Source organism: Haliotis rufescens, unplaced genomic scaffold (genome assembly GCF_023055435.1).
Source record: "Haliotis rufescens isolate VD_foot unplaced genomic scaffold, xgHalRufe1.0.p SCAF_34, whole genome shotgun sequence".
Classification (NCBI taxonomy): domain Eukaryota; kingdom Metazoa; phylum Mollusca; class Gastropoda; order Lepetellida; family Haliotidae; genus Haliotis; species Haliotis rufescens.
In genome coordinates, this window is record NW_025964046.1 from 1,337,328 (window position 1) to 1,481,506 (window position 144,179).

The 144,179-nt window shown below is 44.5% G+C and overlaps 3 protein-coding genes across 4 annotated transcripts; all 3 read left to right on the forward strand.

Annotated features, from left to right (window-relative positions):
• The first annotated feature begins 2,066 nt into the window (after positions 1–2,066).
• LOC124128212 (nephrin-like) lies at positions 2,067–39,906 on the forward strand. Its single transcript, XM_048380957.1, has 8 exons — positions 2,067–2,179; positions 31,259–31,582; positions 32,734–33,039; positions 33,581–33,871; positions 34,325–34,612; positions 36,238–36,327; positions 37,390–37,464; positions 37,887–39,906. Exons 1-8 carry the CDS (start codon positions 2,116–2,118, stop codon positions 38,054–38,056), a joined length of 1,608 nt encoding a protein of 535 aa, XP_048236914.1. The 5' UTR covers positions 2,067–2,115; the 3' UTR covers positions 38,057–39,906.
• Positions 39,907–51,282: 11,376 nt separating this feature from the next.
• Positions 51,283–112,837, forward strand: LOC124128211 (multidrug resistance-associated protein 1-like). 2 transcript variants are annotated; one of them, XM_048380951.1, is made up of 30 exons: positions 51,283–51,368; positions 55,016–55,195; positions 55,844–55,960; positions 59,600–59,728; positions 60,564–60,692; positions 64,250–64,311; positions 67,263–67,409; positions 68,432–68,665; positions 71,116–71,296; positions 73,097–73,417; positions 74,941–75,078; positions 76,732–76,878; positions 80,425–80,509; positions 84,308–84,377; positions 85,530–85,656; positions 87,153–87,329; positions 88,291–88,458; positions 90,351–90,540; positions 92,164–92,245; positions 92,799–92,910; positions 93,710–93,941; positions 94,930–95,240; positions 99,964–100,163; positions 101,994–102,117; positions 102,925–103,026; positions 105,057–105,203; positions 106,215–106,373; positions 106,851–107,017; positions 108,073–108,267; positions 111,259–112,837. In XM_048380951.1, exons 1-30 carry the CDS (start codon positions 51,324–51,326, stop codon positions 111,368–111,370), a joined length of 4,590 nt encoding a protein of 1,529 aa, XP_048236908.1. In that variant the 5' UTR covers positions 51,283–51,323; the 3' UTR covers positions 111,371–112,837. The 2 variants fall into 2 exon arrangements, with proteins under 2 accessions (XP_048236908.1, XP_048236909.1); XM_048380952.1 differs by lacking the exons at positions 108,073–108,267; positions 111,259–112,837 and adding an exon at positions 107,356–107,413.
• Positions 112,838–119,143: 6,306 nt separating this feature from the next.
• Positions 119,144–135,392, forward strand: LOC124126520. The gene is made up of 3 exons (XM_046489976.2): positions 119,144–119,265; positions 120,968–121,005; positions 133,247–135,392. Exons 2-3 carry the CDS (start codon positions 120,984–120,986, stop codon positions 134,131–134,133), a joined length of 909 nt encoding a protein of 302 aa, XP_046345932.2. The 5' UTR covers positions 119,144–119,265; positions 120,968–120,983; the 3' UTR covers positions 134,134–135,392.
• The last annotated feature ends 8,787 nt before the right edge of the window (positions 135,393–144,179 follow it).

The following is a 144,179-nucleotide window of genomic DNA, read 5'->3' on the forward strand; positions in this document are numbered from 1 at the left end:
CTGCTCTTCACCCTCTCCAAAATAAAGGATGAAAGAACTGCATCTGGATCTTTTTATGTTTTATTTTTCAGTTTGATTTAATTGGGGGGGGGGGGGGGGGGGGGGTGAGTATTCAAATAAACCTGGTAGATAATTTTATATTTTTATATATAGGCTAAATTGACATGTTTGCAAACAGTTAGATTCAAGGCAGATATTTCACATTTGTGTTTTCTATAGTTTCCACGTGTGCAGTGTTGATCTGGTAAAAAATACCATTGTCATTTTAGATCTATATTGTTTCACATTATATATATTATTATTAGGTTCCATTTTCCAGTTATAGATCGACAGGACGTGTCTCTCGCTTTGTTTACAGAGAATACATCCAACATTTGCTTTGTGTGTGGTGAACCTCATGTAACAAGTAGATCTAGTGAATTAATAACATTAGATTTAGGCCTAATGATAATATGATAATCAGCCTGTGCGAGCCCGGCTATTTCCATTAATTGTTTTTGCGAGCGGTCCGTACTGACACTAGTGACAGCATTCATCGTGCCGTTTGTGGACACCTACCTGATGATTTATACATAAATCTACATACAAAGTGTCTATATGTAACCTCACTTTGTTTTCTTAAAAAATTAACCCATTTAATTCACACACTCATGCGTGCGAGATATAAATACAGGGCCTACAGATGGCAGACGACTGTCCCGCCTTCAGCCCCGCCCCAAGACGACAACAAATATGATGCATTTCAACATGTCCACCTTCCTAATTCTTGATAAAGTTAACATTCTGCTACCCTCACCTTGTCTGCACCTCTGTACGACATCAGGAGGTACCAATAACTTGTATTTGATGCCAGATTCTTCTTCGGAAAGTGCTAGCGGCACAAGATGAAACGTCGTCGACGCCATATTGTTTGGGCTGACAACCGGGTCGTGACCGCGGTTGTGTGTTTTCATGACCGAACGACCGGGCGGTCACATGACCGCAACGCGAAAACGATAAACCACGTTTCTTGTCATGACCATTTTTCTGGTCAAGCCCGCGAAAACGGCCCCATGAGCACCACCGTTGTCCTAGAAAACCACAATTTGTAAATGACGTCAACAATCTCCAACTATGACGTCGTTTCTAGTGTGGCGTCATTCCGACATCACGTCACAATATGATTAGAGTGACGTCAGCAATGCCGTCCTCGTAGGGGATAAACATGCTTATTACCCACGAGGGCGAACATATCAGAGTTCATAAAAATCATATATGCCCTAGACAACAGTGTATTGTTTCCGTCACCCGGACGTCATAATTGACGTCATTCGAATCGTATTCAGACGTGAGGTCGGAATGATGTCACATTGGAAACGGCGTCATAGCCGAAGAATTGTTGACGTCATTTACAAATTGTGGTTTTCAAGGACAACGCTGGTGATCAATGCTCACGGGAAATACTGGAATTTAGACACTCACGTCGTGAGCATAGTATGACATCAACACTCATATAATATGCTCTATATATCCAATACTGGGGTGTCTTTTTCATTTTAATATTATTAAGGATTTGTTGCAATCATTACAATCATAATTTCAGTATATCCTGTTATTATTCTGATCAGCAGTATCTACCAGTATTATTGATATGAATATAATATATATAACATATTTTTCAATTGTGTGGTGGACTTGAGATTTATACTCACAAGGAAGTATGTATAAAGACCGCCTTGTCATAAGTTTAACTTAGATGTAACTGGTTTCTTGAATTTATGCCAAATGTACGGGACAATGTTGTCTAACGTAAAGAAACAGGTGGACTCTCTCTGTAAAATGAAATATTGTTAAAAAAACGAAGAAATGTTCTTTGAAAGACCTGATAAAATCCAGCTTTAATTTTGAACCATCACTAAAAACAATAAGGGGCATAACTCTTACTCCGTATTACGTCACACGAACATTGCAAGTCGTAGCCTTTATCGGAAGTGTCCCATCATACAGGAAATACCTAAAGTGGGTTATATCCGGAACTGTATGTCAGAATTAGAACTGGGATATAAATTAAATTATCTGGTAGTGCAGGCTGTCACAGTTAACACACGTCAGTGACAATCCGGTTCAGCTATCACCATGGCAGAAATTGGGCTTTTGAGACATCTGTTGTTTCTACTGTTATGCATTCGGACCACTCTCTGTGAGTATATTTAAAAGTTTTCCTTGTGAATCTTTCTGTTTATATGCTTCAGTGTGAAAGACTTAGTTTTCTGAAATCGAGAAAAGTAATAATTGCATTGCAGTGAACATGGCACTTAAGTGAAGATAACACTTTGATGGAACGATTGTCTTGATAGGGTCACCTTACACAGACTGCTGACTTCCTATTTGCGTTCATTCCACATTGGCAAGGCAAAATAATGACAGATGTTCATTTATGGAGTTAATATCTCTTCTTGCTGTTCGTTATTCTCTTGTTTCGCTATAAGCTGTAAATTTCTCCTGTAACACGTCAATAGAGACTGTTCATTTTCCAAAGCGTCATTATTGTAAGCGTGTATTCTTTCGCTTCCAACAACCATCTCGTAAATTTCCAGAATATCTTTTTGCTGAAGTTGATTTTGTATATGATGATATCTAAATGTATGATAAAGAGTTTATCATATAATGTGTGGGTTTCTCGGCAGGATAAAGCCAACGGATAAAAACGATATCCGTTGGGGTCATATGCGGCTAGAGATGCAAATATCAAAGGTCAAGTAGGGACTACTTTCACTGTTTAGAAACAAACATGGCGTCGCCCTCGTCATTCGGCGATCGAGTCAGAATTAACCATCGGGAATCTGGATAAACTACAGGGATAATTGCTATCATTATCAAAAGAACAGTCAAATATACTGAACAGCAGTGTCTATATATTGACATAAAATATGTTTTGGGGGTACGTTTGGTTATATTTTACAAAGACGGAACTACTTTTCAGGTCGCACCTACAAACAATAGTGAAACGTCCCTGCGAGTTAATGAGGGAGAATTTACGTTACTTGGTTGTAATGAAATAATTCAGTACACAAAAAGTATAAAATAAATAGGATATTTTATGTGTCGAGTGAAACATCATTTTTCTATCACCTCATGAAAATATCTCCTTTCCCCGTCACGAGATGAGAGAAACATGTTTTTTTACTTGACAAACGGAACATCCTCTGCATATTTGTAATTCTTTGTAAGTATATACAGGTTATCATGCGAATGTTATGGGAAGATTATTCCCAGGAATAAACAATGTATTCAGCGAGCAAACTGTGTTACTTTCTAAGATGCCGAGTTAAAGACTAACAGTGTGTTTTTTGGAGAATGGTTTAAAATGAAAGCTGTAATAAGCTATGTCGTACATTGAAAATCCTTGAACAGGACCAACTGACGGGCTGTTACACCTAATTGCCGGTACCGTATCGTTTAGAGACAAAGTTAGCGTTTTCGAAATACTAAAACACCACCAATGTGGGTAATATGTGGATTACTAAGTCCTATATTTAGTATCCGATCAGTGTGAGATTATCGATAAAACACAGGCAGCAAAAGGAAGGATGTGAATGTAAGTTTGAATCACGAGACACGAAACATTCCACAAGTGCATTGTGGGACCGAGCTAACACATGTAAACAGAGCCGACATTCGCATTCGTGACCAACTCGTGATATTCCGGGACAAGCCGAACAGCTTGCAGGTTACGGAAAGGGGCGAGTGGTGTGTGTGTGTGTGGCTGCTTGTACTAGTCCGGACAGGTGCGGATTTATAGTGCTAGCTCACTGAGATACCATACCAGTTTAACATGAATACCCCACTTAGACACAGTATACTGACTCCGAGCCGACCAGTCCTTGTTTTAGTTCCTTAATGCCGAGGGCCAGACACAGTAACAACAAGTACCATCTTATAACGTCTTTTGGTTCGACGCGACCGGGGATCGATCGGTCACATTTGGTTCTGAAGCTCGTCATGGATGTGCCATGCCTGTTTCTAGAGACCCGCCTGAAAAGAGAGAGACATTGATTAATTGTTAGTTTGTTGTTTAATGCCGTACACAGCAATATTCCAGCTATATGACGGCGGTCTGTAAATAATCGAGTCTGGATCAGACAATCCAGTGATTGACGTCACAAGCATTGATCCACGCAATTAGGATACGATGACATGCATCAACCAAGTCAGCGAGCCTGACCACCCGTTCCCGTTTGTCGCCTCTTACGACAGGCATAGTCACCTTTTACGGCAAGCATGTGTTGCTGAAAACCTATAGAAGCTTTGAATGAAGCTTGTCAAATACAAAAGCTTTACATTAAGGACATGACAAAAAACATAAAATATGTTAATAACTCAGCGATCCTTACCACCCGATCCCGTTAGTCGCCTCTCACGGCAAGACTAATTCATCAATTAATCGTCAATAAATTGTTAGTGGTACAGAACAAAACACTGAAAAATCTATGGCTAACATTTCGCCCACACTGATGGTATGTTCAGACTGTCACTACAACAAAACGATTATGATGAAAGTCGGGAGTATATATCACAGGCATCGTATCGCTTACACAGTTGTAGCAAAAAGTACATCAAGCTTCAAATAATCAGTAGGATAGTGTCCACGATGCCAAGACCTCACTTCTCTGAATCCATTGTTGACAGCAGCTGTTGTAGCACTTCTAATTACTACATGTACTGCATAATCAGCACATGTGATCAGGGGAATAATTTCACCAACTCACTCCCAAAATGTTCACACAAGAAATCTCTGCTACACAAGTTGGCACCTGGTACATTATCAGAACTGTTCAAACAGTACACCTGCATTTCGTCGGCACCTGGTACATTATCTCCTCTCTGTACTGTACACCTCAGCAGCGAAAAGCAGACCTAAGCTACTGGCCTCCTCTCGCTTGATGTCAGTTGTATCGGGCATCATACTGTACACCTCAACAAGGAAAAGCAGATGCAATCTACAGGCCTCCTCTCGCTTGGTGTCGGTTGCATCGGACCCTATACTGTACACCTCAGCAAGTAGAGTCAGATGCAATCTACAGGCCTCCTCTCGCTTGATGTCGGTTGCATCGGACGCCATACTGTACACCTCAGCAAGGAAAGTCAGATACAAGCTACAGGCCTCCTCTCGCTTGACGTCGGTTGTATCGGAACCCATACTGCACACCTCAGCAAGGAAAAGCAGATGCAAGCTACAGGCCTCCTCTCGCTTGACGTCGGTTATATCGGACCCCATACTGCACATCTGAGCAGCAAAAAGCAGACCTAAGATACAGGCCTCCTCTCGCTTGGTGTCGGTTGCATCGGACCCCATACTGTACACCTCAACAAGGAAAATCAGACGCAAGCTACAGGCCTCCTCTCGCTTGGTGTCGGTTGCATCGGACCCCATACTGTACACCTCAGCAGCAAAAAGCAGACCTAAGATACAGGCCTCCTCTCGCTTGGTGTCGGTTGCATCGGACCCCATACTGTACACCTCAGCAAGGAAAGTCAGATAAAAGCTACAGGCCTCCTCTCGCTTGATGTCGGTTGTATCGGACCCCATACTGTACACCTCAACAAGGAAAAGCAGACCTAAGCTACAGGCCTCCTCTCGCTTGACGTCGGTTGTATCGGACCCCATACTGCACACCTCAACAAGGAAAAGCAGATGCAAGCTACAGGCCTCCTCTCGCTTGATGTCGGTTGCATCGGTCCACATACTGTACACCTCAGCAAGGAAAGTCAGATACAAGCTACTGGCCTCCTCTCGCTTGATGTCGGTTGTATCGGTCCCCATACAGTACACCTCAGCAAGGAAAAGCAGACCTAAGCTAAAGGCCTCCTCTCGCTTGATGTCGGTTGTATCGGACCCCATACTGCACACCTCAGCAAGGAAAAGCAGATGCAAGCTACAGGCCTCCTCTCGCTTGATGTCGGTTGTATCGGACCCCATACTGCACATCTGAGCAGCAAAAAGCAGACCTAAGATACAGGCCTCCTCTCGCTTGGTGTCGGTTGCATCGGACCCCATACTGTACACCTCAACAAGGAAAACCAGACGCAAGCTACAGGCCTCCTCTCGCTTGGTGTCGGTTGTATCGGACCCCATACTGCACACCTCAGCAAGGAAAAGCAGATGCAAGCTACAGGCCTCCTCTCGCCTGACGTCGGTTGTACCGGTCCCCATACTGTACACCTGAACAAGGAAAAGCAGATGCAATCTACAGGCCTCCTCTCGCTTGATGCCGGTTGTATCGGACACCATACTGTACACCTGAACAAGGAAAAGCAGATGCAAGCTACAGGCCTCCTCTCGCTTGGTGTCGGTTGCATCGGTCCACATACTGTACACCTCAGCAAGGAAAAGCAGACCTAAGGTACAGGCCTCCTCTCGCTTGATGTCGGTTGCATCGGACCCCATACTGCACACCTCAGCAAGGAAAAGCAGACGTAAGCTACAGGCCTCCTCTCGCTTGGTGTCGGTTGCATCGGACCCCATACTGTACACCTCAGCAAGGAAAGTCAGATGCAATCTACAGGCCTCCTCTCGCTTGATGCCGGTTGTATCGGACCCCATACTGTACACCTGAACAAGGAAAAGCAGATGCAAGCTACAGGCCTCCTCTCGCTTGGTGTCGGTTGCATCGGTCCACATACTGTACACCTCAGCAAGGAAAAGCAGACCTAAGGTACAGGCCTCCTCTCGCTTGATGTCGGTTGAATCGGACCCCATACTGCACACCTCAGCAAGGAAAAGCAGACGTAAGCTACAGGCCTCCTCTCGCTTGGTGTCGGTTGCATCGGACCCCATACTGTACACCTCAGCAAGGAAAGTCAGATGCAATCTACAGGCCTCCTCTCGCTTGATGCCGGTTGCATCGGTCCCCATACTGTACACCTCAGCAGCGAAAAGCAGATGCAAGCTACAGGCCTCCTCTCGCTTGATGCCGGTTGTATCGGTCCTTAAACTGTAGACCTTAACAAGGAAAAGCAGATGCAAGCTACAGGCCTCCTCTCGCTTGATGTCGGTTGCATCGGTCCACATACTGTACACCTCAGCAAGGAAAAGCAGATGCAATCTACAGGCCTCCTCTCACTTGATGCCGGTTGCATCGGTCCCCATACTGTACACCTCAGCAGCGAAAAGCAGATGCAAGCTACAGGCCTCCTATCGCTTGATGCCGGTTGTATCGGTCCTTAAACTGTAGACCTTAACAAGGAAAAGCAGATGCAAGCTACAGGCCTCCTCTCGCTTGATGTCGGTTGCATCGGTCCACATACTGTACATCTCAGCAAGGAAAAGCAGACCTAAGCTACAGGCCTCCTCTCGCTTGATGTCGGTTGCATCGGACCCCATACTGCACACCTCAGCAAGGAAAAGCAGATGCAAGCTACAGGCCTCCTCTCGCTTGGTGTCGGTTGCATCGGACCCCATACTGTACACCTCAGCAAGGAAAGTCAGATGCAATCTACAGGCCTCCTCTCGCTTGGTGTCGGTTGCATTGGACCCCATACTGTACACCTCAGCAAGGAAAGTCAGATGCAATCTACAGGCCTCCTCTCGCTTGATGCCGGTTGCATCGGTCCCCATACTGTACACCTCAGCAGCGAAAAGCAGATGCAAGCTACAGGCCTCCTCTCGCTTGATGCCGGTTGTATCGGTCCTTAAACTGTAGACCTTAACAAGGAAAAGCAGATGCAAGCTACGGGCCTCCTCTCGCTTGATGTCGGTTGCATCGGTCCACATACTGTACACCTCAGCAAGGAAAAGCAGACCTAAGCTACAGGCCTCCTCTCGCTTGATGTCGGTTGCATCGGACCCCATACTGCACACCTCAGCAAGGAAAAGCAGATGCAAGCTACAGGCCTCCTCTCGCTTGGTGTCGGTTGCATCGGTCCACATACTGTACACCTCAGCAAGGAAAAGCAGACCTAAGGTACAGGCCTCCTCTCGCTTGATGTCGGTTGCATCGGACCCCATACTGCACACCTCAGCAAGGAAAAGCAGACCTAAGCTACAGGCCTCCTCTCGCTTGGTGTCGGTTGCATCGGACCCCATACTGTACACCTCAGCAAGGAAAGTCAGATGCAATCTACAGGCCTCCTCTCGCTTGATGTCGGTTGCATCGGTCCACATACTGTACACCTCAGCAGCGAAAAGCAGATGCAAGCTACAGGCCTCCTATCGCTTGATGCCGGTTGTATCGGTCCTTAAACTGTAGACCTTAACAAGGAAAAGCAGATGCAAGCTACAGGCCTCCTCTCGCTTGATGTCGGTTGCATCGGTCCCCATACTGTACACCTCAGCAGCGAAAAGCAGATGCAAGCTACAGGCCTCCTATCGCTTGATGCCGGTTGTATCGGTCCTTAAACTGTAGACCTTAACAAGGAAAAGCAGATGCAAGCTACAGGCCTCCTCTCGCTTGATGTCGGTTGCATCGGTCCACATACTGTACATCTCAGCAAGGAAAAGCAGACCTAAGCTACAGGCCTCCTCTCGCTTGATGTCGGTTGCATCGGACCCCATACTGCACACCTCAGCAAGGAAAAGCAGATGCAAGCTACAGGCCTCCTCTCGCTTGGTGTCGGTTGCATCGGACCCCATACTGTACACCTCAGCAAGGAAAGTCAGATGCAATCTACAGGCCTCCTCTCGCTTGGTGTCGGTTGCATTGGACCCCATACTGTACACCTCAGCAAGGAAAGTCAGATGCAATCTACAGGCCTCCTCTCGCTTGATGCCGGTTGCATCGGTCCCCATACTGTACACCTCAGCAGCGAAAAGCAGATGCAAGCTACAGGCCTCCTCTCGCTTGATGCCGGTTGTATCGGTCCTTAAACTGTAGACCTTAACAAGGAAAAGCAGATGCAAGCTACGGGCCTCCTCTCGCTTGATGTCGGTTGCATCGGTCCACATACTGTACACCTCAGCAAGGAAAAGCAGATGCAAGCTACAGGCCTCCTCTCGCTTGATGTCGGTTGCATCGGACCCCATACTGCACACCTCAGCAAGGAAAAGCAGATGCAAGCTACAGGCCTCCTCTCGCTTGGTGTCGGTTGTATCGGACCCCATACTGTACACCTCAGCAAGGAAAGTCAGATGCAATCTACAGGCCTCCTCTCGCTTGATGTCGGTTGCATCGGACCCCATACTGTACACCTCAACAAGGAAAGTCAGATGCAAGCTACGGGCCTCCTCTCGCTTGATGTCGGTTGTATCGGACCCCATACTGCACACCTCAGCAAGGAAAAGCAGATTCAAGCTACAGGCCTCCTCTCGCTTGACGTCGGTTGTATCGGACCCCATACTGTACACCTGAACAAGGAAAAGCAGATGCAAGCTACAGGCCTCCTCTCGCTTGGTGTCGGTTGTATCGGACCCCATACTGTACACCTCAGCAAGGAAAAGCAGACCTAAGCTACAGGCCTCCTCTCGCTTGATGTCGGTTGCATCGGTCCCCATACTGCACACCTCAGCAAGGAAAAGCAGACGTAAGCTACACGCCTCCTCTCGCTTGGTGTCGGTTGCATCGGACCCCATACTGTACACCTCAGCAAGGAAAAGCAGATGCAATCTACAGGCCTCCTCTCTCTTGATGTCGGTTGTACCGGACCCCATACTGTACACCTCAACAAGGAAAAGCAGACCTAAGCTACAGGCCTTCTCTCGCTTGATGTCGGTTGCATCGGACCCCATACTGTACACCTAAACAAGGAAAAGCAGATGCAAGCTACGGGCCTCCTCTCGCTTGGTGTCGGTTGTATCGGACCCCATACTGCACACCTCAGCAAGGAAAAGCAGATGCAAGCTACGGGCCTCCTCTCGCTTGGTGTCGGTTGCATCGGACACCATACTGTACACCTCAGCAAGGAAAAGCAGACCTAAGGTACAGGCCTCCTCTCGCTTGATGTCGGTTGCATCGGACCTCATACTGCACACCTCAACAAGGAAAAGCAGACCTAAGCTACAGGCCTCCTCTCGCTTGATGTCGGTTGCATTGGACCCCATACTGTACACCTCAGCAAGGAAAGACAGATGCAATCTACAGACCTCCTTTCGCTTGATGCCGGTTGCATCGGTCCACATACTGCACACCTCAGCAAGGAAAAGCAGACCTAAGCTACAGGCCTCCTCTCGCTTGGTGTCGGTTGCATCGGACCCCATACTGCACACCTCAGCAAGGAAAAGCAGACGAAAGCTACAGGCCTCCTCTCGCTTGACGTCGGTTGCATCGGACCCCATACTGTACACCTCAGCAAGGAAAAGCAGACGTAAGCTACAGGCCTCCTCTCGCTTGATGTCGGTTGCATCGGACCTCATACTGCACACCTCAACAAGGAAAAGCAGACGGAAGCTACGGGCCTCCTCTCGCTTTGTGTCGGTTGCATCGGACCCCATACTGTACACCTCAGCAAGGAAAAGCAGACCTAAGCTGCAGGCCTCCTCTCGCTTGATGTCGGTTGCATCGGACCCCATACTGCACACCTCTGCAAGGAAAAGCAGATGCAAGCTACAGGCCTCCTCTCGCTTGGTGTCGGTTGTATCAGTCCCCATACTGTACACCTCAGCAAGGAAAGTAAGATGCAATCTACAGGCCTCCTCTCGCTTGGTGTCGGTTGCATCGGACCCCATACTGTACACCTCAGCAAGGAAAGTCAGATGCAATCTACAGGCCTCCTCTCGCTTGATGCCGGTTGCATCGGTCCCCATACTGTACACCTCAGCAGCGAAAAGCAGATGCAAGCTACAGGCCTCCTCTCGCTTGATGCCGGTTGTATCAGACCCCATACTGTACACCTGAACAAGGAAAAGCAGATGCAAGCTACAGGCCTCCTCTCGCTTGACGTCGGTTTTATCGGACCCCATACTGCACACCTCAGCAAGGAAAAGCAGATACAAGCTACAGGCCTCCTCTCGCTTGACGTCGGTTGTATCGGACCCCATACTGTACACCTGAACAAGGAAAAGCACATGCAAGCTACAGGCCTCCTCTCGCTTGGTGTCGGTTGCATCGAACCCCATACTGTACACCTCAGCAAGGAAAAGCAGACCTAAGGTACAGGCCTCCTCTCGCTTGGTGTCGGTTGCATCGGAACCCATACTGCACACCTCAGCAAGGAAAAGCAGACCTAAGCTACAGGCCTCCTCTCGCTTGGTGTCGGTTGCATCGGACCCCATACTGTACACCTCAGCAAGGAAAGTCAGATGCAATCTACAGGCCTCCTCTCGCTTGATGCCGGTTGCATCGGTCCCCATACTGTACACCTCAGCAGCGAAAAGCAGATGCAAGCTACAGGCCTCCTCTCGCTTGATGCCGGTTGTATCGGTCCTTAAACTGTAGACCTTAACAAGGAAAAGCAGATGCAAGCTACAGGCCTCCTCTCGCTTGATGTCGGTTGCATCGGTCCACATACTGTACACCTCAGCAAGGAAAAGCAGATGCAATCTACAGGCCTCCTCTCACTTGATGCCGGTTGCATCGGTCCCCATACTGTACACCTCAGCAGCGAAAAGCAGATGCAAGCTACAGGCCTCCTATCGCTTGATGCCGGTTGTATCGGTCCTTAAACTGTAGACCTTAACAAGGAAAAGCAGATGCAAGCTACAGGCCTCCTCTCGCTTGATGTCGGTTGCATCGGTCCACATACTGTACATCTCAGCAAGGAAAAGCAGACCTAAGCTACAGGCCTCCTCTCGCTTGATGTCGGTTGCATCGGACCCCATACTGCACACCTCAGCAAGGAAAAGCAGACGTAAGCTACAGGCCTCCTCTCGCTTGGTGTCGGTTGCATCGGACCCCATACTGTACACCTCAGCAAGGAAAGTCAGATGCAATCTACAGGCCTCCTCTCGCTTGGTGTCGGTTGCATTGGACCCCATACTGTACACCTCAGCAAGGAAAGTCAGATGCAATCTACAGGCCTCCTCTCGCTTGATGTCGGTTGCATCGGTCCCCATACTGTACACCTCAGCAGCGAAAAGCAGATGCAAGCTACAGGCCTCCTCTCGCTTGATGCCGGTTGTATCGGTCCTTAAACTGTAGACCTTAACAAGGAAAAGCAGATGCAAGCTACGGGCCTCCTCTCGCTTGATGTCGGTTGCATCGGTCCACATACTGTACACCTCAGCAAGGAAAAGCAGACCTAAGCTACAGGCCTCTTCTCGCTTGATGTCGGTTGTATCGGACCCCATACTGCACACCTCAGCAAGGAAAAGCAGATGCAAGCTACAGGCCTCCTCTCGCTTGGTGTCGGTTGTATCGGACCCCATACTGTACACCTCAGCAAGGAAAGTCAGATGCAATCTACAGGCCTCCTCTCGCTTGGTGTCGGTTGCATCGGACCCCATACTGTACACCTCAACAAGGAAAGTCAGATGCAAGCTACAGGCCTCCTCTCGCTTGATGTCGGTTGTATCGGACCCCATACTGCACACCTCAGCAAGGAAAAGCAGATGCAAGCTACAGGCCTCCTCTCGCTTGACGTCGGTTGTATCGGACCCCATACTGTACACCTGAACAAGGAAAAGCAGATGCAAGCTACAGGCCTCCTCTCGCTTGGTGTCGGTTGTATCGGACCCCATACTGTACACCTGAACAAGGAAAAGCAGACGCAGTCTACAGGCCTCCTCTCGCTTGATGTCGGTTGTACCGGACCCCATACTGTACACCTCAACAAGGAAAAGCAGACCTAAGCTACAGGCCTTCTCTCGCTTGATGTCGGTTGCATCGGACCCCATACTGTACACCTAAACAAGGAAAAGCAGATGCAAGCTACGGGCCTCCTCTCGCTTGGTGTCGGTTGCATCGGACCCCATACTGCACACCTCAGCAAGGAAAAGCAGATGCAATCTACAGGCCTCCTCTCGCTTGGTGTCGGTTGCATCGGACCCCATACTGTACACCTCAGCAAGGAAAAGCAGACCTAAGCTACAGGCCTCCTCTCGCTTGATGTCGGTTGCATCGGACCTCATACTGCACACCTCAACAAGGAAAAGCAGACCTAAGCTACAGGCCTCCTCTCGCTTGATGTCGGTTGCATTGGACCCCATACTGTACACCTCAGCAAGGAAAGACAGATGCAATCTACAGGCCTCCTTTCGCTTGATGCCGGTTGCATCGGTCCACATACTGTACACCTCAGCAAGGAAAAGCAGACCTAAGCTGCAGGCCTCCTCTCGCTTTTTGTCGGTTGCATCGGACCCCTTACTGCACACCTCAGCAAGGAAAAGCAGATGCAAGCTACACGCCTCCTCTCGCTTGGTGTCGGTTGCATCGGACCCCATACTGTACACCTCAGCAAGGAAAAGCAGATGCAATCTACAGGCCTCCTCTCGCTTGATGTCGGTTGTACCGGACCCCATACTGTACACCTCAACAAGGAAAAGCAGACCTAAGCTACAGGCCTCCTCTCGCTTGATGTCGGTTGCATCGGACCCCATACTGTACACCTCAACAAGGAAAAGAAGATGCAAGCTACGGGCCTCCTCTCGCTTGATGTCGGTTGCATCGGACCCCATACTGTACACCTGAACAAGGAAAAGCAGATGCAAGCTACAGGCCTCCTCTCGCTTGATGTCGGTTGCATCGGTCCACATACTGTACACCTCAGCAAGGAAAAGCAGACCTAAGCTACAGGCCTCCTCTCGCTTGGTGTCGGTTGCATCGGACCCCATACTGCACACCTCAGCAAGGAAAAGCAGACGTAAGCTACAGGCCTCCTCTCGCTTGACGTCGGTTGCATCGGACCCCATACTGTACACCTCAGCAAGGAAAAGCAGACGTAAGCTACAGGCCTCCTCTCGCTTGATGTCGGTTGCATCGGACCTCATACTGCACACCTCAACAAGGAAAAGCAGACGGAAGCTACAGGCCTCCTGTCGCTTGATGTCGGTTGCATCGGACCCCATACTGCACACCTCTGCAAGGAAAAGCAGATGCAAGCTACAGGCCCCCTCTCGCTTGGTGTCGGTTGTATCAGTCCCCATACTGTACACCTCAGCAAGGAAAGTCAGATGCAATCTACAGGCCTCCTCTCGCTTGATGTCGGTTGCATCGGACCCCATACTGTACACCTCAGCAAGGAAAGTCAGATGCAATCTACAGGCCTCCTCTCGCTTGATGCCGGTTGCATCGGTCCCCATACTGTACACCTCAGCAGCGAAAAGCAGATGCAAGCTACAGGCCTCCTCTCGCTTGATGCTGGTTGTATCAGACCCCATACTGTACACCTGAACAAGGAAAAGCAGATGCAAGCTACAGGCCTCCTCTCGCTTGACGTCGGTTGTATCGGACCCCATACTGCACACCTCAGCAAGGAAAAGCAGATGCAAGCTACAGGCCTCCTCTCGCTAAGTGTCGGTTGTATCGGACCCCATACTGCACACCTCAGCAAGGAAAAGCAGATACAAGCTACAGGCCTCCTCTCGCTTGACGTCGGTTGTATCGGACCCCATACTGTACACCTGAACAAGGAAAAGCAGATGCAAGCTACAGGCCTCCTCTCGCTTGGTGTCGGTTGCATCGAACCCCATACTGTACACCTCAGCAAGGAAAAGCAGACCTAAGCTACAGGCCTCCTCTCGCTTGGTGTCGGTTGCATCGGAACCCATACTGCACACCTCAGCAAGGAAAAGCAGACCTAAGCTACAGGCCTCCTCTCGCTTGGTGTCGGTTGCATCGGACCCCATACTGCACACCTCAGGAAGGAAAAGCAGACGTAAGCTACGGGCCTCCTCTCGCTTGGTGTCGGTTGCATCGGACCCCATACTGTACACCTCAGCAAGGAAAAGCAGACCTAAGCTACAGGCCTCTTCTCGCTTGGTGTCGGTTGCATCGGACCCCATACTGCACACCTCAGCAAGGAAAAGCAGATGCAAGCTACAGGCCTCCTCTCGCTTGATGTCGGTTGCATCGGACCCCATACTGCACACCTCAGCAAGGAAAGTCAGATGCAATCTACAGGCCTCCTCTCGCTTGGTGTCGGTTGCATCGGACCCCATACTGTACACCTCAGCAAGGAAAGTCAGATGCAATCTACAGGCCTCCTCTCGCTTGGTGTCGGTTGCATCGGACCCCATACTGTACACCTCAGCAAGGAAAGTCAGATACAAGCTACAGGCCTCCTCTCGCTTGATGTCGGTTGTATCGGACCCCATACTGTACACCTGAACAAGGAAAAGCAGATGCAAGCTACAGGCCTCCTCTCGCTTGATGTCGGTTGTATCGGACCCCATACTGTACACCTCAGCAAGGAAAGTCAGATGCAAGCTACAGGCCTCCTCTCGCTTGATGTCGGTTGCATCGGACCCCATACTGTACACCTCAGCAAGGAAAAGCAGACCTAAGCTACAGGCCTCCTCTCGCTTGATGTCGGTTGTATCGGACCCCATACTGTACACCTGAACAAGGAAAAGCAGATGCAAGCTACGGGCCTCCTCTCGCCTGATGTCGGTTGTATCGGACCCCATACTGTACACCTCAACAAGGAAAAGAAGATGCAAGCTACGGGCCTCCTCTCGCTTGATGTCGGTTGCATCGGACCCCATACTGTACACCTGAACAAGGAAAAGCAGATGCAAGCTACGGGTCTCCTCTCGCTTGATGTCGGTTGCATCGGTCCACATACTGTACACCTCACCAAGGAAAAGCAGACCTAAGCTACAGGCCTCCTCTCGCTTGGTGTCGGTTGCATCGGACCCCATACTGCACACCTCAGCAAGGAAAAGCAGACGTAAGCTACAGGCCTCCTCTCGCTTGATGTCGGTTGCATCGGACCCCATACTGTACACCTCAGCAAGGAAAAGGAGACGTAAGCTACAGGCCTCCTCTCGCTTGATGTCGGTTGCATCGGACCTCATACTGCACACCTCAACAAGGAAAAGCAGACGGAAGCTACAGGCCTCCTCTCGCTTTGTGTCGGTTGCATCGGACCCCATACTGTACACCTCAGCAAGGAAAGACAGATGCAATCTACAGGCCTCCTTTCGCTTGATGCCGGTTGCATCGGTCCACATACTGTACACCTCAGCAAGGAAAAGCAGACCTAAGGTACAGGCCTCCTCTCGCTTGATGTCGGTTGCATCGGACCCCATACTGCACACCTCTGCAAGGAAAAGCAGATTCAAGCTACAGGCCTCCTCTCGCTTGGTGTCGGTTGTATCAGTCCCCATACTGTACACCTCGGCAAGGAAAGTCAGATGCAATCTATAGGCCTCCTCTCGCTTGGTGTCGGTTGCATCGGACCCCATACTGTACACCTCAGCAAGGAAAGTCAGATGCAATCTACAGGCCTCCTCTCGCTTGATGCCGGTTGCATCGGTCCCCATACTGTACACCTCAGCAGCGAAAAGCAGATGCAAGCTACAGGCCTCCTCTCGCTTGATGCCGGTTGTATCAGACCCCATACTGTACACCTGAACAAGGAAAAGCAGATGCAAGCTACAGGCCTCTCGCTTGACGTCGGTTGTATCGGACCCCATACTGCACACCTCAGCAAGGAAAAGCAGATGCAAGCTACAGGCCTCCTCTCGCTTGATGTCGGTTGTATCGGACCCCATACTGCACACCTCAGCAAGGAAAAGCAGATACAAGCTACATGCCTCCTCTCGCTTGACGTCGGTTGTATCGGACCCCATACTGTACACCTGAACAAGGAAAAGCAGATGCAAGCTACAGGCCTCCTCTCGCTTGGTGTCGGTTGCATCGAACCCCATACTGTACACCTCAGCAAGGAAAAGCAGACCTAAGCTACAGGCCTCCTCTCGCTTGGTGTCGGTTGCATCGGAACCCATACTGCACACCTCAGCAAGGAAAAGCAGACCTAAGCTACAGGCCTCCTCTCGCTTGGTGTCGGTTGCATCGGACCCCATACTGCACACCTCAGCAAGGAAAAGCAGACGTAAGCTACAGGCCTCCTCTCGCTTGGTGTCGGTTGCATCGGAACCCATACTGTACACCTCAGCAAGGAAAAGCAGACCTAAGCTACAGGCCTCTTCTCGCTTTGTGTCGGTTGCATCGGACCCCATACTGCACACCTCAGCAAGGAAAAGCAGATGCAAGCTACAGGCCTCCTCTCGCTTGATGTCGGTTGCATCGGATCCCATACTGCACACCTCAGGAAGGAAAAGCAGACGTAAGCTACAGGCCTCCTCTAGCTTGGTGTCGGTTGTATCGGACCCCATACTGTACACCTCAGCAAGGAAAGTCAGATGCAATCTACAGGCCTCCTCTCGCTTGGTGTCGGTTGCATCGGACCCCATACTGTACACCTCAGCAAGGAAAGTCAGATGCAATCTACAGGCCTCCTCTCGCTTGATGCCGGTTGCATCGGTCCCCATACTGTACACCTCAGCAGCGAAAAGCAGATGCAAGCTACAGGCCTCCTCTCGCTTGACGTCGGTTGTATCGGTCCTTAAACTGTAGACCTTAACAAGGAAAAGCAGATGCAAGCTACAGGCCTCCTCTCGCTTGATGTCGGTTGCATCGGTCCACATACTGTACACCTCAGCAAGGAAAAGCAGACGTAAGCTACAGGCCTCCTCTAGCTTGGTGTCGGTTGTATCGGACCCCATACTGTACACCTCAGCAAGGAAAGTCAGATGCAATCTACAGGCCTCCTCTCGCTTGGTGTCGGTTGCATCGGACCCCATACTGTACACCTCAGCAAGGAAAGTCAGATACAAGCTACAGGCCTCCTCTCGCTTGATGTCGGTTGTATCGGACCCCATACTGCACACCTCAGTAAGGAAAAGCAGATGCAAGCTACAGGCCTCCTGTCGCTTGATGTCGGTTGTATCGGACCCCATACTGTACACCTGAACAAGGAAAAGCAGATGCAAGCTACAGGCCTCCTCTCGCTTGATGTCGGTTGTATCGGACCCCATACTGTACACCTCAGCAAGGAAAGTCAGATGCAAGCTACAGGCCTCCTCTCGCTTGATGTCGGTTGCATCGGACCCCATACTGTACACCTCAGCAAGGAAAAGCAGACCTAAGCTACAGGCCTCCTCTCGCTTGATGTCGGTTGTATCGGACCCCATACTGTACACCTGAACAAGGAAAAGCAGGTGCAAGCTACAGGCCTCCTCTCGCTTGATGTCGGTTGTATCGGACCCCATACTGTACACCTGAACAAGGAAAAGCAGATGCAAGCTACAGGCCTCCTCTCGCTTGGTGTCGGTTGCATCGGACCCCATACTGTACACCTCAGCAAGGAAAAGCAGACCTAAGGTACAGGCCTCCTCTCGCTTGGTGTCGGTTGTATCGGACCCCATACTGCACACCTCAGCAAGGAAAAGCAGACCTAAGCTACAGGCCTCCTCTCGCTTGATGTCGGTTGCATCGGACCCCATACTGTACACCTCAGCAAGGAAAAGCAGACCTAAGCTACAGGCCTCCTCTCGCTTGGTGTCGGTTGCATCGGACCCCATACTGTACACCTCAGCAAGGAAAAGCAGACCTAAGCTACAGGCGTCCTCTCGCTTGATGTCGGTTGTACCGGTCCTTAAACTGTAGACCTTAACAAGGAAAAGCAGATGCAAGCTACGGGCCTCCTCTCGCTTGATGTCGGTTGTATCGGTCCCCATACTGTACACCTCAGCAGCGAAAAGCAGATGCAAGCTACAGGCCTCCTCTCGCTTGATGTCGGTTGTACCGGTCCTTAAACTGTAGACCTTAACAAGGAAAAGCAGATGCAAGCTACGGGCCTCCTCTCGCTTGATGTCGGTTGTATCGGTCCCCATACTGTACACCTCAGCAGCGAAAAGCAGATGCAAGCTACAGGCCTCCTCTCGCTAAGTGTCGGTTGTATCGGTCCTTAAACTGTAGACCTTAACAAGGAAAAGCAGATGCAAGCTACAGGCCTCCTCTCGCTTGATGTCGGTTGTATCGAACCCCATACTGTACACCTCAGCAAGGAAAAGCAGACCTAAGCTACAGGCCTCCTCTCGCTTGGTGTCGGTTGCATCGGACCCCATACTGTACACCTCAGCAAGGAAAAGCAGACCTAAGCTACAGGCCTCCTCTCGCTTGATGTCGGTTGCATCGGACCCCATACTGCACACCTCAACAAGGAAAAGCAGACCTAAGCTACAGGCCTCCTCTCGCTTGATGTCGGTTGCATCGGACCCCATACTGTACACCTCAGCAAGGAAAAGCAGACCTAAGCTACAGGCCTCCTCTCGCTTGGTGTCGGTTGCATCGGACCCCATACTGTACACCTCAGCAAGGAAAAGCAGACCTAAGGTACAGGCCTCCTCTCGCTTGGTGTCGGTTGTATCGGACCCCATACTGCACACCTCAGCAAGGAAAAGCAGACCTAAGCTACAGGCCTCCTCTCGCTTGATGTCGGTTGCATCGGACCCCATACTGTACACCTCAGCAAGGAAAAGCAGACCTAAGCTACAGGCCTCCTCTCGCTTGGTGTCGGTTGCATCGGACCCCATACTGTACACCTCAGCAAGGAAAAGCAGACCTAAGCTACAGGCGTCCTCTCGCTTGATGTCGGTTGTACCGGTCCTTAAACTGTAGACCTTAACAAGGAAAAGCAGATGCAAGCTACGGGCCTCCTCTCGCTTGATGTCGGTTGTATCGGTCCCCATACTGTACACCTCAGCAGCGAAAAGCAGATGCAAGCTACAGGCCTCCTCTCGCTTGATGTCGGTTGTACCGGTCCTTAAACTGTAGACCTTAACAAGGAAAAGCAGATGCAAGCTACGGGCCTCCTCTCGCTTGATGTCGGTTGTATCGGTCCCCATACTGTACACCTCAGCAGCGAAAAGCAGATGCAAGCTACAGGCCTCCTCTCGCTAAGTGTCGGTTGTATCGGTCCTTAAACTGTAGACCTTAACAAGGAAAAGCAGATGCAAGCTACAGGCCTCCTCTCGCTTGATGTCGGTTGTATCGAACCCCATACTGTACACCTCAGCAAGGAAAAGCAGACCTAAGCTACAGGCCTCCTCTCGCTTGGTGTCGGTTGCATCGGACCCCATACTGTACACCTCAGCAAGGAAAAGCAGACCTAAGCTACAGGCCTCCTCTCGCTTGATGTCGGTTGCATCGGACCCCATACTGCACACCTCAACAAGGAAAAGCAGACCTAAGCTACAGGCCTCCTCTCGCTTGATGTCGGTTGCATCGGACCCCATACTGTACACCTCAGCAAGGAAAAGCAGACCTAAGCTACAGGCCTCCTCTCGCTTGGTGTCGGTTGCATCGGACCCCATACTGTACACCTCAGCAAGGAAAAGCAGACCTAAGCTACAGGCGTCCTCTCGCTTGATGTCGGTTGTACCGGTCCTTAAACTGTAGACCTTAACAAGAAAAAGCAGATGCAAGCTACGGGCCTCCTCTCGCTTGATGTCGGTTGTATCGGTCCCCATACTGTACACCTCAGCAGCGAAAAGCAGATGCAAGCTACAGGCCTCCTCTCGCTTGATGTCGGTTGTACCGGTCCTTAAACTGTAGACCTTAACAAGGAAAAGCAGATGCAAGCTACGGGCCTCCTCTCGCTTGATGTCGGTTGTATCGGTCCCCATACTGTACACCTCAGCAGCGAAAAGCAGATGCAAGCTACAGGCCTCCTCTCGCTTGGTGTCGGTTGTATCGGTCCTTAAACTGTAGACCTTAACAAGGAAAAGCAGATGCAAGCTACAGGCCTCCTCTCGCTTGATGTCGGTTGTATCGAACCCCATACTGTACACCTCAACAAGGAAAAGCAGATGCAATCTACAGGCCTCCTCTCGCTTGATGTCGGTTGCATTGGACCCCATACTGTACACCTCACCAAGGAAAAGCAGACCTAACCTACAGGCCTCCTCTCGCTTGATGTCGGTTGTATCGGTCCACATACTGCACACCTCAGCAAGGAAAAGCTACTGGAGGCCAATGACATTATGTTCAATACATCCAGTCTCATCTGAAGTTGTAAAACATGTTGTGAGGCTATTTCAGAAAAATGCCCTTTGTGATAAAAATGAATTAGTTTTTTTTTTTTCCATTTACCGATTCTGTGCATGGGTTGTGGTACTGCGCGACCATAGTAGACAGCTGACTAGTGTCTTCTGAAGTATTCTCCTTCGGTCTTTAATAGTGCTACCGCGTAGCCCTCTCCACACCCGTTTAGTTCCGATCACTCTATCGTCTTGGGGAACTCTGAATGCAGCGCATTAAGTTCATCAATAAGTGTCTTGAATACGGCTTCGTACGATTTATCTGCTGGGTTATGGCCGCTGTAGATGGCAACGTCTTGTGAACTTTAAGTTTAATATTCCGTCTATCAATACTATGTGCCAAAGAATTTGCACTTTTCATGGCCAATCCAGATTTGATGTCTGTCTGCAGTGTAAGTGGTGCTGTGGCTGACTAAGCTAAACATTTGAATTGAGGGAAGAGTGACATTAACTTTTTCAGTTCCATGAATTTAGCTCGGAAGTGTCCCTCCTCTGCACTACACGGTGCGCTTCATCTATAACAGCAAAGGGTGGTCGGGTAGCCTTGTGGTTAAAGCGTTCGCTCGTCACACGGAAGACTCGAGTTCGATTTCCGACATGGGTACAATGTGTGAAGCACATTTCTGGTGTTCCGCGCCGTGATATTACTGGAATATTGCTAACGGTGTAAAACCAAACTCACTAACTCACTACAACAACATGTGTCAGACACTTTTGCCACACACCCGCTTATCAATGAAACCTCCTGAATGACCAATTGGATACATCAATAAGCCTTTAGTAGTTTGTCAACCTCATTGGTTGTCTTGTGAACATAGGCATCTTGAAGTAGTTGCTGTTTAGATGCAGGGCTTTATCACCAAATAAAGCACAAAAAACCCTTTACCTATCAAATAGAAATCTCCGCATAAAGCAGAGTCGATCGTACAATTCCGACTATATCATGGGCATGTATTTGTAAATCACTATCAAATAGTAATGATACCAGGTGTTCGCGAAAAGGTGAGCGTATCCTGACACACCGGTGGCATCCGTCACAAACACATCCAAAGGCAAGTCAATTGTTTACTCTTGATCAATACAGTCTTGTGGAGAGTCTTTTGTCACTCTGAATTCATCTGAAATGAAACCAGATAATGTTAGGGTTAAAAAACATTTTCATTCTGCCAACATTTATGTCTGCAGTCACTGTCCAGTGTGATGGTAATAGTCACTAATTAAGCATTTGCTGTATAGTCTGGGGGTGGCCCAGTCGTCTAAGGCGCCGCGATTTGCTGTGCAGAGTTGCGTCCCTTGGAAACGCCAGAAATCTATGCTTGTGGGTTCGAATCCTGGTTCGTACGGATTATGTATCTAGGTTTGTCAGCACCATACCCGTGCTCGTGGGTTTCACCGAAGTGGTAAACGTCGGAGACCTGCATCACTTCGGGCTTTCCTCCCACTTTAAGCAGACACGCCGTGATATAACTGGAATACTGTTAAAAGCGGCGTTAAACCCAACTCACTCACTCACTCACTCTTGGTGAGGGTACAAAAACACATCCAGACATACACCCACAACACACATCCAGACATACACCCACACCACACATACAGACATACACACACAACACACATCCAGACATACACCCACACCACACATTCAGACATACATACAGACATACACCAACAACACACATACAGACATACACCCACAACACACATCCAGACATACACCCACAACACACATACAGACATACACCCACAACACACATCCAGACATACACCCACAACACACATCCAGACATACACCCACAACACACATCCTGACATACACCTACAACACACATCCAGACATACACCTACAACACACATCCAGACATACACCCACCACACACATCTAGACATACACCCACAACACACATCCAGACATACACCTACAACATACATACAGACATACACCCACAACACACATACAGACATACACCCACAACACACATCCAGACACACACCCACAACACACATCCAGACATACATACAGACATACACCAACAACACACATACAGACATACACCCACAACACACATCCAGACATACACCCACAACACACATCCACAACATACATACAGACATACACCCACAACACACATCCAGACATACACCCACAACACACATCCAGACATACACCCACAACACACATCCAGACATACACCAACAACACACATACAGACATACACCAACAACACACATACAGACATACACCCACCACACACATACAGACATACACCAACAACATACATACAGACATACACCCACAACACACATACAGACATACACCAACAACACACATCCAGACATACACCTACAACATACATACAGACATACACCCACAACACACATACAGACATACACCCACAACACACATACAGACATACACCCACAACACACATCCAGACACACACCCACAACACACATCCAGACATACATACAGACATACACCAACAACACACATACAGACATACACCCACAACACACATCCAGACATACACCCACAACACACATCCACAACATACATACAGACATACACCCACAACACACATCCAGACATACACCCACAACACACATCCAGACATACACCCACAACACACATCCAGACATACACCAACAACACACATACAGACATACACCCACCACACACATCTAGACATACACCAACAACATACATACAGACATACACCCACAACACACATACAGACACACACCAACAACACACATCCAGACATACATACAGACATACACCAACAACACACATACAGACATACACCCACAACACACATCCAGACATACACCCACAACACACATCCACAACATACATACAGACATACACCCACAACACACATCCAGACATACACCCACAACACACATCCAGACATACACCCACAACACACATACAGACATACACCCACAACACACATCTAGACATACACCTACAACACACATCTAGACATACACCTACAACACACATCTAGACATACACCTACAACACACATACAGACATACACCCACAACACACATCCAGACATACACCTACAACACACATCCAGACATACACCTACAACATACATCTAGACATACACCTACAACACACATCTAGACATACACCCACAACACACATCCAGACATACACCTACAACACACATCCAGACATACACCCTACAACACACATCCAGACATACACCCACAACACACATACAGACATACACCCACAACACACATCCAGACATACACCTACAACACACATCCAGACATACACCTACAACATACATCCAGACATACACCTACAACACACATCCAGACATACACCTACAACACACATCCAGACATACATCCACAACACACATACAGACATACACCCACAACACACATACAGACATACACCTACAACACACATACAGACATACACCCACAACACACATCCAGACATACACCTACAACACACATCTAGACATACACCTACAACACACATCCAGACATACACCTACAACACACATCCAGACATACACCTACAACACACATCCAGACATACACCCACAACATACATCCAGACATACATACAGACATACACCAACAACACACATACAGACATACACCCACAACACACATCCAGACATACACCCACAACACACATCCAGACATACATCCAGACATACACCCACAACACACATCCAGACATACATCCACAACACACATCCAGACATACACCTACAACACACATACATACATACACCCACAACACACATCCAGACATACACCTACAACACACATCCAGACATACATCCACAACACACATCCAGATATACATCCACAACACAGATACAGACATACACCTACAACACACATCCAGACATACACCCACAACACACATACAGACATACACCCACAACACACATACAGACATACATCCAGACATACACCCACAACACACATCTAGACATACACCCACAACACACATCCAGACATACACCCACAACACACATACAGACATACACCCACAACACACATCTAGACATACACCCACAACACACATCCAGACATACACCCACAACACACATCCAGACATACACCTACAACACACATCCAGACATACACCCACAACACACATCCAGACATACACCCACAACACACATCTAGACATACACCCACAACACACATACAGACATACACCCACAACACACATCTAGACATACACCCACAACACACATCCAGACATACACCCACAACACACATCCAGACATACACCTACAACACACATCCAGACATACACCCACAACACACATCCAGACATACACCCACAACACACATCTAGACATACACCCACAACACACATACAGACATACACCCACAACACACATACAGACATACACCCACAACACACATCCAGACATACACCCACAACACACATCCAGACATACACCCACAACACACATCTAGACATACACCCACAACACACATCCAGACATACACCCACAACACACATCCAGACATACACCCACAACACACATCTAGACATACACCCACAACACACATACAGACATACACCCACAACACACATACAGACATACACCCACAACACACATCCAGACATACACCCACAACACACATCTAGACATACACCCACAACACACATCCAGACATACACCCACAACATACATCCAGACATACACCCACAACACACATCCAGACATACACCCACAACACACATCCAGACATACACCTACAACACACATCCAGACATACACCCACAACACACATCTAGACATACACCCACAACACACATACAGACATACACCAACAAAACACATTCATACATACACCCACAACACACATCCAGACATACACCTACAACACACATCCAGACATACACCCACAACACACATACAGACATACACCCACAACACACATCCAGACATACACCTACAACACACAAACAGACATACACCTACAACACACATCCAGACATACACCCACAACACACATCCAGACATACACCTACAACACACATCTAGACATACACCTACAACACACATCCAGACATACACCTACAACACACATACAGACATACACCTACAACACACATCCAGACATACACCCACAACACACATACAGACATACACCCACAACACACTTCCAGACATACACCTACAACACACATCCAGACATACACCCATAACACACATCTAGACATACACCCACAACACACATACAGACATACACCAACAACACACATTCATACATACACCCACAACACACATCCAGACATACACCTACAACACACATCTAGACATACACCCACAACACACATACAGACATACACCCACAACACACATCCAGACATACACCTACAACACACATACAGACATACACCTACAACACACATCCAGACATACACCCACAACACACATACAGACATACACCCACAACACACATACAGACATACACCCACGACACACATCCAGACATAAACCCACAACACACATACAGACATACACCAACAACACACATACAGACATACACCCACAACACACATCCAGACATACACCCACAACACACATCCAGACATACACCCACATAGAGTACAGACATACACACACAACACACATACAGACATACACCCACAACACACATACAGACATACACCCACAACACACATCTAGACATACACCCACCACACACATACAGACATACACCCACAACACACATCCAGACATACACCTACAACTCACATACAGACATACACCTACAACACACATACAGACATACATACAGACATACACCCACAACACACATCCAGACATACACCCACAACACACATCTAGACATACACCCACAACACACATACAGACATACATCCAGACATACACCCACAACACACATCCAGACATACATCCAGACATACACCCACAACACACATCCAGACATACACCCACAACACACATCTAGACATACACCCACAACACACATACAGACATACATCCAGACATACACCTACAACACACATCCAGACATACATCCAGACATACACCCACAACACACATCCAGACATACATCCACAACACACATCCAGACATACATCCACAACACACATCCAGACATACACCTACAACACACATACAGACATACACCTACAAGACACATACAGACATACACCCACAACACACATCCAGACATACATCCACAACACACATCCAGACATACACCTACAACACACATCCAGACATACACCTACAACACACATACAGACATACATACAGACATACACCCACAACACACATCCAGACATACACCCACAACACACATCTAGACATACACCCACAACACACATACAGACATACATCCAGACATACATCCACAACACACATCCAGACATACATCCAGACATACACCCACAACACACATCCAGACATACATCCACAACACACATCCAGACATACACCTACAACACACATACAGACATACACCTACAACACACATACAGACATACACCCACAACACACATCCAGACATACATCCACAACACACATCCAGACATACACCTACAACACACATCCAGACATACACCTACAACACACATACAGACATACATACAGACATACATCCACAACACACATACAGACATACACCTACAACACACATCCAGACATACACCCACAACACACATCCAGACATACACCTACAACATACATCCAGACATACACCTACAACACACATCCAGACATACATCCAGACACACACCCACAACACACATACAGACATACACCCACAACACACATACAGACATACACCCACAAGACACATACAGACATACATACAGACATACACCCACAATACACATACAGACATACACCCACAACACACATACAGACATACACCCACAACACACATCCAGACATACACTCACAACACACATACAGACATACACATACAACACACATACATACATACACCCACAACAGACATACAGACATACACCCACAACACACATAGAGACATACATACAGACATACACCAACAACACACATAGAGACATACACCCACAACACACATACAGACATACACCCACAACACACATACAGACATACACCCACAATCCACATACAGACATACACCCACAACACACATACAGACATACACCCACAACACACATACAGACATACACCCACAATCCACATACAGACATACACCCACAACACACATCCAGACATACACCCACAACACACATAGAGACATACACCCACAACACACATACAGACAAACACCCACAACACACATACAGACATACACCCACAATCCACATACAGACATACACCCACAACACACAGACAAACATACACCCACAACACACATACAGACATACACCGACAACACACATACAGACATACACCCACAATCCACATACAGACATACACCCACAACACACAGACAAACATACACCCACAACACACATACAGACATACACCCACAACACACATACAGACATACATACAGACATACACCCACAACACACATACAGACATACACCCACAACACACATACAGACATACACCCACAATACACATACAAACATACACCCACAACACACATCCAGACATACACCCACAACACACATACAGACATACACCCACAACACACATCCAGACATACACCCACAACACACATCCAGACATATACCAACAACACACATACAGACATACACCCACAACACACATCCAGACATACACCCACAACACACATCCAGACATACACCTACAACACACATACAGACATACACCCACAACACACATACAGACATACACCCACAACACACATCCAGACATATACCCACAACACACATACAGACATACACCCACAACACACATCCAGACATACACCCACATAGAGTACAGACATACACATCATTTGTAGTATTCTTGAAAATTAAGCATATTAAGCGGTTTTAAACTTATATCTTATTTTGGCAAATTACATAGAGATCATGAATCTATCAATGATATGTCTCTGTTATTATTGGGGTCAGCCTCCATATATCCTACATGGAGTAACCTGACGTGAAGATATCCCCACATATCTTGAAATATTTTATAAGATATTAATGTAAAAAGAGAGAGTGTGTAAGGTTTTGACGCTTTTAAGAACTCAGTTGAGACGCCATCTTGTCCTGGAGAAATATTATTAGCAAATTTATCCATGCGAACCATAGAAAGATATGGAGAAGTATGTACGTCAAGAAGAGATGTTTCCCATGTGTACCAGTTGATGTACAAAACTAACAATCAGGCAAGGTTTACCACAGAGTAAGTATTCTTATCACGATATGCTGCACGTGATTTCCAGACTTTACGCACTAATCCTGCACGAGACAAATGGTGCCTCTCGAGTCATGGATCTATGACGTCACATGTGATGCGTTCATGAGCATCGGTTCACACAACATACCAGTGTGGTCGGTTATGCATCGAACCAATCGATATCTGTTGAATATGAGCAAGTCTTCATATATTAACCAAGATGTTTGGTATTCGCGTTTCTTTTGGCAGTGAGTATACTTCCTGATCACTAACATCTATATTTAGTGAAGCTGTGAGCAGAGCTGGTTCGCTTGTATTTATGACTAGGGTTTGCTCGCATCACACACAACATTACTCAGATCAAGATTCACCAAATAGCAATAAAAACAAACCTTTTAATTGATGATAGAGTTAAGTGGGCTGACGATGACTTTGGTCATATTGACGTCCGTCCGCAGGTTTGTGATATACGGTAGGGCTTAAAACGTCGAGTTTTTGTCACACCCGGTAAGAAGGACATCATGTGTGTCACCGCCCACAGCATTGCGGATGCACTCTACTTGTTTATGTCGGAAGGATATCATGTGTGTCTCCGCCCACAGCATCGCGGATGCGCTCTACTTGTTTATGTCGGAAGGACATCATGTGTGTCTCCGCCCACAGCATCGCGGATGCACTCTACTTGTTTATGTCGGAAGGACATCATGTGTGTCTCCGCCCACAGCATCGCGGATGCGCTCTACTTGTTTATGTCGGAAGGACATCATGTGTGTCTCTGCCCACAGCATCGCGGATGCGCTCTACTTGTTTATGTCGGAAGGACATCATGTGTGTCTCCGCCCACATCATCGCGGATGCGCTCTACTTGTTTATGTCGGAAGGACATCATGTGTGTCTCCGCCCACAGCATCGCGGATGCGCTCTACTTGTTTATGTCGGAAGGACATCATGTGTGTCTCCGCCCACAGCATCGCGGATGCGCTCTACTTGTTTATGTCGGAAGGACATCATGTGTGTCTCCGCCCACAGCATCGCGGATGCGCTCTACTTGTTGTGGTCGGAAATAATAAAAGAAACGCCTCTGCTTACATTAATCTTTGCGAGAGCAATTTTGATTTCACAAACAAAGTACATGAATGAGGTGACCTCGACAATATATTTAGGTGAGGTCAGCGGTGTACAGAAGATCGGCTATGTCATGGCATGCAGGCCTATTGTTGGGGAATGACCACAGAGACACACGCTGTAGAAAGGTTTCACTTCGGTGGAACTAAAGAGCAGTGGGAAAGTGTTGAAAAACCCTAATCTTAATCAAAATGTGGAATTCGAAACAACGTTCATCGGATACAACGTAATTTGTAATTCGTTTTCCATGTCCTCTATGGGGTGATCCAGTAGCCTAGTGGTTAAAGCATTCCTCGTCACGCCGGAGACCTGGGTTCGATCCCGACATGGGTACAATGTGTGAAGCCCAGTTCTGGTGTCCCCCGCCGTGATATTACTGGAATATTGCTAACAGCGGCGTAAAACCATACTCACTCACTCACTCACCCTATGTCCTCTATAATGTAATGGCGGCTGTCAGCGTGATGCTCAGTGATAAGAATTCATTACTGCAATATTCATCAGTATGATAACGTCATTATGCAGGACATTTCCTCGTGTCAGTATTTGGCTCCCTGTTAAACAAGAATTACAGCTTTAGTTACCTGACAACCAGCTGAAATAATTTATTTAAAATGCTTGCTTGACACACCTTGACTCATCGCGGATAAGAAGAGGAGACCTTCGCGGCATCTTCGTACTCATACACAGTAACTATACACTCCAATTAATAGTATTCCATCCATACCACTTGCATATTCGACGAACAACATCATACTTAAAAAAATCTCTATTTGATGAAATGGTACATCTGTTTTGACAGACGAACGTAAAACGTTGCATGTTTTCAGTGTATCATCCCTGTCTTTTCTAGGTGGATCCATAAACATGAAGGGCTCTGGAGAGTATTCCGTCCTGGGGAGAGAGTTCACGTTTACCTGCGAGGTTGTCAATGCGAGAGTCACGGGGTTAATTACGTTCTTGAAACGTGATAACCTTTCATTTCGATCTGTCTGTGGTGTAGCAGTAGACACAGGGCAACAGATAACGGGGAATAACAGGACCCAATGTTCAGATGAAGACGGACAACGACACAGGTACACATTGACCATCAGGGATGTTTCTCGGGATGATTCTACTGTTTGGCAGTGCCAGGGAGGAGGGATGAGGAGCAACACGGTTACTTTGGATGTGCGATGTAAGTATGGCAAATACAGGTACCTCTGTATAACACTAAGTCATCCCCTGTTACAACAGAGCCCCAGTAACTTTGCTGTTTGTTTGTTTTTTGTTTGATGTTTAACACTCAGCAATATGACGGAGGTCTGTAAATAATCGAGTCTGGACCAGACAATCAACCACGTCACCGAGCATGACCAACCGAGCCATCAAGAGGTATGAAAGCTCAACATAAAGATCATAGCGTGTGTACATGTAGCAGTGTACTTCATGCTGACATGGATGAGTCATATCTAATCATTCCCTCTACCATACTAGTCTACCCGTGAAGATCCGGGGTAGAGTAGGTCTTCTTCAATCGATGCTTGCCGTAAAAGGTGACATTGCTTGTCGTAAGAGGCGTGTAACGGGATCGTGTGGTCAGGCTCGCTGACTTCGTTGATGCATGTCAACATATCCCAATTGCGTAGATCGATGCTCATGATGTCAATCACTGGATTGTCTGATCCAGATTCGATTATTTATAGACCGCCGTTATATAGCTGAAATATGGCTGAGTGCGGCGTAAAATAACAAACCAGCCAACCAGTCTTCAATTAGGTTCATGAAAAAGGGGAGTACACCTTTTAGTTAATGTCACTGTGTCTGAGGTATTAAGGTATTTAAGTATTCTGACCAGTTTGGCATATATGGCTGCACAATAACTATATAGGTATGATATATTAAGATATGACATAATTATTCTATTGTATTGGTTAAAATATACAAAATTATTTCAGCCGACATTTCTTATGTTCATGGAAACATACTAGTATATGTTACTCATGTTTTAATATATAATAATAATAATAATAATAATAATAATCGTAGAAACGTCACACAAGATATGTTTATATCAATGATAACTTGTTCATTGGTGAAATTATTAATAATCATATTGTGGTGTTTAAGATGCTCCTCGCATAGAACATTTTAGTGTCACGTTAGGGAGCAGAACCAGGCACGTAAGGGAACACGACAACGTGACAATGTGACAGTGTAGTGTGAAGCCAGAAGTAAAACTGATTCTTTATAACTGTTAGAAAATATAATTCCATTATAAATGAGAGTTGAGAAAAGTGTATAGTAATAACAACATGGTTCATTAATGACATTATTGTGGTGTTTAAGCTGCTCCTAGTATAGAATACTTTGGTGTCACGTCTGGGGACAGAACCGTGAGTGTGACGGAACACGACAACGTGACACTGCAGTGTAACATCAGCAGTAATCCGGCTTCTACCATAGAGATCAGGAACAAGACCTCCAGCATAGGAAGAAGGAAGTTCAGCAACTATAACCCAGTGCGGAGTTACAAACAAACAATGAAAGCGATGCTACTGGATGTGTCCTGCCAGGAAGGGGGAGAATACACCTGCTCGGCCGGGAACTTGATCGGAAAAGCTGCCCAACAGACTGTGTTATTACAAGTCACTTGTAAGTAATATTTTTTTCAAAATAAGTTTCTTAATATTGCTGTTCATGTATAGCAGAATAGGTCTTCAACAACCCATCCTTGCCGTGAAAGGCGACAATGCTTGTCGTAAGAGGCGACTAACGCGATTGGGTGGTCAGACTCACTGACTTGGTTGATGCATGTCATCTTGTCCCAATTGCGTTGATCGATGTTTATGATCAATGTCAATCACTGGATTGTCTGGTCCAGACTCAATAACTTACAGACCTCCGTCATATAGCTGGAATATTGCTGAGTGCGACGTTTAACAACAAACAAACAAACAAACAAACAAACATTCAGTTTCTTTCTTTGAAACTTTGGGGGACCAATCACTCATGTTTCAAGATTCACATTGAACAATATATTTGCTAAAATTATGATTTAAATGTTTTATTATCATCATTATCTTTTTTCAGGTTTAAATAAAGTGGAAATCAAAACGAATGGCACTTTAAGATCAGGTTATCTGCCATGTTTCTTGTTTGATTTATGTCATGTCGGCATCCATTGTTTATTCAGGTGCCCCAAGGCGATATTCATCTTCATCTGACAATCTGGTGTTTGCTTCAAATCTGCACGAAAACGCAACGCTAAGTTTGACCGTCATAGCCTTCCCACCGCCAACCTTCAAGTGGAGGAAAAGGCCAGACTCGAGACCAATCAATACCACAAGGGTCAACACTGAGGGCGTCCTTGTGACAGGAAGTGTCACCATTTTGGATGTCAAGGAAGACGACTTTTTGAACTACACTGTCAACGTGGAAAACACCGAAGGCCAATTGGAAGTGAAGATAGCTCTGGTTTCCAAATGTTAGTTTTTTTTCATATAAAACATACTTCTTAAAAGGCAGGATAAATGTATACAAATGAATTGAGTAATTCATAAGTACATGTTTTTGTAAATATGTTTCGAAAACAGTTTTGAGAAAAATATATTGTGCAGTTGTTTTAAAACTGTTAGTTTGAGTTCGGTGAAAATACAATATTGTCAGATATCGCGTCATCATGCAGGTACAAATTCATCCAATGGGACATTACATAGCAAGTAGGTCACAATTGACTGTGATATTTTCAATAATCAACCAAACCAAGTTGTTATGTAGTTGGTAAACGCAGTGTCTACTTATGCAAGTGACTGTCATCATATTGCGAAGAAGAATTTAACAAAGTCAGTTTTTCTTTTCTGTACAAGTGCATATGCTGGCTACACTGTTTCTACCATAACGTAAAGCAATGTATCTAATTTATCCGCATTGTTTTCAGCCAAGCCAAACATACCAAGCAGCCTGAAAGCGACAAGCACCTGCCCACGTTCGGTAACACTGCAGTGGGAGAAAGCTTTCAATGGTGGCGCCACACAGAGTTTCAACATACAGTACAGAGAACCTGGTGGGCAATGGATCACGCATCCAACCAGGCCGAGTGAAGACGATGCCCTTCAACTGGAAATTGATGACCTCGAACCTGGAACACTGTACCAAATTCGGATGAATGCTCTGAATGATTATGGCTCAAACAGCTACACCTCCATCACAGTGACCACAGATACGGGTATGGACTTCAGCAACCCATGTTTGTCGTAAGAGGCGACTATGCTGGTCGTTAGAGGCGACTATGCTTGTCGTAAGAGGCAACTGTGCTTGCCGTAAGATCCGACTGACGGGATAGGGTGGTCAGGCTCGCTGACTTTGTTGATGCATGTCATCGTATAGCAATTGCGTGGATCGATGCTCATGATGTCAATCACTGGATTGTCAGTCACAGACGCTGTCATATATTGCTGAGTGCGGCCTTAAACAACAAGCCAAACCAAAACAAAAGTTCCATGGGGGTGCCATGTGTCACATCCGTTAGCTTTGAAGACTCGGGATCCCATTCAGATTTGAAAGTTGTGTAGTTTTAAGTGCATCATCTCCTATATTGAGAGTAAATATCTCCTTGAAGAGATTTATCAAACATTTAAAACAAACCGAAACGAAAATGTACAGATCACAATAATATCTCTATCCTCTTTTCCTGTTTCAACAATTCCTCCCGAGGATTTTATAAGTACACATTGTATCCAAGGCTGTCAATGCATCAATGTTCAATTAACCGAGTATAGTCCAAAATGTTATGTTATTTGTATCCTGGAGGTTCTCGTTCTTCATGTATCTACACGTATCTGTTATGGTATACAGTTAACTACGTTTATAACGAACACGCTTATAACGAACTGATTGATATGACGAACTTATTTTGTTTGTCCCGACCATTACCTGTACATGTGTTGTATATGCTCATAACAAACTACGGTTTTAACGAACTAAAATTAGTGGTCCCTTTGAGTTCGTTGTAACTGTAGTTTACTGTTTTTGCCATTTTAGCCTGATTTCTTATAATAAAGTTGGTGATTTAGCCACAGAGGTTCAGATACATTTTCACCGGTATTGTCAAAGTACACCTATTATTTTATAATATCTTTCCACTAAGGATCATCTCTATGATGAACCTTGTTCCTATTAGCCCCCAGTCTATCAATATCTCTGACCGCCTCCGTGGTCTAGTGGTAGAGCGTCCGCCCGGAGAGAGGAAGGTCCGGGGTTTGATCCCTCGCTGCGTCATAGTAAAAGACGTTAAAAGATGGTACTTGTTGTAATCCTGGCATTAACAAGGACTGGTCGGCTCGGAGTCAGTATACTGTGTCTGAGTGGGGTTTTCACGTTAAACTGTGGCATGGTATCTGAGTGTGCTAGCACTATAAATCGGCCTCAGTACAGCCACACACACACACACACACACACACACACACACACACGTGCATGTACGTCGCTATATAAGTGCAATAATCTTGGACGCGACGTTAACCCCATTTCACCTCACCACCAATATCACTTATTGCTGTTTAAAGGATGCAAAATGTTTTTAACATATCTGATCAGATTGACCATTTTAAGTCTCTAGCATCACATCGGAGTCCTTCGAAGTTGTTTAATGAGGTAACGACTGAATCTCATTACGGGGGTTGGGGAGGGAAGTTAGTATGTGAACAAAAGTAGAGAGCGTTTTAAGCATGATTGGCAAATTTCTCTTTTTCCAAGTAGATTTGTAGCAGTGTGGAACACGTGATTTGATTTTGATGCATACTTTATCTGCATAGGTGTGTAACACTTGGCTCCTGCCTACTCTATTTGCAGCTACCACTTCATGTGTGCCCGTCTACGTTGTGGTCATCGCGTGTGTGGCGTCAGTGCTCCTCACAACGGCTGTGCACATTGTTGTGTTGTGTAAGTATTTCACAAACACCATGAGTGCGTGTGTGCGTGAGTGCGTGCGTGTGAGCGTGCGTGCGTGCGTGCGTGCGTGCGTGAGTAGGTGAGTGAGTGAGTGAGTGAGTGAGTGAGTGAGTGAGAGTGAGTCTAAAAGCCTCATAATTTAAATTTAATATACATACTATCAATAACAGATTATTATTTACGTATTGTTATTTGCATATTATTATATGTGTTTTCGGTTTGAAATCTCTAGTTTGAGAGATATGAAATTTGAAACAAAGCAGGCAAAATTGACAAAAGAGACCTCTCAAAACAGGAAACTATTTATGCATTTTCGACAATTTTCTGATAAAACAGGTTAGGAAAACCCGTCAGATGAATTTATCTCTGAATCTAGATTAGTCTTCACCAAATTAACATTTTGTGTATATTCGTCTTCTATATGTATTACAATGAATACGCTTGTCCAATGACTGAGTTGAAATATGTCCTTCATATCAAATTATAAAACTATTGAATAAATATATTACTTTGGACTTCTTTGAGACGTGAGAACAGAAACTCTTAACCATTGATCAATTTTAAGTGAGTCACAACCATCTCTCCTATGAGGCATATATATATATATGTGTGTGTGTGTTTGTGTGTGTTTGTATGTGTGTTTGTGTGTGTGTGTTTGTTTGTGTGTGTGTGTGTAGGTGTGTGTTTGTTTGTGTGTTTGTTTGTGTGTGTGTTTGTTTGTGTGTGTGCGTGTTTGTGTGTGTGTTTGTGCGTGTGTTTGTGTGTGTGTGTGTGCGTGCGTGCGTGCGTGCGTGCGTGCGTGCGTGCGTGTGTGTGTGTGTGTGTGTGTGTGTGTGTGTGTGTGTGTGTGTGTGTGTGTGTGTGTGTTCCATTCAAAGCTTCTATAGGTCTTCAGCAACCCATGCTTGCTGTAAAAGGCCACTATGCTTGTCGTAAGAGGCGACAAACGGGATCGGATGGTCAGGCTCGCTGACTTGGTTGATGCATGTCATCGTATCCCAATTGCGTGGATCGATGCTCCTGATGTCAATCACTGGATTGTGTGTGTTTCAGGCACAAAGGCCAAGTGTCAATCCCAAACCTTGACAAGCGCGGAAGCTGAGGGTGACAATGAAACTACCAGAGAAGGTGAAGAATTTACCCGTTTTTCGAATGACCAACACATCTGATCCCAATGTCCGTAAAATACATCTAACACATTTAAAAAAGTTTACAATATGTTCTAAAAGAATATGACTGAATTATATTATTTGACGATGTATATAGTTATTTTAAAAAAAATAACACCCCTTTTGAATTCAGGGTAGATAATGCCCCCAGCAACACATTCTGGGCATATAACTATATAGACCAGGTGACCATGCTCGGTGATTTGATCGATGGTGTGATCATAAAATCAATCACAAGTTATATGCTTGATGTCCAGAAAATGGGTTATGAGTTCACAACAATCTTTGGCTCTTCATTTCACCGCCCTAGTATGCTCTGAAGCACTGAATGAATATTGAATGGTCGGCCTCTAACGCTAGGAAAATGTTTTTCTCGTTCAGATGAGAACAAGGGGAAGGATCTATATACCTCACTGATCCCTGTCAAGGATGCGTATGAAAACATTAACATCGACAACCAACCACGACCTTCAACGTCAACACCGGCAGCATCAACAGAGTCGCCGTCGTCTGATCCTTATTACTCAGTCATTAAAGATACCACCCTCTGATACACGTCACGCGCAGACCAGACTCTTTTCATGGCGTCATTGGTAGCACTGTACACTACTTCCTATATTGTGTCCAAGACATATGTACTCGTAATAGACCCTTCTAACTTTCCATAATCACACGCAGTACATCTGTTCACCAGACTGTGCATGCATCTTAAATCTTCCCAGTTATTAACATATTTTATGTTTTTTGGTCCTTAATGTAACCAACCACGACCTTCAACGTCAACACCGGCAGCATCAACAGAGTCACCGTCGTCTGATCCATATTGCTCAGTCATTAAAGATATCACCGTGTGATTCAGACCAGATTCTGTGTTGTCATCAGCTTATCATGGCGTCACTGGTAGCACTGTACACTACAGACTCTGTGTTGTCACCAGCTTATCATGGCGTCACTGGTAGCACTGTACACAACAGACTCTGTGTTGTCATTAGCTTATCATGGCGTCACTGGTAGCACTGTACACTACAGACTCTGTGTTGTCACCAGCTTATCATGGCGTCATTGGTAGCACTGTACACAACAGACTCTGTGTTGTCATCAGCTTATCATGGCGTCACTGGTAGCACTGTACACTACAGACTCTGTGTTGTCATCAGCTTATCATGGCGTCATTGGTAGCACTGTACACTACAGACTCTGTGTTGTCATCAGCTTAACATGGCGTCATTGGTAGCACTGTACACTACAGATTCTGTGTTGTCACCAGCTTATCATGGCGTCACTGGTAGCACTGTACACAACAGACTCTGTGTTGTCACCAGCTTATCATGGCGTCATTGGTAGCACTGTACACTACAGACTCTGTGTTGTCATCAGCTTATCATGGCGCCATTGGTAGCACTGTACACAACAGACTCTGTGTTGTCATCAGCTTATCATGGCGTCACTGGTAGCACTGTACACTACAGACTCTGTGTTGTCACCAGCTTATCATGGCGTCATTGGTAGCACTGTACACAACAGACTCTGTGCTGTCACCAGCTTATCATGGCGTCATTGGTAGCCCTGTACACTACAGACTTTGTGTTGTCACCAGCTTATCATGGCGTCATTGGTAGCACTGTACACTACAGACTCTGTGTTGTCACTAGCTTATCATGGAGTCATTGGTAGCACTGTACACAACAGACTCTGTGTTGTCACCAGCTTATCATGGCGTCATTGGTAGCACAGTACACAACAGACTCTGTGTTGTCACCAGCTTATCATGGCGTCATTGGTAGCACTGTACACAACAGACTCTGTGCTGACACCAGCTTATCATGGCGTCATTGGTAGCACTGTACACAACAGACTCTGTGTTGTCACCAGATTATCATGGCGTCATTGGTAGCACTGTACAAAACAGACTATGTGTTGTCACCAGCTTATCATGGCGTCTTTGGTAGCACTGTACACAACAGACTCTGTGCTGTCACCAGCTTATCATGGCGCCATTGGTAGCACTGTACACTACAGACTCTGTGTTGTCACCAGCTTATCATGGCGTCTTTGGTAGCCCTGAACACTACTTCCTCTTTTGTGTCCCAGACATATGTACTCGTAATAGACCATTCTAACTTTCCATAATCACACACAGTACATCTGTACACTAAACTGTGCATGCATCTTCAATCTTCTGAGTTATTAACCTATTTTATGTTTTTTGTCATGTCCTTAATGTACAGCTTTTGTATTTGACAAGCTTCATTCAAAGCTTCTATAGGAACACGGAAGGCCCAGTCGTCTAATTCGCCGCGTTTCGCTGTGCAGAGTTGCGTCCCTTGGGCACGCCAGAAACCTATGTTTGTGGGTTCGAATCCCGGTTCGACCCGATTATGTTTCTAGGTTTGTCCGCACCATACCCTTGCTCGTGGGTTTCACCGAAGTGGTAAACGTCTGAGACCTGCATCACTTCCGCCTTTCCTCCCACATCAAGCTGACACGCCGTGATATAACTGGAATACTGTTAAAAGCGGCGTTAAACCCAACTCACTCACTCACTCAAAGCTTCTATAGGTCTTCAGGAACCCATGCTTGCCGTAAAAGGTGACTATGCTTGTCGTAAAAGGCGACTAACGGGATCGGGTGGTCAGGCTCGCTGACTTGGTTGATGCATGTCATCGTATCCCAATTGCGTGGATCGATGCTTATGATGTTAATCACTGGATTGTCTGGTCCAGACTCGATTATTTACAGACCGCCGTCATATAGCTTGAATATTTCTGAGTGCGGCGTTAAACAACAAACAAAATCTATAATATCAAACACCTCACCATAACATTCATCGCCGTCGTCTATTTACGACCCTGAACTTCGTGTAGCAAAGGAGAGTAACCGTCCTTGCACCAAGTTGACAGCCGTCAGAAATATGTTCTACCTTTGTCAACCGATGTCAATATTTGTGTTGAGTGACGTCATTGCAGCAACATTTCACAACTTTCAAGCTATATGCGGGCGTCGTGTAAGGTCATAGAGGCCATGTGACATGCCTCGACCGTCTCTCAGGATCCCTACGCCTTCTCTTAGTTGATATTTTAAAGCTGGATTTTTCGATAGAAAGCATGTTTCTTAGCTTATGTTATATGTCGATCGAATAAAATAAGTATCTTTACTTATCATCGACACATGTTTGTTTTGTTTGTTTGTTGTTTAACGCCGCACTCCAATTTTCCAGCTATATGACGGTGGTCTGTAAAAAAACCGAGTTTGGACTAGACAATCCAGTGATTGAAATCATGAGCATCGATCCACGCAATTGGGATACGATGACATGCATCAACCAAGTCAGCGAGCCTGACCACCCGATCCCGTTTGTCGCCTCTTACGACAAGCATAGTCACTTTTTACGGCAAGCATGGGTTGCTCTCATGGTACGAGATACAATCATCGAATGAGCAACATTATGTTTGAACCAGGACGTTTAATCCATCTCACAGATGACACATTATGCCTAGTTCCCTCTCCGGCCTGATTCACCCCTTAGGTCATGGTGAACGGGATGTAGATGCGGATGTGATATTTTATATACTGTAAACAGCTTTATTTCTGCGCCGTTAAAATATTGCGAATACCACACAAAAGACAATACTGCGACGAGATATTTTTGCGTTTTGCGAGTTGCCGTGTTGAGATGACCCCTCGATTACCAAACAATAGACAGCTTCTCTCCGAAGCTAGTTACTCTGAGTTGGCCGGAAAGTTGACCGGAGAGGATTGCGACCAATTATCAAATACGATAATTAACTAACCTCAGGGTCATGATTGTGAGTTTGAATGCAAACAAAATTGTGGACAAAATTGCAAAGGACACTGACGCAATCAAGCGAGGTTGGAAGAAGGCAGGATTACTGTGAGGTAACAGTGACACTGATTGGTCTGTTTACATGTCATTTGTGATGTATTGTGTGACCATTCTGCATTCATTTGTGTTTTTAACTTATTGAGTAACTTGTGGTTCTGGTTGATGATTTCAACATTTGATGACGTGTTGCAATGAATAAAGTATGTATGTATTATTTATACTGATTTTTGCGTTTTTAATTTTTGCGATTGAGTCTCGTTCGCAAAACTCGCAATAATAAAACGGTCGCAAAAAATTCCCTGTTTACAGTATACATCCGTGTTTCAGGGAAGTGTTTGTGTTTCGGATGATGGTTTTAACAGAACAGGAAACATATCGTAAACTTTATCTTTGTCTGTTGAGGGTGTGGAAATGATCACGCATGTAACCATGGCAACCTTGTTGTACAGTTTAGACAGACCAACGCCCAGACACCAGGTATTAATATGGTTCAGAGAAGAAGTCGAAAGATTATAGGCAAAAAACATAATGGAAACGCATATCCTGCTAACATGCATCGGCTGATTCTTTAATTTTCTCTACATTTTACTGAAATTGATATTGCTTTGTGTTCGGGTGTTCTTTGCTGGGTTGGAGCGAGACTGCCTAGTGCCAAGCTTGACCAAATATACATACACACACGTTAAGTATGTAGAGTATCCCTAACAGCAAATTTGTCACATACACTTTGAAGTTTGGAATAAACAGATGTGTATTTTCACTGTAATATAAACGCTTGATGCAGTAGTGTCCTATCTCGTATTCAGGGCATTTGTCCCAGTAAATGTACGCGGGGTGTCATCTTAATGTGATTGCAAAATCCACAGAGACGAAAGCTGAAGACACTAACTACTTTGTTAAAATCCAGGAGAAGAGTGAGTGAGTGAGTGTGTTTGTGGCTGGTTTTGAGTGAGTAAGTAAGGACACATGTTTACCTCAATCATGCCACTTTTGGTGACATATGTCCTACGGATCAAGGAACGAAGTTTTTATTTTAAGGCGGGGCTCAAACTATGCACAAAGGGATAAAATGAGATGCAAAGCAGTATTCAAATACATTCATTGAAATAAATCAAAATCAGTTCATCATATTAAGCAATGGTATACAGAAGGAAGTTATGAGGACTTACTACGAAACGTAGTGATGCAGTCTTCAAAACGAATTTCATTTTTTCTATATTATAATTCAGACTTTGATTTGCAACTGTATCGGGCAGGTGACCACTGGAGGTGTGTTTCTATGGCAACATGTATGCTAGTGGACGAAAGGGTTGGGATAGCCTAAAAGGCGGGCCGGGCCGGGCTTGTCCGGGTCGGGCCAAGAAGGGCCAAATATTTATTGGCTAATTACTCCATTATCGACGACAATACCTACATTTTAGTGATGCAACATATACCCATGACATGAATGAACAATCACAAACCCACAACGTGAACCATATTTAAGTGCTTGCGAGCAAGTCCCTTGAAAAGCAGAAAGTCGAGCTGTGTGTAAGCGTCGCTGAGCTAGGTAACATGTAAAAGAGGTATCCTTAAACGAAATAGGATTTGAAACGTATCAAATACTTCTAGTTCTCGTGATACAAATTTACTATCTGTCAGCATAGCGTTTACATTTATAGGATGGTACTATATCTAAGCACATACCACTTTATAATGTCACCGCTCATCGTATTTAAAGCAGACACGTTGGTTAAAGTAGACCTCTTTTCCCAATACTCTCAACAGTCTCACAAGTGTTCGGTCCGACTTGGCCCGGGCTGTCAAAATCAGCTTTAAACTCATAGATGTATCATCAAGTGTGTTTACATCTATAGAATGGTATTATATCTACCTATGTGCCACATTATAGTGTCTCAGATCGCGGTATTTAAAGCATACACGGTGCTCAAGGTGAAGCTCTGTTCTCTCTACATCATCAACATAGTCTCCATCAGGAGTGTTTGATGATGCCAGAAACTTGGGAGTCATATTTGACTCCACAATGAACCTGGAGAAATCCACCAATAACATCTTTGAAACAACATATGTTCATATAAGAAACATCTTCCCGAGGCAAAGGAGTTAACTGACTGTATTAGTTCATGTCCCACCCTTGCCGGAACTAACATTACTCTTCTACGGGTTTTACTCTGTTGACGGTTGGCGGTATAGATGTTTTGCAAATCTTGCAGTCGACCGAAATCTGAACGTCAGTTTACGAACCGGATGTCGATTTTGTCACGCGATTTTGATTGGACTATTCATAGACTCATAAATCCAGACAAAATATAACAGCCTAGTTCGGCAACGATGGAAACTGAACTTTATAGTCAGTTCATTAGAAAGTAGAAAGCACATGACTCCTGTTCTGAAGACATTACACTTGCTTCCAGTCCGTCAAAGAATCAACTGTGAAATACTAGTTTTAATGTTCATGGGTTGCGCAACGCACCTCCAGCATGTCTGTCCCATCTTGTACAGAAGTACTAGCCATCACGTCCCCCGGGTAATCTGGTCCGTCCATGGAGAGGACTGTACCCTCACGTACTAAGCCGTCACGTCCCCCCGGGTAATCTGGTCAGTTCATGGCGAGGACTGTACCTTCACGTACTAAGCCGTCACGTCCCCCCGGGTAATCTGGTCAGTTCATGGCGAGGACTGTACCTTCACGTACTAAGCCGTCACGTCCCCCCGGGTAATCTGGTCAGTTCATGACGAGGACTGTACCTTCACGTACTAAGCCATCACGTCCCACGGGTAATCTGGTCAGTTCATGGCGAGAACTGTACCTTCACGTACTAAGCCATCACGTCCCCCGGGTTATCTGGTCAGTTCATGGCGAGAACTGTACCGTCACGTTCTAAGCCATCACGTCCCCCGGGTAATCTGGTCAGTTTATGGCGAGGACTTTACCTTCACGTACAAGCCGTCACGTCCCCCGGGTAATCTGGTCCGTCCATGGAGAGGACTGTACCCTCACGTACTAAGCCATCACGTCCCCCGGGTAATCTGGTCAGTTCATGGCGAGGACTGTACCGTCACGTACTAAGCCATCACGTCCCCCGGGTAATCTGGTCAGTTCATGGCGAGGACTGTACCTTCACGTACAAGCCATCACGTCCCCCGGGTAATCTGGTCAGTTCATGGCGAGGACTGTACCTCCACGTACTAAGCCATCACGTCCCACGGGTAATCTGGTCAGTTCATGGCGAGGACTGTACCTCCACGTACTAAGCCATTTGGCGATCGGTCCCCTCTTGGTGTGATATCAACTGCAGAACTATGTACTTTCAAATCTAGATTGAAGTACGTTTTCAGATATCTTCAGACTCGACAGCCCTTATTACAAGTTGTAGGTAACTGGATAATAGCACTATATTAATTCATATCATATATATATGTCCGACTTGGACACTGAAACTGGTTTATGAATTATCATAGACTGTGAATGTTTCTCAGAAGTTGAATTGATAAGTTTACATTTTCTTACCTTTATCTCGGCCATCGTATTGTACATCATACTGGCGACATTATGATGTAAGAAAATTGTTGCTACTTTTTATGATACTTGCACTTTAACATGCCAACATACAGAACCATCCTGTTTCTCAGAGACATGAACAGATTGAAGCAGTGCACATTTATACTTACTTAGAAGAGAAGGATGTTCGCGTCAACGTACAAACGCATGTCAGACACTGATATATTACACTGTAATATATCCATTCGGGACAGTGGAGCAACCAAAATGACACATGGCGTAGTTTAAAGTCGGTAGCCAAATCTCTTTCCGCTGTAGCCACTGGGTCAAAGAACAAGCATGGCAGTACCTGAGTGACCTGTTACAAAACATTGTCATCATGCATTTGGGGAATTGAATTTCATCATGCTTTTGGAGGACATTTTCAAATTTGACGCATCATTGACAAGAATGATGTCTAATACAATTCCCTTGTTTGATTTGTACCATCTGTTCCCGTGTTTTGGCAGGTGAACAATTGACTTGCCTTTGCATGTGTTAGTGACATTCTCGGGATATAGTCTGAGACGTACAATCGATTTTAGCAGAGATTTTGATTGAATATGGAAAGGGTTTTCAGCTATTATTTCTTCAAGCACCATGCTTGATAACTTGCATCTTGCTTGATACTGGTGTTAGAACCTACCCGAATTGCGCTCCTATTGTTATTGATGATGATGATGATTGTTGTTTAACGCCGCAGTCAGCGATATTCTAGTTTTATGACGGCGGTCTGTACATAATCGAGTCTGGAACAGACAATCCAGTGATTGACATCATGACCATCGATCCACGCTATTGGGATACGATGACATGCATCAACCAAGTGAGCGAGCTTGACCACCCGATCCCGTTAGTCGCCTTTTACGACAAACATACTGGGCTTTTACGGCAAGCATAGGTTGCCGAAGACCTACACTACATCGGATCTTCACTGGTCCGGAATTGATGCTACTGTGTATTTGTTATCTGTGTTGATTCAAGTGACACAGGGGGCATGGGTGGCCCAGTCGTCTGAGGCGCCGCGATTCGCTGTGCAGAGTTGCGTCCCTTGGGCATGCCAGATACCTATGATTGTGGGTTCGAATCCCGGTTCGCCCCGATTATGTTTCTAGGTTTGTCAGCACCATACCCGTGCTCGTGGGTTTCACCGAAGTGGTAAACGTCTGAGACCTGCATCACTTCAGGCTTTCCTCCCACATTAAGCTGACACGCCTCGATATAACTGTGATACTGTTAAAAGCGGCGTTAAACCCAACTTACTCAGTCACTCACTCAAGTGACACAATTCTAAAGTCAAGAAGGGAATATGTAATAACTGCCGTTTATCATAAATATTATATGTCTTGGTTCTCGGGCACCGCCGCATTCTCTTATCATAAAGTCCGTCACACGTTTCGTTTTTACTTCTATTTAATAAAGAAAAAATAAAATTGGTTTCGGACACACGACCTCAGCAGTGGAATGCTGTGATACAAAAAAGAACGGATCCCATGTAGCTCGGTTGCCTCCCTTTGCATGCGCACTGCGTTACTGTATCCTATATTCGAATAGGAGGCCCGGGTGGCCCAGTCGTCTAAGGCGCCGCCATTCGCTGTGCAGAGTTGCGTCCCTTGGGCACGCCAGAAACCTATGATTGTGGGTTCGAATCCCGGTTCGACCCGATTATGTTTCTAGGTTTGTCAGCACCATACCCGTGCTCGTGGGTTTCACCGAAGTGGTAAACGTCTGAGACCTGCATCACTTCGGGCTTTCCTCCCACATTAAGCTGACACGCCGCGATATAACTGGAATAATGTTAAAAGCGGCGTTTAACCAAACTCACTCACTCACTCACTATATCAGAATAAGTCGTTCGACCAGCAGTTTGCGTAGCTGGCAGCTGTGGTTGGATTATTTTGTCCGAAGTTGTTCATAAATGCTTTAACACAAAGATTAAAAGATTTATATTTTCAGTCATGGAATGCAACTCTAACGCGTTCACCAAAGTCCCTGTTATATAGCAGTTTCAAGTCATATATCATTGCAGAGCAATACCTTTTCAGTGTTAGTCTTAGAAAATTTAGGGTAGCACTTGCAAGATTCCGATGTTCATCACACGATCTTTTAATTGAAAAAGGTAGATATAAAAAAATTCCGAGAGAAAATAGACTCTGTCCACTATGTGACCTAGGATTAATTGAGGACGAGTATCACTTTTTACTAGTATGTCCGCATTATGGTGAACTAAGAAAAGTGTACATATATCATGCTTTTATACAAAGAAAATCAAGTTTGGAAATTATATGATTGTACCAATTGCTCCTGTAATCATGATTGTACTATAGGCCTGTGGCCTCCTCAGTACGTTGAATAAAGAAATTGAATTGAATTGATTTTGTGCAAGATTTTAAAGTTTAGTCAGGTTTTAGTGCATTTCGGGGTATGGAATTAATATAAAAACTATCAAATATCTCATCTAGTTCATGCGGCGGTCGGGTAGCCTAGTGGTTAAAGCGTTCGCTCGTCACGCCGAAGACCCGGGTTCGATTCCCGACATGGGTACAATGTGTGAAGCCCATTTCTGGTGTCCCCCGCCGTGATATTGCTGGAATATTGCTAAAAGCGGCGTAAAATCAAACTCACTCACTCACACTCACTCATCTAATTCATTCAGGTAATTATATTTTCCCTATGAGTGAATTGTTGCATGTTTGAGTGTTTGATTGACTGATTCCATATATGATAGAAAGAATAGTGTATCTGTGAATGTAAGTACGAATGTGATTTTAGCCAAAGCTGTTTTGATATGTTCCATGCGTTGGTAATGGCAACAGATATGTTGATTTGTTGTCACTGTAGAATTAATGTTGCATATTGTTCACACAGATTTTAGGTACGCTTGGTATATCTGGCTTGGCTGAGCTTAGTGAACGTCGTGTGCATCCTCGTGCCATACACCGGGTAGGAACAATGTTATTTTGCATTCTCGTATATGTTTATGTGATACTGAGTATCACATCTATTCCATTTAATATGCGTATTGCATTAAGACGTCTGTGTCATATATATATATATATATATATATATATATATATATATATATATATATATATATATTAAAAGGTGGTACTTGTTGTTACCCTGTCTGGCGCTCGGCATTAAGGGGCTTAAACAAGGACTGGTCGGCGCGGAGTCAGTATACTGTGTCTGAGTAGGGTATTCATGTTAAACTGCGGCATGGTATCTCATTGAGCTAGCACTATAAATCGGCATCAGTCCGGACTAGTACAAGCAGCAAGCAGCCACACACCCCCCCCCCCCCCCCCCCCCCCCCCCACACACACACACACACACGTGCATGCACGTCGCTATATAAGTGCAATAATCTTGGAAGCCAATCTCGTAGAAAGCAAAAATTGATGTTGTCTGGAAGACATTAATTGTGTCTTATTTCCTTCCGAATTCTATTGCAAGTCAGGGGTAATTTCTGCTGGTAGTTGATTGAATTTTATCATCCAAAACTGGCTCCCACAGGAGATATCGCTCTGCTACTGAAGCTGTTAGTAGTGCTTTTTACACTTAAGACACTGCTTATAACTTTCTACAAACTGAAAAAGTTGGAAGAATGATGTTGGATGATAAATAAAATCTCACCCTCGTGTCTTTTGATATCAAATATATCAACATTTGTTGATAAAAGTGGCAAAAATCCTCGGCAAGCCTCGGAGTTTTCCCACTTTTATCAACTCGTGTTAATATATTTGATATTCAAAGACACTCGGGTGAGATTCTCTATATCTCCATGTCTTATATCTCCTCAACCCTGTATGGTAGAATCTCACGTACACAACGGTAGTTGATTGATTTATCTCAATGTCTTATCTCTCCTCAACCCTGTATGGTAGAATCTCACGTACACAACGATAGTTGATTGATTTATCTCAATGCTTTATCTCTCCTCAACCCTGTATGGTAGAATATCATGTACACAACGATTGATTGATTTATCTCAATGTCTTATCTCTCCTCAACCCTGTATGGTAGAATCTCACGTACACAACGATTGATTGATTTATCTCAATGTCTTATCTCTCCTCAACCCTGTATGGTAGAATCTCACGTACGCAACGATAGTTGATTGATTTATCTCAATGATTTATCTCCCCTCAACCCTGTATGATAGAATCTCACGTACACAACGATAGTTGATTGATTTATCTCAATGATTTATCTCCCCTCAACCCTGTATGGTAGAATCTCACGTACACAACGATAGTTGATTGATTTATCTCAATGATTTATCTCTCCTCAACCCTGTATGGTAGAATGTCACGTACACAACGATAGTGGATTGATTTATCTCAATGATTTATCTCCCCTCAACCCTGTATGGTAGAATCTCACGTACACAACGATAGTGGATTGATTTATCTCAATGCTTTATCTCTCCTCAACCCTGTATGGTAGAATCTCACGTACACAACGATAGTTGATTGATTTATCTCAATGTCTTATTTCCCCTCAACCCTGCATGGTAGAATCTCACGTACACAACGATAGTGGATTGATTTATCTCAATGCTTTATCTCTCCTCAACCCTGTATGGTAGAATCTCACGTACACAACGATAGTTGATTGATTTATCTCAATGTCTTATTTCCCCTCAACCCTGCATGGTAGAATCTCACGTACACAACGATAGTTGATTGATTTATCTCAATGATTTATCTCTCCTCAACCCTGTATGGTAGAATATCACGTACACAACGATAGTTGATTGATTTATCTCAATGATTTATCTCCCCTCAACCCTGTATGGTAGAATCTCACGTACACAACGATAGTTGATTGATTTATCTCAATGATTTATCTCCCCTCAACCCTGTATGGTAGAATCTCACGTACACAACGATAGTTGATTGATTTATCTCAATGATTTATCTCTCCTCAACCCTGTATGGTAGAATCTCACGTACACAACGATAGTTGATTGATTTATCTCAATGTCTTATCTCCCCTCAACCCTGTATGGTAGAATCTCACGTACACAACGATAGTGGATTGATTTATCTCAATGATTTATCTCCCCTCAACCCTGTATGGTAGAATCTCACGTACACAACGATAGTTGATTGATTTATCTCAATGCTTTATCTCTCCTCAACCCTGTATGGTAGAATCTCACGTACACAACGATAGTTGATTGATTTATCTCAATGTCTTATTTCCCCTCAACCCTGCATGGTAGAATCTCACGTACACAACGATAGTTGATTGATTTATCTCAATGATTTATCTCTCCTCAACCCTGTATGGTAGAATGTCACGTACACAGCGATAGTGGATTGATTTATCTCAATGTCTTATCTCTCCTCAACCCTGTATGGTAGAATGTCACGTACACAGCGATAGTGGATTGATTTATCTCAATGTCTTATCTCTCCTCAACCCTGTATGGTAGAATGTCACGTACACAACGATAGTGGATTGATTTATCTCAATGTCTTATCTCTCCTAAACCCTGTATGGTAGAATGTCACGTCTACAGTGGATGCATAGAACTGAGTATTTTATATTTGGAGTGCGCTTGGCAGTACTGTTAGGGACATAATATTGTTTTCGGACATTGCTTCAAGGCAGTCGACCGCCTCCGTGTCCTGGTGGTAGAACGTCCGCCCGGAGAGCGGAAGGTCCGTAGTTCGATCCCAAGCCACGTCATACTAAACACGTTGAAACAGACTACTTGTTGTTACCCTGCCTGGCGCTCGGCATTAAGGAGCTAAAACATGGACTGGTCGGCTATGAGTTTACTGTGTCTGAGTGAAGTATTCATGTTAAATTGCGGCATGCGATCTCATGGGCTCGCACTATAAAGTCGGCATTAGTCCGCAGGTTCGTCGCAATATAAGTATAATAATATAATAATAACCTTGGACACGACGTTACCGCCCCCCCCCCCCCCCCCCCCCCCTCAAGATAGCGCTTCAAGGAATAGAGTAACAATTGAATAGCAACACATTTATTCTCTGCCTGATATCCAGTACCTCAAGCGAACAAATATTTATTGTAAAACTTCAGGCAATATGATGATTTTTCAATATTTTCTGGAACAGTTAATTTTCGAAAGGACGTTATCACAACGCTCGGTCGACGTTGTCACTGCGTATATGGTGCGTCAGTTTAGACGCGGGGAAACCCCGTTCGATTAGAGGCCCTGCAAGGGTGAATCAAAGTTTTGGTTTTAAAAAAACAAGTACGGATAATTGTCAGCATGTCATACAAAATGGATGGTACCATTGATACAGTACATATAGTACATATATTAATTCCCACAACGCGAATTTTGAAATAGATATAAATAGAATAGAAGCGATACATTAACCCCCTCACCAGGGCCCCAGCGTTCTAGATGTAGCTCTCTTGTTTAGGAGGTATATGACAATGCAACAAAATGGCCGAGAGCTTCAAGACGTTTTGCGGAGATTCTGTTATTTTCGTAAGTATAAATTACAATCATGTTGTCATTTATTCAAACTGTGTATAAAATATGGTAATTAGACCAACTAACACGTACAGAAATTATCTCAAGTACGGTGAGTATATTTCATTAGATGAACGATCCAGTTATAGAACAACCACTTACTGGCACACATATAGTCGTTATTCAGGACCACGGGCGGACATTCGATATGCTCCGAACTGAATGCACAACAAGTTGGCATTTTTAGCTTTCGTTCAGATAACTTATCGCTTCTGTTGAAAACCCTTACACATAGCCATTCTTATGTTGTTCATGTGATTCAAATTAAAAACAGGTTATTTTTGGTGGTGTGTCGCTATTTAGTGTTGTTCACACCCTTTCAAATATTCAAGCTGAATGCGCAGTAAGTAAGGATAAGAATTTATGGGTGAACAACTTCTTTATTACAATGAAGAGCGACGTGAACCTACACCGAAACGTCGCTCTTAATTGAAATAAAGACGTTGTTCATCCATAAATTCTTATCCTTACTTAGTATTCCAACTTCTAAATGCCTATCAAAGAAGTTAAATGCGCAGTGTTTTTTTAAAAAAACGCCACCTTGACACAGGCTAACACTGAATATGGTTTCTATGCGAGAAGTGAGTAAGTGAGTATGGTTTACGCCGCTTTTAGCAATATTCCAGCAATATCACGGCGGAGGACCCCAGAAATGGGCTTCACACATTGTACCCATGTGGGGAATCGAACACGGGTCTTGGGCCTGACGAGCGAACGCTTTAACCACTAGGCGTCCCACCCTCTACACAAGGACGGTGACACACTTTGAAAAGAATATTAAATGACATGAGTATAGACCCTAATATCATCTCAAACCAAATACAATAAAATATATATTCCATTGTAGGAAAGGCCATATACCTGAAACAGTTAAATACAATTCTACTTATTTTATAATTATGTTTGTCACGTCTTTCACATAAAGTTCAGTGTATCAGGTGACAACATAAAGACATGGCATATACATTTGCATAAAGCTGCTTTAAGTTTAAAGGTATCACCTGTTTAGAGGTTCACTAAGGAATTACATTTGCGGTTATGATCCGACATAGGATATCGTTGGTTGGTTGGTTGGCTGTTTAACGCCGCACTAAGCAATATTCCAGCTATATGACGGCGGTCTGTAAATAATCGAGTCGGGACCAGACAATCCAGTGCTTAATATCATGAGCATCAAACCACGCAATTGGGATACGATGACATGCATCAACCAAGTCAGCGAGCCTGACCACCCGATCCCGTTAGTCGCCTTTTACCCCGGAATCTTCACGGAAAAAAGTAGTAGGTGTTGTTTCTGGAGCAGAACTCAAAAACACCATTCAAGATTTTTCATCCAGACTTGGCAGGCGTAACAATCAGGGGATAAAATGCTGCCCTTTGTTATGTTTATTTTTTTAATTTGTATCCGTTTCCACGGCAACAAGTTTTACTTTGAATCTGTTCACATATGTGTGTACCTGACATAGAAATCCGAATCCCAATTCCATGGTATTTTTTGGATAGCTCGAAAACTACTCTTTTGTACGGACAGACAGATTAGATGGACATTCTCTCATCACAGTGAACTCACTGTAACAGTCAGATGATTTGTTCTTTCGATTTTGTGGGGACTTTGTGATTTTTGCTTCAATCTTAAAACAAATGTGTGAAAGGCTATTGGACGCTATTTGTGGACGATGGGACGGCTATTTGTAGACGATTGGACGGCTAATTTTAGACGATTGAACGGATCTTTTAAGACGCTTGAACAGTTATTTTTAGACGATTGGACGGCTATTTTTAGACGATTGGACGGCTATTTTTAGACGATAGGATGGCTATCTTTAGACGATTAAACGGCTATTTTTAGACGATTGAACGGAAATCTTTAGACGATTGGACGGCTATTTTTAGACGAATAAACGGCTATTTTTAGACGATTAAACGGCTATTTTTAGACGATTGGACGGCTATTTTTAGACGATTGGACGGCTATTTTTAGACGATTGGACGGCTATTTTTAGACGAATAAACGGCTATTTTTAGACGATTAAACGGCTATTTTTAGACGATTAAACGGCTATTAGACGATTGGACGGCTATTTTTAGACGATTGAACGGAAATCTTTAGACGAATAAACGGCGATTTTTAGACGAATAAACGGCTATTTTTAGACGATTAAACGGCTATTTTTAGACGATTGGACGGGTATTTTTAGACAATTGGACGGCTATTTGTGGACGATTAAACGGCTATTTTTGGCATCATGTATCCGCCTCTATTCGAAGCCATGTCGGCGAATAGGTGCAGAGTATATTTCGTTTATAGAAGGACGATTCGCGATTTGCTAGATACCAGAGGATTGGCATGTAACTATACTGAACCAAATTAAAAACTTCACAATCCTAAAATTTTAACATTTTGACCAGTTATCATTGTGGGCCCTTATTGTGTATTTAAACAGTAATGGCCACGTATTATCTTCAGATAACAGGTGCAGGTGAATCGATCAAAATCATGTGCACAGCACTATAGTGGCAAAAGTGTTTTTTTACGTGCCACTGGTCACGTGGCCATAATACCGCACGTGTTTTCAGCCATACTTGTTATACAGTCATTAACAAAAAAGGAAAAACACAAGAAAACAAAAGTCTTTACGGCCATTTGTCATGCCACGCCTTTCAAATGTGCAACGTGAACGTGCCATCGGCATGTTGCAGACGAGAACGTCCGTAGCTGAAGTCGCAAGGACGATGGGTTGTAGTCGACGGACTGTTTATGATTTACAGACGCGTCTACAGCAAATGGGTACCACCGCTGATCGCCCTCGGCAAGGTCGACCACGTGTGACGTCACATGCAGAGGATCGTCAGATTGTCTTACGTCATCCCCGTAACCGATTTTTGACGGCTACATCAACCAGAAATGAACTGTTTAGGGGTAGACTGAGTGCGCAAACTGTTCGAAACCGTCTGAGAACTGCTCACCTTCAAGCCCGACGGCCATACTGCGGGCCGATTCTGACTCAATTACACAGACGTCAAGTTCAATTGTGGGCAAAGCGACACTTACGATGGACTCAGAGGAATTGGAATCAAGTCGTCTTCAGTGAAGAATCCCAATTTAATCTTCGATTTGCTGATGGTAGGGCGAGGGTGTGGAGGCGCCGTCATGAACGTTACGCCCAGTGTTGTGTACAGGAAGTTGACAGATTTCGAGGCGGACGTGTCATGGTGTGGGGTGCTTTCTACGGCAATGCACGTTCCAGGCTTCTTGTCATCCGTGGCAACCTCAACGCTGCTGCTTACCGCGACCAGGTACTGGCACCAGAACTTCTGCCTTTTATGGCAGCACATGGAACCCGGTTTAATCTTCCAACACGACAATGCCAGACCCCACACAGCAATTTTGACAAGGAATTGACTCAGTATATTTTATAATGGGTGCCCTACCAACATGTGAGATTAGTCAAAAGCAATCTTAATACTGAATAATAAACAACCACTGTCTCTAATATCATCATCGATTCAGAATCCTTCAGCTTCATACACAGAACGTCCACTTGTGTATGAAATTACTACTCTATAAAGCATCGCGTACATCTGTTTTATTGTCGTTTCAGAATGAGAGTTTACTATTTGACAACTGGTGGCCCGAGTTCACGCCATGTTTCCAGAACACTCTCCTTGTGTGGGTGCCGTGTGGGTGGCTGTGGCTGACCTTGCCCTTCTATCTGGGCTACTTGTGCAAGGTCAAGGACTCCAAACCTCTCCGCGTCAACATGCTCAACACATCAAAGATGGTAGGCCAGAGTGAGTGAGTGAGTGAGTGAGTGAGTGAGTGAGTGAATGTGTTAGTATTGGATGGGTTGTTGGGTGTTTGGGTGGGTGAGTGGTAGGGTGAGTTGGTGAGTGGGTGGATGGGTGAGTGAGTGGGTGAGTGGTGGGGTGAGTGAGTGGTAGGGTGAGTGAGTGGATGGGTGGGTATGTGGGTTGGTGGGTGGGTGGGTAACTGAGAGTGAATGAGTGGGATGGTGGATGGATGAGTGAGTGGGTGAGTGGATGGTTCGGTTAGTGAGTGAGTGGGTGAGTGAGTGAGTGGGTGGGTGGTTGAGTGAGTGAGTGAGTGAGTGAGTGAGTGAGTGGGTGGTATTCATAAACTCTTGCTGAATGCGGCATGAACCTAAACACACAAACGAGCACTCTGACAAACCTGGAAATGTGGGATTCGAAACCAGGATAATAGGCACGCCTAAGAGACGCAGCTCTGCGCAGGAAATTGCGATTTCTCGGACGACAGGGAGCCGAAGACCCGAGTAGATGCAGGTTAATATTTGTGCTTTATCTTACAGAGTAGAATCCCCACTGACCCCTTGATGACTGGGCCTTGGTGTAACGTGGTGGACCAAACAGACCAATGATTCACACAATAATTGATGATGTCAAATTAGTTTTTCAGCATCTTTCTGAGTTTCATCTGCGTCGTGGATGTCATGAAGGTCGTGACTGATGGAGAGGATGTTGTCACGGCTGTGTACGCCGCCAGAGGCCTTCAAGTTGTTACATTTGTAAGTTACGCTTCGTCCTTGTTGAGGTCAAACAATTGTTTTTGGTTTTCCAGCGGGAATCATTTTGAGATAAAATCCCGAATGAGTATGGTTTTACGCCGATGTTAGCAGCATTCCAGCAACATCACGGCGGACATGGGCTTCATACAATTTAACCATGATTTGAATCGAACCCTGGGCTTTAACCACCAGCTACCCGTCCGCCCCGATAATTTCCGAAAGTTAACAATAACGTTATTGTTATATATTTAAACTTGAAAATGTTGGATTGGTGGTGGGTGAGATGAGTCGGTGATTAACGTCACGTCCAAGATTATTGCACTTGTGTGTGTGTGTGTGTGTGTGTATTTGTGTTTATGTTTGTGTTTGTGTGTGTGTTTGTGTGTGTGTTTGTGTGTGTGTGTGTGTTTGTGTTTATGTTTGTGTTTGTGTGTTTGTGTTTGTGTGTGTGTGTGTGTGTGTGTGTGTGTGTGTTTGTGTTTGTTTGTGTTTGTGTGTTTGTGTTTGTGTGTGTGTGTTTGTGTGTGTGTTTCTGTGTTTCTGTGTTTGTGTGGGTTTGTGTTTATGTTTGTGTTTGTGTGTGTGTGTGTGTTTGTGTGTGTTTGTGTGTGTTGTGTGTGTGTGTGTGTGTGTGTGTGTGTGTGTGTGTGTGTGTGTGTGTGTGTGTGTGTGTGTGTGTGTGTGTGTGTGTGTGTGTGTGTGTGTGCTTGCTAGCCCACTGACATACCAGCCCCTCAATGCCGAGCGCCAGACAAGGTAACCACAAGTACCATCTTTTAACGTCTTTGGCATATGGGCGGTCGGGTAGCTTAGTGGTTAAACGTTCGCTCCTCACGCCAAAGACCCGGGTTCGATTCCCGACATGGGTACAATGTCTGAAGCCCATTTTTGGTGTCCCCCGCCGTGATATTGCTGGAATATTGCTAAAAGCGGGCGTAAAACCATACTCATATGAGTTAGTACAAGTAAAAAAGTCCCCCCTATGTGACGTCATAGCATGGCAACGCTACAAAAGACGTAAATTCACTCTTTAACTATGGCGTCACAAAGGGACATCGCTGCTCCAATACACTGTCGGTATTTCTGAATAACTCATGATCAATGTACAGCTTTAAGAAGATGAAGAAACTTATGGTTTGCACTTCGCCAAAATACTGTATATGCATACAAGGTGAGGTGAAATTGGGTTTAACGTCGCGTCAAAGATTATTGCACTTATATAGCGACGTGCATGCACGTGCATGTGTGTGTGTGGCTGCTTGTACAAGTCCGGACTGATGCCGATTTATAGTGCTAGCTCACTGAGATACCATGCCACAGTTTAACATGAATACCCCACTCAGACACAGTATACTGACTCCGAGCCGACCAGTCCTTGTTTTAGCCCCTTAATGCCGAGCGCCAGACAGGGTAACAACAAGTACAATCTTTTAACGTCTTTTTGTATGACGCGGCCCGGGATCGAACCCTGGACCTTCCGCTCTCTGGGCGGACGCTCTACCACAAGACCACGGAGGCGGTCATATGCATACAAGAGACGATTTCGTGAGGATCCCTTCATAAATAAGATCGTTAGGCCGCAACAGTTTCAGTCACATCAAAAAAGTGGAATTACTACGCCCTGATGCATGTACCCATCAGTTGTGAAAGGATCCCATATATTAATTTACTTTCCCATCGTAATTAATGTTTTAAATCAATTTTGCAAATTAAATACATTCTCGTCACAGTGTGTTATGATATCAAATATGTATAAACTCTTCGATTAAAGAGAGAAAACATCCTCAGTCAAGTCGGCATCGAGACAATTTTATTGCGGGCGTGGCACATTTCCGCAAATGATTACCTCACAGTATCGCATCAGACAGACAGACAGACAGACAGACTATTTTGGATGAAGGCCATCGGACCTATACTACAAAACGGTTTACGAGTACCATTTTACAGAGATAAAACAATGATTTATCTTAAAGAAAAGAATATATGGATGTCAACTTCTTTATTATTAGGAACACAACGTTTCGGAGTATATGCTTACTCCTTCATCGGTCGTACTTATTCACCTGATGAAGGAGTAAGCATATACTCCGAAACGTTGTGTTCCTAATAATAAAGAAGTTGACATCCATACATTCTCTTCCTTATCTGTATCACTTCTAAATGCCTTCCTAAGACGTGATGTATCTTGCTGTGAGGATACCATTCAGGAAGCTCGAGAGTTTAACATGACATTAACATTTGTTGACTGACATATTCTTTGTAAGAAATATCAATTATCACGAACCAACTGGATACCATGGGTTTATGACCACTTCTAAATTTAGTTAGCAGTCGTTTTACACACAAATATTTGTATCTAAAAAATAATGTTCATGAGTTAAATTTAATTTGTTAGGCTTATAAAGTTCAAGTGATATATCAAGCTACATATGCCAGTCTTGAAGTGCGTAGTCACAAACTCTTTCACTAAATTTATAAACAAATAGATTGGTATCATCCATATCTTGTGCAAACCAGGCGAGGTGAGGTGAGGTGAAATGGGGTTTAACGTCGCGTCCAAGATTATTGCACTTATATAGCATCGTGCATGTGTGTGTGTGGCTGCTTGTACTAGTCCGGACTGATGCCGATTTATAGTGCTAGCACACTGAGATACCATGCAGCAGTTTAACATGAATACCTCACTCAGACACAGTATACTGACTCCGAGCCGACCAGTCCTTGTTTTAGCCCCTTAATGCCGAGCGCCAGACAGGGTTACAACAGTACTTAATACATTTGCTATGATATATTGTATGCAGTGGAACTCTACTACATTCTCCCTAGGCTACAGCAGTGGCTGGCCTGTACCCTGTATGTTTCATGAAACACTGTATGAAAAACTGTACACAACTTTCGGTGTACAATACTTTCTCTTTTTTCTCAAAACCCAGATTTGTGGTCCATATGTTAATATTGGCACAATCTTCTGATCAAATATATTAAAAGCATTTTTAATTGATAACTCATAACTTCTTATTAAAGACTTAGCTGGCCAAAGAGCTTTACTGGCATGCTCTGATAAAGCTGAAACTAGCTATGTCCATTTCAATTTTGGAGTAACCATCAGCAGTAGATATTAATATGTGTTAACAGTTTTCACAATGTTACCATTGTTAAACCATTTTTCATGTTTGATAATGGACCTTCTATTTTTAAACAATAATTTACTTTCATCAAAATTAATGCCCACACCCCACTGATGAGAATATAAATACAACGCATCTAGCCTCAGTGTAGTTTAATTACTCTGTCCGCCACCAGGCTCGAGTCATCAGCCAACAACACCGCTATGATATTTAACTTTTCCTCATTGAAGAAAATACCGTCATCTAAAGACAAGTTCGTTTACAAATAAAGAAAACAAAAAAGGACTGAGTGTGCAACATTGTCTTACACCACAGAAGCTGTCAAAATATTCTCTCAACCTTTTACCATACTCATAAAATACTGTTGCATTTTTATTTGCTGTACATACGTTTTAAATGCCTTAAGGAAGTCACAATATATTTTTTTCCCTTCTTACGAGTGGTTACTTTTGAACAATGGCTTCGTGATAAAAAGTCTTGTCAACACACATATCGTTCGTCTTGTCTCCAGCTGCTGGCGGCCATCTTGGTTCAGGTTGAACGAAAGCGAGGCTTCATCACATCCGGAATTCAGTTCATATTTTGGCTGTTGACAACATTGGCAGGAGTGGTACCATTCTACAGTAGGATCATTCAGCAGGTGGGTAAATATGTCAGCCTACAGTAGGACAATACAGCAGGTGGGTATGTATATGTCAGCCTACAGTAGGATCATGCAGCAGGTGGGTATGTATGTCAGCCTACACCGGGATAATACAGCAAGCGGGTATATATGTCAGCCTACAGTAGGATAATACAGCAGGCATATATGTCAGCCTACAGTAGGATTATACAGCAAGTGGGTAAATATGTCAGCCTTCAGTAGGATCATACAGCAGGTGGGTATGTATGTCGGCCTACAGTAGGATAATAAAGCAGGAATATAATATGTCAGCCTACAATAGGATAATACAGCAGGTGGGTATGTATGTCAGCCTACAGTAGGATCATACAGCAGGTATATATGTCAGCCTACAGTAGTATCATACAGCAGGTGGGTATATATGTCAGCCTGCAGTAGGATCATACAGCAGGTATATATGTCAGCCTGCAGTAGGATCATACAGCAGGTATATATGTCAGCCTACAGCAGGATAATACAGCAAGAATATAATATGTCAGCCTACAGTAGGATAATACAGCAGTAGGGATAATACAGGTGTAACACTCATCCAACTGAATATACATAGCGGTCTACTCAGGTAAACAAAAAGTGTGCTGTGTGTATACATAACAACATATACAATCAATCAAACATTCTGCGGGTGCTGTTCTAACTGGTCTATGTTTCAGTTATTGCAACATTTCAGGAGTACAAGGACCATCTCTTCCGCTTCGTCCTGGTCTATGTTTCCGTTATTGCAACATTTCAGGAGTACAAGGACCATCTCTTCCGCTTCGTCCTGGTCTATGTTTCCGTTATTGCAACATTTCAGGAGTACAAGGACCATCTCTTCCGCTTCGTCCTGTTCTATGTGTACCATGGACTTGTGCTGGCGACGTTGCTCCTTCATTGTTTTGCTGACAGTCGAAAACGACAGGGAAGCTACAGTATGCAGAAGGAGGTAAGCTGGATACTGCCACACGAGGGAGGTAAGCTGGGTACTGCCACACGAGGGAGGTAGCTGGATACTGCAACACGAGGGAGGTAGCTGGATACTGCCACACGAGGGAGGTAAGCTGGATACCACCACACGAGGGAGGTAAGCTGGGTACTGCCACACGAGGGAGGTAGCTGGATACTGCAACACGAGGGAGGTAGCTGGATACTGCCACACGAGGGAGGTAAGCTGGATACCACCACACGAGGGAGGTAAGCTGGATACTGCCACACGAGGGAGGTAAGCTGGATACTGCCACACGAGGGAGGTAAGCTGGATACTGCAACACGAGGGAGGTAAGCTGGATACCATCAGACGAGGGAGGTAAGCTGGATACTGCCACACGAGGGAGGTAAGCTGGATACCACCACACGAGGGAGATAAGCTGGATACTGCCACACGAGGGAGGTAAGCTGGATACCACCACACGAGGGAGGTAAGCTGGATACTGCCACACGAGGGAGGTAAGCTGGGTACTGCCACACGAGGGAGGTAGCTGGATACTGCAACACGAGGGAGGTAGCTGGATACTGCCACACGAGGGAGGTAAGCTGGATACCACCACACGAGGGAGGTAAGCTGGATACTGCCACACGAGGGAGGTAAGCTGGATACTGCCACACGAGGGAGGTAAGCTGGATACTGCAACACGAGGGAGGTAAGCTGGATACCATCAGACGAGGGAGGTAAGCTGGATACTGCCACACGAGGGAGGTAAGCTGGATACCACCACACGAGGGAGGTAAGCTGGATACTGCCACACGAGGGAGGTAAGCTGGATACCACCACACGAGGGAGGTAAGCTGGATACTGCCACACGAGGGAGGTAAGCTGGATACTGCCACACGAGGGAGGTAAGCTGGATACTGCAACACGAGGGAGGTAAGCTGGATACCATCAGACGAGGGAGTTAAGCTGGATACTGCCACACGAGGGAGGTAAGCTGGATACCACCACATGAGGGAGGTAAGCTGGATACTGCCACACGAGGAAGGTAAGCTGGATACTGCCACACGAGGGAGGTAAGCTGGATACTGCCACACGAGGTAAGCTGGATACCACCACACGAGGGAGGTAAGCTTGATACTGCCACACGAGGGAGGTAAGCTGGATACCATCAGACGAGGAAGGTAAGCTGGATACTGCCACACGAGGGAGGTAAGCTGGATACTGCCACACGAGGTAAGCTGGATACCACCACACGAGGGAGGTAAGCTTGATACTGCCACACGAGGGAGGTAAGCTGGATACCATCAGAAGAGGGAGGTACGCTCAATAATGCCACACGAGGGAGGTAAGCTGGATACAATCAGAAGAGGGAGGTAAGCTGAATACTGCCACACGAGGTAAGCTTGATACTGCCACACGAGGTAAGCTGGATACCACCACACGAGGGAGGTAAGCTGGATACCACCACACGAGGGAGGTAAGCTAGATTCCACCACACGAGGGAGGTAAGTTGTATACCACCACACGAGGGAGGTAAGCTGGATTCCACCACACGAGGGAGGTAAGCTGTATACCACCACACGAGGGAGGTAAGCTGGATTCCACCACACGAGGGAGGTAAGCTAGATTCCACTACACGAGGGAGGTAAGCTAGATACGACCACAGGAGGGAGGTAAGCTGGATACTGCCACACGAGGGAGGTAAGCTGGATACCACCACACGAGGGAGGTAAGCTGGATACTGCCACACGAGGTAAGCTGGATACCACCACACGAGGGAGGTAAGCTGGATACCACCACACGAGGGAGGTAAGCTAGATTCCACTACACGACGGAGGTAAGCTAGATACGACCACAGGAGGGAGGTAAGCTGGATACTGCCACACGAGGGAGGTAAGCTGGATACCACCACACGAGGGAGGTAAGCTGGATACTGCAACACGAGGGAGGTAAGCTGGATACTGCCACACGAGGTAAGCTGGATACCACCACACGAGGGAGGTAAGCTGGATACCACCACACGAGGGAGGTAAGCTGGATACCACCACACGAGGGAGGTAAGCTAGATTCCATCACACGAGGGAGGTAAGTTGTATACCACCACACGAGGGAGGTAAGCTGGATACTGCCACACGAGGGAGGTAAGCTGGATACCACCACACGAGGGAGGTAAGCTGGATACTGCCACACGAGGGAGGTAAGCTGGATACTGCCACACGAGGGAGGTAAGCTGGATACCACCACACGAGGGAGGTAAGCTGGATACTGCCACATGAGGGAGGTAAGCTGGATACTGCAACACGAGGGAGGTAAGCTGGATACTGCAACACGGAGGTAAGCTGGATACCATCAGACGAGGGAGGTAAGCTTGATACTGCCACACGAGGGAGGTAAGCTGGATACCACCACATGAGGGAGGTAAGCTAGATTCCACCACACGAGGGAGGTAAGCTGGATACCACCACACGAGGGAGGTAAGCTGGATACTGCCACACGAGGGAGGTAAGCTGGATACTGCCACACGAGGTAAGCTGGATACTGCCACACGAGGAAGGTAAGCTGGATACTGCCACACGAGGGAGGTAAGCTGGATACTGCCACACGAGGTAAGCTGGATACCACCACACGAGGGAGGTAAGCTTGATACTGCCACACGAGGGAGGTAAGCTGGATACCATCAGAAGAGGGAGGTACGCTCAATACTGCCACACGAGGGAGGTAAGCTGGATACAATCAGAAGAGGGAGGTAAGCTGAATACTGCCACACGAGGTAAGCTTGAAACTGCCACACGAGGTAAGCTGGATACCACCACACGAGGGAGGTAAGCTGGATACCACCACACGAGGGAGGTAAGCTGTATTCCACCACACGAGGGAGGTAAGCTTGATTCCACTACACGAGGGAGGTAAGCTGTATTCCACCACACGAGGGAGGTAAGCTGGATACCACCACACGAGGGAGGTAAGCTGTATTCCACCACACGAGGGAGGTAAGCTGGATTCCACCACACGAGGGAGGTAAGCTGCATTCCACAACATGAGGGAGGTAAGCTTGATTCCACCACACGAGGGAGGTAAGCTGTGGTTAGGCTTAATAATACCGCATGATGAAGGTCGGGCAGACAATACCACATGGTGAAGGTCGGATAGGCAATACCACACGGTGAAGGTCGGGCAGACAATACCACATGGTGAAGGTCGGGCAGACATGACCACATGGTGAAGGTCGGATAGGCAATACCACACGGTGAAGGTCGGGCAGACAATACCACATGGTGAAGGTCGGGCAGACATGACCACATGGTGAAGGTCGGATAGGCAATACCACATGGTGAAGGTCGGGCAGACAATACCACATGGGGAAGGTCAGGCAGACAATACCACATGATGAAGGTCGGGCAGACAATACCACATGATGAAGGTCAGGCAGACAATACCACATGGTGAAGGTCGGGCAGACAATACCACATGGTGAAGGTCGGCTGCATACAGCCACATTGTGACGATTACTTGGAGTCTACTTTATTGGAAATGCTAGCGATGCACCATCACTTCTTCTTTCTTCATTACAGGTTCAGTCCCCCGAGACGAGGGCATCCTTTCTCAACAGAGTGACTTTTCACTGGATCAACTCGTGAGTGCTCGCATCAGACATCAGACATGTTGTACAAGCCAACACGCCTTGATAAACAACGATCAATCTGTGGTTGATTAAGATTTTTCGTCGTTTTGAAATTTGAAATTAAACCATTAATTTGTATTCCTTGTGTCAGATTGCTATCCTCTCAAAAGAACAAGCATTGCTGCATTTCGTTTCCTGAGATTGTATTTTTGTACACACACGAATACATTCTCAAAAGCGATAATGGTTTCATCTTCAATTATTTTGACAGCATGATCAGAATGTCGAGGATATTTTCTTGGCTTGTCTAAAGCGTTGCTGTCTTGTGCTCCCTGTGTCTCACTACTGCCCTCTCTGTCAGCCTGGTGTCCTCTCTGTGTCAGACTGCTGCCCTCTCTGTGTCTCACTACTGTCCTCTCTGTGTCTGACGACTGCCCTCTCTGTGTCTCACTACTGCCCTCTCTGTGTCTCACTACTGCCCTCTCTGTCAGCCTGGTGTCCTCTCTGTGTCAGCCTGGTGTCCTCTCTGTGTCTCACTACTGTCCTCTCTGTGTCTGACGACTGCCCTCTCTGTGTCTCACTACTGTCCTCTCTGTTTCTCACTACTGCCCTCTCTGTGTCTCACTACTGCCCTCTCTGTCAGCCTGGTGTCCTCTCTGTGTCAGCCTGGTGTCCTCTCTGTGTCAGACTGCTGTCCTCTCTGTGTCTCACTACTGCCCTCTCTGTGTCTCACGACTGCCCTCTCTGTGTCTCACTACTGCCCTCTCTGTCAGCCTGGTGCCCTCTGTGTCAGACTGCTGTCCTCTCTGTGTCTCACGACTGCCCTCTCTGTGTCTCACTACTGCCCTCTCTGTGTCTCACTACTGCCCTCTCTGTCAGCCTGGTGTCCTCTCTGTGTCAGCCTGGTGTCCTCTCTGTGTCTCACTACTGTCCTCTCTGTGTCTGACGACTGCCCTCTCTGTGTCTCACTACTGCCCTCTCTGTGTCTCACTACTGCCCTCCCTGTCAGCCTGGTGTCCTCTCTGTGTCAGCCTGGTGTCCTCTCTGTGTCTCACTACTGTCCTCTCTGTGTCTCACTACTGCCCTCTCTGTGTCTCACTACTGCCCTCTCTGTCAGCCTGGTGCCCTCTCTGTGTCAGACTGCTGTCCTCTCTGTGTCTCACTACTGCCCTCTCTGTGTCTCACTACTGCCCTCTCTGTGTCTCACTACTGCCCTCTCTGTCAGCCTGGTGTCCTCTCTGTGTCAGCCTGGTGTCCTCTCTGTGTCTCACTACTGCCCTCTCTGTGTCTCACTACTGCCCTCTCTGTCAGCCTGGTGCCCTCTCTGTGTCAGCCTGGTGTCCTCTCTGTGTCTCACTACTGCCCTCTCTGTGTCTCACTACTGCCCTCTCTGTGTCTCACTACTGCCCTCTCTGTGTCTCACTACTGCCCTCTCTGTCAGCCTGGTGCCCTCTCTGTGTCAGCCTGGTGTCCTCTCTGTGTCTCACTACTGCCCTCTCTGTGTCTCACTACTGCCCTCTCTGTCAGCCTGGTGTCCTCTCTGTGTCAGCCTGGTGTCCTCTCTGTGTCAGCCTGGTGTCCTCTCTGTGTCTGACGACTGTCCTCTCTGTGTCTCACTTCTGCCCTCTCTGTGTCTCACTACTGCCCTCTCTGTGTCTCACTACTGCCCTCTCTGTGTCTCACTACTGTCCTCTCTGTCAGCCTGGTGTCCTCTCTGTGTCAGCCTGGTGTCCTCTCTGTGTCAGACTGCTGTCCTCTCTGTGTCAGACTGTTTTCCTCTCTGTGTCAGACTGCTGTCCTCTCTTTGTCAGAACGCTGTCCTCTCTGTGTCAGACCGCTGTCCTCTCTGTGTCAGACTGTTGTCGTGTCTGTGTCAGACTGCTATCCTCTCTGTGTCAGACTGCTGTCCTCTCTGTGTCAGACTGCTATCCTGTCCTCTCTGTGTCAGACTGCTGTCCTGTCCTGTCTGTGTCAGACTGCTATCCTGTCCTCTCTGTGTCAGACTGCTGTCCTCACTGTGTCAGACTGCTGTCCTCTATGTGTCAGATTACTGTCCTGCCCTCTCTGTGTCAGACTGCTGTCCTGTCCTCTCTGTGTCAGATTGCTGTCCCCTCTGTGTCAGACTGCTGTCCTCTCTGTGTCAGACTGCTGTCCTGTCTGTGTCAGGCTGTTATCCTCTCTGTGTCAGACTGCTGTCTTGTCGTGTCTGTGTCAGATTGCTGTCCTGTCCTCTCTGTGTCAGACTGCTGTCCTGTCCTCTCTGTGTCAGACTGCTGTCCTGTCCTCTCTGTGTCAGACTGCTGTACTGTCCTCTCTGTGTCAGACTGCTGTCCTGTCCTCTCTGTGTCAGACCGCTGTCCTCTCTGTGTCAGACTGCTGTCCTGCCCTCTCTGTGTCAGACCGCTGTCCTGTCCTCTCTGTGTCCGACTGCTGTCCTGTCCTCTCTGTGTCCGACTGCTGTCCTGTCCTCTCTGTGTCCGACTGCTGTCCTGTCCCCTCTGTGTCAGACTGCTGTCCTGTCCTCTCTGTGTCAGACCGTTGTCCTGTCTGTGTCAGACTGTTGTCCTCTCTGTGTCAGACTGCTGTCCTGTCCTCTCTGTGTCCGACTGCTGTCCTGTCCTCTCTGTGTCAGACTGCTGTCCTGTCCTCTCTGTGTCAGATCGCTGTCCTCTCTGTGTCAGACTGTTGTCCTCTCTGTGTCAGACTGCTGTCCTGTCCTCTCTGTGTCAGACTTCTGTCCTGTCCTCTCTGTGTCAGACTGTTGTCCTCTTTGTGTCAGACCGCTGTCCTCTCTGTGTCAGACTGTTTTCTTCTCTGTGTCAGACTGCTATCCTCTCTTTGTCAGACCGCTGTCCTCTCTGTGTCAGACTGCTGTCTTGTCGTGTCTGTGTCAGACTGTTGTCTTGTCGTGTCTGTGTCAGATTGCTGTCCTCTCTGTGTCAGACCGCTGTCCTCTGTTTCAGACTGCTGTTTAAAGGGTATCGCAAATCTCTGGAGGAGGAGGACCTGTTTGAGTTGCACCCGAGGGACAAGAGTGAGAGGGTTCTGCCCCAGTTCTGGAAGGCTTGGGTGAAGGAAGTGAGAAGAACACAGAAGAAGAACCAGGAAAAGTACTAGACCACTCCCTCTGATTCTGCTCTAGACATAACTAAAAGTACAGATTCTTGCATCTTTTACGGACCCGTGAAGATCCGGGGTAGAATAGGTCTTCAGCAACCCATGCTTGCTGTAAAAGGTGACTATGCTTGTCGTAAAAGGCGACTTACGGGATCGGGTGGTCAGGCTCGCTGACTTGGTTGATGCATGTCATCGATCCCAATTGCGTGGATCGATGCTCATGATATCAATCACTGGATTGTCTGGTCCAGACTCGACTATTTACAGACCGCCGTCATATAGCTTGAATATTGCTGAGTGCGGCGTTAAACAAACGAGACGTGTAGATTTAAGTGACAAAACCTTTTTCCATATTCCTAAGACATATCCGCTAAAAGCAGGGTTGACAGTACGATTCGGACTATGTAATCAGCATGTGTTTATAAATCACTATCAAACCCTTTCAGAACATGTTTCAAACTTTACATCCACAGTTTCTACATTCACCCACAAAATAGCATCTCGATCACACGAGGGTGACTGGATTGTATTTCAGACATTTTGGATTTCCCCCATGTGTATTCATCACTTATTTTATCAATATTCTAAAAAGGTATTTAGGGCTTGGACTGAGATTTAATTGAAAACCATATTTGCTCCCCAAAATTCTGGATGTCATGGCAAAAATGAATCGTGAAAAGTGTTTAAAGAGTACAATGTGTTTTGAATCACTGACGGATATTCTGTATCTGACAAGGGGGCGGTCGGGTGGCCTAGTGGTTAAAGCGTTGGCTCGTCACGCCGAAGGCCCGGGTTCGATTCCCGACATTGGTACAATGTGTGAAGCCCATTTCAGGTGTCCCCCGCCGTGATATTGCTGGAATATTGCTAACAGCGGCGTATAACCATACTCACTCACTCACTCACTGTATCTGACGAAAGAATATTGAATAGTCAGTCCCTATTGTGCAGTAGTTCAACCAAACCTAATGCCCCAGCGGTAGCCCCTACAGACTATGATGCCCCTCAATTGCAGATATGGGAATGATGCAGCAACTTCCCATCACAACATGGTGCAATATGACGCCTCGGAGGTGACCACTGGTGGCGTCTCCTTCAAGAGCAAGGTCAAGGACAAGGACAAACCTCATCGGGCACAGCCGTCCTTTTTCAAAGTGTTGGTGAAGACCTATGGACCGACACTCCTCATCTCCCATTTGATGAAATTTGTATATGACTTGCTGACATTTGTCAACCCGTTGCTTACAAAGTAAGTTAGTGCAGATTGTATTTTTTATATTTTTGTGTAAGTAATTTGATAATTGGTTTTGCAGGTCAGATGTTGTACATGTTGGAGGGCGAATTGTCTCTGAGTAATGTGTGTTTGACGGGTAACTCGGGTACTCGGGTACTCGGGTCGGGTGGGTCCTTAGTAGGATCCGGGTACCCAAAGTACTACCCGGACCCGTGTTCAGTCACGTGATATATTGTTTAAAAGCAAACATTATCTAGTATTTCCACGGTTGTACTGTAAGTGACTAATGTTCGCATCTCTTTCTGACTTAAAACTTCAGTCAACTTCAGTGTATGCATGGCCAGATCGTTTTATTTGAGTATCTAAATACATCTTGCCAGGGCTACGGTCAAAATATTCCCAATTGAACAGTTGTACCTATCTCTTGAGACCAACAGCGGGTACCTGGGGAGGGTCGGGTAATAAACTAGTGTCCAAAAGAAACGATACCACCTGTTTGCAACGACATAAAAGAAAAACTAAACAATGCAGAAGTTTAGGATTGGTGTTATGCTTTTGAGAAATCCGTTCACAACATCTGTACAAAAATTTCATTTCAATAAAATCTGTACAACCAATATGACAAGCCTTTAAAGATGGGTGGGGTCGAAAAATGAACATTTCGTTAGAGCACTGATCACAGAAACAACGGGAAATGTCACACCACACGTCTCAAAGTCAAGTCAGTAGCGGGTATGTCCACCGTGAGCATCAATACATGCCAGAACACGCCTACGGACTGATGACGTCAAACGTCTGATGGCGTTGCCATTCCTCGAGGAGACATCGTTCCAAGTCCTGGACGTTGACTGGAGGCACACGGCGACGTCGGATTTGCCGATCGAGGTGGTCCCATAAGTGCTCGATGGGATTCATGTCCGGTGAACATGCGGGCCATGGCAAAACCTGTACGTTGGCGTTGGCAAGGAAGTTCTGTGTCAATCTTGCTGTGTGTGGCCTTGCATTGTCATGTTGGAAAAGGAGTCCACGAGGCTGTTGCTGAATAAAGGGCACCACAACAGGCCGTAGGATGTCATCAAGATAACGCTGTGCATTCAGGTTTCCACGAATTACGACAAGCATCGTTTTGACGTCACCACATATGCCACCCCAAACCATTAACCCTCCACCTCCAAACGGCCGGACCTGTTGGATACAGTTAGGCGCCAAACGTTCACCAAATCGTCGGTATACAAGCTGCCGTCCATCGTTTCTGAAAATGAGGAATCTGCTCTCATCAGAGAACATAACACGTGCCCAGTCCCGCTGTTGCCAACGTCGAACTCGCCTGGCCCAGATCAGTCTGTTGTTCCGGTGTCGAGGCGTCAGGAGCGGTCCGTGGTAGGGATGACGTGGCCGGATACCATACTGCCGTAGTCTCCTGTAGACGGTCTGTCGACTGATCCTGTGTCCCAGTGCTGTAGCCGCCGTGGACGTCGCTGTTACGGTGCGGTTCCTCAGGTGTAATACCCGGATGTAACGATCTTCACGGGGCGTGGTTACTCGTGGTCTTCCACTCATGGGCCTGTCTGACGTCTGACCTGTCTGACGTAACCGCTGCATCAACCTGGTGATAGTGATGCGTGCGCAGCCCAGCCTTCTGGCGACGTCGACGTGTGATGCTCCTTGTTGGACCATTCCAACGGCTCTCTCTCTCTCTCGATGGCTGTCAAACGTGGCATATCTTGTGTTCTTTTTGTTGCTGTGATATCAACGTGTCTGATCAGCCGTTTTATACAGTTTTTCTGCACGTGCAGAACATGCTAGAGAGGGAAATGTCACTTTCACGAAATTTACATTTTTTCCCGGAAGTGATCACGTGTTCCCGGTATTGTTTATCGACTATGCTGTGTTTGGGATGTGCAATACGAATTGGCATGTTTTCATACTTGACAATTCACTTAGTAAAAAACAATTTTGAAAATAAGTTGGTATCGTTTCTTTTGGACACTAGTTTAGTTGGGTGGGTACCCGGGTAGTAAATTTGGAATCGTCTCAGCCCTAGTGTGTTAGCTCAAGAATACACAGGGTCGTCGGTTCGATTTCCCGACTTACATTTATGCATTAGTAATTTCTGCGCTGTTTGGTTCACCATCTTCTGCAATCATGGAGCTTCTTCCCACAACAAGTGTGTTTTTTCGTTACAGCGCTCTCTTAACATTTTTTTGGTCATATCAAGCATGTCAGCTTGATGTGGGAGGAAGTTCCGAAAGGATCCATGTCTTAGACGTGTACCACTTTGTTGAAACTTACAGCACAAATATTCTGCTCACCAAATATAAATCATCATAAGCACTTCTGTGATTCCAACCATCGGTCATCGTCTCTGGCATGCCTAAAATATGATTACGAAGCCATGGGGGACTGGAATAGGAGTTGTAAGGCTATGGGTATTCATTTACATTGTTGGGTCTTCTGTGTTTCAGTGCGTTGATTTCCTTCATCGACAACCGAGCTACAGAGCAGGAGTGGAAGGGCTACGTCTACGCCTGCTCCTTCTTCGTGATCGCCCTCACTCAGTCGTGTTTCTTCCACCAGCACTTCCACATCAGCATGACACTGGGGATGAGGATCAAGTCTGCTGTCATATCAGCTGTCTACAAGAAGGTCAGACTCATTCTACAGCATTGTGTCTAACTCTATGTATTATACATCTGGAGTGAGTGAGTGAGAGAGTGACTTGGGTTTAAAGACGCTGGGGATGAGGATCAAGTCTGCTGTCATATCAGCTGTCTACAAGAAGGTCAGACTCATTCTACAGCATTGTGTCTCACTCTATGTATTATACATCTGGAGTGAGTGAGTGAGTGAGTGAGCGAGTGAAATGGGTTTAAAGACGCTGGGGATGAGGATCAAGTCTGCTGTCATATCAGCTATCTACAAGAAGGTCAGACTCATTCTACAGCATTGTGTCTAACTCTATGTATTATACATCTGGAGTGAGTGAGTGAGTGAGTGAATTGGGTTTAAAGATTCTGGGGATGAGGATCAAGTCTACTGTCATATCAGCTATCTACAAGAAGGTCAGACTCATTCTACAGCATTGTGTCTAACTCTATGTATTATACATCTGGAGTGAGTGAGTGAGTGAGTGAATTGGGTTTAAAGATGCTGGGGATGAGGATCAAGTCTACTGTCATATCAGCTGTCTACAAGAAGGTCAGACTCATTCTGCAGCATCGTGAATGGCACTGAGAGAAAAAAAAGGTTTCCATGGCATCGGTATGCCTGAAAAACTCAAACCATAAAAAAAACACCCACATCTTATGGGTATTTATTACCACGCTGACCCGATGAATCAACACATCTTGAATATCTTGTCTCGATGCGAGATACTTTCGACCAGTCTCAGGCAAGACTAGTGGATGTATGTGTTTCATAGACGCTGGCCTGCATGTACTTGCAATAGAAGTGAACGTCAGTTAGTGAAGATACAGGCGCATCCGATGTCATGTCATCATGTGGGTTAAATGTTATGTTATGTTATCGTGTTGTCAGTGTCACCTTAAAACAGGGCTGTCATAAGTGTAGTCACCTTTCAATGCTCCCTGACCGACCTCATGGACGTTTAAGCCAATATCCTATCATTCATATAAAGTCACCATTTGCCATACAGTAGTTAGGGAGATGAGTTTTCTTGTGAAGCCAATGCTCCGTGTTCGATTCCCCACCAACCCCGTGTCTTTCATGAAGGTATTACAGCCATTGTGTCCCTCAATCTCATTAAAATAAGAGCTTAGTTCTCGCTACCGCTAAACAAAGATCTGAGGACATCTCCCATTAAGGGTCATGTCAGACCGACCCTGCGCGAACTTTGATCGACCAATGGAATGACCAATCAGAAGGCAGCTTTCTCGTGCTTTACGGCACTAGTTTCAAATTGGCGACTACGCTTCGAAACATATTTGACAAGTTCTCGATTACAAATTTTAAACCTGAACAAAAAAACATTCTTGAATGGCTAATAGATGGTCCAGATTGAAAGGATTCAGTCGTTAAACCCGTAACTATCGTTCAGAATACCCCATGGTAAAGTTTTCGAGGTTGCATGATTAGAAATCACATTCCGACTGTCACTTTTTATAATCTGGCAAGCGACGCACTGATTGGTCGGATGAAAGGTCGTTCTGACGTGACCCTGAATGGGATGTCTTCAGATCTTTGTTTAGCGGTAACTGATTTTTATGAGATTGTTGTTTCCCTCGATGACGTATATACTGGATGAGCAACGGATTGTTCACTCACGAGTGAGAGGCGGCTAAAAGTTTGTTTGAAACAAAACGTCATGGAAACCATTGATACCCCCGGGGTTATTTCTAGAATATTGAAAGAAGCTCGTGATCTTACAGTATCCCATGATCTTATTATGTCATTAGTTGCACCACATGTACGTCTCATCCTCCACAGGCTCTGACCATCAGCAGTGATGCGCGGAAAAAATCCACCGTGGGAGAGATCGTGAACCTGATGTCCGTGGACTGCCAGCGTCTCCAGGACACTACCGGCTTCCTACACGTGGTCTGGTCCTCACCTCTGCTGATCGCTATTGCGTTTTACATGTTATGGGGTATCCTGGGGCCCTCGGTGTTGGCAGGACTTGGGGTGGTGGTACTGCTGTTCCCGATAAACAGTTTCTTGTCCGGCAAGCTGCGGCAGTACCAGCGCCAGCTGATGAAGCTGAAGGATTCCAGAATCAAATTGATGAGTGAGGTTCTCAATGGCATCAAGGTGGGTGACGGGATGATCGGGGTATGGCTGTTCACTAACCAACATTTCCTAGCGATATTGTAAAGCCCTATGTATGTAGTTTTTATATGATTTGAAAACCTATGTCTTACAAGTGATAAGGGGCGGTCGGGTAGCCTAGTGGTTAAAGCGTTCGCTCGTCACGCCGAAGACCCGGGTTCGATTCCCGACATGGGTACAATGTGTGAAGCCCATTTCTGGTGTCCCCCGCCGTGATATTGCTGGAATATTGCTTTAAAAAAAGCGGCGTAAAACCATACTCACTCACTCACACTCATTACAAGTAATAACAATTTTAGATGCAGCATGTCACGATGCCCTAATTTCAAACAGCGGCATACAGTGTATTTTCAATCTTACATTGTCATTCGCAACGTAGTTCTACTTCTGTTACTGAACAAACAAACCTGTTGATAAGTCATAATTGTATGAGCTAGCGCCTAGGTTTCCATCTAGAAACAAAAAGGACATGATGAGGCTGCAGCTTATTAGCCGAAAGTGCAAATAACCTTTCATGGTAACTTGGTGAAACGGGCGTTCTGATGTAACGTCGCACTAAAAATGCATTTGTTTTTTCCGAAATATAATTAAACCGGAAGTTCATGCAACTTTCGTACTTTGGTAGTTGGGGCATAGGAATTTCGGTTTGAAGTTTGTACTGCACCGGACATGTGTTTCTCAAAACAGAAATGATGGCATTCCGAAACTCCGCACTGTGATTACGGTAGGATATCTGGTATAAGGTCGTAGTTAGCGTGTATTTCCCTTAAACGATAGCAACGGTATAAGACAGGATTTCTAGGGCGTCTAAAAAATTAGGTACATGTGGCTGCATACTTGCAAATACGACCCGTGAAGATCCGGGGTAGAATAGGTCTTCAGCAACCCCTGCTTGACGTAAAAGGCGACTATGCTTGTTGTAAGAGCCGACTAACGGGATCAGGTGGTCAGGGTCACTGACTTGGTTGATGCATGTCGTCGATCCCAATTGCGTGGATCGATCCTCACGATGTAAATTGATCGCCTGGTCCAGACTCGATTATTTACAGACCGCCGTCATATAGCTGTAATATTCCTGAGTGCGGCGTTAAACAACAGACAAAACGTGCAAATGCTTTGTAGTTTGTACAATCCCGCGTGTGGTCGTGTGCCTCTTACGACAAGCATAGTCGCCTTTTACAGCAAGAATGGGTTGCTGAAGACCTATTCTACCCCGGATCTTCACGGGCCTCAATTCATGTTTCCTGTCTTGTATTGTAAGGTCTTGTGTTATTTAATATTCTGTTTGGTTACACTTTATTTTGCCAGATGCTGAAGCATGGGTTGCTGAAGACCTTTTCTACCCCAGATATTCACGGGTCTTGAAAATATCTGATTTTCCTTATGTTTGTTTGTTGTTTAACGCTGCACTCAGCACTATTCCAGCTATATGACGGCGGTCTGTAAAATAATCGAGCCTGGACCAGACACTCCAGTGATTGACATCATGAACATTTATGTGCCAGGTGCTGAAGCTGTACGCCTGGGAGCTGTCCTTCCAGGAGAAGGTGCAGGACATCCGACGCCAGGAGTTGGCCCTGCTCAGGAAAGTAGCCTACTTCAACGCCGTCATGTCCTTCTTGTGGAGAACTGCTCCATACCTGGTGAGTGAGTGAGTGAATATTGTTTTGCCGCTTTTAGCAATATTCCAGCAATATCACGGCGCTTTTAGCAATATTCCAGCAATATCACGGCGGGGGACACCAGAAATGGGCTTCACCCATTGTACCCATGTCGGGAATCGAACCCGGGTCTTCGGCGTGACGAGCGAACGCTTTAACCACTCGGCTACCCAACCGCCCCCCATACCTGGTGAGTCGTCCAGCTGTGGACAAGTGTCACCTGTCTGGCATGTACAAGTGTCACCTGTCTGGCATCTACAAGTGTCACCTGTCTGGCATGTACCAATGTCACCTGTCTGACATGTACAAGTGTCACCTGTCTGGCATGTACAAGTGTCACCTGTCTGGCATGTACAAGTGTCACCTGTCTGGCACGTACAAGTGTCACCTGTCTGGCATGTACAAGTGTCACCTGTCTGGCGTGTACAAGTGTCACCTGTCTGGCATGTACAAGTGTCACCTGTCTGGCACGTACAAGTGTCACCTGTCTGACATGTACAAGTGTCACCTGTCTGGCATGTACAAGTGTCACCTGTCTGGCATGTACAAGTGTCACCTGTCTGGCACGTACAAGTGTCACCTGTCTGGCATGTACAAGTGTCACCTGTCTGGCATGTACAAGTGTCACCTGTCTGACATGTACAAGTGTCACCTGTCTGGCATGTACAAGTGTCACCTGTCTGGCATGTACAAGTGTCACCTGTCTGGCATGTACAAGTGTCACCTGTCTGGCATGTACAAGTGTCACCTGTCTGGCATGTACAAGTGTCACCTGTCTGGCATGTACAAGTGTCACCTGTCTGGCGTGTACAAGTGTCACCTGTCTGAGATGTACAAGTGTCACCTGTCTGGCACGTACAAGTGTCACCTGTCTGGCATGTACAAGTGTCACCTGTCTGGCATGTACAAGTGTCACCTGTCTGACATGTACAAGTGTCACCTGTCTGGCATGTACAAGTGTCACCTGTCTGGCGTGTACAAGTGTCACCTGTCTGAGATGTACAAGTGTCACCTGTCTGGCATGTGATTTCACATGTTTGAGATGTACACGTGTCACCTGTCTGGCATGTACAAGTGTCACCTGTCTGGCATGTACAAGTGTCACCTGTCTGACATGTACAAGTGTCACCTGTCTGAGATGTACAAGTGTCACCTGTCTGGCATGTACAAGTATCACCTGTCTGGCACGTACAAGTGTCACCTGTCTGGCATGTACAAGTGTCACCTGTCTGGCATGTACAAGTGTCACCTGTCTGGCATGAACAAGTGTCACCTGTCTGGCATGTGATTTCACCTGTCTGAGATGTACAAGTGTCACCTGTCTGGCATGTACAAGTATCACCTGTCTGGCACGTACAAGTGTCACCTGTCTGGCATGTACAAGTGTCACCTGTCTGGCATGTGATTTCACCTGTCTGAGATATACAAGTGTCACCTGTCTGGCATGTACAAGATACTTGCTTTCTGGATGATACCAATTAAGATCTTGAACCAACATGTGTTCCGAATCTCACTATGTTAATTTTATTATCAAATATTTCTATTTTTCTAGTTTTCAAATCCAGGCTATTCAATATTTAAAAACGTTTCCTTTTCTTTGATTGGGCAATCCTTCTTGAGATGTTGATGTTGCAGTTGACACTGGCGACATTTTCTGCCTACATCCTGTCCTCGCCTGACAACGTGCTGGACGCACAGAAAGCCTTCGTGTCGCTCTCTCTCTTCAACATTCTCCGGATGCCCATGATCACTCTACCCATGATAGTCCAGTTCCTAATACAGGTAGGACTACCCCCGAAACGACCGCCTCCGTGGTCTAGTGGTAGAGCGTCCGCCCGGAGAGCGGAGTTCGATTTAAGACGTTAAAAGATGGTATTTGTTGTTACCCTGTCTGGCACTCGGCATTAAGGGGCTAAAACAAGGACTGGTCGACTTGGAGTCAGTATACTGTGTCTGAGTGGGGTATTCATGTTAAACTGCTGCATGGTATCTCAGTGAGCAAGCACTATAAATCGGCATCAGTCCGGACTAGTACAAGCAGCCACACAAACACACACACGTACATGCACGTCGCTATATAAGTACAATAATCTTGGACGCGAAGGTAAACCCCATTTCACCTCACCTCACTTACCCCCGAAACTGCCCCTTGAAATAGACATAAACATATTTTCGCAAGGTAGGATTGAGATACACTCGAAATGTATCGCATGCGAATTCCAGCCTTATTATACCTGGGTTTCAAATCCTACCAATACACACGTTAAGCATCCATGGCATCTTTATGCCGAATCACCCTAACAGAGGCCTGTGACGTCAATTTGGACACCTTCAAACGGCTGTATTTCTCTAACGACCCATCAAACGTCTGTCGGATTTGGTATCAAACGTCTTAGAATTTGAAGAGCTTTCTAACGAGCCATCATGCACTAAAATCGCTTAATATTTAAGAAATGTGTTTTTCACCTCTCCAGCAAAAGGTCTTCCAAGTCAGCAAACATAAAAGACATTGTTCCACCTTGTGTGTTTGAGAAACGCGCCAATTTTCGTTTTTGGAGTAATTGTGCAGGTCTTTTGAAACACTTTGCAATGACCAAATCTTTTGAAATCTTTTGGAAACAAACCATAAAATGAAATATGACACTATCAATAAATAAAGTGCAAGTGATTCCGTAGCATTTAAGTTGCCAACAATAAATACGTATCCGAATCGGCTGATGGAAGAGTGGGCGGGACTTGTGTAGCATTTCGTCCTTCTGTCGACAGATTTGTTGCGTTCATGATTAAATGAGCAGTCATGAAGTTATTATTTTTTACATATTTATTTATAATACAAATTAATATTTTTTTGCGTTTATTCAGTTTTTACATTTAAAAAAACGGCGTGCACGCCTTACTACGGGGATTTACATAAAACAATAAAGTGTTTTTCCAGAGTGAAACAAATTAAACGGTAGGAGTTACCTCCCCTTGGAAAGGATTGTCCGGCTTTTAGTTTAGCATACTTCCATATCCGGTGGCTGGCAAGCATACAGTGGCGGCAAAACTTAATCAAATAAAATTACATTTCTTCGAATAAAGTGTCACAATGTACCTAGTAAAAACCTAATTGTTTTCATCATAGTGAGTGAATATGGTTTTACGCCGTGTTTAGCAATATTCCGGCAATATCACGGTGGAGGACACCGGAAATTGCGTGACCAGCAAACGTTTTAACCACTAAACTACCCCAGCGCCTTTTTCATCTTAAGGGACGTGAGTAATTTGTAGAAAACAATAAATCCAAAGGGTTTAAATCGGTGTGTTGAAGTAGAAATGAAGTCATCAAGAGATGTCAGATGTAGAAGTTGATCACAGTTCTCGAATGACCCCAAACAAAATGAATTGATGAACAGTCTGTTGACACATGCATTGGTAACTTTCTTTGGAGAACACCGGGTGGTATGACGCCATTTTGAGCAGTAATTCACTTACATCACGCGAGGCCACCAGAAATGAGCTTAACACATTTTACCCAGGTGGGGAATCGAACCCGGTTCGCGTGACGAGCGGACGCTTTATCCACTTGGCTACACCACCGCCCGATAATGTTGAAAGCCATTGTCATCATTAGATGAGGGTTTGACACAGTCCTGTTAGAAAATGCATAAGCGTGTTGATACATACACAGGTATAGAGGGTGATGTTTATTCATTTATTATGTATTGGAAACCATCCGCCCAAATGCCAAAAGTAGGTCGTATCTCATGCGCCATAATCCAAATCGACGCGACAATGTCACGATCTTGTATAATGGGTGCGTGACAGCAGTCACGGTTATATCCGAGTGATACCAAAGTGGCCTACATACACTCAATCTGCACCCTGCATACTAGTGACTGAAATAATATTCATTCAGACATCTGCGTCAACGTCTTTCACCGGCTCTTATACGAGCATAAGATACCGGGGCATAGTTCTATCGTGTAAAGGCCTCAATGCAATTACACTGCTAAATTTCGCATCATGATGTGATAAATATGCAAATGAGGTATACCAGGAGGAACTACTTTCAAACGCCATGTATCAATGCGATGCCTTCTTTCTCAATACACTATTGCCTAGCGTTGCTTATAGACTTAGACCATATGGCATTTATCATAAGTTGTGCGGTTTACTCAAACAACGTTTTCATGTGCGGTTTCCGAAGTTATATATTGTGTTTATTCACAAAGAGTGTTAGGCCGTAGGCCTATGACACAGAACTATTTACAGAGAGAGAGAAAAAAGAATTACCACTATTTTACACATATATCCATATGCATACACATTCATATACATACACATGCATATACACAAATAATATATTTAGACTGTATGCAATGAACGAAGTCGAAAAGCTTTGTAAACGTAGACTGCTAGATTTCGTATGATTTTAAAGTTAGTGGATGACATAAGAGCATTAAATATATTTTTAGAAGGGGTTGTAAAATATTTAGGAGAAATATATTCAGCTCTTAAATCACTATAAGCATTGCATATAAGCATAAAATGATATTCGTCCTCAATAAAATTCTGGTTACAAATCAAACACAGTCTCTGTTCTCTCTGAAGTTACTTGAGTGAAGTTACGTCTGAACATCCAGTATGTAAAGAATGACATCATATGATAACAACATTGTTACCCTCGTGTGTTTCCAATTCGTAAATATAATATATAGGGAATAAGACAAACGTTTCATTCTCGCCAAAGGCAATATATTCCTGGTATGTGATATTTAAGATATTTCAGGGAAACCAACGAGGCCTCTCTAGAAAGAACATTTTGTCTTTAAGTCGTCGTCATCATCATCATCGTCATCATCACCAATGTCGTCGTCGTCTTCAACAGAACAGGACAGAACAGATCGGAATGTATTTGATAATATTGTGCACATTGTGACGGAGCAGATCAATTTATATATTTTTTTAGAATTTCTAAGTTTAATAGCTAGCTGATATAAAAGGCTGTATATTCATTAATATACATCATCATTATCATCTTCATCATCGTCTTCATCATCATCATCATCATACTCACCACCGCAGTCATCACTATCATCACCACAACAAACGTCATCATCACCATCACCATCATCATCATCATCATCATCACTATCATCACCACGACAAACGTCATCACCACCACCACCACCATCATCATCATCATCATCATCATCATCATCATCATCATCATCACCACCACCACCATCATCATCATCATCATCATCATCTACACCACACTCATCCCAAACTCACTCACTCACTCATTCACAATTATTCTTAACATTTACCACATTCTCTCGACAGGGCTGGGTGTCCGTCTCTCGTGTGTCCAAGTTTCTCCGGGCCAAGGATCTGGATGACTTGAACGTCCGACAGGATCCACACAGTGGTCAGTAAAGATACAATACTATTGTCACAAGAGATAGCTTGCAACAACACAGTGGTCAGTACAGATACAATACTATTGTCACAAGAGATAGCATGCCACCACACAGTGGTCAGTGCAGATACAATACTATTGTCACAAGAGATAGCATGCCACCACACAGTGGTCAGTACAGATACAATACTATTGTCACAAGAGATAGCTTGCCACCACACAGTGGTCAGTACAGATACAATACTATTGTCACAAGAGATAGCTTGCCACCACACAGTGGTCAGTGCAGATACAATACTATTGTCACAAGAGATAGCTTGCCACCACACAGTGGTCAGTACAGATACAATACTATTGTCACAAGAGATAGCATGCCACCACACAGTGGTCAGTACAGATACAATACTATTGTCACAAGAGATAGCTTGCCACCACACAGTGGTCAGTACAGATACAATACTATTGTCACAAGAGATAGCTTGCCACCACACAGTGGTCAGTACAGATACAATACTATTGTCACAAGAAATAGCTTGCCACCACACAGTGGTCAGTACAGATACAATACTATTGTCACAAGAGATAGCTTGCCACCACACAGTGGTCAGTACAGATACAATACTATTGTCACAAGAGATAGCTTGCCACCACACAGTGGTCAGTACAGATACAATACTATTGTCACAAGAGATAGCTTGCCACCACACAGTGGTCAGTACAGATACAATACTATTGTCACAAGAGATAGCATGCCACCACACAGTGGTCAGTGCAGATACAATACTATTGTCACAAGAGATAGCATGCCACCACACAGTGGTCAGTGCAGATACAATACTATTGTCACAAGAGATAGCTTGCCACCACACAGTGGTCAGTACAGATACAATACTATTGTCACAAGAGATAGCATGCCACCACACAGTGGTCAGTACAGATACAATACTATTGTCACAAGAGATAGCATGCCACCACACAGTGGTCAGTACAGATACAATACTATTGTCACAAGAGATAGCTTGCCACCACACAGTGGTCAGTACAGATACAATACTATTGTCACAAGAGATAGCTTGCCACCACACAGTGGTCAGTACAGATACAATACTATTGTCACAAGAGATAGCATGCCACCACACAGTGGTCAGTACAGATACAATACTATTGTCACAAGAGATAGCTTGCCACCACACAGTGGTCAGTACAGATACAATACTATTGTCACAAGAGATAGCTTGCCACCACACAGTGGTCAGTGCAGATACAATACTATTGTCACAAGAGATAGCTTGCCACCACACAGTGGTCAGTACAGATACAATACTATTGTCACAAGAGATAGCATGCCACCACACAGTGGTCAGTACAGATACAATACTATTGTCACAAGAGATAGCTTGCCACCACACAGTGGTCAGTACAGATACAATACTATTGTCACAAGAGATAGCTTGCCACCACACAGTGGTCAGTACAGATACAATACTATTGTCACAAGAAATAGCTTGCCACCACACAGTGGTCAGTACAGATACAATACTATTGTCACAAGAGATAGCTTGCCACCACACAGTGGTCAGTGCAGATACAATACTATTGTCACAAGAGATAGCTTGCCACCACACAGTGGTCAGTACAGATACAATACTATTGTCACAAGAGATAGCTTGCCACCACACAGTGGTCAGTACAGATACAATACTATTGTCACAAGAGATAGCTTGCCACCACACAGTGGTCAGTACAGATACAATACTATTGTCACAAGAGATAGCTTGCCACCACACAGTGGTCAGTACAGATACAATACTATTGTCACAAGAGATAGCATGCCACCACACAGTGGTCAGTGCAGATACAATACTATTGTCACAAGAGATAGCATGCCACCACACAGTGGTCAGTGCAGATACAATACTATTGTCACAAGAGATAGCTTGCCACCACACAGTGGTCAGTACAGATACAATACTATTGTCACAAGAAATAGCTTGCCACCACACAGTGGTCAGTACAGATACAATACTATTGTCACAAGAGATAGCTTGCCACCACACAGTGGTCAGTACAGATACAATACTATTGTCACAAGAGATAGCTTGCCACCACACAGTGGTCAGTACAGATACAATACTATTGTCACAAGAGATAGCTTGCCACCACACAGTGGTCAGTACAGATACAATACTATTGTCACAAGAGATAGCATGCCACCACACAGTGGTCAGTACAGATACAATACTATTGTCACAAGAGATAGCTTGCCACCACACAGTGGTCAGTACAGATACAATACTATTGTCACAAGAGATAGCTTGCCACCACACAGTGGTCAGTACAGATACAATACTATTGTCACAAGAGATAGCTTGCCACCACACAGTGGTCAGTGCAGATACAATACTATTGTCACAAGAGATAGCATGCCACCACACAGTGGTCAGTGCAGATACAATACTATTGTCACAAGAGATAGCTTGCCACCACACAGTGGTCAGTGCAGATACAATACTATTGTCACAAGAGATAGCTTGCCACCACACTAGTAGCAGGGACTTCAGGTAACAAGTAGAAGTACACTGATTCCGTCAGCTCAACACATCGTGATGACTGACCCCAAACCCATCAGCTACATGATGCCGCGGTAATGTTGTAAGACTCCTCTGTAAACTGTTCAACGACAGGTCCAGCCACATATAGGAAATATTGACAGGACATAATTCCGCTACATGATGCCCCGGGCAGCAAGGGAGTAGTGATATTGTAAGACTCCTCTGTAAACTGTTCTTACACAGGTCCAGCCACATATAGGGAATATTGACAGGACATAATTCCGCTACATGATGCCCCGGGCAGCAAGGGAGTAGTGATATTGTAAGACTCCTCTGTAAACTGTTCAACGACAGGTCCCGCCACATATAGGGAATATTGACAGGATATAATTCCGCTACATTTCTATGATGTGAAGAGTAAGGATCCTCTTTACGTATTGGAGAAAACACTTTCCCTCGGTTTTGGTAGACAGAGCATGCCCTGGGGAGGGGGAAAAACAAAGGGGGCGAAGCCCCCGCGGTTTTTTCCGACCCCCAGGGCATGCTCTGTCTACCAAAACCGAGGGAAAGTGTTTTTCCCTGCTTATAAACCGAAAAAAAGAAACTTAAAACAACATTTACCAACATTTTTATGTTTCGAACATACTTTCCATGAACCTTAGGAAACGCGCGTAAAATATCTGTTGCTGGCGTACGGATCTTGAAAAGGACATTCTAAAAACCAGTGAGGCTTATTAACACCTATGTAGCCTCGTGGTACACTCACTGGGCTACAGATATGAAGGTTGCGAGTTCGATCCTCGGGAACTTAAAGAAAACATTTGTCATTTGATTTTACATTTCATTACATGTTACAATCTGAACGGAACTTATATTAATAACATACCCAGGACATTATATAAAATCCATCGGATATTAAATAAAATCCCAGGGACATTACAACGTCCCTGTTTATGAGATTTAACCCGACTGGAAAGTAAAACCTCACAATATGTGTTAATGCCTATAGAAAGAAGTCTCTTACTTAAGAGCGATCCCAATGAATAGGTTTATAAATTATACACAAGCTCTTGTGACAGTCGCTTGTAATTCTCACACAGCAATGAAACTTGCCAACTCTCTATAAGTTTTCAGAAGATTGTATAACTGATATTAAGATATATCAAAGTGGACAGGAGTTGTCGCACAAAAGGATCCTGTATAAGACTCAGGCATATACGAACATGGCTGATTCGGATGGTGTCAAATGTTTCAGATGCGGCTATCAAGGTTGAGCAAGGGAATTTCACTTGGGACAGAGAGCTGCCAAAACCTACCTTGAGGAAGTGAGTCAGTCTATCAGTGTCTTCCTGCAGGAGTTTGTCTAACTGCTAGCCTCCTGGCTCGTGGACAGTAGAAACAGCAGAGGATCACTATTGAGGAAAATCGGTGTTTTACTTTAGGTCTTACTTACAAACAGACATGCCATGTGGCAGCAACTAAACATATTGTCAATGCACATCTTTGTTATATTACGGCTTGTCGGCCCAACGTGATGTATTTGGTAAATGGTTACTACTGTTATACACTGGTTGCGGTGATGGGTCGGTTCCCTCTGTTTAGACCTACTGACATATATTTCTGCCTTTCCTCAGAGTGAGCCTGCAGATCCTCCAGGTACACTGGTTGCGGTGGCGGGTCAGTTCCCCTGTAGAGACCTACTGACATTTATTTCTGACTTTATCCAGAGTGAACCTTGAGATCCCCGAGGGAAAGCTGGTTGCGGTGGCGGGTCAGTTCCCCTGTAGAGACCTACTGACATATATTTCTGACTTTCCTCAGAATGAACCTGGTGATCCCCGAGGGAAAGCTGGTGCCGGTGGTGGGCCAGTCCCCCTGTTAAGACCTACTGACATATATTTCTGATTTTATCCAGAGTGAACCTGCAGATCCTCCAGGTACACTGGTTGCGGTGGCGGGTCAGTTCCCCTGTAGAGACCTACTGACATACATTTCTGACATTATCCAGAGTGAACCTGCAGATCCCCGAGGGTAAGCTGGTGGCGATGGTGGGCCAGTCCCCCTGTAGAGACCTACTGACATATATTTCTGACATTATCCAGAATGAACCTGGAGATCCACGAGGGTAAGCTGGTGGCGATGGTGGGCCAGTCCCCCTGTAGAGACCTACTGACATATATTTCTGACTTTATCCAGAGTGAACCTGGAGATCCCCGAGGGTAAGCTGGTGGCCGTGGTGGGACAGTCCCCCTGTAGAGACCTACTGACATATATTTCTGACTTTATCCAGAGTGAACCTGGAGATCCCCGAGGGTAAGCTGGTGGCGATGGTGGGCCAGTCCCCTGTAGAGACCTACTGACATACATTTCTGACTTTCCTCAGAATGAACCTGCAGATCCCCGAGGGAAAGCTGGTGCCGGTGGTGGGCCAGTTCCCCTGTGGAGACCTACTGACATATATTTCTGACTTTATCCAGAGTGAACCTGGAGATCCCCGAGGGTAAGCTGGTGGCGGTGGTGGGACAGGTGGGGGCGGGGAAGTCCTCTCTCATCTCCGCCATGCTGGGTGAGATGGACAAACTCAGCGGCAGTGTCACCGTCAAGGTAAGCAACAGGACCCTCCCAACACAGCATGGGCCTCCAAACACAACATGACCCTGGCAACACAACGTGACCTTCCCAACACAACGTGACCCTCCCAACACAGCATGCGCCTCAAAACACAACGTCAGCCTCCAAACACAGCATGAGCTGTCCCAACACAGCATGAGCCTCCCAACACAGCATGAGCCTCGCAACACAGCATGAGCCTCCCAACACAGCATGAGCCTCCCAACACAGCATGAGCCTCGCAACACAGCATGAGCCTCCCAACACAGCATGAGCCTCCCAACACAGCATGAGCCTCCCAACACAGCATGAGCCTCCCAACACAGCATGAGCCTCCAAACACAGCATGAGCCTCCCAACACAGCATGAGCCTCCCAACACAGCATGAGCCTCCCAACACAGCATGAGCCTCCCAACACAGCATGAGCCTCCAAACACAACATGACCCTCGCAACACAACGTGACCTTCCCAACACAACGTGACCCTCCCAACACAACATCTGTCTCCCAACACACATCAAGACCCTCCCAACACACATCAAGAACCTCCCAACACACAAGAAGAGCCTCCAAATACAGACAATGACCTCCCGAACATTCAAGAAGACCCTCCAAATACAGACAATGACCCTCCCCAACACACGGGAAGACCCTCCAAATACAGACAATGACCCTCCCAGCACACGGGAAGACCCTCCGAATACAGACAATGACCTCCCCAACACACGGGCAGACCCTCCAAATACAGACAATGACCTCCCCAACACACGGGAAGATCCTCCAAATACAGACAATGACCTCCCCAACACAAGGGAAGACCCTCCGAATACTGACAATGACCCTCCCAACACACGGGAAGACCCTCCAAATACAGACAATGACCTCCCCAACACATGGGAAGATCCTCCCGACACACAACATGACCTCACAAACTTACAACCTGACCCTCTCTTCTTAGTGCACAAGACGACTGCCTCTGTGGTCTAGTGGTAGAGCGTCTGCCCGGAGAGCGGAAGGTCCCGGGTTCGATCCCCGGCCGCGTCATTCCAAAAGATGTTAAAAGATGGTACTTGTTGTTACCCTGTCTGGCGCTCGGCATTAAGGGGCTAAAGCAACGACTGGTCGGCTCGGAGTCAGTATACTGTGTCTGAGTGAGGTATTCATGTTAAACTGCGGCATGGTATCTGTATGCTAGCACTATAAATCGGCATCAGTCCGGACTAGTACAAGCAGCCACACACACACGTGCATGCACGTCGCTATATACGTGCAATAATCTTGGACGCAGCGTTAAAACCTATTTAACCATCGCCTTACCTTAGCGCACTGGATATATTTATCTTACAATTATCAGATTCGATTGCAGTGCCTCGCAAGTAAAAATGACCACTGGTGGCGTTTATGTTTTCGATACCGTTGCAATAAAGGCACTAATATTGCCTTCCAAAGTCTATAGTTTCCTCTGAGAAATCTTGAAATCTGACTTTCAGAGCTCCGTTGCATACGTGCCTCAAGAAGCGTGGATCCAGAATGCCACTCTGCGAGACAACATCACCTTTGGGCAGGAACACCATGAGAAGAAGTACAAGAAAATTGTTGAGGCCTGTGCCTTGACCTCCGACCTCGAGATATTGCCTGGAAAAGATATGATTGAAATAGGAGAGAAAGTAGGTTGAGTAGTAGTAGTAGAAGTGGTAGTAGTAGTAGTCGTAGAAGTAGGTTGTTATTGGAAGTTTACATTCCGCATAGAGTGATTACACAATGCCATCTAGAAAGTGGTCAAATGTAACACAGGTTATATTTAGGATAACACTTTCTCAGTAAAGTACAAATTCTGGTACTTTTGGGGGGTTGAGTCCCAATCGATATTCGAAGCCACACTCTCAGAGTGAGGCGCCTAATCACCAGCACACAAGGTGAGCGATCTAAACCGCTCAAGCCACCAAGGCTTCCATAAAAAATGAAAGTCCGACAACTGGTAGTCTAGACCACGTACGTTGTGTACCCCTCTCAGATGGCAGAAAATTGTGAATACACAATGCCATTTACAAACGTTATGTGTACGTGATCTAGACTACCAGCTGTCGGACTTTCATTTGGGTGTGGGTTTGAATCCCGGATGTAACGTGTTAATTCCCACATAGAATATGATTATAGGCTATGCTGTGTCACATTCAACTTTTCCTTCTACGTGTCTAAAAAACAGTGATAGAGTTTGCGTTGATCATCATGTAAAACACAGTTCTGCAATGATTGGTCAATCAAAAAGTAAAACCTCTTATTAAACACATAATAATATGACGGACCTGTTCCTGCGAAAGATAATATTTACTCCAGAAAGAACGTCTTTATAAGCTGTTGGGAGGCAGTGTCAAATAATGATTGTAACATATGTAGGTTAAAATGCATACTTCTGGTTTCTAGAATATTTCAACCTATGTCTAGCTGCACTTGCAGTCCCAATATTAATAAAGAGCTGTCAAAGCTACATATAATATATTTTCTTTTACCAAAACTAAATTTGCAGTGTTTCCTCGACAAGGCATCAACCTCAGTGATAATGTAGCTTTACATTGAAACACAATCTTCTCATTTACCTAAGCTCACCTGGAACTGTTTCCTTCCCAGGGCATCAACCTCAGTGGGGGACAGAAGCAGCGTGTGTCCCTGGCTCGGGCCATCTACAGTGACGCCGACATATACCTCATGGATGACCCTCTGAGCGCTGTTGACTCCCACGTGGGGAAACATATTTTCCAGGAAGTTGTCGGCCATAAAGGCATTCTCCGGAACAAGGTGAGACATTGCGTTGATAGTCGACCGCAAGGCATTCTCCGAAACAGGTGAGATACTAGCTGCCATTGATGGTCGGCCATAAGACATTCTCAGACACAGGGTCAGACCTTGACAGTGAAAGTCAGCGATAAAGACATTCTCAGGCACAAGATGAGACCTTGACAGTGATGGTCGGTGATAAAGACATTTTCAGACACAAGATGAGACCTTGACAGTGATAGTTGGCCAGAAGACATTCTCAGACACAAGATGAGACCTTGACAGTGATGGTCGGTGATAAAGACATTTTCAGGCACAAGATGAGACCTTGACAGTGATAGTTGGCCAGAAGACATTCTCAGACACAAGATGAGACCTTGACAGTGATGGTCGGCGATAAAGACATTCTCAGGCACAAGGTGAGACCTTGACAGTGATGGTCGGCCATAAAGACATTCTCAGGCACAAGGTGAGACATTGACAGTGATGGTCGGCCATAAGACATTCTCAGGCACAAGATGAGACCTTGACAGTGATAGTCGACCACAAGGCATTCTTCGAAACAGGTGAGACACTAGCTGCCATTGATGGTCGGCCATAAGACATTCTCAGACACAGGGTGAGACCTTAACACTGATGGTCTGTCACAAGACATTCTCAGACACAAGGTGAGACCTTGACAGTGATGGTCGGTGATAAAGACATTCTCAGACACAAGATGAGACCTTGACAGTGATGGTCGGCGATAAAGAAATTCTCAGACACAAGATGAGACCTTGACAGTGATGGTCGGCGATAAAGACATTCTCAGGCACAAGGTGAGACCTTGACAGTGATGGTCGGTGATAAAGACATTCTCAGACACAAGGTGAGACCTTGACACTGATGGCTGCCATAAGACATTCTCAGGCACAAGATGAGACCTTAATAGTGATTGATGGTCATAAGACATTCTCAGACACAAGGTGAGAGTTGACAGTGAAAATCGGCCCAAAAGGTGGTGGTGGGTGGGGAAGTATTTTTTAAAAGAATAAACACACAGCTCATTATCCTGTGTAAATACATACTCAGCCTCCATCTGCTTGAAAACAATCACATCCTCAAAAAATGTTTCGACCGCAACATGGCCATCCTCATCAATACAGAGCATTTCGTTAGCAAAGCGTTAGACTGAGAGACATGAGCATGAAAGACAGTATGCCTGAAACACTTATTTATTTTTAATCATTTCAAATCTTCCATTTCAAGATGCCATATCATGCAAGTTACTGTGTCGTATCCTTGAACAAGGTTATTGACACCACTTGTGGTCCTGTGGTGATATGACGGAAACAGTTGATGACTGAAGAGTAATTCCCATTAAGCATCATAAACACTAACTTGGAATAAAGTACAACATAATCATATTGTATTGTCAGAAGAAATGAATTATATACACATGCACAAAAGATAAGCGCCACCATAGTCTCTTGATTTCACGTGTGGGAATCAGAAATACGAAATATGATGTTGTATGACTGAATTAGGCCTCCATAGTTTCATGAACCCAAATTTGAAATCAAGAGACTATGAATATGGTGGCGCTTAACTTTTGTGCATGTTAATATTTTTTTCCAGTTTCTGTTGTACCATCGTTGCAGTGTCAGCGTGTTGGTGACCCATGATGTCCTTCGTTTGTCTGATTGGTTATAAGTACGATGGTCTTGCAGACTCGACTGTTGGTGACCCATGGTGTCCTTCGTTTGTCTGATTGGTTATAAGTACGATGGTCTTGCAGACTAGACTGTTGGTGACCCATGGTGTCCTTCGTTTGTCTGATTGGTTATAAGTACGATGGTCTTGCAGACTCGACTGTTGGTGACCCATGGTGTCCTTCGTTTGTCTGATTGGTTATAAGTACGATGGTTTTGCAGACTCGACTGTTGGTGACCCATGGTGTGCACTGGCTGCCGATGACAGACATGGTCGTGGTGCTGGTGGACGGTGAGATCACGGAGATGGGGACATATGACGAGCTCCTGAGTCATGACGGAGCCTTCGCCCAGTTCCTGAAGACGTACCTCACCCAGGAGGACAGCCCCAAACAGGAAGTCGATCCTCAGAGTCAGTAAACATGAAATTTTTAACAGAAAATACATCATCAGCAATTGTATTTTGCTTTTTGGAATATTTATTTGTTATAGAATATTATAGAAAATGATATGCATTATAGTTTCGTTTTTGAAGTCCATCTGAAATTGATGTGCACATTTAAGTCAACCCGTCGGGATTCAGCAACCAGCAACCTATGTTTTGCGTAAGAGACGACTTATTGGATCGTGTGGTCAGGTTCGTTGAAGTGGTTGTGGCGTGTCACCGCACTCTGATGGTTTGGAACTAATTTGTCTTGTCCAGACTCGAATATTTCCAGTCCTCTTCATACTGCTGGAAAAAATCTGAATGGGACGTTACACAACGAACATATATACACTTTTGTGCAATGTGGAAGTATATGTGTGTTTGAATATTAATGTGTTCATATAGGATATATTTTAGATCTGTGAATGTTAGGCATATGCTTATGGAAAACTCACATACATGTCATATGTTTTCATATTTCTACCTATAAATGAAAACTACGAAGGCATTAATTCTTTTAGTGACATTTAGAAGTTGTAAGATGAACACGGGAGATAGTCCTGCTGAAATACAACCTCTTTATTACAATGAGTACGACGTTTCGGTGTTGATACTACCACTGTTATTAAGCAATTGATGTACAACAATGTGAAGTAGGAAGTATAAACATGTGGATAATTGATGTTTATACAAGATTGAATGATGATAGATTGAGGTTGAAGTATTAAACCCGATGATGTACCGTTGGAGTAAATATTATTAGCAATCCATGATAGTAAACAATGCCTTTATTGGGCGTCAATATTAAGATGAGAAGAACTAAGATGGACAATATCAATACGCTTATGGTTGATTAGGGATGACCTCATGGTTAGGATGTAATAACCTTGATCTCTGTTGATGGCCTGTTGGAGTCTTTGGACGCAAAGAGCATCTAGGAGTTGACTGATATTGTAGTCCCAATAGATGTTGTGGGCTGGATGGGCGTAGAGATGGTCAGAGATAACAGATTTGAAGTCTTTCTACTGTACTGAGGTTGGATGTTCCTTTATATCTACTGGGAGATGTATGGTAACACACTCAGGATTAAATCGTCTAAATGATCAGAAACAACGCTTCAGTATTTATTAATACTTGGGAATTCCCAGGGCTTTCCCCGGAATGTGGAAGTAGTCCGTCGGTGTTAGCGTCATTTCAAGAATACCGTCTCGTGAAAAACATAAGAACGTCAAATTGTGACGTTTATACATTCATGAACGTCAGTGTCTCGGTTATGTGACCGGCCTCTCGTCAAATTGAAAATCCGTACATCTTGTAAACTTCATTTAAAATATTATATGTATATGAAATATATTTCGCATTCTGTACCTCACTTGCTTGATAACGGTGTTAGCATCTACACCCCAACGTTGCTTTCATTGTAATATATAAGTTTTATATCCATACAACTATATCCCTTGTTTTAAAAGTCATTTTGGAGTTATTTTTAGCCTTATGATGCTGGAAAAAACACATATACATATCACATGCGATCATATTTCTATAAATGAAACCTACCAAGTTATTGTCTCAATTACTATTGCTTCAATAACTACCATCGTATTGCAGTTCAAGAGATGAAGTCTAAGATCCGGCACAGGTTGGAATCTGTCACGTCAGACGGATCAACTTTAGAGGACGAAGTCACAAGGTGAAAGATAACGTTTCTAGTTCACTATGAACAATGTCAAGTCATTAATGGTTTTCAACAGCCTTGGTGTTGGATTTAATTAACAAAATATCAGGGGCCTGTACAAAATATTTTCTTATCTCTGTTTTCCGAGATGCCTTTAATCAACTTGCTATACTTCTGACGATTGCCGAACTGTATTTCAGTTGTGATATTATTAGGCCACTTGTTTCTCTAGGTCTTCCAGCCTTCTTGTATGACTCGTTAAGGCGCCATGGTTTAAGTCAGTGGATGTTATAATTTGTTAGTGATGTTCCAAACTTAGAATAATCAGCAGGTCTTGATTAATGAAGTGGTTAATTGTAAGTGTTACTTTACCAGTCAAAGAAAATAAACTTTGAAATCATTGACGAAATCTGTAGGTACTGACACAGAAACATATAATTCATAATTTAGTCATAATTGACTTAACACCGATACACTATCTACTCTTCAGTAACATATATTTGTCTCAGTACATTGTCACAACATTGCTACCTGAGCGCAGATATCACATTTTGTTTCTCTTTATCAGCATTTTGACCCGGCAGACGTCAGTAGTGACTGATGCAGGCAAGAAGTTGACAGCCCAGGCCAAGGCTGGAGGAAACAAGCTGATCCAGGAGGAGAAGTCTGAGACAGGCAGGGTCAGTGAACACATTGTCAAGGCTGCTGATAGAACACATTGTCAGGTTTCTGTTTGAACACATTGTCAGGGTTTTCTGATTGACCACATTGTCAGGGCTCTCTGGTAGAACACATTGTCAGGGCTTTCTGGTAGAACGCATTGTCAGGGCTTCTGGTAGAACACGTTGTCAGGTTTCTGTTTGAACACATGGTCAGGGCTGTTGGTAAAACACATTGTCAGGGCTTCTGGTGGAACATATTGTCAGGTTTCTGTTTCAACACATTGTCAGGGCTGTTGGTAAAACACATTGACAGTGCTTCTGGTGGAACATATTGTCAGGTTTCTGTTTCAACACATTGTCAGGGCTGTTGGTAAAACACATTGACAGGGCTTCTGGTGGAACATATTGTCAGGTTTCTGTTTGAACACATTGTCAGGGCTGTTGGTAAAACACATTGACAGGGCTTCTGGTGGAACATATTGTCAGGTTTCTGTTTAAACACATTGTCAGGGCTGTTGGTAAAACACATTGACAGGGCTTCTGGTGGAACATATTGTCAGGTTTCTGTTTGAACACATTGTCAGGGCTGTTGGTAAAACACATTGACAGTGCTTCTGGTGGAACATATTGTCAGGTTTTTGTTTGAACACATTGTCAGGGCTGTTGGTAAAACACATTGACAGGGCTTCTGGTGGAACATATTGTCAGGTTTTTGTTTGAACACATTGTTAGGTATTTCTGCGGAACCCATTATGAGAATATACTTGAAAATGTTTCAGCAATGTCACATTCATCGTCACCACACTTTCTGCTTCAGGTGAAGTTCTCCGTGTTCATGGACTACGCTAAAGCCATCGGCGGCTTCACCACGTTCTTCATCTTCTTCATCTTCGCCATATACCAGGCGGCCACCATGGCCTCCAACGTCTGGATCAGTGTTTGGACAGGGGACGCACTGCTGAAGAACATAAGTTTGGTCAACACTTCCGACTATCAAAACAAGAACACTATGTACCTCGGAGTTTTCGGGGCCTTCGGGTGCATCCAGGGTAGGTTTACACACCAAACTGTCAAACCAAGAACACCACACACCTCAGTGTCCACGGTGCTTCAAAATGCCTGCAGGGTTACTTTACAAACCCAACTGCCAGACCAAGAACCTCAGTGTCTACGGGGCAGCGTATGTTTAAAGGTTTAAACATTTGGCCAGAGCATACACTGTTAGAGAAGGAGGTTCAGCTAAGGTGTTGGTTGGGAACGAGAGAAGGGGTTTGAGGCTGGTACTGCTTGGCTGTGTTCTGAATGTGTTTGAAGGAAGGACTGTAATTTAGGGAAGCACTCGGTATATGTGTTTCGCAATGGATTCAAATAAATAGAAGCGAGAAAACCCTTTCCATTTTTATAAGAAATCCCTGTTAAAAGCAGAGTCGATAGTACAATTCCGACAATATCAAGAGCATGTGTCTATGAATCACAATGAAATAGTGATGAAACCAGTGTTCGGAAAAAGGTGATCGTATCCTCCGTCACTGGTGGCCCCAGTCACAAACACATACAAAGGCTGGTCAATTGTTCATCTAAAAACTGTATTGATGGAGTATGCCAAATCATTCAGTTATGGTATCAATGTTGTGCGCTCTGTAATGTTGATATCAACTGATGTCTTTCTGAAATTAAGACCCATCCATGTACATGTTAATGAGGGGTCACGGGTGGCCCAGTCGTCTAAGGCGACGCGATTCGCTGTACAGAGTTGCGTCCTTTGGGCACGCCAGAAACCTACGATTGTGGGTTCGAATCCCGGTTCGACCCTATTAAGTTTCTAGGTTTGTCAGCACCATACCCGTGCTCGTGGGTTTCACCGAAGTGGTAAAGGTCTGAGATCTGCATCACTTCGGGCTTTCCTCCCACATTAAGCTGACACGCCGCGATATAACTGGAATGCTGTTAAAAGCGAAGTAAAACCCAACTCACTCACTCACTCACTCACATGTAAAGGACAATCCCCATAGACTTTCTGTTGCCCTGATTTTTCAGCGGTTGTGATACTATTCTACTCCGTCCTGTCCGCTGTGAAAATGGTCCGAGCAGCTAGTAGGATGCATGCCAAGATGCTGTCGAGGGTTCTTAGATCTCCGATGTCCTTCTTCGACACGACCCCCATCGGCCGGATCGTCAACCGCTTCTCTCGGGATGTGGAAACTGTGGACAACAATCTTCCCGCACTCTTCAGGATGTGGATCAACTGTGTGTTCAATGTGACAGGCACCCTCATCGTCATAAGCTACAGTACCCCCATCTTCCTGTCAGTCATCATTCCTCTTGCAATACTCTACTATCTGGTGCAGGTACAGTACCCCATCTTCCTGTTAGTCATCGTACCTCTTGCAATACTCTACTATCTGGTGCAGGTACAGTACCCCCATCTTCCTGTCTGTCATCATACCTCTTGCAATACTCTACTATCTGGTGCAGGTACAGTACCCCCATCTTCCTGTCTGTCATCATTCCTCTTGCAATACTCTACCATCTGGTGCAGGTACAGTACCCCCATCTTCCTGTCTGTCATCATTCCTCTTGCAATACTCTACTATCTGGTGCAGGTACAGTACGCCCATCTTCCTGTCTGTCATCATTCCTCTTGCAATACTCTACTATCTGGTGCAGGTACAGTACCCCCATCTTCCTGTCTGTCATCACAACTCTTGCAATACTCTACTATCTGTAGCAGGTACAGTACCCCCATCTTCCTGTCTGTCATCATACCTCTTGCAATACTCTACTATCTGGTGCAGGTACAGTACCCCCATCTTCCTGTCTGTCATCATTCCTCTTGCAATACTCTACTATCTGTAGCACGTACAGTACCCCCATCTTCCTGTCTGTCATCGTACCTCTTGCAATACTCTACTACCTGGTGCAGGTACAGTACCCCCATCTTCCTGTCAGTCATCGTACCTCTTGCAATACTCTACTATCTGGTGCAGGTACAGTACCCCCATCTTCCTGTCTGTCATCATACCTCTTGCAATACTCTACTATCTGGTGCAGGTACAGTACCCCCATCTTCCTGTCTGTCATCATACCTCTTGCAATACTCTACCATCTGGTGCAGGTACAGTACCCTTCTACCTGTCAGTCATCATACCTCTTGCAATACTCTACTATCTGGTGCAGGTACAGTACCCCATCTTCCTGTCTGTCATCATACCTCTTGCAATACTCTACTATCTGGTGCAGGTACAGTACCCCCATCTTCCTGTCTGTCATCATACCTCTTGCAATACTCTACTATCTGGTGCAGGTACAGTACCCCATCTTCCTGTCTGTCATCATACCTCTTGCAATACTCTACCATCTGGTGCAGGTACAGTACCCTTCTACCTGTCTGTCATCATACCTCTTGCAATACTCTACTATTTGGGGCAGGTACAGTACCCCCATCTTCCTGTCTGTCATCATTCCTCTTGCAATACCCTACCATCTGGTGCAGGTACAGTACCCCCATCTTCCTGTCAGTCATCATTCCTCTTGCAATACTCTACTATCTGGTGCAGGTACAGTACCCCCATCTTCCTGTCAGTCATCATTCCTCTTGCAATACTCTACCATCTGGTGCAGGTACAGTACCCCATCTTCCTGTCAGTCATCATTCCTCTTGCAATACTCTACTATCTGGTGCAGGTACAGTACCCCCATCTTCCTGTCTGTCATCATACCTCTTGCAATACTCTACCATCTGGTGCAGGTACAGTATCCCCATCTTCCTGTCTGTCATCATTCCTCTTGCAATACTCTACTATCTAGTGCAGGTACAGTACCCCCATCTTCCTGTCTGTCATCATACCTCTTGCAATACTCTACTATCTGGTGCAGGTACAGTACCCCCATCTTCCTGTCTGTCATCATTCCTCTTGCAATACTCTACTATCTGGTGCAGGTACAGTACCCCCATCTTCCTGTCTGTCATCATTCCTCTTGCAATACTCTACTATCTGGTGCAGGTACAGTACCCCCATCTTCCTGTCTGTCATCATACCTCTTGCAATACTCTACTATCTGGTGCAGGTACAGTACCCCCATCTTCCTGTCAGTCATCATTCCCCTTGCAATACTCTACTATCTGGTGCAGGCACAGTACCCCCATCTTCCTGTCTGTCATCATACCTCTTGCAATACTCTACTATCTGGTGCAGGTACAGTACCCTCATCTTCCTGTCTGTCATCATACCTCTTGCAATACTCTACTATCTGGTGCAGGTACAGTACCCTCATCTTCCTGTCTGTCATCATACCTCTTGCAATACTCTACCATCTGATGCAGGTACAGTACCCCCATCTTCCTGTCTGTCATCATTCCTCTTGCAATACTCTACTATCTAGTGCAGGTACAGTACCCCCATCTTCCTGTCTGTCATCATACCTCTTGCAATACTCTACTATCTGGTGCAGGTACAGTACCCCCATCTTCCTGTCTGTCATCATTCCTCTTGCAATACTCTACTATCTGGTGCAGGTACAGTACCCCCATCTTCCTGTCAGTCATCATTCCTCTTGCAATACTCTACTATCTGGTGCAGGTACAGTACCCCCATCTTCCTGTCTGTCATCATACCTCTTGCAATACTCTACTATCTGGTGCAGGTACAGTACCCCCATCTTCCTGTCAGTCATCATTCCCCTTGCAATACTCTACTATCTGGTGCAGGTACAGTACCCCCATCTTCCTGTCTGTCATCATACCTCTTGCAATACTCTACCATCTGGTGCAGGTACAGTACCCTCATCTTCCTGTCTGTCATCATACCTCTTGCAATACTCTACTATCTGGTGCAGGTACAGTACCCCCATCTTCCTGTCAGTCATCATTCCCCTTGCAATACTCTACTATCTGGTGCAGGTACAGTACCCCCATCTTCCTGTCTGTCATCATAGCTCTTGCAATACTCTACTATCTGGTGCAGGTACAGTACCCTCATCTTCCTGTCTGTCATCATACCTCTTGCAATACTCTACTATCTGGTGCAGGTACAGTACCCTCATCTTCCTGTCTGTCATCATACCTCTTGCAATACTCTACCATCTGATGCAGGTACAGTACCCCCATCTTCCTGTCTGTCATCATTCCTCTTGCAATACTCTACTATCTAGTGCAGGTACAGTACCCCCATCTTCCTGTCTGTCATCATACCTCTTGCAATACTCTACTATCTGGTGCAGGTACAGTACCCCCATCTTCCTGTCTGTCATCATTCCTCTTGCAATACTCTACTATCTGGTGCAGGTACAGTACCCCCATCTTCCTGTCAGTCATCATTCCTCTTGCAATACTCTACTATCTGGTGCAGGTACAGTACCCCCATCTTCCTGTCTGTCATCATACCTCTTGCAATACTCTACTATCTGGTGCAGGTACAGTACCCCCATCTTCCTGTCAGTCATCATTCCCCTTGCAATACTCTACTATCTGGTGCAGGTACAGTACCCCCATCTTCCTGTCTGTCATCATACCTCTTGCAATACTCTACCATCTGGTGCAGGTACAGTACCCTCATCTTCCTGTCTGTCATCATACCTCTTGCAATACTCTACTATCTGGTGCAGGTACAGTACCCCCATCTTCCTGTCAGTCATCATTCCCCTTGCAATACTCTACTATCTGGTGCAGGTACAGTACCCCCATCTTCCTGTCTGTCATCATACCTCTTGCAATACTCTACTATCTGGTGCAGGTACAGTACCCTCATCTTCCTGTCTGTCATCATACCTCTTGCAATACTCTACTATCTGGTGCAGGTACAGTACCCTCATCTTCCTGTCTGTCATCATACCTCTTGCAATACTCTACCATCTGGTGCAGGTACAGTACCCCCATCTTCCTGTCTGTCATCATTCCTCTTGCAATACTCTACTATCTAGTGCAGGTACAGTACCCCCATCTTCCTGTCTGTCATCATACCTCTTGCAATACTCTACTATCTGGTGCAGGTACAGTACCCCCATCTTCCTGTCTGTCATCATTCCTCTTGCAATACTCTACTGTCTGGTGCAGGTACAGTACCCCCATCTTCCTGTCAGTCATCATTCCTCTTGCAATACTCTACTATCTGATGCAGGTACAGTACCCCCATCTTCCTGTCTGTCATCATACCTCTTGCAATACTCTACTATCTGGTGCAGGTACAGTACCCCCATCTTCCTGTCAGTCATCATTCCCCTTGCAATACTCTACTATCTGGTGCAGGTACAGTACCCCCATCTTCCTGTCTGTCATCATACCTCTTGCAATACTCTACTATCTGGTGCAGGTACAGTACCCTCATCTTCCTGTCTGTCATCATACCTCTTGCAATACTCTACTATCTGGTGCAGGTACAGTACCCTCATCTTCCTGTCTGTCATCATACCTCTTGCAATACTCTACTATCTGGTGCAGGTACAGTACCCCCATCTTCCTGTCTGTCATCATTCCTCTTGCAATACTCTACCATCTGGTGCAGGTACAGTACCCCCATCTTCCTGTCTGTCATCATACCTCTTGCAATACTCTACCATCTGGTGCAGGTACAGTACCCCCATCTTCCTGTCTGTCATCATTCCTCTTGCAATACTCTACTATCTAGTGCAGGTACAGTACCCCCATCTTCCTGTCAGTCATCATACCTCTTGCAATACTCTACTATCTGGTGCAGGTACAGTACCCCCATCTTCCTGTCTGTCATCATACCTCTTGCAATACTCTACTATCTGGTGCAGGTACAGTACCCCATCTTCCTGTCTGTCATCATTCCTCTTGCAATACTCTACTATCTGGTGCAGGTACAGTACCCCCATCTTCCTGTCTGTCATCATACCTCTTGCAATACTCTACTATCTAGTGCAGGTACAGTACCCCCATCTTCCTGTCTGTCATCATACCTCTTGCAATACTCTTGCAATAGCTGCGTGAAGTGTATACGAGTGACTACTATTTGTTGATTGTGTGGCTGTGTCCTTTGAATATAAAGGATAACGGGATGAAAAGAAACTGTTGGGTGTTTTTATATTCACATTGTTGCTCCGTTTCCTCAGAGATTCTACATACAGACATCTCGTCAGTTGAAGCGACTGGAATCAACCACAAGATCTCCCATTTATTCTCATTTTGGAGAGACAATCACTGGTGCGTCATCTATACGTGCGTACAACGTCACCGACAGATTCATCATGAAATCCTCAGAAAGAGTGGACAAGAACTTGACTTTCTTCTCTGCATGGCTGGCCTCCAACAGGTGACGTGTTCCATCACATGATGTTTATTTCTAGCTGGGACGGATGTCCTTGTCCTTCTATTATGCACACAACTAAACATTTCTTCCTGGGGCGACCCATGTAATTCACATGCACTCCAGAATTAAACATTGATTCCTTTGACCGTCCATGTAATTATTATTAAGGACATACTCTAGATCTGCACATTGCTTTCTTGGGCTATCATTTCCACTCCGGAATTGAACATTGATTCCTTGGACTGTCCATATAATTATTATTAAGGACATACTCTAGATCTGCACATTGCTTCCTAGGGCGGTCCTTGTCCGTCGTAGTATGGGAGTGGTGACTTAACGTTCTCTTAAACCTTTTTCATCACATTGTCACTTTGGTGCGTGACGTCATGTCCCGGTATGGCGTCGTCAGTTAAATTTAGCAGCACATATGAATTTGGAGGGAAATCTGTAAATGCGCACCTTGTCATCGATTTGCGCACTAACACCAGCGCGCTAAATTAATTATAAATATTATAACAAACGTCTTTGTTGCTTGTCTTTTTATTTTGGATATTATTTTTCATTTTGGTTAGAAAAGGTCTTCAGCAACCCTTGCTTGTCGAAAGAGGCAACTAACGGGACCGGGTGGTCAGGCTCGCTGACTAGGTTGATGCATGTTATCGTACCCCAATTGATATCAGTTACTCGAATGACTGGTCCAGCCTTGATTATGTACAGCTGGAGTGTGGCGTTAAACAACAAACGTAAATGTAAACGGATAGATATATTAAACAATATATTTTAGTACTAACTACCTAATAGTAACAATTATTACATACGGGGTTAGAAATAACCGAATTCATAAAAATCGTGTGTGCACTGGTGCAAATATCCCTTCTCGCGCACTAGTGTGTTGTTTACGTCATCCGACGGCATTGTTTACGTAATTAAAATCTTATTTGTGACGTAAGGTCAGAATGGCGTCACACTAGAAACGACGTCAAAGCTGAAGATTGTTGACTTCATTCGACAAATTCTTTTTAATTATTTTTTTAAGACAGCGGTGTATAACTGAATTTTCCTAAAGAGGACGTCAAACGGTTTAAGAAATAATGGATAATAAAAGAATATTACACTCACATCTGTGTAATACTGATTTTATAAAACACGTGTAAAAGCCTCGATCTCGCTCGGGAAATACAATAATTCTCGGGAAATACAATAATTCTGACACTCCTTTCGTAATATCAGTATAACACATGCTGGTTTTAAGAATATGTTTGTTGTTTTTTGGATGACACTTCCTTAGAAAGGTATTGTAAGTTCATAACTGAGGGAAAGTTGAATACTCTTAGAGAAGAGCAGGTCCCCAGTTGCACCAACTCTGACTTTGTCTGCATGATAGCTATGCACACTGAATGAACGGTTGTGGACTGATTGCAAATTCTCTTCATAAAAGATCTAGACTGATGAGTTTCCTCATGTCAACGTATGATGGTAAGGGATGATTCCCTGCGAATGAAAGTGCTCACTTACTTTTTAATTTCTTTTACTTGAGATTTTACTTTTTATTTTTCAAATTGTGTGAATAGCGTGGGCCATCGGAAGGGCAGGACATGTTCACTCTTTTCGTGAACATCTGTTCTCATCACTGATTTTCAATGGTCTATCCATTTAATATCCAGAGCTATATCGCCCATTACGCAAAATGGAATCTGTTTGCGACTGTAACAGATGTTATATATTGGATAACACTTTCTCTGTGTTAAGTACAGATTCTCGTACATTTTGAGGTTGAGGTTATTATCTTGTAGTGATGTTTTATGTTGATGATGAGTTTTGTTTTTATTTCAGGTGGCTTGGGGTGCGCCTGGAGTTTCTTGGCAACACAATAGTTCTGTTTGCTGCTTTATTCTCCGTTATTACGACAAATCTGCCCAGTGGAATTGTGGGTCTGTCTGTCTCGTACGCTCTTCAGGTAATGTGGCATACACTGTGTTTGTTTGTTTGTTTGTTTGTTTGTTTAAGCCGCATTCAGCACTATTTCAGCAGTATGACGGTGGCTTGGAAATATTCGAGTCTGGACAAGACAAATTAGTAATTGATATTATAAACATTCCAAGCCATCCAGCTACATGACGGCGCTCTGTAAAATAATCGAATCTGGGCCAGACAATCAGGTGATTGACATCATGAGCATCGATCCACGCAATTGGGATACGATGACATGCATCAATCAAGTCAGCGAGCCTGACAACCCGATCCGTTAGTCGCCTTTTACGACAAGCATAGTCGCCTTTTACGGCAAGCATGGGTTGCTGAAGACCTATTCTACCCCGGTGCTTCACGGGTTTAAAACATGCTCTGTGATCACAACAGAAGAGGACATGTAAATGAACACCGTTGCGCTGACCGTTCCTTCTTACCTGCTGGGGCCAGGAATACATTGTAATATTAGATTGCGTATTGCAAATAGCACATTAGCTACGTAGCGTCATAATTCATCGTTGAGATACCTTGTTACATCATTTTAGCCATCACAAGAGAATAAAAGTCTGGCAGGGCCTATATTAAAGAGTTGCTATGGCATTGAACGTCATATGTTACATATTCTCTCTGTTTTCTTTATGAATGTGCGTGGATGGCCCTGTCGGCTAAGGCGCCGTTATTCGCTGTCCAGAGTTACGTCCCTTAAGCGTGCCAGAAATCTATAATCGTGGGTTGAAATCCCTCACTTACTCTTTTGTTACTGCATTTATGATCGATGAATTATTTTGTCTTCCAGATCACCCAATCCCTCAGCTTGCTGGTCCGGATGACCTCTGACATCGAGGCTAACATCGTCTCTGTTGAGAGGATGAAGGAATATTCAGAGATACAGTCAGAGGTGATGTAAATGTTGGCCCACAAATGTTTCCTCTTCTCCTTAGACCCAGTACTTGCAGGTCTCTGGAGTAGCATACTGTATACAGTGTCCTTGTACCGACAGGTGCTCCTTAGACCCAGTACTTGCGGCTCTCTGGAGTAGCATACTGTACATCGTGTTCTTGTTCCGCCAGGTGCTCCTTAGACCCAGTACTTGCGGCTCTCTGGAGTAGCATACTGTATACAGTGCCCTTGTACCGACAGGTGCTCTTTAGACCTAGTACTTGCGGCTGGAGTAGCATACTGTATACTGTGTTCTTGTACCAACAGATGATCTTTAGACCCAATACTTCCGGCTTTCTGGAGTAGCATACTGTACACAATGTTCTTGTACCGACAAGTGCTCCTTAGACCCAGTACTTGCGGCTTTCTGGTGTAGTATACTGTACACAGTGTTCTTGTACCGACAGGTGCTCCTTAGACCCAGTACTTGCGGCTTTCTGGTGTAGTATACTGTACACAGTGTTCTTGTACCGACAGGTGCTCCTTAGACCCAGTACTTGCGGCTTTCTGGTGTAGCATGCTGTACACAGTGTCCTTGTGCCGACAGATGCTCCTTAGACCCAGTACTTGCGGCTCTCTGGTGTAGCATACTGTACACAGTGTCCTTGTACCGACAGGTGCTTCTTAGACCCAGTACTTCGGGTTCTCTGGAGTAGCATACTGTACACAGTGTCCTTGTACCGACAGGTGCTCCTTAGACCCAGTACTTGCGGCTCTCTGGAGTAGCATACTGTACATCGTGTTCTTGTTCCGCCAGGTGCTCCTTAGACCCAGTACTTGCGGCTTTCTGGTGTAGCATACTGTACACAGTGTCCTTGTACCGACAGGTGCTCTTTAGACCCAGTACTTGCGGCTGGAGTAGCATACTGTATACTGTGTTCTTGTACCAACAGATGATCTTTAGACCCAATACTTCCGGCTTTCTAGAGTAGCATACTGTACACAGTGTCCTTGTACCGACAGGTTCTCCTTAGACCATGTACTTGCGGCTGGAGTAGCATACTGTATACTGTGTTCTTGTACCAACAGATGATCTTTAGACCCAATACTTCCGGCTTTCTGGAGTAGCATACTGTACACAATGTTCTTGTACCGACAAGTGCATCTTAGACCCAGTACTTGCGGCTTTCTGGTGTAGTATACTGTACACAGTGTTCTTGTACCGACAGGTGCTCCTTAGACCCAGTACTTGTGGCTTTCTGGTGTAGCATACTGTACACAGTGTCCTTGTGCCGACAGATGCTCCTTTGACCCAGTAATTCCGGTTCTCTGGAGTAGCATACTGTACACAGTGTCCTTGTGCCGACAGATGCTCCTTAGACCCAGTAATTCCGGTTCTCTGGAGTAGCATACTGTACACAGTGTCCTTGTACCGACAGGTGCTCCTTAGACCATGTACTTGCGGCTGGAGTAGCATACTGTATACTGTGTTCTTGTACCAACAGGTGCTCCTTAGACCCAATACTTCCGGCTTTCTGGAGTAGCCTACTGTACACAGTGATCTTGTACCGAAATGTAAACTGAGGAAGCAAGTTTGTTTAATTTATATCCAAAAAATAAACTCTATTGGCGCTTGGTAAGAATTCGAAGTATACTTTTTAACAATGTAATTTTAAGTGAGTGAGTGAGTGAGTGAGTATGGTTTTACGCCGCTTTTAGCAATATTCCAGCAACATCACGGCGGGGGACCCCAGAAATGGGCTTCACACATTGTACCCATGTCGGGAATCGAACCCGGGTCTTCGGCGTGAGGAGCAAACGCTTTAACCACTAGGCTCCCCGACCGCCTCAATTTTGAGTGAAGCACAATCTTTTTAAAAATCGTATAAGATTTAACTCCCGATGAGTATTTTAGACATCCTGTCTTTGAAAATCACTCGCATGACATACTGAACTCTTTTATTGCATCAACTCCCTGGGGAGTATCATGTCACGATATGACCACGGGCGTGGCTGTCTCTCATGTCACACCTTCATCACGTATTTCAGGCTGAGTGGATTGTTCCTTCACGCCAACCTCCAAGGTCATGGCCAGATGAGGGCAAGGTCACGTTTGACCACTACGAGACCCGATACAGATCTGAACTTGACCTTGTGTTGAAGGGCATCTCCTGTGACATCAACGGAGGGGAAAAGGTAGTGTATGTCTGCATACAAGTAATACAGTTTTGACCTGTAAAGTATCATTTCTACTGATCAGAGATATTTAAACAATACTATATATAAAAACAAAGTGGCAAAAGAAAGTATTCCGATTTTTTTTATAAAATTCAAAATTGAAAGAAGTGTTCTTAAATTTGATTATGTCTATTTAACCATCACTCATTCCTGCAACAGTTTGTAAAAGGCAGTATGTGGCTGAATAATTTTGTGTAAAAATAAATTGGTTCACTACAGACTAAGAAATGAATTTGCAAACATATGACCCCAACCATGTTTGACATGTTATATATGTTAACCGATACCTTAACATCGCTACCTTAACATATTGTCAACAGAAAACTAAACATATGATTAAATCCACCGAGGGGTAAAGTTTCTTTTCGAATGGGAAGTGTTTATCGTACAATAAAATGCGACCCTGTAGTGTTTTATTGAACGGTAAACAACGACCACAAGTCGTTTATTTCTTATATGTGATATCAAAATTTTGCACAGCCTCTTTAAAAATACTAACCCAAATGTTGATATTGCTTCCGATCACGGCAATGAAGGACAAGTCCAATTCATAAGCAGGTGTGTTAAGTTTGGTAATTTACGTTCTAACAATCCTCACGTCGATTATGTGTAGATGTGGCGTTAAACAACATTCACTCTCACTAAATTCTCGGAAACTGACAAAGATACTGTATGATACATGTAGGTTCATACTGCCCATATATAAATTGATTCGAGCATTAAGAATTTTTCTAATTTCGCGATAAATCTATTTACGACCAAAATCTCATTCAAGAGCCACAACGTCTAGGTAATGTCCCGTAGAGTAGAAATGTTACCATCACGATCATACTATCCCTTGACTGAACCTCAAACGAAACACAATCATCTCCTTATGGAATGTTGAAACGGACATACACAAAGGGAGATAATTAAACGGTCATGTATTGTGCATACCACTAGAAAATATCGTTCCCTCTGTATCTGCAGATTGGCATCGTTGGAAGAACTGGTGCTGGGAAGTCGTCGCTAACGGTGGCGCTGTTCCGCCTGATTGAAGCTGCCGGAGGACGGATCATTGTCGATGGCAGAGCTATTGATGACATGGGTCTGCATGACCTCAGGTCAAAACTCACCATACTCCCCCAGGTAAAATACCCGAGACATCATTTCTTTGTTTAAAGATATAACACCCAGGAACACCAACCTTTGGAAATATTACTTAATTAAATAAAGCGACTGAACCCTTTCCATATCCAATAGAAATATGTGCATAAAAGGCAGAACTATGTCAAGAGCATGTGTTTCTGAATCACTATCAAATAGTGATGACACAGGTGTGCGCGAAATGGTGAGCGTCGCCTGCCCCGTGTCACCCGTCTCAAATACATGCATAGACAAGTCAATTGTCACTGATACGTAAATTTGGGAATTTCCTTAACATGTTTACCGTCAAACGTTTCGAAAGCTTTACTGAGCTTTTCTAAATGTTGTAGCCTTGATCGAACAACTTCTGAGAAAGAGTCGTATGATGCTCTTTAACTTACGTTGCTTTATGGTGAACTAATTAAATGAACACTGGGGGAGAATTATGGGGATGCCCAACTGATGACTGCTTAATTCCAGGACCCTGTCATCTTCTCTGGCACCCTGAGGATGAACCTGGACCCTTTCGACAGCCACAGCGATGAGGATCTCTGGCAGGCGTTGGAGCACGCTCATCTCAAGACGTTTGTGACGGAGTTGCCTAGTCAGCTGGAGTACGAGTGTGGAGAAGGTGGACAAAACCTCAGGTAGGTCACGTCTAACTACCTATCTGTGACAGGCGTTGGACCACGCTCACCTCAAGAAATTTGTCTCGTCGCTCACTAGTCAGCTGGAGTACGAGTGTGGAGAAGGTGGACAAACCTAAGGAAGGTTCGACGTCAGAAATCCATCTCCACGGTTGCGACCGGTACAGTGTTACATCGTGTACCTAGTGAAATTGTGGTGCAGTGTTCGGCAGAGGCAAGTGGTATGTCGATACACTGTTACATAGTATTAATAGTGACTTTGTGTTGCAATGTTGGGCAGAGGCAACTGGTATGTCGGTACACTGTTACATAGTATTAATAGTGACTTTGTGTTGCAGTGTTGGGCAGAGGCAAGTGGTATGTCGATACACTGTTACATAGTATTAATAGTGACTTTGTATTGCAGTGTTGGGCAGAGGCAAGGGGTATGTCGATACACTGTTACATAGTATTAATAGTGACTTTGTGTTGCAGTGTTGGGCAGAGGCAAGGGGTATGTCGATACACTGTTACATAGTATTAATAGTGACTTTGTGGTGCAATATTACATCGTAAAACTAGTGACTTTGTGTTGCAGTGTTGGGCAGAGGCAAGGGGTATGTCGATACACTGTTACATAGTATTAATAGTGACTTTGTGGTGCAATATTACATCGTAAAACTAGCGACTTTGTGTTGCAGTGTTGGGCAGAGGCAACTGGTATGTCGATACACTGTTACATAGTATTAATAGTGACTTTGTGGTGCAATATTACATCGTAAAACTAGTGACTTTGTGTTGCAGTGTTGGGCAGAGGCAACTGGTGTGTCGTTACACTGTTACATCGTATTACTAGTGACTTTGTGTTGCAGTGTTGGGCAGAGGCAACTGGTGTGTCGTTACACTGTTACATCGTATTACTAGCGACTTTGTGTTGCAGTGTTGGGCAGAGGCAACTGGTGTGTCGATACACTGTTACACAGTATTAATAGTGACTTTGTGTTGCAGTGTTGGGCAGAGGCAACTGGTGTGTCGATACACTGTTACATAGTATTACTAGTGACTTTGTGTTGCAGTGTTGGGCAGAGACAACTGGTATGCCTGGCCCGGACTCTGCTAAGGAAAACCAAGATTCTGGTCCTAGACGAAGCTACAGCAGCAGTTGACATGGAAACCGATGATCTGATCCAAACCACAATCAAGACAGAGTTCAGGGACTCGACTGTGATCACCATCGCCCACCGTCTCAACACCATCATGGACTACGACAGGTGAGTTCAACATGTGGTTCACTATGATCAACGTAGCTCACTAACACCATCATGGACTACGACAGGTGAGTTATGCATGTGGTTCACTATGATCACTGTAGCTCACCAACACCGTCATGGACTACGACAGGTGAGTTATGCATGTGGTTCACTATGATCACCGTAGCTCACCAACACCGTCATGGACTACGACAGGTGAGTTATGCATGTGGTTCACTATGATCACCATAGCTCACCAACACCGTCATGGACTACGACAGGTGAGTTATGCATGTGGTTCACTATGATCACCATAGCTCACCAACATCGTCATGGACTACGACAGGTGAGTGCAGCATGTGGTTCACTATGATCACCATAGCTCACCAACACCGTCATGGACTACGACAGGTGAGTTCAGCATGTGGTTCACTATGATCACCATAGCTCACCAACACCGTCATGGACTACGACAGGTGAGTTCAGCATGTGGTTCACTATGATCACCATAGCTCACCAACACCGTCATGGACTACGACAGGTGAGTTCAGCATGTGGTTCACTATGATCACCATAGCTCACCAACACCGTCATGGACTACGACAGGTGAGTTCAGCATGTGGTTCACTATGATCACCATAGCTCACCAACACCGTCATGGACTACGACAGGTGAGTTCAGCATGTGGTTCACTGTGATCAACGTAGCTCACCAACACCGTCATGGACTACGACAGGTGAGTTATGCATGTGGTTCACTATGATCACCATAGCTCACCAACACCGTCATGGACTACGACAGGTGAGTTCAGCATGTGGTTCACTGTGATCAACGTAGCTCACCAACACCGTCATGGACTACGACAGGTGAGTTCAGCATGTGGTTCACTGTGATCAACGTAGCTCACCAACACCGTCATGGACTACGACAGGTGAGTTATGCATGTGGTTCACTGTGATCACCGTAGCTCACCAACACCGTCATGGACTACGACAGGTGAGTTATGCATGTGGTTCACTATGATCACCGTAGCTCACCAACACCGTCATGGACTACGACAGGTGAGTTATGCATGTGGTTCACTATGATCACCGTAGCTCACCAACACCATCATGGACTACGACAGGTGAGTTATGCATGTGGTTCACTATGATCACCGTAGCTCACCAACACCATCATGGACTACGACAGGTGAGTTATGCATGTGGTTCACTATGATCACCGTAGCTCACCAACACCATCATGGACTACGACAGGTGAGTTATGCATGTGGTTCACTGTGATCAACGTAGCTCACCAACACCATCATGGACTACGACAGGTGAGTTATGCATGTGGTTCACTATGATCACCGTAGCTCACCAACACCATCATGGACTACGACAGGTGAGTTATGCATGTGGTTCACTATGATCACCGTAGCTCACCAACACCATCATGGACTACGACAGGTGAGTTATGCATGTGGTTCACTATGATCACTGTAGCTCACCAACACCGTCATGGACTACGACAGGTGAGTTATGCATGTGGTTCACTATGATCAACGTAGCTCACCAACACCGTCATGGACTACGACAGGTGAGTTATGCATGTGGTTCACTATGATCACTGTAGCTCACCAACACCGTCATGGACTACGACAGGTGAGTTATGCATGTGGTTCACTATGATCACCATAGCTCACCAACACCGTCATGGACTACGACAGGTGAGTTATGCATGTGGTTCACTATGATCAACGTAGCTCACCAACACCGTCATGGACTATGACAGGTGAGTTATGCATGTGGTTCACTTTGATCCACGTAGCTCACCAACACCGTCATGGACTATGACAGGTGAGTTATGCATGTGGTTCACTATGATCACCATAGCTCACCAACACCGTCATGGACTACGACAGGTGAGTTATGCATGTGGTTCACTATGATCACTGTAGCTCACCAACACCGTCATGGACTACGACAGGTGAGTTATGCATGTGGTTCACTATGATCACCATAGCTCACCAACACCGTCATGGACTACGACAGGTGAGTTATGCATGTGGTTCACTATGATCACTGTAGCTCACCAACACCGTCATGGACTACGACAGGTGAGTTCAGCATGTGGTTCACTATGATCAACGTAGCTCACCAACACCGTCATGGACTACGACAGGTGAGTTATGCATGTGGTTCACTATGATCAACGTAGCTCACCAACACCATCATGGACTACGACAGGTGAGTTATGCATGTGGTTCACTATGATCACCATAGCTCACCAACACCGTCATGGACTACGACAGGTGAGTTATGCATGTGGTTCACTATGATCACTGTAGCTCACCAACACCGTCATGGACTACGACAGGTGAGTTATGCATGTGGTTCACTATGATCAACGTAGCTCACCAACACCGTCATGGACTACGACAGGTGAGTTATGCATGTGGTTCACTATGATCAACGTAGCTCACCAACACCGTCATGGACTACGACAGGTGAGTTATGCATGTGGTTCACTATGATCAACGTAGCTCACCAACACCATCATGGACTACGACAGGTGAGTTATGCATGTGGTTCACTATGATCAACGTAGCTCACCAACACCATCATGGACTACGACAGGTGAGTTATGCATGTGGTTCACTATGATCACCATAGCTCACCAACACCGTCATGGACTACGACAGGTGAGTTATGCATGTGGTTCACTATGATCAACGTAGCTCACCAACACCATCATGGACTACGACAGGTGAGTTATGCATGTGGTTCACTATGATCACCATAGCTCACCAACACCGTCATGGACTACGACAGGTGAGTTATGCATGTGGTTCACTGTGATCACCGTAGCTCACCAACACCGTCATGGACTTTAATGACTACGTGACATGTGCATGAGTGAGGGACCTGTAATTGGGAGTTTCTTAGATGATATAACTTTATATTTAGTTGATCATTTTACGTGATTCAAATGGATTTATTTTGGCAAACCTTGTGTTGCTGTTTCCAGAATCCTGGTGCTGGACCAAGGGCTGGTCAAGGAGTTCGACACGCCGGCAGCTCTCCTGACAGACAAACAAAGCGTCTTCTATGGGATGGCCAAAGATGCAAACCTGGTGTAGATCTCGCCATTTGATCTGCAGGACAATGTTGATCCATCTCATAGCAAAGTTGATCCATTTTATAGCAAAGTTGATCCATTTTATAACAACATTGATCCATTTTATAACAACATTGATCCATTTTAAAACAACATTGATCTATTTTAGATCAGGTGTCATCAGACATCTTTGATTTGATTTTACGATATCAATGATCAATTTATTGGCAGCTTTGATCTATCTTGTGGGACATGTTTCATTTACCTATGGACATATCTGATCTGTCTCTGAACAACGATGATTTAACTATTGACATCTTTGATCTATCTTGTGGGACATGTTTCATCCACCTATGGACATATCTGATCTGTCTCTGGACAACGATCATTTAACTTTTGACATCTTTGATCCATTTATAGGCAACATCGTCAATGATCAATTTATTGACAGCGTTGATCTATCTTGTGGGACATGTTTCATCCACCTATGGACATATCTGATCTGTCTCTGGACAACGATCATTTAACTATTGACATCTTTGATCCATTTATAGGCAACATCGTCACCCTTATTTAGTCAGTGTACGGATATCCTTGATTCATATGAATACATTTTTTATACTTCTTTGGGCGTCTATAATTCACAAAAAGATATTTCCTTGCATTACTCATGATAAAATGCTTTCCTCAAAGTATTGCCGGTCCACATCTTTGCATCATTTCATAATAGTTGTGGATAGTTATGCAGATAACTGACACGTGACATCTCTGTGGAATTGTTGCAGACATCTACTATCTATCGTCTGTATGAACCAGCAGTGTACGTGATCTACGCTGTGCCTTTGCTTGCAATCTAAGCTACAGTATGAAATATTTCATGTTGAATATGCCATGTTCAGTTCTTCAGTAGAAAGTGATTTGACTCCACACATTTACACTATAAAAATGGGCCATACATCACCAGGAACCAAAGTGAGGCCACCAGACTGGGGACCGTGGGGGCGATATGTCTGCTATCTGCACGGCTCCCCAGCAGGATTTACACCATCCCTTCAGCAGCTTGTGATGGTACGCAATTTAGCCATCGGTTAAAATAAATAAATATACTACGTTTAAAAGTGAGGTATGAATTAATGTACTTTGAATCATGTGGTCTTACAAGTCCTTTCATTAACCATCTAAGTTACAAATTATACATTACCAATATAAAATATAACTATTTGCACAATTCAAAATTTATCAAGAATTATTTATCACGTATAAGTGGAAGCTGACAAGAAATATTCTTAATGGCCCAAAGACAGGACAGGAAATCAGAAAAGATAATGAACTGTTTATGTTTAGATTGAGTATTTATTTAATTGATACTGCTGTAAAAATTGAACTGTCATTTGGTAATCTGGATGATATGGTTCTTCATCCAAAGACTGTGGCATTAGCTACTCTGTCACCATCCTTGGATCCATCGCTAAATATAGATTTGTATGTATCGTTGTTGTTTCTTAATTGATTATATACTTGCTGATACATTATTTTATTAGTGTCTGATTTCTTTAGTTAAGTTAACGAGACTGAGGAGGCGACATGATTTTGGTGTGAGAGTTTAGTTTTGCTCAGCAGAAATGTCAGGTTTGATTCTCAATTCAAGGGGTGGAATATGGGATTGTTTCTCATGATACTGATTCTCATACAGAGGAGTAAAAACGCACTCATGAACTGGATTAGATTGATTAGAAAAAAACGTTTTGCCAGTCATTGTAATGGTAGGATTTTCCGCCGTTGTTTTAACGATGTGCGATACTAGCCAATGTTAATACTTATCAATGAGTTAGCTTAAAACATTGGTTGAAGATAGTTACATTACATAGATTATGATAGGAATTACATGTCATACAGGGGCAATTATTTTACTTACTTTTCAGAGGTTCAAGTCAATTTGCCAAAAATAAAAGCAAATGACATCTAAAGTTTATTGAGGAAACAACATATGAGCTGGACATCCTCATTGCTAACATCTATGTAAGACTTGTAGGTAAGACCTTTAGGCAAGAGGTAGGCACTTCCATAGGCATCAGTTGCGCTCCCTTACTTGCTGATGTGGGTGCCGGTTCACGAAAGCCTCTTAGCGTTACGACCTCCTAACCGCTATGAAAGGGTTTACGACCCTCTTAGGATCTCCCTACGACCGGGGCGGTCGGGTAGCCTAGTGGTTAAAGCGTTCGCTCGTCACGCCGAAGACCCGGGTTCGATTCCCGACATGGGTACAATGTGTAAAGCCCATTTCTGGTGTCCCCCGCCGTGATATTGCCGGAATATTGCTAAAAGCGGCGTAAAAACCATACTCACTCACTCACTCTCCCTACGACCGTTTCACGAAAGCCTCTTAATAAGGCCGAAAAGTCAATCTTAAACTAGGATGTCGCAACACCTTAGCGTGTGTGAATTTGATCGGCTGATGATCAATCGGAATCGTTTTCTCATGGAGACAGTTAGTGTAAACTATAAGAGGGCATTGTTCAACGGCCTTGATATTGTTTACGACGTGGGTTAGGGGGTCGTAACGCTAAGAGGCTTTCGTGAACCGGTCGTAGGGAGGGTCGTGAAATGGCACCCCGTTTCTTTATGCATATGAATCAGAATTTCTGATCGGATTGGCAGAGTCCAAACAAGGTGAAGAGGCAAAGAAGTTTATCTTAAGTGAGTGAGTGAGTGAAATTGGTTTAACGCCGCTTTTAACATTATTCCAGTTATATCACGGCGTGTCAGCTTAAGGTGGAGGAAAGCCGGAAGTGATGCAGGTCTCAGACGTTTACCACTTCGGTGAAACCCACGAGCACGGGTATGGTGCTGACAAACCTAGAAACATAATCGCCGCGAACCTGGATTCCAACCCACAATCAGAGGTTTCTGGCGTGCCTAAGGGACGCAACTCTGCACAGCGAATCGCGGCGCCTCAGACGACTGGGCAACCCGTGCCCCCAGTTTATGTTAAGCTTCCGGTATATCGATTATCTTATATAGCTCAATATTCATAAAATAACAAATTCCCTTCCACTGGTTTACCCAACTGAACTAACCAGGAGACTTATGAGACAGCTTCATCTGTTTCACAGTTAGAACTTATGCATACTTGGGTTCTCCTGAAATCGTTTATCCTTGGTCTCGTGGTAGAGCGTCCGCCCGGAAAGCGGAAGGTCCGGGATTCGATCTCCGACCGCGTCATACCAAAAGACGTTAAAAGATGGTACTTGTTGTTACCCTGTCTGGCGCTCGGCAGTGGGGTATTCATGTTAAACTGCGGCATGGTATCTCAGTGAGCTAGCACTATAAATCGGCATCAGTCCGGACTAGTACAAGCAGCCACACAAACACACACACACACACACGTACATGCACGTCGCTATATAAGTGCAATAATCTTTGACGCGACGTTAAACCCCATTTCACCTCACCTCACCTGAAATCGTTTACACACTTGGCCCGATACCCTGGGCCCGATACAGCCTAGACCTAGGGGAAGTTTAATGCCTCTGATGATCAGTAAGTCAAATGACTAATGTGTCAAGCGAATCAAATAAGGGAGATGACGCTGTGTAGCTTGACAAGACCAAATATAAAATTTGTCAAGCAACACACAACCTTCTTGGGGAATCTGAGTGGGTGAGTGAGTTTCTGTTTGTTTGTTTGTCTGTGGTTTAAAGACACACTCAGCAATGTTCCAGCGATATGACGGCGGTCTGTAAATAATCGAGTCTGGACCAGTGACTGACATCATGACTATCCATCCACGCAATTGGGATCAATAACATTAATCAACCAATCGGCGAGCCCGTGTTGAGATGGTAATTTGAATGCAGAACATGCTTTCACCTAACAGGCTGAATGGCTTTCATATTCCCCTGAGCGATGAAAATGATATATTGTTCATATATTGTTCGATATTGTCATGCGCTTTTTAAAAAAGTGCGCTTTAAACGTGACACGACAACATCAATATTAACGTCGACCAGACATACACTTTGTAGGGTCACACTGGTTCCAGCTGACAAGCAAAAGTGTCCGACAACCAGCAAGAGTGTCCGTCTACAAACAAGAGTGTCTGACGACGAGCAAGAGTTTCCGACTTCAAACAAGAGTGTCCGACGACCAGCAGAAAGTGTCTGTTGACCAGAAAGAATGTCCGACTACCAACAAGAGTGTCTGACGACAAGCAAGAGTGTCCGACTTCCAACAAGAGTGTCCAACGACCAGCAGGAAGTGTCTGTTGACCAGAAAGAGTGTCCGGCGACCAGCAAGAGCGTCCGACTACAAACAAGAGTGTCTGACGACGAGCAAGAGTTTCCGACTTCAAACAAGAGTGTCCGACGACCAGCAGAAAGTGTCTGTTGACCACCAAGAGCGTCCGGCGACCAGCAAGAGTGTCTGACAACCAACAAGAGTGTCTGACGACAAGCAAGAGTGTCCGACTTCCAACAAGAGTGTCCGACGACCAGCAGAAAGTGTCTGTTGACCAGAAAGAATGTCCGGCGACCAGCAAGAGTGTCCGACTACCAACAAGAGTGTCTGACGACGAGCAAGAATGTCCGACTTCCAACAAGAGTGTCCAACGACCAGCAGAAAGTGTCTGTTGACCAGCAAGAGTGTCCGGCGACCAGCAAGAGTGTCTGACAACCAACAAGAGTGTCTGACAACAAGCAAGAGAGTCCGACGACCAACAAGAGTGTCCGACGACCAGCAAGAGTGTCCGACGACCAGCAGAAAGTGTCTGTTGACCAGCAAGAGTGTCCGACGACCAGCAAGAGTGTCCGTCGACCAGCAAGAGTGTATGACGACCAGGAAGAGTGTCCGACGACCAGCAAGAGTGTCCGTCGACCAGCAAGAGTGTATGACGACCAGCAAGAGTGTCCGTCGACCAGCAAGAGAGTCCGGCGACCAACAAGAGTGTCCGACGACCAGCAAGAGCGTCCGGCGACCAACAAGAGTGTCCGACGACCAGCAAAAGTGTCCGTCGACCAGCAAGAGTGTCCGTCGACCAGCAAGAGTGTCCGTCGACCAGCAAGAGTGTATGACGACCAGCAAGAGTGTCCGTCGACCAGCAAGAGAGTCCGGCGACCAACAAGAGTGTCCGACGACCAGCAAGAGTGTCCGGCGACCAACAAGAGTGTCCGACGACCAGCAAAAGTGTCCGTCGACCAGCAAGAGTGTCCGTCGACCAGCAAAGTGTTCGGCGACCAACAAGAGCGTCTGACGACAAGCAAGAGTGTCCGACGACTGGCATGATTGTCCGACTTCCAGGAAGAGTGTCCAACGACCAGCAGAAAGTGTCTGTTGACCAGCAAGAGTGTCTGACGACAAGCAAGAGTTTCTGACTTCCAGCAAGAGCGTCCGGCGACCAGCAAGAGTGTCCGTCGACCAACAAGAGTGTCCGTCGACCAGCAAGAGTGTCCGACGACCAGCAAGAGTGTCCGGCGACCAGCAAGAGTGTCCGTCGACCAACAAGAGTGTCCGTCGACCAAAAAGAGTGTCCGACGACCAGCAAGAGTGTCCGACGACCAGCAAGAGGGTCCGGCGACCAGCAAGAGTGTATGACGACAAGCAAGAGTGTCCGACGACCAGCAAGAGTGTCCGACGACCAGCAAGAGTGTCCGTCAACCAGCAAGAGTGTATGACGACCAGCAAGAGAGTCCGACGACCAGCAAGAGTGTCCGGCGACCAGCAAGAGAGTCCGGCGACCAACAAGAGTGTCCGGCGACCAGCAAGAGTTTCAAAATTTCAACAAGAGTATCCGACGACCAACAAGAGTGTCCGACGACCAGCAAGAGCGTCCGACGACCAGCAAGAGTGTCCGGCGACCAGCAAGAGTGTCCGGCGACCAACAAGCGTGTCCGGCGACCAACAAGAGTGTCCGGCGACCAGCAAGAGTTTCAAAATTTCAACAAGAGTATCCGACGACCAACAAGAGTGTCCGACGACCAGCAAGAGTGTCCGACGACCAGCAACAGCGTCCGACGACCAGCAAGAGAGTCCGACGACCAGCAAGAGTGTTTGGCGACTAACAAGAGTGTCCGACGACCAGCAGTAGTGTCCGTCGACCAGCAAGAGTGTCCGACGACCAGCAAGAGTGTCCGACGTCCAGCAAGAGTGTCCGACGACCAGCAAGAGTGTCCAACGACAAACAAGATTGTCCGGCGACCTGCAGTAGTGTCCGTCGACCAGCAAGAGAGTCAGACTACCAACAAGAGTGTCCGACGTCCAACAGGAGCGTCCGGCGACCAACATTTTATATTTCATGTGCCATAAAACGAGGGAGTTATGCTGCTTGTGACAGTTTTCACTTCCCCATTCGATTCACTACATTTATACATTTTGTACAAAACATGACACGTCAAATTTCTTTTTCCTTGTGATCAAAGGACTCCGTTTGTGAAGACGATAGCAGATTTTTTTTTACACAGGAAGAACAACTTGTTTATGAAACCACCCAGTGAATTAACACGTACACATGGTTAGCCCAATATGCTAACATGATGGTTGCACACAATACAGTAAGTTGTCAACGTCATGCAGTCATACAGAGATTGCGAAACCACCACGCAGACAATCAGTTACTTTTGTGAACATCATGCAAAGATACTGAGAAATGAATTTTAAAAAAACATCCCACAAGCAGAGACAATAATGTCTTAACATCATGCTGACATAAGGTGATATGAACACATCATGCATATTGTCAAGTACATACACAATGAAGACCGCCTCCGTGGTCTAGTGGTAGAGCGTCCGCCCGGAGAGCGGAAGGTCCGGGCTTCGATCCCCGGCCGCATCATATCAAAAGACGTTAAAAGATGGTACTTGTTGTTACCCTGTCTGGCGCTCGGCATTAAGGGGCTAAAACAAGGACTGGTCGGCTCGGAGTCAGTATACTGTGTCTGAGTGGGGTTTTCATGTTAAACTGCGGCATGGTATCTCAGTGAGCTAGCACTATAAATCGGCATCAGTCCGGACTAGTACAAGCAGCCACACAAACACACACACATACATGCACGTCGCTATATAAGTGCAATAATCTTGGACGCGACGTTAAACCCAATTTCACCTCACCTCACATACACAATGATGACACAGTTGCTGCTGGGTATAGCTCTTACGTGGTTCTGAAATACATGCATATTATCATTTATTAGATTCAAACGAAGCAAGTTGATTGGGAGTGAGTGAGTGAGTTGGGCTCAACGCCGATTTGTACATTATTCCAGATTGGAAATATCATGGCGTGTCAGCGTGATGTGGGAGGAGTGAGTGAGTTTGGCTTAATGCCGCTTTAAACAGTATCCCAGTTATATCACGGCGTATCAGTTTGATGTGGGAGGGGTGAGTGAGTGAGTTTGGCATAACGCCGCTTTGAACAGTATTCCATTTATATCATGGCGTGTCAGCCTGGTGTAGGAGGAGTGAGTGAGTTTGGCTTAACGCCGCTTTGAACAGTATTCCAGTTATATTACGGCGTGTATGCTTGATTGACATCATGAGCATCGATGTACGCAATTGGGTCACGATGACACCCGATTCTGTTAGTCACCTCTTAAGACAAGATCAATTCTAACCCCTATTTTCACGGGACACAAAGATATGTGACTACTAGACACATACCGTTACATGTTGCCCGGTTTTTGATCATCCAAACGATTTCAAATATTTCAGATATTTTCCCCGGTAATATATTACTGTGTAAAAGCCGGAAGTTTGCACCATATTGAATTCGAGGGCTGCATGCACATCATGCGATCCGAAACAGCACAACGAAGTCACTTGTGAGCTCGAGTGTTACCGACATGTTTGTCAGTTTGACAAGGACTGCGGGGCTATGTGAAACACATGCTACAACATCGAACATAAGTACATCGGAATAACGCTCAGGTAACTTTACTCGGATGGATGGATGTTAGATGAGTATGGACGGATGGGTGGAAGGTGCTATTATGAGATGATGGACGATGGTTGGTGGGAGGGTGGGTGCTGGGTAAATAGGTATAGGATTGATGGGAGGGTGAGTGATTGAGTAGTTGGATGGATGGATGATGAATAGGTATAGGATGGATGGGAGGGTGAGTGATTGAGTAGTTGGATGGATGGATGATGAATAGGTATAGGATGGATGGGTGGGTGAGTGATTGAGTAGTTGGATGGATGGATGATGAAGAGGTATAGGATGGATGGGAGGGTGAGTGATTGAGTAGTTGGATGGATGGATGATGGATAGGTATAGGATGGATGGGAGGGTGAGTGATTGAGTAGTTGGATGGATGGATGATGGATAGGTATAGGATGGATGGGTGGGTGAGTAAGTAGTTGGATGGATTAATGAATAGGTATAGGATGGATGGGAGGGTGAGTGATTGAGTAGTTGGATGGATGGATGATGAATAGGTATAGGATGGATGGGTGGGTGAGTGATTGAGTAGTTGGATGGATGGATGATAAATAGGTATAGGATGGATGGGTGGGTGAGTAAGTAGTTGGATGGATGGATGATGAATAGGTATAGGATGGATGGGAGGGTGAGTGCTTGAGTAGTTGGATGGATGGATGATGGATAGGTATAGGATGGATGGGTGGGTGAGTAAGAAGTTGGATGGATGAATGAATAGGTATATGATTGATGGGAGGGTGAGTGATTGAGTAGTTGGATGGATGGATGATGGATAGGTATAGGATGGATGGGTGGCAGAGTAAGTAGTTGGATGGATGGATGATGGATAGGTATAAGATGGATGGGTGGGTGAGTAAGTAGTTTGATGGATGAATGAATAGGTATAGGATGGGTGGGAGGGTGATTGAGTAGTTGGATGGATGGATGATGAATAGGTATAGGATGGATGGGTGGCAGAGTAAGTAGTTGGATGGATGGATGATGGATAGGTATAAGATGGATGGGTGGGTGAGTAAGTAGTTTGATGGATGAATGAATAGGTATAGGATGGGTGGGAGGGTGAGTGAGTAGTTGGATGGATGGATGATGGATAGGTAAAGGATGGATGGGAGGGTGAGTGATTGAGTAGTTGGATGGATGATGGATAGGTAAAGGATTGATGGGAGGGTGAGTGATTGAGTAGTTGAATGGATGGATGATGGATAGGTATAGGATGGGTGGATGGGTGAGTAAGTAGTTGGATGGATGAATGAAGGTATAGGATTGATGGGAGGGTGAGTGATTGAGTTGTTGAATGGATGGATGATGGATAGGTATAGGATGGATGGGTGGGTGAGTAAGTAGTTGGATGGATGAATGAATAGGTATAGGATTGATGGGAGGGTGAGTGATTGAGTAGTTGGATGGATGGATGATGGATAGGTATAGGATGGCTTGGTGGATGAGTGAGTGAGTTGGGATGTGACATGTGGGAGTGAGTGAGTTGGGGTGTGACACGTGGGTGTAAGTGAGGGGTTGGATGGATTGATGATGGATAGGTATAGGATGAATGGATGAATACCACTGCACTGTATGTATGTTTATATTTCTGTCATTGTGTACGCGTCTCCAAGCCTTTCAGCGTAGAGTTAACCTGATGCATTGACTGATACACTTCCTTGTATACCCCCATTTATCTTACCCTTTCAGCCCAGTGTACGTCAGTATGACTACGCCAGAAGCCTCAGGTATGTATCATTTTGAGAATGTCTGCATCATGCTGCACATCCCAACTCACTCACTCACTCACTCCCACATGTCACATCCCAACTCACTCACTCACTCACTCCCACATGTCACATCCCAACTCACTCACTCACTCCCACATGTCACATCCCAACTCACTCACTCACTCACTCCCACATGTCACATCCCAACTCACTCACTCACTCACTCCCACATGTCACATCCCAACTCACTCCCACATGACACATCCCAACTCACTCACTCCCACATGTCACATCCCAACTCACTCACTCACTCACTCCCACATGTCACATCCCAACTCACTCACTCACTCACTCCCACATGTCACATCCCAACTCACTCACTCACTCACTCCCACATGTCACATCCCAACTCACTCCCACATGACACATCCCAACTCACTCACTCCCACATGTCACATCCCAACTCACTCACTCACTCACTCCCACATGTCACATCCCAACTCACTCACTCACTCACTCCCACATGTCACATCCCAACTCACTCCCACATGACACATCCCAACTCACTCACTCCCACATGACACTTCCCAACTCACTCACTCCCACATGTCATATCCCAACTCACTCACTCACTCCAACGTGTCACATCCCAACTCTCTCACTCCCACGTCACATCCCAACTCACTTCCACATGACACATCCCAGCTCACTCACTCCCACGTGTCGCATCCCAACACACTCCCACGTGTCACATCCCAACTCTCTCACTCCCACGTCACATCCCAACTCACTTCCACATGACACATCCCAGCTCACTCACTCCCACGTGTCGCATCCCAACACACTCCCACGTGTCACATCCCAACTCATTCACTCCCACGTGTCACATCCCAACTCACTTCAACGTGTCGCATCCCAACTCACTCACTCCCACATGTTCACATCCCAACTCACTCACTCACTCCCACGTGTTACATCCCAACTCACTCACTCCCACATGTCAAATCCCAACTCACTCATTCACTCCCACGTGTCACATCCCAACTCACTCACTCCAACGTCACATCCCAACTCACTAACTCCCACGTCACATCCCAACTCACTTCCACATGACACATCCCAGCTCACTCACTCCCACGTGTCGCATCCCAACACACTCCCACGTGTCACATCCCAACTCACTCCCACGTGTCGCATCCCAACTCACTCCCACGTGTTACATCCCAACTCACTTCAACGTGTCGCATCCCAACTCACTCATTCCCACATGACACATCCCAGCTCACTCACTCCCACGTGTTACACTCCCACATGACACATCCCAGCTCACTCACACACGGCACGTCCCAACTCACTCACTCACTCCCACGTGACACATCCAAACCCACTCCCACATGTCATATCCCAACTCACTCACTCCCACCAACTCCCACATGTACAACACATGTGTCATCAGGTAGTCCTTGTATATGACCAACACATGTATCATCAGGTATTCCGTTTATATGTACAACACATGTATCATCAGGTAGTCCCTGTATATGTACAACACACGTATCATCAGGTAGTCCGTGTATATGTACAACACATGTATCATCAGGTAGTCAGTGTATATGTACAACACATGTATCATCAGGTAGTAAGTGTATATGACCAACACACGTATCATCAGGTAGTCCGTGTATATGCACAACACATGTATCATCAGGTAGTCCGTGTATATGTACAACACATGTATCATCAGGTATTCGGTGTATATGTACAACACATGTATCATCAGGTAGTCCGTGTATATGCACAACACATGTATCATCAGGTAGTCCGTGTATATGTACAACACATGTATCATCAGGTATTCGGTGTATATGTACAACACATGTATCATCAGGTAGTCCGTGTATATGTACAACACATGTATCATCAGGTAGTAAGTGTATATGACCAACACATGTATCATCAGGTAGTCCGTGTATATGTACAACACATGTATCATCAGGTAGTCCGTGTATATGTACAACACATGTATCATCAGGCAGTCCGTGTATATGTACAACACATGTATCATCAGGTAGTCCGTGTATATGTACAACACATGTATCATCAGGTAGTCAGTGTATATGTACAACACATGTATCATCAGGTAGTCCGTGTATATGTACAACACACGTATCATCAGGTAGTCAGTGTATATGCACAACACACGTATCATCAGGTAGTCCGTGTATATGTACAACACATGTATCATTAGGTAGTTAGTGTATATGTACAACACATGTATCATCAGGTAGTCCGTGTATATGTACAACACATGTATCATCAGGTAGTCCGTGTATATGTACAACACACGTATCATCAGGTAGTCCGTGTATATGTACAACACATGTATCATCAGGTAGTCAGTGTATATGCACAACACATGTATCATCAGGTAGTCCGTGTATATGTACAACACATGTATCATCAGGTAGTCAGTGTATATGCACAACACACGTATCATCAGGTAGTCAGTGTATATGTACAACACATGTATCATCAGGTAGTTAGTGTATATGTACAACACATGTATCATCAGGTAGTCAGTGTATATGCACAACACATGTATCATCAGGTAGTCAGTGTATATGTACAACACATGTATCATCAGGTAGTAAGTGTATATGTAAAACACATGTATCATCAGGAAGTCAGTGTATATGCACAACACATGTATCATCAGGAAGTCAGTGTATATGCACAACACATGTATCATCAGGTAGTCAGTGTATATGTACAACACATGTATCATCAGGTATTCCGTGTATATGTACAACACACGTATCATCAGGTAGTCCGTGTATATGTACAACACATGTATCATCAGGTAGTCCGTGTATATGTACAACACACGTATCATCAGGTAGTCCGTGTATATGTACAACACATGTATCATCAGGTAGTCCGTGTATATGTACAACACATGTATCATCAGGTAGTCAGTGTATATGTACAACACATGTATCATCAGGTAGTCCGTGTATATGTACAACACACGTATCATCAGGTAGTCCGTGTATATGTACAACACATGTATCATCAGGTAGTCCGTGTATATGTACAACACATGTATCATCAGGTAGTCAGTGTATATGTACAACACATGTATCATCAGGTAGTCCGTGTATATGTACAACACATGTATCATCAGGTAGTCAGTGTATATGTACAACACATGTATCATCAGGTAGTCCGTGTATATGTACAACACACGTATCATTAGGTAGTCCGTGTATATGTACAACACATGTATCATCAGGTAGTCCGTGTATATGTACAACACATGTATCATCAGGTAGTCAGTGTATATGTACAATACACGTATCATCAGGTAGTCAGTGTATATGTACAACACATGTATCATCAGGTAGTCAGTGTATATGTACAACACATGTATCATCAGGTAGTCCGTGTATATGTACAACACACGTATCATCAGGTAGTCCGTGTATATGCACAACACACGTATCATCAGGTAGTCCGTGTATATGTACAACACATGTATCATCAGGTAGTTAGTGTATATGTACAACACATGTATCATCAGGTAGTCCGTGTATATGTACAACACATGTATCATCAGGTAGTCCGTGTAAATGCATAACACATGTATCATCAGGTAGTCAGTGTATATGTACAACACATGTATCATCAGGTAGTCAGTGTATATGTACAACACATGTATCATCAGGTAGTCAGTGTATATGTACAACACATGTATCATTAGGTAGTTAGTGTATATGTACAACACATGTATCATCAGGTAGTCCGTGTATATGTACAACACATGTATCATTAGGTAGTCAGTGTATATGTACAACACACGTATCATCAGGTAGTCCGTGTATATGTACAACACATGTATCATCAGGTAGTCAGTGTATATGCACAACACATGTATCATCAGGTAGTCAGTGTGTATGTACAACACATTTATCATCAGGTACTTAGTGTATATGTACAACACATGTATCATCAGGTAGTAAGTGTATATGTACAACACATGTATCATCAGGTAGTTAGTGTGTATGTACAACACATGTATCATCAGGTACTTAGTGTATATGTACAACACATGTATCATCAGGTAGTCAGTGTATATGTACAACACACGTATCATCAGGTAGTCAGTGTATATGTACAACACATGTATCATCAGGTAGTCAGTGTATATGTACAACACATGTATCATCAGGTAGTCAGTGTATATGTACAACACACGTATCATCAGGTAGTCCGTGTATATGCACAACACACGTATCATCAGGTAGTCCGTGTATATGTACAACACATGTATCATCAGGTAGTTAGTGTATATGTACAACACATGTATCATCAGGTAGTCCGTGTATATGTACAACACATGTATCATCAGGTAGTCCGTGTAAATGCATAACACATGTATCATCAGGTAGTCAGTGTATATGTACAACACATGTATCATCAGGTAGTCAGTGTATATGTACAACACATGTATCATCAGGTAGTCAGTGTATATGTACAACACATGTATCATTAGGTAGTTAGTGTATATGTACAACACATGTATCATCAGGTAGTCCGTGTATATGTACAACACATGTATCATCAGGTAGTCAGTGTATATGTACAACACACGTATCATCAGGTAGTCCGTGTATATGTACAACACATGTATCATCAGGTAGTCAGTGTATATGCACAACACATGTATCATCAGGTAGTCCGTGTATATGTACACCACATGTATCATCAGGTAGTCCGTGTATATGCACAACACACGTATCATCAGGTAGTCAGTGTATATGTACAACACACGTATCATTAGGTAGTTAGTGTATATGTACAACACATGTATCATCAGGTAGTCCGTGTATATGTACAACACATGTATCATCAGGTAGTCCGTGTATATGTACAACACACGTATCATCAGGTAGTCCGTGTATATGTACAACACATGTATCATCAGGTAGTCCGTGTATATGCACAACACACGTATCATCAGGTAGTCAGTGTATATGTACAACACACGTATCATCAGGTAGTTAGTGTATATGTACAACACATGTATCATCAGGTAGTCAGTGTATATGTACAACACATGTATCATCAGGTAGTCCGTGTATATGTACAACACATGTATCATCAGGTAGTAAGTGTATATGTACAACACATGTATCATCAGGTAGTCAGTGTATATGTAAAACACATGTATCATCAGGAAGTCAGTGTATATGCACAACACATGTATCATCAGGTAGTCAGTGTATATGTACAACACATGTATCATCAGGTAGTAAGTGTATATGTAAAACACATGTATCATCAGGAAGTCAGTGTATATGCACAACACATGTATCATCAGGAAGTCAGTGTATATGCACAACACATGTATCATCAGGTAGTCAGTGTATATGTACAACACATGTATCATCAGGTAGTCCGTGTATATGTACAACACACGTATCATCAGGTAGTCCGTGTATATGTACAACACATGTATCATCAGGTAGTCCGTGTATATGTACAACACATGTATCATCAGGTAGTCAGTGTATATGTACAACACATGTATCATCAGGTAGTCCGTGTATATGTACAACACATGTATCATCAGGTAGTCAGTGTATATGTACAACACATGTATCATCAGGTAGTCCGTGTATATGTACAACACACGTATCATTAGGTAGTCCGTGTATATGTACAACACATGTATCATCAGGTAGTCCGTGTATATGTACAACACATGTATCATCAGGTAGTCAGTGTATATGTACAACACACGTATCATCAGGTAGTCAGTGTATATGTACAACACATGTATCATCAGGTAGTCAGTGTATATGTACAACACATGTATCATCAGGTAGTCCGTGTATATGTACAACACACGTATCATCAGGTAGTCCGTGTATATGCACAACACACGTATCATCAGGTAGTCCGTGTATATGTACAACACATGTATCATCAGGTAGTTAGTGTATATGTACAACACATGTATCATCAGGTAGTCCGTGTATATGTACAACACATGTATCATCAGGTAGTCCGTGTAAATGCATAACACATGTATCATCAGGTAGTCAGTGTATATGTACAACACATGTATCATCAGGTAGTCAGTGTATATGTACAACACATGTATCATCAGGTAGTCAGTGTATATGCACAACACATGTATCATCAGGTAGTTAGTGTATATGCACAACACACGTATCATCAGGTAGTTAGTGTATATGTACAACACATGTATCATCAGGTAGTCCGTGTATATGTACAACACATGTATCATTAGGTAGTCAGTGTATATGTACAACACATGTATCATCAGGTAGTTAGTGTATATGTACAACACATGTACCATCAGGTAGTCAGTGTATGTGTAAAACACATGTATCATCAGGTAGTCAGTGTATATGTAGAACACATGTATCATCAGGTAGTCCGTGTATATGTACAACACATGTATCATTAGGTAGTTAGTGTATGTGTACAACACATGTATTATCAGGTAGTCAGTGTATATGTACAGCACATGTGTCATCAGATAGTCCGTGTATATGTAAAACACATGTATCATCAGGTAGTCAGTGTATATGTAGAACACACGTATCATCAGGTAGTCCGTGTATATGCACAACACATGTATCATCAGGTAGTTAGTGTATATGTACAACACATGTATCATCAGGTAGTCCGTGTATATGTACAACACATGTATCATCAGGTAGTCAGTGTATATGTACAACACATGTATCATCAGGTAGTCAGTGTATATGCACAACACACGTATCATCAGGTACTTAGTGTATATGTACAACACATGTATCATCAGGTAGTTAGTGTATATGTACAACACATGTATCATCAGGTAGTTAGTGTGTATGTACAACACATGTATCATCAGGTACTTAGTGTATATGTACAACACATGTATCATCAGGTAGTAAGTGTATATGTACAACACATGTATCATCAGGTAGTTAGTGTATATGTACAACACATGTATCATCAGGAAGTTAGAGTATATGCACAACACATTTATCATCAGGTAGTCCGTGTATATGCACAACACATGTATCATCAGGTAGTCCGTGTATATGTACAACACATTTATCATCAGGTAGTCAGTGTATATGCACAACACATTTATCATCAGGAAGTCAGTGTATATGCACAACACATGTATCATCAGGTAGTCAGTGTATATGCACAACACATTTATCATCAGGTAGTCAGTGTATATGTACAACACACGTATCATCAGGTAGTCCGTGTATATGCACAACACATGTATCATCAGGTAGTTAGTGTATATGTACAACACATGTATCATCAGGTAGTCAGTGTATATGTACAACACATGTATCATCAGGTAGTCCGTGTATATGTACAACACATGTATCATCAGGTAGTCAGTGTATATGTACAACACATGTATCATCAGGTAGTCCGTGTATATGTACAACACACGTATCATTAGGTAGTCCGTGTATATGTACAACACATGTATCATCAGGTAGTCCGTGTATATGTACAACACATGTATCATCAGGTAGTCAGTGTATATGTACAACACACGTATCATCAGGTAGTCAGTGTATATGTACAACACATGTATCATCAGGTAGTCAGTGTATATGTACAACACATGTATCATCAGGTAGTCCGTGTATATGTACAACACACGTATCATCAGGTAGTCCGTGTATATGCACAACACACGTATCATCAGGTAGTCCGTGTATATGTACAACACATGTATCATCAGGTAGTTAGTGTATATGTACAACACATGTATCATCAGGTAGTCCGTGTATATGTACAACACATGTATCATCAGGTAGTCCGTGTAAATGCATAACACATGTATCATCAGGTAGTCAGTGTATATGTACAACACATGTATCATCAGGTAGTTAGTGTATATGTACAACACATGTATCATCAGGTAGTCAGTGTATATGTACAACACATGTATCATTAGGTAGTTAGTGTATATGTACAACACATGTATCATCAGGTAGTCCGTGTATATGTACAACACATGTATCATCAGGTAGTCAGTGTATATGTACAACACACGTATCATCAGGTAGTCCGTGTATATGTACAACACATGTATCATCAGGTAGTCAGTGTATATGCACAACACATGTATCATCAGGTAGTCCGTGTATATGTACAACACATGTATCATCAGGTAGTCCGTGTATATGCACAACACACGTATCATCAGGTAGTCAGTGTATATGTACAACACACGTATCATCAGGTAGTTAGTGTATATGTACAACACATGTATCATCAGGTAGTCAGTGTATATGTACAACACATGTATCATCAGGTACTTAGTGTATATGTACAACACATGTATCATCAGGTAGTAAGTGTATATGTACAACACATGTATCATCAGGTAGTCAGTGTATATGTAAAACACATGTATCATCAGGAAGTCAGTGTATATGCACAACACATGTATCATCAGGTAGTCAGTGTATATGTACAACACATGTATCATCAGGTAGTAAGTGTATATGTAAAACACATGTATCATCAGGAAGTCAGTGTATATGCACAACACATGTATCATCAGGAAGTCAGTGTATATGCACAACACATGTATCATCAGGTAGTCAGTGTATATGTACAACACATGTATCATCAGGTAGTCCGTGTATATGTACAACACACGTATCATCAGGTAGTCCGTGTATATGTACAACACATGTATCATCAGGTAGTCCGTGTATATGTACAACACATGTATCATCAGGTAGTCAGTGTATATGTACAACACATGTATCATCAGGTAGTCCGTGTATATGTACAACACATGTATCATCAGGTAGTCAGTGTATATGTACAACACATGTATCATCAGGTAGTCCGTGTATATGTACAACACACGTATCATTAGGTAGTCCGTGTATATGTACAACACATGTATCATCAGGTAGTCCGTGTATATGTACAACACATGTATCATCAGGTAGTCAGTGTATATGTACAACACACGTATCATCAGGTAGTCAGTGTATATGTACAACACATGTATCATCAGGTAGTCAGTGTATATGTACAATACATGTATCATCAGGTAGTCCGTGTATATGTACAACACACGTATCATCAGGTAGTCCGTGTATATGCACAACACACGTATCATCAGGTAGTCCGTGTATATGTACAACACATGTATCATCAGGTAGTTAGTGTATATGTACAACACATGTATCATCAGGTAGTCCGTGTATATGTACAACACATGTATCATCAGGTAGTCCGTGTAAATGCATAACACATGTATCATCAGGTAGTCAGTGTATATGTACAACACATGTATCATCAGGTAGTCAGTGTATATGTACAACACATGTATCATCAGGTAGTCAGTGTATATGCACAACACATGTATCATCAGGTAGTTAGTGTATATGCACAACACACGTATCATCAGGTAGTTAGTGTATATGTACAACACATGTATCATCAGGTAGTCCGTGTATATGTACAACACATGTATCATTAGGTAGTCAGTGTATATGTACAACACATGTATCATCAGGTAGTTAGTGTATATGTACAACACATGTACCATCAGGTAGTCAGTGTATGTGTAAAACACATGTATCATCAGGTAGTCAGTGTATATGTAGAACACATGTATCATCAGGTAGTCCGTGTATATGTACAACACATGTATCATTAGGTAGTTAGTGTATGTGTACAACACATGTATTATCAGGTAGTCAGTGTATATGTACAGCACATGTGTCATCAGATAGTCCGTGTATATGTAAAACACATGTATCATCAGGTAGTCAGTGTATATGTAGAACACACGTATCATCAGGTAGTCCGTGTATATGCACAACACATGTATCATCAGGTAGTTAGTGTATATGTACAACACATGTATCATCAGGTAGTCCGTGTATATGTACAACACATGTATCATCAGGTAGTCAGTGTATATGTACAACACATGTATCATCAGGTAGTCAGTGTGTATGTACAACACATTTATCATCAGGTACTTAGTGTATATGTACAACACATGTATCATCAGGTAGTAAGTGTATATGTACAACACATGTATCATCAGGTAGTTAGTGTGTATGTACAACACATGTATCATCAGGTACTTAGTGTATATGTACAACACATGTATCATCAGGTAGTAAGTGTATATGTACAACACATGTATCATCAGGTAGTTAGTGTATATGTACAACACATGTATCATCAGGAAGTTAGAGTATATGCACAACACATTTATCATCAGGTAGTCCGTGTATATGCACAACACATGTATCATCAGGTAGTCCGTGTATATGTACAACACATTTATCATCAGGTAGTCAGTGTATATGCACAACACATTTATCATCAGGTAGTCCGTGTATATGCACAACACATGTATCATCAGGCAGTCAGTGTATATGCACAACACATTTATCATCAGGTAGTCAGTGTATATGTACAACACATGTATCATCAGGTAGTCAGTGTATATGCACAACACATGTATCATCAGGTAGTTAGTGTATATGTACAACACATGTATCATCAGGTAGTTAAAGTATATGTACAACACATGTATCATCAGGTAGTCAGTGTATATGTACAACACATGTATCATCAGGTAGTCATTGTATATGTACAACACATGTATCATCAGGAAGTTAGAGTATATGCACAACACATGTATCATCAGGAAGTTAGAGTATATGCACAACACATGTATCATCAGGAAGTTAGAGTATATGCACAACACATGTATCGTTAGGCGGTTTGTGTGTATGCACAACACAAGTATTATCAGGTGGTTTTTGTGTATGAACAACACATGTATCGTCAGGTAGTTACTGTAGAGTACAACTTAAGGAATATGCATAATACAGATGCATCGCCAGTTGGTTAGTGTTTAAGCACATCACCGAGTAGTCAGTACAAACAAGACATAAAGTTGATATTTTTAAGAAACATACTAAGTTGAAATTTCAAGATACTAAGTTGAAATTTCAAGATTCATACTAAAATGAAATTTCAAGATACAAAGTTGATATTTCAAGATACATACTAAGATAAAATTTCAAGGTACTAAGTTGATATTTCAAGATACTAAGTTGAAATTTCAAGATTCATACTTAGATGACATTTCAAGATACTAAGTTGATATTTCAAGATACTAAGATGAAATTTCAAGATCCATACTAAGATGAAATTTCAAGATACATACTTAGTTGAAATTTCACGATACTAAGTTGATATTTCAAGATACTAAGTTGAAATTTTAAGATTCATACTGAGATGAAATTTCAAGATACATACTAAGTTGAAATTTCAAGATCCATACTAAGATGAAATTTCAAGATACATACTAAGTTGAAAATTCCAAGATACTAAGTTGAAATTTCAAGATACTAAGTTGAAATTTCAAGATTCATACTAAGATGAAATTTCAAGATACAAAGTTGATATTTCAAGATACATACTAAGATGAAATTTCAAGGTACTAAGTTGATATTTCAAGATACTAAGTTGAAATTTCAAGATACATACTAAGATGACATTTCAAGATACTAAGTTGATATTTCAAGATACTAAGATGAAATTTCAAGATCCATACTAAGATGAAATTTCAAGATACATACTAAGTTGAAATTTCAAGATGCTAAGTTGAAATTTCAAGATACATACTAAGATGAAATTTCAAGATACTAAGTTGATATTTCAAGATACTAAGTTGAAATTTTAAGATTCATACTAAGTTGAAATTTCAAGATACATACTAAGTTGAAATTTCAAGATATATACTAAGTTGAAATTTCAAGATTCATACTAAGTTGAAATTTCAAGATTCATACTAAGTTGAAATTTCAAGATACATACTAAGTTGAAATTTCAAGATACTAAGTTGAAATTTCAAGATACATACTAAGATGAAATTTCAAGATGCTAAGTTGAAATTTCAAGATATATACTCAGTTGAAATTTCAAGATCCATACTAAGATGAAATTTCAAGATACATACTAAGTTGAAATTTCAAGATCCATACTAAGATGAAATCTCAAGATACATACTAAGTTGAAAATTCCAAGATACTAAGTTGAAATTTCAAGATACTAAATTGAAATTTCAAGATACTAAGTTGAAATTTCAAGATACTCAGTTGAAATTTCAAGATACTCAGTTGAAATTTCAAAACACGCATGTTTCTGTTCACAGCGTCAAACGACTGCTCTTTACCCTACGGTATCGCAGTCACCCTTGTCATCATCAACGCCGTTGCCATAGTGACATATCTATGGAAGAGACGCCAGGCATGGCATGAACAGAAACTGTCGGAACATCCCCCTGACGTTGTTGGGCTGACAGACGACAGCGCGGCTGACTTTGAGTATGCCACCGTTGCTGACGTTACCACTGCCGCGGAAGTAGAGCCTAGCCAAGTTGTAGTTGGGGCGTCAGCATCTCGCGAGGTCATCTTAATCAATCAAACCTATGTCTCGGCCGGACGATACATGAAGAGCGGAACACCGGCCGATGAAGCTGGGTACTACGTCAACGTTGCGAGTCGTGCACGTAGTAAAGACACTGTTGAAACAAATGAACCAGGACAGGACACACCTGCGCAAGACATACTTGATCAAGACCTTACGGAGCTAGACACATCCGAGCAAGATACATGTGATACAGACATACAGGAACTAGACACACCTGTGCAAGACACACTTGATGAAGGCACACCGGAGCGAGACACTTCTGAGCAAGACACACATTATCAGGACATTCCGGAGCTAGAAACAACTGTGCAAGACACACTTGATGAAGGCATGTCGGAGCTAGACACTTCTGAGCAAGACACACATTATCAAGACATTCCGGAGCTAGACACAACTGTGCAAGGCACACTTGATGAAGGCATGCCCGAGCTTGACACATTTGAGCAAGACACACATTATCAGGAGATACCGGAGCAAGACACATCTGATACAGACACATCTGAGCAAGACTCGATTTATCAAGACATACCGGAGCTAGACACACCTGGACAAGACACATCTGATACAGACACACCGGAGCTAGAACCACTTAGAGCAAGACACATCTGATACAGACATACCAGAGCTAGACACTTCTGAGCAAGACACCCTTTATCAAGACATACTGGAGCTAGACACACCTGAGCAAGACAGACTTTATCAAGGTATACCAGAGCTAGACACTTCTGAGCAAGACACCCTTTATCAAGACATACTGGAGCTAGACACACCTGAGCAAGACAGACTTTATCAAGGTATACCAGAGCTAGACACTTCTGAGCAAGACACCCTTTATCAAGACATACTGGAGCTAGACATACCTGAGCAAGACAGACTTTATCAAGATATACCAGAGCTAGACACACCTGAGCAAGACACACTTTATCAAGGTATACCAGAGCTTGACAGACCTGAGCAAGACACACTTTATTAAGGCATACCAGAGCTAGACACACCTGAGCAAGACACACTTTATTAAGGTATACCAGAGCTAGACAGACCTGAGCAAGACACACTTTATTAAGGCATACCGGAGCTAGACAGACCTGAGCAAGACACACTTTATTAAGGCATGCCAGAGCTAGACAGACCTGAGCAAGACACACTTTTTTAAGGCACACCGGAGCTAGACACACCTGAGCAAGACAGACTTTATCAAGGCATACCGGAGCTAGACACATCATTGTATGTTGCACGTGTGTTCCTGTGCACTGTGCACAACACACAGGTCACAAATCAGCTGAAGCTCGGCCTGTGAGAGTACCTGGATGGGTGTCCGCATTCGGCAGGTGTCTCCTGGGAGTTTCCAGGGCTTCGGTCCCGCCCCACACTGAAGCATGTGCAGCACATATGGTGTCTCCTTGGACAAATGACTTCGAAATGTCACTGCTCACCTCCTAGCGCCGACAAGGCAGGATGGGTTGTGTATTCCACAAGGAGCTGAGAATGAAAACCAAAAGCACACTGATCAAATGACCGGGGTATCAAATGACCGGGGTATCAAATGACCGGGGTATCAAATGACCGGGGTATCAAATGACCGGGGTATCAAATGACCGGGGTAATAATACTAATGCTTTGAGAATGCACCGAGTGTATGGAAGCCAACGCAGCATAAATACCTTCATTATTATCATTAATTATTGACAGTGTGCAGTATGCCAGGTAGACATATAGGTAACAGGTGACTTGTAGTTCTCGTACGGACATAGACCACGAACAGCGAAGGCATGTAGTTTAAATTAAAACTTCAAAGTACACATGTTGCTGTCATTTCTGTCCCAGCTACTCATTAAACGTGTGACCGTCTCACAGCAGTATTAACGTGGAGCTGCCAGGTAATTCAACCCTCCACAATAGTGAGTGAGTGAGTGGGTTGGGTTTAACGCCGCTTTTAACAGTATTCCAGTTATATCGCGGCGTGTCAGCTTAATGTGGGAGGAAAGCCCGAAGTGATGCAGGTCTCAGACGTTTACCACTTCGGTGAAACCCACGAGCACAGGTATGGTGCTGACAAACCTAGAAACATAATCGGGGCAAACAGGGATTCCAACCCACAATCATAGGTTTCTGGCGTGCCCAATGTACGCAACTCTGCACAGTGAATCGCGGCGCCTTAGACGACTGGGCCACCCGTGACCCCCCTCCACAATAGTAAACTGTCAATTCAAATGCCTTTTCAACTGCGGACACGTTAACGGAACTGAGTCCAAGCTTAATCCCCATATGGGTCCAAAATGGGACACCCTTTATTGTTTGTTTGTTGTTTAACACTCCACGTTATATTCCAGCTATATGACGGCGGTCTGTAAATAATCGAGTCATGAGCATCCAGTAGTGTTGCCTCTGTTGATATAACAACAGGCAGATGGGAGAGAAACGCTGCATTTAGCTATTCGAATGTTTATTATGGTGATCGTGAGGCATAAAGCACTATATCTGTCTTTGAAGTATGAATGCCAGGGTTCACTTATCTTTGATTTTAGGGGCGGTCGGGTAGCCTAGTGGTTAAAGCGTTCGCTCGTCACGCCGAAGACCCGGGTTCGAATCCCGACATGGGTACAATGTTTGAAGCCCATTTCTGGTGTCCCCCGCCGTGATATTGCTGGAATATTGCTAAAAGTGGCGTAAAAACTCACTCACTCACTCACTCTTTGATTTTAATCCCTTCTTCGCGTATCGCTTCGTGGTCGTGACCCCAACAGCGTCACGTGACATCCACGAACTGTTAATTTTATACATCCAACACCTGCAATGTGCGGACATTGAAAGCAGAGGTCCTTACAATGATGTTCATGTGTGACCTTACTTCGCAGGATACTTCCTGGTATATGTTTTGGTTTCAACATTTATTCACAAGTAGTGCACGGCCTCTCCTCTCCACGACATTGAAAAATATCAAAATCACGCTCCCACACACTCACTCACACACACACGCACGCACACACACACATACCCAATCACGCACGCACGCACACGCACGCACGCACGTACGTACGCGCACACGCACGCACAGGCACACACACATACGCACGCACACACACACATACGCACGCACGCGCTCACGCACACACGCACCCTCACAGTACAACAATAACGGGGGCACGGATTTGCTGTGCAGAGTTGCGTCCCTTAGGCACGCCAGAAACCTATGATTGTGGATTCGAATCCCGGTTCGCCCCGATTATGTTTCTAGGTTTGTCAGCACCATACCCGTGCTCGTGGGTTTCACCGAAGTGGTAAACGTCTGAGACCTGCATCACTTCGGGCTTTCCTCCCACGTTAAGCTGACACACCGTGATATAACTGTAATAATGTTAAAAGCGGCGTTAAACCCAACTCACTCACTCACTCATCGTGGTCTACGTAGTTAAACAGAATGGACTGTTTCATGTAATTGCAGCATATATATATATATATACATACATATGACGGCCATGTCCCTACAAGGGTGAAGTAGCAGAGGACTGTTAACAATACAATTGGAGAGTATGAACCCCGGACACTATCAAGACTGGATCCGCATAGACAATGAAACATGTGTGGTATACAGAATATGTATAATCGACAGATACTAGTATATCGTGTAGCTAACCTGGGAATTATCCCGGTTACATCTGGCGTGTGTCTCATGTGTGACAACGACTGTGATGATATTGTGTATCACAAACTTGGAACTGTGATAGGCTTACAGTGAGTGAGTGAGTATGGTTTTACGCCGCTTTTAGCAATAGTCCAGCAATATCACGGCGGGGGACACCAGAAATGGGCTTCACACATTGTACCCATGTCGGGAATCGAACCCGGGTCTTAGGCGTGACGAGCGAACGCTTTAACCACTAGGCTACCCGACCGCCCCTTGTGATAGGCTTACAACACAGCGGAATATTCTGTATGAGAAACTGTGTGACCACCTGTCATTAAAGCAGGACCTAAAATAGCAGGTTGTGTTTACAATGAAGTAGGGGCGGTCTGCCGTGATATTGCTGGAATATTGCTAAAAGCGGCGTAAAACCATACTCACTCACTCACTCATTTATACTTTTCAAATGAGCTAGTAATTGGTTGCTGAGAAAATATAGTACCATTTTCTACAGTGATTATATTTTGCTTTCATACATGTATTACATATGATGAATGTCTAAATTGTAAATAAGATAATACCTTTTATTTTTCTTCTTTTGACGAGAGGTTCTGGAAATAAAAAAATGAGTCTCAAAAGCAAGGCTTTTCAAATAACTATCATGCCATAAGTGACAACCGAATATTTGTTGGAAATTCAGGGGACAGTCATGATATAGCTATTAAGTTGTGGCCCTCAAATCTCATTTCTCCACTATATTACAGAAAACTTCCTCAGTAACAAGGCTAGTTGTTCCAATACTAAAAAAAAAAAAAATACAACATGGTAGTGCTCAATGTGTCTTCAAAACGGGTATAAACTTTGGCATGTAAACATGACATATGATATGCAACTATGATGCATAAGTGATATTGATTATGTTATTCATTTCATGAAAAAATCAAGCAGTAAAATTCACAAGCACAAATGAAGTAAAGAAGTGCCATTGCTTGATGGTATCACACCCCTTGTGGCCGGTATGTCGCCTGATACGTGTTCACACAGTCAATAAACAACTTGGAGCAGGAAGTCGGGGGATGGCAGCTGCAATCTATCCTGTATCTTTAACATATCATGTTAAGATGTGCGTGTAAATACTGATATTGTAAATCTTTCCTTGTACTCCCCGGAGGAAATAAAGATTATTCATTAATAGCGCCTGACAAGGCTGCTTGGCGCTCTGATCATGCAATGAGTGTTTCGAGGCAAGCGATGTATAATTATTATTATTATAATAAAGATTATACATACATACATGCGTACATACATACCTACATACACACACATACCTACCTATCTACCTACCTGCATACATACATGCCTGCCTGCCTGCCTGCCTGCCTGCATGCATACATACATACATACATACATACATACATACATACATTACCACAGTAGCCCAAACCCCACGTTTGAAAGTCGCGGACGTAAGAAAATAAATATTTACTATCATACAGGACGTTTATTCTAAAACTCTCGCTTGTGTAAAAATTTCAAAGAGTAGCATCTCAGATTATTTTAACAGTCTCAGTGGAGTACGACAAGGGTGCGTTTTGAGTTCTCTTTTGTTATTCATAAATCAGTTGGAAGCGGACATCCAGCGCTGTGGTGGTAGAGGGATATTTGTACATGAACATTTACTGGAATTGGATCTTCTCAAGTCAAAATAGATGTCAGAGATGTGCCAAATTGGGAAACGCCATCCACATATCTACCACAACACTTTTTTCAAGCTTTATTGAGGCCTTGAATGTTCAAACAACCTTTTAGCAAGAGTAGTATGGGGCTCTTTCAAATCTTGGTAGAAAGAACATGCTCGATTACACCTCACAGTTGTGAAATGAAGACACCTGAGGCTTACAGTCTCGTGGAAAGTGTTTTGTCACTCTTAATGTTTATGCATAGATCTAAACGTGAAACAGGCGAGGCGTTCTCCTGTATTTCTAGTTCAGGTGGGTGAATCAGTGGAAGGAAATTGGCTATTTGATTGTCCTTCCCGAGAAATGTGTAAAATGAAACTCTTTCATACTCTGCAGTGCATAGTATACAAACAATTCCTGTGGTATATATGTCAGGGGTTCCCCACTATTCCCTGAAATGCAGTCCTCCACGTCACACACGTTACCTCAAGGAAGAACATATAACAGGTGCGGGGCGGTCGGGTAGCCTAGTGGTTAAAGCGTTCGCTCGTCGCGCCGAAGACCCGGGTTCGTTTCCCAACATGGGTACAATGTGTGAAGCCAATTTCTGGTGTCCCCCGCCGTGATATTGCTGGAATATTGCTAAAAGCGGCGTAAAACCATACTCACTCACTATAACAGGTGCGGGAATGGAAGCAAACCACAGTAATTACGTTTCACATAACGACAGTTGCTTGATCCATGTCATCGTATCCCAATTGCGTGGATCGATGCTCATGATATCAATCACCGGATTGTCTGGTCCAGACTCGATTATTTACAGACCGCCGTCATATAGCTGGAATATTGCTGAGTGTTGCGTTAAACAACAAATAAACAAAACAAAACATACCCATCAGTAAAAGACCGTGATATATGCTACTAGTGAATCTTCTTCTGGTTTTCAACACAGTGTGGCAGTGTGGGTTCGAATCCCGCAAGGGACTTGACCAAAAAAAATACAAGAATCTTTACTTTACTAAGAAAGTGTTTTCCAAGATGTAACATTTGTTATTTAATATACACAACAGTCCATTTCATAAACGTATTATGATTTTCAATACACATTCCTTGTTCAATCACACAGATAGATACTTTAACACAGATGCATCAGGTCTTGGCCTCCTCTGCCCAGACATTGGTTAAATCGGGAACCCTACAAGGCTGGTGAGCTCAGGTGCAAGTAACACACCTCTCTCCTTCGTGACACCAAGGAAAACACCTGCTGCCCCCTGCAGCATACACGACAAAACACTTGTACATTACATGGTAACTACCAACCATCAGTGATCAACACGACATCGGGCGATCTCACCATATCTAATATATCAAGGTACGATGACATGCATCAACCAAGTCAGCGAGTGAAGGTGCCAAAATGCTGGCAAGGTCCTGACATGCAATATCATTGTTGGAATGCAAATTCCCTGTCCACGTTTTATGAGATTTATTTCACATTACGTGCCAAGATTTGACAACAGACCCTACGGGACGGGCTGGCGTAATGGGTATTAACGTTGTAGTATGTGCTGGCTTTGAAGACATTACTTGGGCAGGGCTTCTGACATTCGCTCTATCATAGACCCTGTCCATATTATCCACTTCCTAAATCTGCATCAAGCTATGACCAACTCACGCACACACTGTTCCATTGTCTCAGCTGTTTGGAAGCCATCTTCCCGAGGCAAGAGAGTTAACTGACTATAAAAGTCCGAACTAGGCTGGTATTATGTAGTTACATTTTGGCTGGATCAACGAGTCTATCAATCAAAATCGCGCACCGAAATCGCAATCCGGTTCGTAAACTGTCAAGCAGATTTCGGTCGATTGCAGGATTTGCAAAGCATGTGCACCGCCAAGTCGTTGTCAGCAGATATTATCCAAATCTTTTCATGTTTTTAATCAAGGTGCTAACGTGATTCGATGCATTTCGCGATGTAAGACCCGTTTTATCACAATATAGATCTTGATTATCGATCAGATCGTCCTGACTGGGCGCCGTCATTTTGTGTGAAGCAAACGCAAGTGATACGAGAAGTGGAATCTGATTGGTCTATAGGAGAGGCTTAGAAGGAACATAACTGGTAATAACCAATGGTGGCGCTACAATCGAGCCCAGAAATTCCAGCCTAGTTCGGCAAGGGTGGAAACTGGACTTTTATAGTCAGTTAACCCTCTTGCCTCGGGAAGATGTTTGGAAGCAGTCCTGGTTAATGTCATTCAAGTTTCCCCTCGTAGACGGTGGTGATTTCATATGGTACTTGAGATGGCATTGTTACAACTTTAGTTTCAGTGACGCTTTTTGCCTGTCCGTCATAAACAGGCTAGAGACTGGATAGAGATTACCAATTTATAGTGGCCGGTCTACCACACTGCCACCTTCCCATGACGTTTCCTACACAAGAACCCTGTTTGGATTCCTGATCACCCTAATCTCAAAAGTCTGACAAAGATGGATTTGGCAGGTTCGATTCTTGTATCAGGCTGAACGTGTTGTCATGCCCCGACAAGGTGGGGCGTTCGCCGTGCTCTCGGTAAACTCAAGGTGAGGTGAGGTGAGGTGGCGGGGCGGGGCTGGAATGGGCGGGGCGAGGAGAAGAGAGGAGAGGAGAGGAGAGGAGAAGCAAGTTAAGGTGAAGTGAGGTTTAAAGTCGCTTTCCAGATTATTGGACCTATATAGCGATTTGCATGCACGTGTGTGCGTGGCCTAATCCGAAGCTATACGGGTTGTCATGTGTTAGCCCACTGAGATACCATGCTGCAGTTCAACATAAATACCCCACTCAGACACTTTGCACTGACTCAGAGCCGACCAGTCCTTGTTTTATCCCCTTCATGCCGAGCGCCAGGCAGGGTAACAACAAGTACCGTCTTTTGAGCATATCATTATGCATATCGTTAAGCATATCGTCCTGCATATCGTCCAGCATATCATCAAGCATATCGTCATGCATATGGTCATGCATATCGTCATGCATATCGTCAAGCATATCGTCAAGCATATCGTCATGCATATCGTCAAGCATATGGTCATGCATATCGTCAAGCATATCGTCAAGCATATCGTCATGCATATCGTCAAGACTATAGTCATGCATATCGTCAAGCATATCATTATGCATTATGTCAAGCATTTCGTTATGCATATCGTCAAGCATATCGTCATGCATATCGTCAAGGCTATAGTCATGCATATCGTCAAGCATATCGTTATGCATATCGTCAAGCATTTCGTTATGCATATCGTCAAGCATATCGTTATGCATATCGTCAAGCATATCGTCAAGCATATCTTTATGCATATCGTCAAGCATATCGTCAAGACTATAGTCATGCATATCGTCAAGCATAACGTTATGCATATCGTCAAGCATTTCGTTATGCATATCGTCAAGCATATCGTCAAGCATATCGTTATGCATATCGTTATGCATATCGTCAAGACTATAGTCATGCATATCGTCAAGCATTTCGCTATGCATATCGTCAAGCATATCGTTATGCATATCGTCAAGCATTTCGTTATGCATATCGTCAAGCATATCGTTATGCATATCGTCAAGCATATCGTTATGCATATCGTCAGGCATATCCTTCTGCATATCGTCAAGCATATCGTCAAGCATATCCTTATGCATATCGTCAAGCATATCATCAAGCATATCGTTATGCATATCATCACACGATATCGTCCTTCATATCATCATGTATATGGTGATTCATGTCATCATACGTATGGTCATGCAGCTTTAATATTCTATATTCATTCAGGTCACCTCACAGGTCACCCACACTCCGATGCCGGGTCAGCTCAGACATATATGGAGTGAGTGAGTGAGTGAGTTGGGTTTAACGCCGCTTTTAACAGTATTCCAGTTATATCGCGGCGTGTCAGCTTAATGTGGGAGGAAAGCCCGAAGTGATGCAGGTCTCAGACGTTTACCACTTCGGTGAAACCCACAAGCACGGGTATGGTGCTGACAAACCTAGAAACGTAATCGGGGCGAACCGGGATTCGAACCCACAATCATAGGTTTCTGGCGTGCGTAAGGGACGCAACTCGGCACAGCGAATCGCGGCGCCTTGGACGACTGGGCCACCCGTGCCCCGACATATATGGAGGCTCACCAACACTGATCGCAAAACATGAGTCGTCTGGCGTCATATATGCAGCGTCATCATTCTCCATTCAGTGAACAAGGTGGCAACTCAGAAACCTCGCCAGTCGCCCTTTCCGGAGCTCGGTCGGCGGCGGGAGGGCGTGGCACCGAGGACAGCGATTCACAACGTACCCGGACGGAGAGATGGTTTATTTGCTGCTAACTACGGGTTTGCTGATGACGAGCAGATGTCTCAGCCCTGGGTGAGTTTGAATCAGGTTTGTCTGTTTGCTGTAGGGTGGATGATTTAAGGGGCATCTGCGGTAGGATCTACCGCACGCTAATGGGCGGAGCTTATACGAGTGATCTGACAGGTCAATATGACGTCATGATAACACACACATTTCATTGGTTAATGAGTAAACGGGTGACGTCATGTAAACACACACCCACGTGGGCCGTTTGACAAGGACGTAAGTTTTAATGGTAATAAATATCTATCAAACGATTCCAAGACTTTTCAACAAACGCGTAGGTCTTTGGTTTCAAAACCTACCTGCCATGTCGTCTTCACATCTTCATAAAATGATACCGCGGAATGTTCACGATTTAACCAACACAGTCCAGCACAGAATAGATGTTCTTTAGATCTCTGGACGAGAACGAAATACGTCTGTCGTGATGAATATGAGCAGTGTAATTGAACAAAAAACATAATAAATGTTACGGCACCAATCGTTATCCTGTGGTGTACGGTATATCTGCAGTTTATAAATTAAAGCATTTCTCACAGTATATACGGCAATCGGTGATTTCAACAGTGTTTTCTTCGTTGTGTTCGTCTTGCCTCATCTGGAATCTGGATGACAACGATCGTGTAAAAAAAACCTGGTAATGGTCAAAATATTTTTCAAAGTAGTTTTTTGTCGTTTCCGTGACATTTTTTCATTGCCTAGTAGCAATGTATTTTGGCAAAGTCTCACTTGTCCGATGAAGCTCCTCATGCCGAAGTAACTCGATCCGTGAAACTTGGCGGGTCCCAGTGACCCAGATCCCTGTTGATTGGCATGCCAAGTGTCATTTGCATAAGACCATCCATATTTTTTGTATGTGTTTCTCCCCTCAAGCCTAAACTAACCAGAGAGCGGGCGGACGAGATAAAATAAATTACTTATAAAAAAAATGTCTTTAAATAATTGTGTAAAAAAAAGTTTA

Coding starts and splice junctions, on each gene's coding strand:
- LOC124128212 (XM_048380957.1), top strand. CDS start 2,116: ATGGCAGAAATTGGGCTTTTGAGACATCTGTTGTTTCTACTGTTATGC. Junction 33,040..33,580: donor TGTGTTATTACAAGTCACTT/GTAAGTAATATT, acceptor TTGTTTATTCAG/GTGCCCCAAGGCGATATTCA. Junction 36,328..37,389: donor TGTGCACATTGTTGTGTTGT/GTAAGTATTTCA, acceptor TGTGTGTTTCAG/GCACAAAGGCCAAGTGTCAA.
- LOC124128211 (XM_048380951.1), top strand. CDS start 51,324: ATGGCCGAGAGCTTCAAGACGTTTTGCGGAGATTCTGTTATTTTC. Junction 88,459..90,350: donor AAGGCATTCTCCGGAACAAG/GTGAGACATTGC, acceptor ATGGTTTTGCAG/ACTCGACTGTTGGTGACCCA. Junction 103,027..105,056: donor ATTCAGAGATACAGTCAGAG/GTGATGTAAATG, acceptor CACGTATTTCAG/GCTGAGTGGATTGTTCCTTC.
- LOC124126520 (XM_046489976.2), top strand. CDS start 120,984: ATGACTACGCCAGAAGCCTCAG. Junction 121,006..133,246: donor GACTACGCCAGAAGCCTCAG/GTATGTATCATT, acceptor TTCTGTTCACAG/CGTCAAACGACTGCTCTTTA.